We start from the raw sequence: 121063 nt of genomic DNA, 5'->3' as shown, positions 1-121063 counted from the left end.
CGAGATGTTGCCTTATATGAGTTTTACCTTATGCTTTATATAATAATTAACTGCTATCTTTTGCTATGGTGAACACACACACACACACACACACACACTCACATACATGTGGTCACTACAACTAACCAGGGTAGCTGGTTCGGGTAACACTAACTCTACCTATTGGTCGTACCCTAACCATGTACGTTGCTAAACACGATACCCAACACACTTCTGGCAGATAGACTAAGCCTCTGTTGCTCTAGTACAAGCAGCCTACTCATAGCTTAAAGATTTCCACCTTGGGTAGTTAAAACTTGAAAATGGTACTTGATTTCATTGTTGCTAGCCTACTATGCCATCTTGATTAGCATGGCTGAATGAATACCACAAAGAAATTTAGCTTGGTGGGTGCAACCCCTTGCTTATTTAACCTCACTTGGTTTACTTGGGTTAGTATTAACCAGTCTATTGGAACATGGGCCCAGTGGGAGCAGTCCCTTTAAAAAAAAATCTCTAAACCTATAAGTGCTAGGCTCCCCTCTCAGATACGCTCTCCGTTTCTGGTAGTTTACTCTGTCAAGGCTAGTCTCTTCCCTTTCCACTCATAAAGCGACACAATATGATGGGTGGCTTGACACGACTCTCAGCCTTCAACTGCTTGGTATGATTCAAAGTGCATCCTACCCTCTTATGCTAAGCGTCTGCGGCACCTCCATAATTGCGGTGTCTGCGGCCTCTTCCACTATATAAGATGAGGGTGCTTCCCTTCACTTAGACTTGGTCTCCTCTGACACTTTGGAGAAAACCTTGGGATTTCGTCTGCTCACAGGTTACTTATATTTTTTATCTCAGATGCTTCATAAAGATGGTTCCTAGTTGAAATCTTTTAATTAGATAAATAAACGTTCTTCTCTCTGGACTACTGACCTAGGCAGAGTTGGCCTTTTCCTTCCCATTTTACTGGGCTTGACTGAACAAAATGGTTTAGAAAACATTCTTGTTGTACATTGTTGGACTAGGGATGCTACTTGAGGATGATATTTCAGTTTTGGGCTTGAACACGGTACAAGAAACTTCTCGGAAATGCTACTGGGTTTTTTTGACTTGAAAATTAATTGGTTTTATGTAAGGGCTTCTGTCTTGCTCACTTTTCTTTAGATATTACTCCATGGAATCTCTAAAACAGTGGCTTATAATGGAAACATTGGTGCTTTTTACATTAACTTGATACTTATGGTGAGTATGGAAGCATTACTGGTTATGTTGCCAAAAGCTGAGCTTGGAAGGTTGCAGTTGTTTATCTGGTTATAATACATACAGTTTGCAAAAAATCTGGCTGACAAAAATGGATCTAACACTTGATGATACTTCTAAAGATAACTTTGACTATATAAAGGATGATGTGATGTATCTTATGAGGTTTCCATGGCATATTCCTTTGAATCTTTACAAGTTTAATCTCTTCAAATTAACCAAATACTGGTCTTATAAACCTACAACCTACTTACTGGTTACTAGCTGCTTTTTTGGTTTTCTGGCTTAGTCCGTATCTTTCTCTGGTTAGTTCTTACTCTCATGAATTAGCTGTATCTGGGTATGGTTGGAGTTAACTGGATCTGGCTCTGGTTCTGACTAATACATCAATGGCTCTAGCTTATAGTGCTCTGGGCTATTTTTTAGATTTTTTTCCTTGCTGACCTGGCTGGACTTTGTCATACTGACCTTGACATGCAGCTTGCTGCCATTTACTAGGAGTATTTTTTCTGGTTTGACTGTATACATAATCTGGTTTCAAAGAAAATTGGCTTAAAATTCCGATCTAGCCTCGTTACTAATCTGGTGATTACTGAACTGGTCTGGTTTGAGTATAACTGGTTGTAGCTAGATTTTGTACCTTCAGCTTGGTACTTAGTTTGTTGGGATAAATCTGCCCCTTTTTTTCACTACATCTGGTTGTATTTTTCTGGCCAAATATGGCTTAAATCTGGATAATGATACTTCAGGCATGCTCACTAATGCTTGAGTAAAAATCTATCTAAAAACTTTTTGGTGTTATACCTCGTTGTGGCATTGATTAAGGGATGACTTGAAAGCATTTTTTACCATCGAGAATGAGCTCCATTTTTTGTGACTCTGGCTGATACTTCCTGGGCAGATTAATCCAACTACTTTTTTGATACCCAAAAAATCTCTGTATGGTACTTAAATGGGTGTTGATAGGTAAGCAGGCCCATAGCAAAAGTAAATGATTACTCTTTTAACTAAGGCTAGCCTAAACCTGGGTCTTTTTTCATACAATGTTTAAAACTGAAGAATTGCATAGGATGATATGGAGTAGTCGACTTCCTCTCACAGTAAAAGGCTATTTTAAAAGAACTTTTTTAACATATGAAGCAATTCTGGTAGGATTACTATGTATAGGACAGTAGCTAATCCAATAATTTTTAAGTTTGACATGGATAACAACTGATAGGTTCTTTGAAGCCTTCCATACGTAGCCAAGTCTAACATATCTGTTGTCTTGACTATATGGATGCAGGTGAGAATTCTATCTTGGCTTAAAAAGGTTTAGCTTACTGCAGTCCGACTTTGAAAACACTTGATGATTCAATTGGAATAGTTCTGATACCTTTGTACAAATTCATTTGGAATGATACTTCATTCTTATTCTGTTGTAAAGTTATGAGTCAAAGACTGAGTTGTTTATGTACTTATCTTTGCCTAGACATCTTTAGCCAGTCGTCTTTTTGAACATCCTGTTCATTGGTGTGTATTTATTATGATTAAAACTGCTACACACACCACTAAACACCAGGCCCTAACAGGCAATTGGGAGGACTAGGACGCTGGCTTTGGATATTTTGTGTCTTTAGGCTTTGAGTGACCCACTGTCTATAACTCCTGTACTGGTTGGCAGGTGTTAGGTGGTCTCTTCTTGACTTTAGACTGGATTCCTACTCACGACTATTGTAGCCTTTTGGCTCATTCGTTTTTAAGCAGCAGGTTAATCCAATTCTACTCACCCATGCTTAAGTAAATTGATTTTTGATGATTACAGGAACATGCTACCTATTACACATATGATGTCTTTTTGGGATCATGAGGACAAGCATAGTAGATATCGTCTAAAAGACTACTCAATGACAACCATACTTTTTCAAACTTGCTAACAAAGCCTTTAAACTCCTATAGGAGTAATGTTTTTCTTAAGGACGATATCTGATACTGTATTAGTACAAACTTTTCTACCCTCTTCAGGGACACTCAACCTTGGCACTTCTCTGCTAAAGACTTTTTAAACTCATCTTTTTGATGAGGCAGTAGGCCCATGCACAATGGGCCTACTGCCAAAACCCATTTGTGTATGGCACCTGGGATAGCGCGGGTACACACACACACTTACACTTTGTCATATCAACTCAACATCTGACCTTGAGAGCATCTGGGGGGCTCTGATTGTGTCCTTAATCACTATATCTCTTTACAAAATTTGACATCCAACCAGTTGCACTCAAACTTGTTTTGAGATGTTGCCTTATATGGGTTTTACCTTATGCTTTACACAATAATTAACTACTATCTTATGCTATGGTGAACACACACACACACACACACTCACACACGTAGTCACTACAACTAATCAGGGTAGCTAGTTCTGGTAACACTAACTCTACCTATTGGTTTATTACCACAACCATGTATGTTGGTAAACACGATACCCAACATACTTCTGGTAGTTAGACTAAGACTTTGTTGCTCTAGTACAAGCAGCCTACTCATAACTTAAAGATTTCCACCTTGGGTGATTAAAACTCAGAAATGGTACTTGATTTCATTGTTGCTAGCCTACTATGCCATCTTGATTAGCGTGGCTGAATGAATACCACAAAGAAATTTAGCTTGGTGGGTGTAACCCCTTGCGGATTTAACCTCACTTGGTTATTTGGATTAGTATTAACCAATCTATTGGAACATGGGCCCAATAAGAGTAGTCCATTTAAAAAAAAAATCTCTAAACCTATAAGTGCTAGGCTCGCCTCTCATATACGCTCTGCATTACTAGTAGTTTACTCTAAAAAGTCTAGTCTCTTCCCTTTCCACTCATAAAGCGACACAATATGATGGGTGGCTTGACACGACTCTCAACCTTCAACTGCTTGGTATGATTCAAAGTGCATCCTACCGTCCTATGTTAAGCGTCTGCGGCACCTCCATAACTACGGTGTCTACGGCCTCTTCCACTATATAAGGTGAGGGGTGCTTCCCTTCACTTAGACTTGGTCTCCTCTACCACTTTGAAGAAAACCTTGGGATTTTGTCTACTCACAGGTTACTTATATTTTTTTATGTCAGATGCTTTATAAAGATGGTTTCTGGTTGAAATCTTTTGATTAGATAAATAAACGTTCTTCTCTCTAGACTACTGACCTAGGCAGAGTTGGCCTTTTCCTTCCCATTTTACTGGGCTTGACTGAAAAAAATGGTTTAGATAACATTCTTGTTGTACATTGTTGGACTAGGGATGCTACTTGAGGATGATATTTCAGTTTTGGGCTTGAACACGGTACAAGAAACTTCTTGGAAATGCTGCTGGGTTTTTTAACTTGAAAATTAACTAGTTTTATGTGAGGGCTTCTATCCTGCTCACTTTTCTTTAGATATTACTCTATGCAATCTCTAAAATAGTGGCTTATAATGGAAACATTGGTGCTTTTTACATTAACTAGATACTTATGGTGAGTATGGTAGCATTGCTGGATATGTTGCCAAAAGCTGAGTTTGGAAGGTTGCATTTGTTTATCTGGTTATAATACATATCGTTTGCAAAAAATCTGGCTGAGAAAAATGGATCTAATACTTTATGATACTTCTAAAGATAACTTTGACTATATAAAGGATGATGTGATGTATCTCATGAGGTATCCATGGCATATTCCTTTGACACTTTACAGGTTTAATCTCTTTAAATTAACCAAATACTGGTCTTATAAACCTACAGCCTACTTACTACTTACTAGCTAGCTTTTTTGGATTTCTGGCTTAGTCCTGATCTTTCTCTGGTTAGTTCTTACTCTCATGAACTAGCTGTATCTGGGTATGGTTGAAGTTAATTGGATCTGGCTGTGGTTCTGACAGGTACATCATTGGATCTGGCTTATACTGCTCTAGGTTGTTGTTTAGATTTTTTTTCCTTGCTCACCTGGCTGGACTTTGTCATACTGACCTTGACATGCAGAAAATCTAACATGCAGCTTGCTGCCATTTACTAGGAGTATGGTTTGGCTTTTTTTTTGTTTGACCGTTTACATAATTTGGTTTTAAAGAGAATTGGGCTTAAAATTTTGATCTAGCCTCGTTACTAATCTGGTGATTACTGAACTGGTCTGGTTTGGGTATAACTGGTTGTAGCTAGATTTTGTACCTTCAACTTGGTACTTAGTTTGTTGGGATAAATCTGGCCCTTTTTTTCACTACATCTAGTTGTATTTTTCTGGCCAAATATGGCTGAAATCTGGATAATGATACTTCAGGCATGCTCACTAATGCTTGAGTAAACATCTATCTAAAAACTTTTTGGTGTTATACCTCGTTGTGGCATTGATTAAGGGATGACTTGAAAGCATTTTTTACCATCGAGAATGAGCTCCATTTTTTGTGACTCTGGCTGATACTTCTTGGGCAGATTAATCCAACTACTTTTTTGATACCAAAAAAATCTCTGTATGGTACTTAAATGGGTGCTGATAGGTAAGTAGGCCTATTGCAAAAGTGAATGATTACTCATTTAACTAAGGCTGACCTAAACCTGGGTCTTTTTTCATACAATGTTTAAAACTTAAGAATTGCATAGGATGATAATGGGGTAGTTGACTTCCTCTCACAGTAAAAGGTTATTTTTAAAGACTTTTTTAACATATGAAGCAATTCTGGTAGGATTACTTTGTATAGGACAGTAGCTAGTCTAATAATTTTTAAGTTTGACATTAAATAACAACTGATAGGTTCTTTGAAGCCTGCCATACATAGCCAAGTCTAACATATCTATTGTCTTGACTATATGGATGCAGGTGAGAATTCTATCTTGGCTTAAAAAGGTTTAGCTTGTTGCAGTCCGACTTTGAAAACACTTGATGATTCAATTGGGATAGTTCTGATACCTTTGTACAAATTTGTTTGGAATGATACTTCATTCTTATTATGTTGTACAACTATGAATCAAAGACTGAGTTGTTTTTGTACTTATCTTTGCCTAGACATCTTTAGCCAATCGTCTTTTTGAACATCTTGTTCATTGGTGTGTATTTATTATGATTAAAACTGCTACACACACACACACACACACACAGGCAAAAGGACCTGTGGTTTCTTCAAAAGAAGGATTTGAGGCTACTATGATTTCCTCCCAAAAAGATGGAAATTATAGAAAATGTTTTTTCTTTCATTGGTTTTTGCTTTAAAATTGATTACTAGGTTTTGGTTTGAGAGTATAGCTAGTTTATGTTTCTTTATGCATGTTTATGGCCCTAAGCCCTACACAGGTATCTCTCTCGATTTCTTTCTTTAATATTCTCAGATTGAAAAGTGAAAAATGGCATATTTGGGTAATATATGCCTAGATTAAATAATGAGTTTAGTATAATGACTTGAAAATGGTTAAAAAAGAGGTTATTTTTTAGCTCTATGTTTTCTATTTTGAAAAATGCTCAAAAGGTTTTGGAAAATTCCACTTTTAATAATTGTAAAGCTCGTTCTATTATGTAAAATTCACTGAGTAGTGTCGACCCTTGGCTTACAATGGTATAATGGGGATTTTTGGCATGCTGACCTTGCCTAGGTGGTTTCTCTTTATGGAATACTGCTTTAATGAATGCAATATGGAAATGATTTTTTTAGATGACAGTAAATCTAATACTTTTTTGGAAATTGTAACGTGTTTCTAAATCTCATCAAGCTTTGCATAATTTCTAAAAACCCTTGCATTACTATTGTGGTCTTGTTTTTTTGAACCTCTATTTGAAACAGTTACTAGCCTAAGGGGTCCTGTCTCTATCTTCAAATGATAAGAGTAAGTGTGACTTTGATGACCTTTAAGTGGGTTGCAAATTGGTTGGATAGGTTACTACCGTATGTATTCTTTTGTTATTGTAAATGTTGTTGCAAACCCTAAAATAGTCTTAACTTATATGAGTAAATGGGTTGCATAGCTTTTCTTGAACAAAATAAAAGGATATAATTGATTTATGTCCTTTGTTTATTAACGTCCAATATTGGTTATATCACTAGGTTTTAATACTCTTTACATGTTGTTCCTTCTATAGTTTTGAGATGGTTCTTCACTATGAGCCTTTCATCTTTTGGTCCCAACCTTTGGGTTATTTCAAAAATAGATAAATTGCACATGATCCTTGCATATATTGATTAGAAAAAAAGCAATATACCAACTAAGGCGGCTATGAATGCTTGTCTTTGTACGTTATACTTAGTTATCCACTCTTCCTCTTTTTCTTAGCTTACGACAAAATCAATTATTTAATCAATAAAATTTTCCTTAATGGATTCAAAAGACATGATGTGTGTCACACTATCCTTTTTGCTATTAAGCATAACAATTGGCATGGTCCCTGGCTCAATTGTGATGCTCTCATCAACTTGTAGGCCCATACTCAATGGGATTATAGCGAAAACATTGAGTATGGTGCTTAGGTAAGGGTGGGTGTGTGGGTGCTCGCACACACACACATTGTCTTATTACTGGTTGCAAAAAACTTGCTCCCTTTCACAAAATTCTAACCTTAACTAAGCCTTTGAAGGTTTTCTTAGAACATTTTCCCTAACTTTAGACTTGGTTAAGTTCTTTTTGGCTTGGATTAATGCTCCCTCTCGAGTTTGTCTAAGATTTGCATTACATAAGGATTGATGGCATCATTAGGAATTTTTGACAATGGGTTGAGCTGGATGTTACTCTTTTGACTTGTTAGATAAGTTAACATTACCATTAATAAAGGATCTGTGATAAATACCCTCTTGCTCTAGTACTTTTTGAGAAAATATATTGTGTTAAAACCTACCCCTTGCTAGGAATGCTTGCGATTTTGGGAAGTTTCGAGGGTGCTCCTTGAAACTAAAACACTTTATGGTAATTAAACCCTACACCTTGCACACATGGAGTCATTATATTTTCTCTTTGGTTTTAAAGAAAAAACTTTCTACGGGATGCATCCTTGCCTTGGAATGGATGGTGACTAAATAATTTTTTCCCTCATGGGATGAACCTCTTTTGATGGAGGGGCTCTCTCTGGTGTGAGCTTCCCCTACCAATATTTTTCTCCTTATATGGAGTTGCCTCTTGTTGAAGTGGGAACCTAGCCTTGCTATTTTTTGGTGGTTGGGACACTTGAATTGCCTTGGTCGAGAGGAAGCCTTAACTACCTTTTGGCGAACCTCGATGTGCTGCTGTCTTTTTACCCTCTGTGCACCGCAAAGGTCATTTGCTTGGGGTTTCTCTTCTCTCAAACCTCGGCATATAAATGACATTATGGATCCTTTTGGTTTGACGATAGGTTCTCCTCTTCTATCTGTAAGTAATAGCTGTCCTAATGATTATTATTTGCATTATATCTATATGGAATGCATCGCTTCGACCTTAGATGCATTTATCATTGTCTCTCTTGTTCAATACATTGAATTCCACATACTTGGATCCACTTTGGTGGTTTGGAGAGCTGGACTGGTTGTAGTTCCTCCTCCTCAAGGTAATATGCTTTGATATAATGTGGTATTCACTTCGATGATGGCTATTATTGCAATGATTTGCATGCATACTATTGGCTCCTATGTTTTCCTTATGGTCACACATCTACTTGATGGGGAATCGTTGGGCATGCTTAAAATTTGCATAAGAGGTGGAGGTTGTCGTGATTCATTTCCCTTTTTTCTATTTAACGTGAAGATCATTCATCCTCACTTAGCTTTGGTGTTTAAAAAAAAATATTTGCAATCGAAAGAGAGTGTGAGGGATAATGTTTGGTGGTGTTTTCCTACTTGCAAAAGAGAGAGAGACAAATGAAATGAAATGTTATATTAACATCTTCAAAAGGCCAAAATGACCTATGAGACCAAAAAGTTACAAAGAACTAACACTAAAATCATGTCTGAGTATGAAAAATTACAAAGAACTAACACTAACACTAAGAAACCCTAACGAAAAAAAGGAAATGAATCTGAGGCTGACTCGGGATTGAGACAAGAAAAGAGGGGGGGGGGGGGGGGGGGGGGGGGGGGGGTTCAAATGAAATCTCTCATCGGTCGCTATCGAATCTCATCAACCTCCTCCATGGTCAGTACTCTGGTTGGGTGTCTTGCATGTCAAGCTAGGGTGATGTGTATCTTCTACTGTAGCCTTCATTGGTGGTGGGAGACCCCCCGAGGTCGTGGGCGTCTAGATCTGCCTATGTGTCGGTCGAACAATGTACCTCTAGTGTGGGTGGGCTCTAAGATCTACTATGATGACTGCTCCTTCCGCTCTCCCCTGACTCGTGTAAAGAAATATGTGGTTTGTCTCTAAGATTGTCTTTTCCCTGATGTCCTCAACAAGATCTCCCTAAGTCTGTGCATCTCTAGCAGGAACAATCCAAGACATATCTGATCCTTGTATCTCATGACTCTAGAGAAAGGTCCGAAACCTTCTCTGAACAGGCAGTGGAAGCGGTCGCGTATCTCATAATACACTGGGCAATGCCATGTGTAATGCAGCTCTATCTCTTGCTTTGAGTTACATAGGTGACATATCCCTGCACCTGCTGGCACCCCCCAAAAACGGCTAGTTTCGATCTGGAGCTGATGTGAGGATGTGTGTATCTACCAAATAGCGCATTGTATCCTCTGAGATAAGTGCGTATCCATGCATGCAGGCCTAGTCACAAAACCGTCCTCCGTGAGTTGGAGAAGATGCTCTCTGTAGAAGGCCATCTTCGTGCTCAACTCCTATGTCGGTTGTATCAATGTACTCCTGGTATCTAGTTGAATCAGATCCTAATGTACGAGTCTGGTGATCTCTGTCCGTGTGAAAGACAGGGAGGGTGCATCCAGGGAGTATTGAAACGGAGGCAATCTATCCATGTTGAAACCATGTGATCGAAACCATGTTGTCATCTGTCCATACCAACATGTTGTATCGCCTTATAGTGCTAGTTGTCGAGATGACTCCATGGCAAGCCAAGTGTATCTATCCCTCGAGAGATCCCATAAATCGTGTATAAAGGATACTGATCTAGTCAATGCCTCCACCATGGGGGGGGGGGGGGGGGGGGGGGGGGGGGGGGGCAGCTAGCTCAGCTCGGATAAACTCATGCAGCACTAAGTCCTTAGCCCAAATCATCCAAGCGATCATAGAGACTAGAGACCTATCCATACATCTCCATCCATATGTGTTGCGAGATCTCCCATGGTGGTCTACTGAGGGTCACCATACCTGAACTGCATAGAGCATAACTAAAGTCACCAAAGTGTCAAAAAGCCAGAGCTTTCTTCGTGGTTCCTGAAACTAAACCTGCGGACACATTCTCTCCAGTCCTCCCAAGGTTGCATATGTTCTCGTCAGTCTAGTCTCTGATGCTCTCCTCAATGAAAACACCGGTCCGCCGAAGACTACCCCAACATAAGTATATGCATCTGTGTACTCCACAGTCTCCTGGCCATACGTAAATGTGGGTGCTGACCTCATTACCCACTGTGGTGTGGTGTTAAACTTCATAACCTTGGTTTTCCCCAGGTTGACAGATAATCCACTTTCACGAGAAAATGTATGCAAAACATCCAAATGGCGCTGTATCCCCTTTGGAGAGTAAAAAATCAACACAATATCATCAGCATATAATAACCCATGTCCCTGCTAGCTTAGCCCCTCTATCTCCCTGACGCTCTACATAGTCCAAAAACTCGTCCACATACATCCCAAAAAAGAGTCGGAGATAGGGGACATCCGTGCTTTACTCCAATAGTGGAGTGGATCATGTCAGACATTCCCTCAATAGTACGTATCTGCCCCATCACTGTCCTGTATAAAGCTAGAATACCCCATATCAGCTCTGTAGGCACACCCATGTCCTATAGTCTGCGTATAAGTCTGGCTCTTGGCACTGCGTCAAAATCTTTGTGGAAATCCACAAAGCAACAATAGATTCTCTTGCCATGGTGTCTACCCTCCTCAAAGTAGATCCGAGTGTCAAAATCTGGTCAAGAGTGGAGAAGCCTCTCCTGAATCCTGCTTGCCTTGGTGCTTGTATGACCTCTCGCTCTGTCCATCTACTCAGCTCCTGCTCAAGAACGGATGCATACAACCTAGCTATTGTGTGACCAACCATGATGGTGTGATAGTTCCCGGGAATCATGGGATCTCCTTACTTGAAAATAGGCACAATCGTAGACACTCCAAGTCTGAGGAAAGCCTTCAGACACACACACACACACACACACACACAAAGAGAGAGAGAGAGAGAGAGAGAGAGAGAGAGAGAGAGAGAGAGAGAGAGAGAGAGAGAGAGAGAGAGAGAGAGAGAGATGTTACTTTCGTCCTTGGAGTTCAAATATGACCTATGGGACCAAAGCTACATGATGTGTGTGGCTGATGAGTGATTCTCGATGGTCCAAAATTGTGGTGATGAGAGTGACAATGAAGAGCCCACATTGTGGCTAAGAGAGGAAAGTGTGTAGGTCCAAGTCATGGTTGAAATTATGAGGGAAGCAAGTTTAGATGTGACCAAAAGCTACACACTATAGTAGTGTGTGGTACTAAAACAACTCTTCTTTATTGATCCAATGCCCTTTCTCGCATCGAAGGGAGTGGGAGCTAAGCTGAATGATTGGATAGTGCATGTAATTGACAAGGGGATAGGCTCAAGCATGTAAGGGCGAGTACGGATTTCTCTTTTGGCTAAAAACATGGTTTTGCAGTTGGGGGCAATATGGATGGTGTAATATATGAAGCATGACCCACCCCCGGGGGATTCACCATGGAAAACTTATCGCACCACGTAAGTCCAGGGGAGGGGGGTTTGTTTAACAAGTTACATAAGTGTATAAGTTAGGGGTAGGCCCCCAATAATTTATCTCCTAAGATTAAAAATAAGGGAGGGGGTATCGTATTTAGGGGGGCGGGGAGTGAGAAAAGGGCAAAATGAAAGGAAGTTTTTGTGTTTCAAAATCATGGCATCTCAAAAGAGTCTTCCCTCAAACTTGTGAGTCAATAGCTACCAAGATACATGCAAGAACCAACATTTCTTTGTATCAATTGCTTGTTTTGTTATGCTAGCTCATTTGATGAGGGATGAAAGCTATAAAGAGTTTGTATAGATGCAAATTTACACGGAGAACCTAACACAACTTTATAACCATGTTTTTTGAGTAGTTTAGATGGGTCAGAATTGGACAAGTAGCTAGAGTGCAGACTGAACGGGCACATAGTTTGAAAGTCAAACTAAGACACATTGAGGGTATATCTAGTTATCAACAGAAAGGGTTCCTTAGTACATTGCTAGTCACTATGCTACATGCTTTTTGACTAGTTTTACTCAGTTACATCATGTGAGACCTAAATTTTATATGTAAAATAGGGGTATGATAGTTTTTTGCATTGAGTTTTGTATAAGCGTAGAAAGGGGGGTCATATTTCCTAATATGAGTCGTATATAGGGGTTTTATCAAAGTTGTCCGCTCGTAGGTGGCGTTCCATTTTGTATATAGAGTGAAACCCCCGGGGACCCACCGGATTTCTCCTAAGCGTAATACATTGGCATTGTAGAAAGCTTCATTCCCTTGGGGCATCATGTAGCAAGTGTAATGTATCTCATCTTCCAAACCGCTTCTTTATATCTTGCATCCATCTCGTGCTCAAGATCTTGCTTTTATGCATCTTTTGAACTTTTTTGCTTGATTCCCATGAAGTTGTAGGAAATCGATGTGAGGGGTTTTGATGCATCTTTATCGTGTACTCCACAACCCTTTCCATGCCCATAACCTCAAGAGATCCCGAGTCGAGAAGTAGGAGCATATATGGTGTTTGTGTCTTAACTTAGAGAAAGTTTGTAAGAAAATTCTTTTTGGACATTCTTAAACTCTTTCCAAGTAGACTTTGAGATGCGCCCTCCCCACACTTCAACTCCATAAAGAAGGACCGGTGTCACCAATGTGTTGAAAGGTACTTCTTAAAAACGCAACACTTGATGTTTCTCACATTACACATGCTATCAAGTGCATAGTATGCTCTCTTTTTGGCTTCCGAATGACACATAGCACATTCATGCCATTTGTGATTGGCCGGAACCTCAAGGCCAAGGTAATTAAATCTCTCAACAACTTCAAGTGTCTCATTGCTATACACAATGCATGGCTTCTCCTTATGGTTGGTTTTCACAAGCATAACATTTGTTTTGGATTCATTCATGGATTCATTCACAATCAGCCCACTATGCAAGCAAAAGTTCTCAAGGACAACCATAAGCTTTTGTGCATCCTCTAAAGTGTGTGATAGAAGCACTACATCGTCTGCTTACAACAAAAGCATGATTATCGCATTATAAATAGTGACCTTGTCAATGCCTTCTTCTTGCATAGAATCAAGTAACATTTGTTGTAAGTGATCAATGCATAGACCAAAGAGAGTTGGTGACAACATACATCCTTGTTTAACCCTAATAGTGCTTGCCAAAAATTCTGAAGTTCCTCTTCCAATGCACAATTGACAAATCACCTTCTCATAGATTCAAGAAACCTCAAGCATAAACTCTACTTGGCACTTGGAGTTCTTCCATCCTTCTCCACAAATTGTTATGTGGAATTATAGCGTGGATAGTGTGTCGTGCTCTCTAGAGTGGGTGCTCCTCAATGCAATGTGCATGACATCTCACTCAAACAGAATGAAAACATAGGAAACAATAGATAATAGCAAATCAACACAGAGACACGATAGCAGACCAGAATATATGGAATCGACTATCTCAAAGAAACCAGTACAGACTCTGGCGTGGCAGCACACTCAGCTCCAGCCCAGAACTCACGGGTACAATGGGGGTGTCGAGGCTCAGATGTGCAGGGATGGTGCATACGTGCTTTGTTTATAGACTCTCTACTCTAGGCGATGACATTGGACCATATTGATCATTATGACCCAACCGCTACTACTCATATGTACAAACATAAAGAGCCACAATCAGCTCATAAATGTTAGCCATCTAAGTCTATCTCCAAACTGAATGGTGGTGGTGACCTTGCCACGATGTCCACTAGACCACCGTTCGTATCCTTTGCGTCACTGTCCAACCCCGAGAGTCCGTCCAGTGTGAACCAGACCAGACCAACTGTACTAACCGTGTGTCCTGTGAAAGTGACACTGTAGCTTGCTATAGGTTGCCCGCCACAAGATTGCTTAACATCTCGATGAGAGGAATACTTAAAAACTATGAAAGAAAACCACTAGGTACTGCATCTGTACAATGGTGAGCTCCTGATTCTGTCATCCAAGAGATAAAGTTGTGGCCACTGATGCACCCGAAGTATCAGACTCTGGAGGTGGATCCATTAGATCGATGGGAAAACTTTGGACTCTATGAGTGCTCTCCACAATCTGAAACTTAGCGAGCAGCCACCTACTACTCGACGAATGGGAGTACCTGGCCTGAAGTGTACTGAGGCCGCCGACTCGCATACCCATGTCGATGTGCGCATGCGAAGCCGTTACAAGGAACCGTTTGTGAGGATGACATATGTGGTCAGGAGCCAAAGGTGCAAGGCTACTAACATCCTTGAGGGTAGTAGTCAAACTACTGCTGAAATGGAGCACCTCCCCAAAACTGTCGATGACTGTGCTCTCCATATCCCATGGGCATCTGTACTAATCTAGCAGGACAAACCCACCTATATCCCATGGTAGCCTGAGGCTACTGCTAAAACCCCATGCCCCCGCATGTCCCAAAATCCTTGCATTTGAGCTTTGAGGTCATCAATTATCTGGGACTTTACATGCAAAGCCTGAAGTAGGGCAAAAATGGTAGCATCTCTATCAGAAATGGCACTCTCTGCAACTCGCAAGCAGCCTTCCATGGACTGCACCATTGAGGTGACTGCACTTGTGCTCTAAACCTTTTCGCCTTGGTCTGCAATGTTGTAAAGAGGATCTGATGAAATCGACAAGGTATGTTCTTGATTAAACAATAAAGACCATCACATTGTGGGAATGTGGTAGGTACTTCGCATTTCCCCTTTGGTCCTTGAGCATCTCTCACTAAAAAATAATATCTGAATACTGCTAAGAGAGCTTTGTGACGTTCCTTATTCGGATGATCCGGTTCAAACAATGCCTTGCCTGCATGTATGATATCAACTTTGGAGAGCTTTGAATATGACCTAGTACTCGGCTGCAAGGAGGGAAAGTTGGTCATCCCCATTGCATGTCCTAGACACACCGCTGTCAAAGTATGTTCTCTGACTTTGGGAAAAAAAATCAGTATTTCGTAAATCATGCCGACAGGTATGTCATCAGGAAGGACAACTTCAGCTAGCGATGTTACACCCAAGTTGTCCAATTGGTCATGTGAGAGAACATCTATAAGAGATGGCTTGGACTCTTGCATGTGAAAATTGAGGCAAAATTTTGTTTTGTGTTTTGTTTTGTCATGCCTGGCAATTTCATGACTAATGAGGTGACTCATTGCTTTCCTTTTCCCTTTTGGATCCTTCTCTCCTATGCACTTGAGCTACCACTATCTGAGCTTGAGCTAGAATCTGCATCCGATGCCGAGGCCTTGTAACTTTCATCAGATGGAGCATTGGACGTCATATATGTGACCCCATGGATGCTAGGATTTGATTCCGCTTCAATTTCATAATTAGCCTGCCTGTATGGTTGAGGACTTTTCCTCAACAATATTTTTTTGTCTCCTGCCATAGCCACCTCATTCACGACTATCTGTAAACACTGCAGCAGTATTTTTACAAAAACCCCAAAAGCTCATAGCAATGAGCTCACTGCAGACTAGATTTTGTTAGGCCCACAAGAGCATACATAGAAAAAATCCCCAGGATCAAACATACATCAGTACATCACCGTATGCCCCATGCAGCAATCGCAATTCTGCATACCACATAACCTTGATTTCTATGCTACTGAAAGCTGAAAGCTGGTATCTTGAAAATATGAGTGAGAGCAGGTGAATTTCGATGGTGAGTACGAGAGTGTAGTATGGACGGATTGTGTGCAGAGAGGTGCAGAGAGCCGAGTTGATCATGCCAAGCATTGCAAGGAGGGCCGAGGATGTAGATCAATGTGCATGTAGACTCCTTTAAGGTTTGGTCGAGGGGTGATGGTTGGATAGGGCGAGAGGGGAGAGGCAAAGGTGGGTAGGGGCCAGGAGTAGATAGGGGCAAGGGTGAGGGGGAGGGGGGAGGGCTGGGTATAGGGGGCCAAAGGTAGATAGGTTGCCGAGGGGTGGGTAGGGGGACAAGGCGTGTGGACTAGGGACGAGGATTGGTTAGGGGGGGCGAGGGGTGGGTAGGAGGCGAGGGGTGGGTGGAGGGGGCGATCACCTGCTGCAGGTCTATCTCTTTTAAGGGGGAGAGGAGAGAGCGAACCTCGAGAGGCGGAGCTCAGTTGTGAGTTGGATCAAAAGGTAATGATGGAAAGGGTGGCACCTGCTATCTACCTCATGAGGAACCTCAGCCTAGCTAGAAGGAGAAGGAGGAGAAGGACGAAGGGGAAGGGGGCACAGGGGGGATGGCCGCAGAATAAGAGCCAGTAATAGAGTGTAGTGTAGGAGTGTGGCCTACAAGAAGGATGAATCAAAGAAGGGCCAACAAGTCATCTCTCTGAGCTCTCTCCTCTTCTTGAGTAGGCTAGAGGTGTCTATCTCCGTGTGTGAGTGAGGCAGTAGAGACAGAGAGACACAAAGATAGAGATAGATAGAGATACATATAGAGACCCGGAGACAGAAAGAGGAGGATAGAAAACCAATCTATGAGTGAAGTAAAATAATTAAAAAGAACAAGTTGGATCATAGTAGGACTCCAAAAACCAAATTATATCAATGAGATAAGAGCAAAATGGATGCACGCAGTAAAAGTAGGAGAATTTTAGAGATAACACTGATTCCAACTGAGATGAGAACTGACATGAGGAAGACTTGAGAAGAGGGAAAAATGGAAGGCTGGAGAGAGTTGAGGAGGGGACAATCATATGGTTGTTGGTGGGAGGATAGTATCACAAGATTTCTAAAGTGTCAGGGCAAGTGATAGCACTTGATTATGGATCCATTTACTAGCGGCAAGGGAACACCTTCCATAGTGACTAACTAGACAACCCCTTATGGCAAATCTCTTGTACCATGAATGGCCCTTGCCAGGCTGGGACCAGCTTCTTAGCTTTTTTTAGATATTTAGCTTGATAGAGTAGCACCAATGTCCTTTGCGTTATTTTCATCTTTCTGAGATGGCGATCATGCCACGCATTGCAACGAAGTTGCTCAGCTTGCAGAGCATGTGAAGCTAATATCCTACTTTCTTCTAACTTCAAGAGACGAGAGAGGTTTGCGAAAGCAATCCCCACTGTGACACGAATGCTTCCCACTCTTGTTGAACTTGTATGGTGCAAGGGCTTCTAGACCTAAAGCTAGCTGGAATGGGGTGTGGTTAGTGGTTGCTTTGAAGGAGGGGCAATAAGCCCAGACTGTGCCGAGGATAGCTTGAGCCCAAGAAGTTGGATGTAGGTGACAAGCTTTTTTGAGAAGTGCGATTAGCACTTTGTTAGTGCTCTCGGCTTGCCCATTTGCTCTGGGATAGTCAGAGCAAGATTTGCGAGATGAAAAATCTTGTAGTTTGGAAGATCAGGTCATTGACGAAATGACTACCTCGATCACTGGTGATTTCCAGAGGGCACCCAAAATATTTTCATACAAATTTTTTGCGAAAGTGGCTGTTGTACAGCCGATGGTAGCCACTACCTCGGCCCACTTTGTTGCATAATTGTTGCTACCAGGAGATACTTACGATTGCCGGGTTGTGCAGGTGGAGCAATTGGACCAACAAAGTTCAAGCCCCATCCCTCAAAGGGCAACCACGTCTAAAGGGCAACCACTCCATAGATACTTGCAGAGGGCGATTGGATTGCTTGCTAGGCTTGGGTGCACATCGTTGATAGACATCACAAATCTTGACATGAGCAATAGCATCTCTGAATAGATAGGGCCACCATAAGCTTGTCTGTAAGATTTTTTGCATCGTGATGTGATTAGGGTAATGGCCACCTCTAGGACCACTATGTGCATCTTCTAGAATGTGGTCCACTTCATGAGGGGAGATGCACCTGCGCAGCACACCATCTGGCCCAGATTTGTAGAGTTGTTCGCCAATCAAAGAGAAGGGTCTAAACTTTAGTAAGATTTCTTTTTTTCAAGGGAGAAGCATTCTCATGATATAGGCCAATAGAGAGCAGATGTAACACATTTCCATACCATTCCGGAGTCATGTCGACCTTAAAGACATGACTATCCAGAAAGTCATCATCAACCCCAGTATCTGGCTCACCCGCGTGTATGCAAGAGAGGTGGTCCGCCATGACGTGCCGCTTGCCTGGACGAAGAACTACGTCAAGATCAAATTCCTGGAATATCAGTAGCCACCTCCAAACTCTTCCTGCAACTTGGGGTTTATTTAGAAGATAGTGCAGCGCATGATGATACGTGATGATAGTGAAGTGAACCCCTAACAAGTAATGATGAAACTTTTGTAAAGAATACACCATAGCCAAACCTTCCCTTTTCGTGGTGTTGTAGTTGTCCTCAGCCTTTGTGAGCAGGCGACTGGCATAGTGGACTGGGCGATCTAGGTTGAACTCCTTGCTAGGCTGAGTCAAAACCGTGCCGATTGCAAATTGACTAGCATGAATATGGACGTGAAAAGGAGTGGACCAATCAGGAGCAACTAAAATAGGTGCCTCAGTTAGGTGCTTTTTGAGATAGGCAAAAGCTTGGGATTCAATTGTGGACCACTGAAAGGGTACATCAGCACTAGTCAGGTGAGTCAAGGGTCGGGCAACCTCTGCATACATACAAATGAACCTCTGATGATAGCATGTATGGCCTACAAAGATTTAAACACCTTTGGGATTAAGTGGAGGGGGCAATCTTAAAATGTCCACTATTTTCTCAGGGTCAGGTGCTAAACCTTCAGCAGAGACGGCATGACCTAAAAGCGTACCTTGAGTCACCAAAAAGTGGCACTTGTGTGGATTGAGCTTAAGGCGCGCTCTCGACACTTTGAGAAGACTGCAGAGAGTTGAGCCAGGTGCTCCTCCAAGTTTTCCACCGGGGTGGAACATTGGGCGCCAGAGAAGGTTGAAAAATCATCCATGAAGATTCTGAGATTTTCATTGAGTAGGGGACGAAATATGATGTAGACAATACGATTGAATGAAGGAGGAGCGTTTTTCAGCCCAAAGGACATCCTTTTGTAGATAAAAACTCCCCATGGAGTGACAAAAGTTGTCTTTCCTTGGTCGTCAAGATGTATTCCTAACTGATTGTAGCCACTGAACACGTCCATGAAACTGTACAGTACATGCCCAACGACATCTTTGAGGAATCTCTCAGTGAAAGGGGTCAGAAATCCATCCGAGATTGTCACCTTATTCAGAGCCCGGTAGTCGACGCAAACTTGAATTTTGTTGGATTGTTTCTTGGGAGCGATAAACATAGGGGGCAAGCCATTTTGAGTGCTCCACTGGCCCAATAATACCCGCTTCTTGCATTTTTTCTAACTCGACTTTGACTGCTTCTACATAGTTGGGGTTGAGCTTGTAAGCCCATCCTCTGACCAACTTAGCCCCCTCAACCAGAGGGATTGTTTGGACTCCTAATTCTACTGGGATTCCTTCCAAATCGTGGTAAGACCACGCAAACACATCCTTGAAAGAGTGCACAAAAGAGATTACATGGTCGAGTAGCACGGGGTGATCCCATAACCAAGCGGCTAACAGGATCTAAATGTTGTTAGGGGTGCCTAGGTTGACTTCTCTGACGGGGTCAGTCATTGTAGTTGATGAGGATGCATCAGGAAGAGAAGACCTTACTGCCTCTATGAGCTTCCGAACATCATGAGATGGTGTCTGATCAATATTGAAATTGGCATACTCTTCTTGTAACCATCTCGGTGGAAGCTCATCGAAGGGAAGTTCATCTAGTACATAGGATAGCTTGGACTGGGACAGGGTATCAGACACAGGTGAGGCTGAGGGTGTGGCTTGGGTGAACTCTTGTAAAGGAGATTTCTTACTTCTTCTATGGTCTTTGATAGGCTCAAAAAGTTTAAAGGCTTCTACTGAGGGGCCATCTGAGCTATCAACCTCTGGGAGCAATGCAGTCAGTGCACTGGGCCTAGCCACTATAGCAACACTGGAAGATGGTGTATCCTCTGGCAAGGCTTGAACAGAGACAGCATAGCAAGACATAGAGTGGGTAGCCTCCAACCACTCCAACAGGTCTTCTTTTGGTCCATCCTGTGGAGTAGGATGGTTTAGTTAGGGAGTTGACTCCATTGATAGAGAACTACGATTCACCACCGGATCCATTCCCCCTTCAAGGCAAGTAGATTTCATTGGATAGCCCGGTCTACGTATCCACATTGAATCAATTTCCCAATCATGTAATGCCTTCGTGTGTCGGAGCCATGGTCTTCCAATAAGTAATGGAAATCCGCCCTCTATATGAGGGAGGCGAACTACAACAAAATCTAGGTTGAATGTGAAGTCATGTACCTGCAAAGGGACCTTGTCTACTATTCCCACAGGGTAGAGAGTTCTCTGGTTTGCCAAAGTCACTGTAAAGGGAGCGGGTCGGGTAGGCTGGAGACCCAATGCCAACATAGTGAATTCGGGCATCAAGTTGATACACGACCCACCATCCACTATGACACCGGAGAAGTCGTGCCCTATAATAGACGCGGTGAGACGTGGACTCCTGTAATTAGTGAGCGGAGCAGTGGGAAATGAAATCATGTAGGACTCTAAGGGCTACACTGGTAGGTGCCAGCCACTAGACCGTTGCACCAGGATACAAAGATTGAATGACGAAAAGGGTGTCACTTCAAAAATTTGCATCAAGTCGAAGCATGTCGTACAATGACACTTGCTAAAAGGTGTTTTTCAAGATAGTCTCTGCTGTAGGCTTCTCTCTTTTGGTCAGTGCTTGCTGTGGTATCTTGAGCTTCTGCAAGTCCTCTATTGTTTCGATGAAGGCACCATCAATATATGAGAGAAGAGAGGTATGTTGGCTCTTGGCACTACCTGCTGGTCTGTCAGCTACTAGGGGAGGTTGACTCATTTGTGTGACTGGAGATGAAAAAGCTGGACCGTCAGGGAGGTTGAGACCAAGAGTAGCTCTCTTTGCTCGTGTGAGCACACTAGTAGGCTCTTCCACCTGTTTCAACCCATTTTGAGAGGCAACTACACGAGTGGAAGGCGGTGCCTGTGGAGTGGTGCTTACTGTGATTAGGTTGATCTTTGGGAATGTAAACTCTTGCTGGTTCTGGCTTGTGCTCGCAAATGTGGATGCACGTTGTTTTGGGTAGTCCGGTAGTCCTTACTATAGTGATCCTTAGCTTCAGGGTAGTGTCGACAAGGAGGGGACCCTTATGGCAACGGAAATTTGCTCTGATAATGTCCATATTTCCCGCACTTGTAGCACAAAATTGGCCTATTGGAGGGGCGAGGTGGTCTCGACCCTTGTTGCATGGGAACATATGCTTATATGTAGAAGCTTTGAGGAACTGAAGGAGCATTAGCATGATAAAAGCTGGGAGATGCACAGTTGTTATGCATACCTTGCATAGGAGGTGTTGTTAGTAGAGATGGCATAGGGTGAAACCATGTTGGATGCACGTGTCAACCCTTGTTGAAGGTTGGGGGCGAGGCTCTGTTGTAGTTGCCTCATTCCCTTCAGATAATAGCACTCTTTGTCATCATGGCCAGGTTTCTCGCAGAAATGGCACTAAGATTGAAGTGGGTAGTCCTAAGGAGGATGCCTTGGAGAGCGACAAGAGGTACACCGCGCCATGAATGGCTTAGTGTCTTGTTGTGCCTGGAGCTCTTCTAGCTCCCACTTGATTTGTTCTAAACCCTCTTGCTGTGGAGATTTTTATGGTCTAAGAGAGAAGGACCTCTCCTCTTGAAGTGCTCTTTGTAACTTCAGTGCTTCTAACTCCCTGCGTAAAGAAAGCAAGGGGTCAGAGGGATTTTCCGTGGTGCTGAGGCACTCTCCACCTGAAGGGGGTCCTTGAATAGCCTCCTTGCTCCTTCTATCCTGGTAGTGGCTGCTATAAACTCCTCCAGAGATGCTTCAAGTCAAAGACTTTCACATAGTTTCTGCCGAGACGTCTTTGGAAGAGCTTTCTCTACCCACTTCTTGACCATAAATTCCCATGGTGGCCGAGGAAGCTTGGTAACCAGAGACTTGGTTTTAGTCACGAGTTCTGCAAAAGTCTCCTCTAGCTAGAGTACTATTTTGGCCAACTCATCCAAAACCTTTTCCTGGAAGTCACCTGGCCTGAATGCTGCACATAATTGTTGTCTTAAAGTTGGCCAAGTTGGAAAGTGATTCTCTGAAAACTGACTGTACCACTTGTCTGCTAAACCATCCAAGGTTGATGGAAACAACACCAAATAAGCATCTTCTCTATTAAGACCACGACCTCTACAGAGAGATAAAAACCTCATTGCATGGTCGTCTGCATCTTTTGAGGAGAGTCTCTTGAAAGTAGGAACTTGATGTTTAACTTGGCCAAAACACTGGTCAACTCCTCCATGGCCTATTGCTCATGAGCCTGTTGCTCAATAGCTTGCTGTAACAAAATGGGAGAGGGCTTTACTGGGGAAGGTGACCTGGAAGATGTAGAACCGGATGCAGGAATGGATGATGTCGTATGTGGAGGTATAGGTGATGAGGTTGGTGGACTTCTACTAGGTACCAAGGGTTGACGGCTTCTGTGGTAGTACTTCAAAGGACTTAGTAGTGCGCTTTGACGCTCTAATGACCGCCTTGTATGTGTCATGCAGTAACCACAAACCCAACCAAGCTTTGGGCAAGAAGACCTTTAACTGGGCTGAACACCAGTCTAGACTCTACTAGACCAGGGCCAGTGACTAGACCACCTGGTTGGACCAGGGACGAGGAAGGACTAGACCAGGACGAGAGTTGGTTGACCAGGGCGAGAGAGGACCAGACCAGTAGGACCAGAGACTAGGTCAGCTAGACTAAGCTGTCTAGGGTGAAACTGGACCAAACCAACAGGCTGCACTGTGCAAAGCAAAGTAGGCGAGGCTAGGTAAAAACCAGCTAGCTCCTCGATTTGTACATCAACAGAGAGTGAGACTTCAGTTGAGGTCCCATCGGGCGTGCCAAAAATGAGAGCGCCTGTAGCATGGATAGTGTGTCGTACTCTCTACAGTGGGTGCTCCTCAATGCAATGTGTGTGACATCTCACTCAAACAAAATGAAAACACAGGAAACAATAGATGACAACAAATCAACACAGGGACACGATAGCATATGAGAACATATCGACTCGACTATCTCAAAGAAACTAGTACAGACTCTGGCGTGGCAGCACACTTAGCTTTAGCCCAAAACTCACGGGTACAATGGGGGTGTCGAGGCTCAGACGTGCAGGGATGGTGCAGACGTGCTGCGTGTATAGACTCTCTACTCCAGATGACGACGCTGGACCATATATGAAGAAGATGATCTGTATGACCCAACCGTTACTACTCATATGTACAACCATATAGAGCCACCAACGGCTCATAAATGTCAGCCATCTAAGTGTATCTCCAAACTGAGTGGTGGTGGTGACCTCGCCACGATGTCTGCTAGACCACCATCCGTATCCCTACCACATGTCATTGCCCATCCAAGAGAGTCCGTCCAGTGTGAACGAGACCAAAACAACCGTACTAACTATGTGTCCTGTGAAAGTGACACTGTAGCCTGCTACAAGAATCATAGCAAAGGTTTTCTTAAAGTCCACAAAGCAACAATACAATCGCTTGCCTCTCAACCGAATCTCCTGCATGAGAACATGAAGAGTGACAAGATGATCAATGGTTCTATGTCATCGATGAAAACCCACTTGTACTTTTGCACGCTTGTCATTCTCTTCAGCCCAATCACTTAATTTTATCTCCATTATGCACCCAAACAACTTTGCCATAAGAGAGCAAATCATTATAGTCCGATAGTTATTTACACTCTTTACATCCCCTCCTTTATGCAAAGGCTTGACCCAATTGGAACTCCAATCACAAGGCATACCATTTTGAAGTACAAGGTTGAACATATCACACATCCACGCATGTGTAAAATCTCCCATCTATTTAATCATTTCCGGCTTGACACCCTGAAGGTCTCCCGCTTTGAGAGAGGGCATACATGAGAGTGAACCATAAAATGGCATTTTTCCAGCATTTGGTTTCTCATATAGTTGCCTACAATGTTCGTACATATCCATAAGACTCAAAATACCAAAACTCTCAACCTCCTTGCCCCTCAAGTTTCTCCAAAATCTTCCATGTGCAGGTACCCTTTCTTGGACATGAAAAGATTGATGCTTTAGTTCCCATCGTCTTCTCTTCTTTTGAATCAATGGCTTGTAGGTATAAAAATGACTTTGATAGTTGTCTTTGTCCATAGTTGTATCAAGCTTTATCAAGGACTTTTGAGCATCTTGACATTCTTAATCAAACCACATTTGCTTGATCTTTGCTAATAACATGGACATGCTTTAGAGCAAAGCATTCTTTGGCACAAGAACAAATAACTTTTTTGAAAGCTTCCCATTTAGTTTCCAATGGTGTGTCATGTTGAAGCTTTGTCATTCACAACTTTTGCTCGACCATTTCAATATACATTGGTGCCTGTTTGAAATCCATACAAAGTGATAAATTCTCTTCCCTTTTCCTGAGATTATCATGCTTAGTTGCTTCTCTACATGCAAGTTCAATACATAACATTCGATGGTCTGATTTCGAGGTCCATTGGCCAAGAGTAAAACTCTTTATGCAATACATTATGGCTTCGGATGGTAGCATATAGTCAATCACACTATCCCCATTATGTTTTCTACATGTAAATCCATTAGTTCCACTCCACAAAGATGCACCATTGGCAATAACCATACCCATGCTATTGCACATGAGTAAAAGTAACTTTCCATCGTAATCCGGCTCTTTCTCATCCATTGAGGTACAATCATACAAGTGAACTTCCTCCAACTCCCTTGAAATGTATGGCATATCCAATTGTTGAGTATCATGTTGCAATGTTTTTGTGCAAGCATAATATCCCCAAAGACAATAACATCACCTTTGCCTTTGAAATAAGCAATGTCCTCCTCTAAGTCAAAAAATGATTGATCTCTATCCATGCAAGAGTAAAAGGGGGAATCATGATGAGGAATGTATAAGTGGCTACAAAAATGGATGCTCTTTTTGGTGTCATAATTTTCAGCTAGACATAATGTTTGTGCGTGTTATCTTTCACAATTGATACAAAATATTTCAATCCTTTCTTAACCATACATGCTATCCCCCCTTGCCCTCTTCATTGCTTGATATTATTTGACCACATTAATGCATGTACATTGTAATCTTTCAACCCATAATCCTTGGAGTATCATGCTCCCAAGTTTCAACAAGAAGTACAACATCTATGTTGCTTGTTAGTTCATTTATGCCAGCCCCCGCATTTCATGGGTATCCATTGCAATTCCAAAAGCATAATTTCAATTGTAACTCAGTCTCATATGTTGGCATTCCTATTTGCTCGATTGACTTGCCTCCTTCACAATTTCGTCATGAGAGATATCCTTGTTTTTCTTATTTCTCTCTTCATATGCCTTGCGACACATATTTTGTTGCTAAATAGTGTGATCTTAACATACAAAACATTTTGTATCCCCCAAATAGATCCAACTATTGTCAAGGATAATCTTTCATTTGGTCTCATCCCGCATAGTGCATACAATTGGCCGTTCTCTCGAGCAAGTAGCTCCTTGCTTGCCCACTCTATGTGCTCCATAAACCATATTCTTGACATGCCAAAAAGGGTTTTGAAGAAATATTTGATAACAATGGCAAGAGAAGGAGGTGTCTCTAACTTCTCTTTGGGAATTCCACAAATAACAATGTTCTTGGAACGTTGCTCCCGTTCCTTCACCTCCTCTACATCCACATTCTCAACTTTGTTTGAGCCATAGCTTGCATGAGGGAGGAATTAAAAACCACATTGTTACCACATACATTAGCCCAAGACTTGTTTGTGCATACATTTTTCATGTCCCATACATCCCGGCTCATGGTGTCAAATTTCTCCTTTCAATACATAGTCATGCTCTACTTTGCTCGTGTGCTCCTTTAAAGCAATCAAGTCCACAAGAGAGTGTTTATATTCCTTGTCTCCCTCTCCAAGCTGCACCAAACGTGTTGTTGCATCTCAAGTGTCCTCTTAATATTTTCATTATCAACCACAAGAACCCTTAACATGCCATTCTCCATTGCAAGTGCTCGTAAGTTTTCACCTTGTTTGTTTATGGTCTCTTGCAATGATACCAAGTATGCCACGATCATGGTTTTCGATGTTGTTGGTTGAGTGCTTGTGTTTCTATCTCCACACTTTGGAGATTTTGAATCATTTCTACAATGGTTGTGGATCTTGCTAAAGAAGAAGAACCCTTGCGAGTGCTGGAAGACCTTGCATGTAAAATAAGAGATGAGAGTTGACTTCTCCAAACTTGTTCAATTCAGAAATGTTACCGCAAAAAAACCTTCCATAACTCTAATTTTTTTTGCTTTTACGTCAATGCATAGAGGACGTCGGGCTCTTTGATTGAGGCTATAGATCACCCAAATCAGAGTTCAGATGAAGAAGTTATGATTGAAAGAGTGAATTGTTGAGAGAGAGAGAGAGAGAGAGAGAGAGAGAGAGAGAGAGAGAGAGAGAGAGAGAATCAGAGTTCAGATGAAGAAGTTATGATTGAAAGAGTGAATTGTTGCATGAGAGAGAGAGAGAGAGAGAGAGAGAGAGAGAGAGAGAGAGAGAGAATCAGAGTTCAGATGAAGAAGTTATGATTGAAAGAGTGAATTGTTGCACGAGAGAGAGAGAGAGAGAGAGAGAGAGAGAGAGAGAGAGAGAGAGAGAGAGAGAGAGCAGGGGGGACAAAAGGACCGGTGATTCCTTCAAAAGAAGGCTTTGAGGTTATTGTGCTTTCCTCAAACAAAATGGAAATTATATAAGATGCTTTTTCTTTGGAGGTTTTTGCTAAAAAATGGTTCAATAAATTTTTGGTTTGAAAGTTTGATTGGTTGATGTTTCTTTATATGTCTTTTTGTTTTTTAAGCCCTCATATAAATTTCAAAAAGTTTTAAATAAGTATCTTTATGGCCCTAACGCCTCATATAATTTAAATCAAGCTTTATATAGACATCTCTCTCTCTCTCTCTCTCTCTCTCTCTCTCTCTCTCTCTCTCTCACACACACACACACACACACACACACACACACACACACACACACGCACACGCACGCGCGCGTGCACACACACACACACACACACACACACACACACAAAGGTAGTTTAAATTCCACCTTACTTGGCATTAAGATTTCTTGCTCTAGTATTCTTAGGTTGAAAAGTGAAAAATGGTATATCTGGGTAATATGGGCCTATATTAAATACTAAGTTTTCTGTAATGATTGGAAAATGGTTAAAAAAAGAGGCTAGTTTTTGACTCTATGTTTTTTTTTTGAAATGCTCTTAAGGGGTTGGAAAAACTCCACTTCTAATAAATAGAAAGTTGGTTCTATTAGTGTAAAATTCACCTCGCAACGCTGACCCTTGGTTTACAATGGTATAGTGGGGATTCTTAGCATGGTGTCCTTGCCTAGTTGGTTTTGCTTTACAGAATGCTGGCTTGAATGAATACAATTTGTGGATGATTTTTTAGATGACAGTAAATCTAATACTTTTTCAAAAATTATAACTGTTTTTGAATCTCATTAAGCTCTGGATAATGTCTATAACCCTTGCATTACTAGTTTTAGAGGAGCTTATTGGTGCTATACTATTGTGTTCTTGGTTTTTTGAAGCTCAATTCTAAAAGATTACTGACCTAAGGGGTCCTGTCTATCTTCAAATGATGAGTGAACAGACTCTGATGACCTTTAAGTGAGGTTTTGAATTGATCGTGGATAGGTTAGTTCCTTATCTTTCTTTTATTAATGTAACATGTGTAAATGCTTTTGCAAACCCTAAAATAGTCTTAACCTATTTGAGTAAATGGGCTTGCATAGGTTTTCTTAAACAAAACAAAAGATTTATGTCCTTTCTTGATTAACGTCCAGTATTGGCTATAACACTAGGTTCTTTTACTCTTTACTCGTTGTTCCTTCTATATTATCGAGGTGCTTTCTTCAGTTTGAGTCTTTCACTATGTTTTGACACTTTTTGATTCAAGATTCATATTGAAATTTATTTGTACATTCTATATTGTACATAATGACGTACTTTTATGATCTCTGAACAATGTTCGATCTTATAGAGACTTATGAAACTTTTGAAATAAATGAGTTTACTGCTCTATTGTATTGATGCATCTCTAGTTTTAATCATAACTTTGGATCTTTCTAGCAGGATGTGTGTTCATATGGATTGATTACCTAGTAGAATGTTATTTATGATCTTAATTTTTTAATGAAACTTTGGAGAAAAACTATGTTCTTTATGTGTGCTTACTAGACTTATATGGATGAGCATACTTGGATGGTTGTAGTTTAAAAAAAAGCACATGTTGAGCTTTAACTCCTACTTGTCTGTGATTTTGTTGGACGCTAAAAGTTGCTCTTCATGAATGGATCATAAATTATGATAGGGGTTTATTTACGAAACATATTGAATAATCTGGTCTTCTTTTTGCCATAAGACCAAGGGGAAATGAAATAGGATTGGTATATATGGGTGGATGTTGAGCAAGTGATGCTCTATGATGATTAGAAGTTACTAAGAAACCTTTTATGCTTATTATGGTACTACTCTAAGAGTTTGGGGCTGGCTTGGTCGATTGATTCATGATTTTAAAAAAAGAACTACAGATGAAAAATGAAAATGAAACTTTTTGTCTCCTAATAATTTATTGCTGATCATTGAAACTCGCTAAGTTTAGCAGTGAAACAAAGAGTTGGCCTTCTTCAAAAAACATCTAATAAGTTTCCTAAAATGATTATTATGCTTCAAAGGATAGGTAGTTTTTTATTTAAAAAACCCATAGAAAGAAATCAGATATTGACTACAAAAAGCTTTTTGGCACTTCGTGCCATCCCGATCAAAAGCAGTGATGGCCTTTTGATTAAGAAGTAAAATTAATCTCTAAGTATGACATAAATCACAATTGACAGGATCTTTGACACTTGTAATACGTATCCAAAGCTAACAAAATCTTTTTTCTCGTTTATATGGATGCAATTGAGAATTCGTTCTTGCTTAAAGAAGTTTATTACAAATATGGAAGATGGAGACCTATTTCATCCATAAACTCATTTTCTGTCATGATGTATATGACAATTGGAATGTTTCTTCATTCAGACTATATTGTACAAAAATAATTTGAGTGCATTAAAAAAAAAGTGTGCAAATACTTTTCTGTTTTCTAAAGCCAAATATCTTTTGAAATGGTGTTCTTTTGTGTCTCTTTATTCTTTTACACACACACACACACACACACACACACACACACACACACACACACACACACACACACACACACACACACACATACAAGCATGCACATTAAACACCTATGCCTATTCAATGTGTATGAACTTATTGGATTTCATTCGTTAGCTAGATTCGTCCTAGTCCCAACCTTCTCTCCCACGAAATACTCTACCTTTCGGCTTCTGCTTACCATTCAAAAGAGAGAGTGAGGATTCGAACCCTCACACAATCTCACAACGATTAATGGCATGCTGCTCTGGACCATTCAGATAAGTGGCCCATGTTGTTCCCAAGGCGTCCTCAATCGTTTAAAGCATCAACAACCCCTTCCCGGTCCAGTTGCCATCGTGGCCCGCTGTCGCTCCCTCTTCCCTGGAGGACTTCGCCTGCCCGCATTTGTCACTGGTTGTGTGTACCATTTTCCCTTTCGCTTGCTACCAAGAAGGTATCGCATGAGATTCACAAGTTTTTTTGATTTTTCCTCAGCCGGTACCTCCTCCTAGGAAATACAAAAAATTGAATATCCGCCTCTCTCTCTCTCTCTCTCTCTCTCTCTCTCTCTCTCTCATGCTCTAAGGCTTGTTTTAGAAAGCCAAAAATGGGGGGGGAGGGGGGACACCCTCATTTTTTTAGAGGGGATCTACGATTGAAAATCGGCGTCGCTTTTCGGCGAAGATCATAGTCGTTCATCCCGAATGTGAACTTGATGTAAACTAGAAGTAAACTCGTACAAATGTGAACTCGTTGTGAACTTGCATGTAAACTAGATGTAAACTCGATGTAAACTTAGTGTGAACTAAGATCGTGACGGGCAGCTAGGACTATACAATATAATGCTATCATTCTCCATGCCTTTCAAAACGCACGCAATAGTGTAGCGGTAAAACAGTGGTATTGGGAAGGGGAGGTTTCGAGGTCGAATCCCATCACCACACACCCTTCTTTTTTTCTCCATATGAATCGAACGGCCCACAATGAAAAATCATCTGGGACTGTAGATCCCCTCTTAAAAATGAGGGTGTCAAATAGAGACGTGGGGGCGGGGGGGGGGGGGAGAGAGAGAGAGAGAGAGAGAGAGAGAGAGAGAGAGAGAGAGAGAGCGGATAAGGCAGTCCAACATAAGGTTCATAAATTCTGAGCTGAAGAGAGTCACGTGAGTCGAGGATACGTTGACAAGTGGCAACAATATAAACGTTACGGAGATGTGTTACGAGCGAGATGGAAGGAACAATGGCAAGCTTGAAGGGCAGCTTTTCTCTTGTATTTTCTTTTGTGCTGCCTCGCCTCTCCTCCGCTGCAGCAGCGCCTACTAGCCTCAACCAGGTATCTACCTTCATTTCTTTGATTTGTGACAAATATTTTCTTTTTTTCTCCATATGAATCGAACGATCCACAATGAACAATCATCGGGGACCATAGATCCCCTCTTAAAAATGAGGGTATCAAATAGAGACGTGGGGGCGGGCGAGCGGGCGGGAGAGAGAGAGAGAGAGAGAGCGGATAAGGCAGTCCAACATAAGGTTCATAAATTCTGAGCTGAAGAGAGTCACGTGAGTCGAGGATACGCTGACAAGTGGCGACAATATAAACGTTACGGAGATGTGTTACGAGCGAGATGGAAGGAACAATGGCAAGCTTGAAGGGCAGCTTTTCTCCTGCATTTTCTTTTGTGCTGCCTCGCCTCTCCTCCGCTGCAGCAGCGCCTACCAGCCTCAACCAGGTATCTACCTTCATTTCTTTGATTTGTGACAAATATTTATACGTATTTACCGAAGCAAAATGAAGGTAGTTCTGCTTGTCTTTCTGCTGCTTTACAATTTCTTGTGGGCTTTTTTTGGGCATGATTGGCTGCTTTCATGGTCTTCGTGTACACGACCTGAAATGCGCTAGTCTTTGTAAGTACTGTTGCAGTAAGAGTTGTACTAATTGAAATGCGAATTATTTCAATCTTGGCCATTCTGGCGGTCAAGTGAATACAATCGAGAATTTTGGAAGGACTCGATGGAGCCAATCTTAGATTATGTTGAGTTTGCTGCAAGAGGTCATCCACAGATGCACAGGGAGGGATGTGGCATAATCAAAAGAGGGAAGGTGGGGTATTTTCAATGCAAGCATTTGGTTTGAAAAAATTTCACTGCTTGGGTACTTCAACCTTTAAGCACCTAGTGTGGTTTCAAATGATGTGGTTACACTTGGCCCCACTTTGTAGAAACAGGCAGCAAATTTGATGCAAGTTACCTGGAAGTAGTGTTGCCATTGGTGCATCTTTCGAATGGTCTGTTGAATGGAGGGACTAGAAGGTAGATTTTGAAGCATTGAACTGGCAGGTTTTCACATGCTCGTGGGAATATGGTGACATTGCTGTTAATAAAGAATATTAATGGACAACTCAGACTCCAAAAGTCCTCGAGAGATCTTGGCCAACATATGGTCAATCATGATAGTTGTGTAATTAGCAGGGTCGGTGCAGTCCCCTTCCAGAGGTAAAGGCACTGCAATATGCAGACCCTATGCCAAAGCCCTGTTGAAGATATGGGCAATCAAACAGAAATGAAATGCTCTTCTCCCTATGGAAATCAGTATGGTCAGATGCTCTCTCATGCTGTAGTCTCTGCATTTCCCTCCATACCATGCCCTCACACTTAAAGCAATACTGGACTTGAGATGGCACTGTATTACTTGGGAGGAGGATCATTTTGAGGACATGCTGCCCAGCCCACCGTCCACGTCAATCAGAGGTATGTCTTGATCAGCGTGTCTCTCCAGCCTTTCAGCGAGAGTTTTGGTCATGCATTTTGAGCATTAGGATCAGCAGCCAGATATGCTATTTCATGTGGATGCTTGCACTTCAGCATTGCCTGTTGGCACTTGGGTTGACATTACTGGTCATGATTTGCCAGAGATGTGCTTTACAGCAAGAGTGGTTGAGGCACTGACTTCAGGTTTGCCCATATGCTCAGCCAGTGTGGACGGCAGTTTGTTGTTTACTGATTAGAGCGAGAGTTCATGATGGATTTGTGACGTGGGGGGCAGTTGCTTGGCTTTTGCGATTTCCAGGGTCACACACTCTTTTTCAGGGATCTTTGACAGATCCACCCTCATGCTTACATCATTGGGATATAGATCTGGCACTAGCGGATCTAGGTACTGTCTATCAGTCAAACTTCTCTCATAGGGATGCAGTGTTTACTACGATCTGTAGCATCGCTCTATGGATCAAGTCTCATTGTGCTCACATCCTGGACTCAATAGTCTCCCCCAACATCGACCACTTTGACAGCTATCTGGACTGATCTGCTGCATACTCTTTGCAGCAGTGGGATACCTCAGCGGGCTCCTCCAAGGCAGGGGAAGGGCGTAGATACTCTTTTCTCAGGACATGGGCGAGGTCTTTAGTTCTTTTCAGTCTGGACTATGGACACATTACATGGCTACAGTACCTCCCGAGTGGTTCATCTTGCACTCTTCATACATGCTACCCTGATGTACACATAGCACTCATTTTAGCATCCCCAAAAGCCTTTTCGTACATAATATACAGCCACTTTTTCTACCAAAAAAGAAGAGAGAAATGAAATGAAATGTTATATTAAACGTCTTCAAAAGGCTAAATGACCTTTGGGACCAAACCGGTACAATCGTGATGAATCTGAGACAATGTCGGGGTACAAAATAAAATGAACAGAAATAAGATAAAGTCTAAATGGCTACTGTCATGCATCTAAGCAGCTCAGAGCTGCGTAGCACTTTAAAGTGTGTGACGGTGAAACAATGTGAAGTACAATCTCAGTGTATGAGCATCAATGTCCGAGGATGTCCTACCTTGGGCAATGTCCGAGGATGTATCGCATCAATTGCTGTAGAATCTCGTCAATGTCCACCATGGTAAGTACTCTTACTGGGTGTCTCGCATGTCGTGCTAAAGTAATCCGTATCCTTTGTCGTAGTCTCCGTTGATGCTGTGAGGTACCTCTTAGTCGCGGGGATCTAGATTTCCCTAGCTTTGTAGCCCGATCGATCAACATACCTCTGGTGTGGGTGATATTTGGGGCTCTCTTGAGTGGCCTGCCCCTCTGTCTGCCAGTAGGTGGTTAGGGAGAGAGTTGTGCGAAGGTCTTGTGGTTATGCTTCTGATGACATATTTCGAATACACTTTCTCACTTGTGGATCAGACCTTTATGACCTAATGAATGTATACCACGATCATAAAGTATTAGACAAGAAGAATGTAGCCATTGCGCTACTGCTATGATTTTCTTTACCTGAATGAATCGAGCCTATTTGCTTATTCACAATTAACCAAATGCCATTTGTACAAGTCTGCAGAGGTGGGAAAATAAAATTCATTGTAATGTTCCACAGTTACGGGGAATGGCCATTTTTAGGTCTCCGTTCCCCGTTCCCATTCTAGGTTACTGTTCGCAATCTCCGTTCCGTGTTTCAAGCGTGAGTATCCATAATAGGGAATGGCATTTCATGCCAGTTTCAGTTTCACAGTCCCTATTCTGATTTTCTGTTCCTGGTAAATATGTAATGTTCTCTGAAAATGTTCTATCGAGATTGGTAGTGACTGAAGTAGATAATGTTCTCCGAAAATGTTCTGTCGAGATTGGCAGTGATTGAAGTAGGTAATGTACCAGTTCTACACCCACTATTGGTCACTGAGGACGTTAGTGGGAATGTTGTAGTATCTAGTCAATACTATGCATGATGAAGCTCATGGTTATATTATCTTATGGGTGACTACCATGAGTCTTTAGCTGCATTTTTCTTCATGGCTGAATTTGGACTCTTCCTGGATTCATCTAGGTATATCTTTTTCAATGGTTAAACTCATATTTGTGACAAACCATGCACTCTACATGAAAGCATTAACGCCCTGCAGAAGGCTAATAAAAACATGACTTTATAGCATTGAAGTCGCATCTATGTATGGCCTATATACGATGTAGCATGACTCTTTGTAAGTACCTTCATGCGTCATGGACAAGTGGCATGGAGCTTTCCTTGCTGCAATGAATTCTCTTCTTCAAAGAGTAGTAGGCAGAGTGTTTTCCTTTGCTCAAGAAAGTCAAAAGGACATGCAAGTTAAAGTGTAAAGCATGGGAATAGATTCTATGAGCTGTAGTGTTGTTTTGAAAACATATGCATCTTTTTAAGTGAAAGGAATCATCTGGTTTTTCGCTGCTCATACTCCCTTGCTTCCATAGATCAAGTTGTGGGTGCATGCTATCATGCAACAAGAATGTGTGGATGCAATATCGAAGGGGCTTCTTTGAGGTGTTACTTCAGACGGCTGTTGATATACATTTGCAACAAAGTTTTATTTGTGATGAACTAATTCATCATTGAATTAAAAATTTTGATCCTCGCATTGAAGTTTTGATGTGAAAAATCCAAAATCTCTATATTAAATTACTTAACAGTATTCAGTTAGTTTGGTCCATCATCTGACTGCATCTTTGGGTTTATGCATGCGGTGTATGTTTTTTCTTGTTTTTGATATCAAGGGCTCTGGCTTATATGCGTTTGACACCTGCCTAAGTCTCCACCCATTTTGGAAGCATGCTGGCAGCTAACCTTGTCTGTCTTGAAAACCAGGTGATGCATAAAATTGTGTTGGGAAAGGATGTTATGTGTCTCATTAGCACTATGTTTTTCAATGGTTTCCAACTTGATTGAATAACCCTTTACACGCCATTCTTGTTTGTTTTATGGAAGGTGCTTATTGACCTATTTTTCAGGAAGTTCTAATAAAGGGATCAAGGAGAAGCTGCAAAGTATCCACACAGACCGTACACAAGCTCTCAATTTTAGCTACAAGTGACACAAGTACCATTGCAGTAGCACCCATAGATAAGCCTGAGGCTTCTCCTAAAAAGGCGAGTTGAAACCTTCCCTATATAGGATTCTCTTTTTCTGGTCCTGATTTTTAGTGGTTCTTTTGCTGGATGTGTTTTAAACTGCCTGAAAGTGGAGTTTTAGAACCTAGAATTTAGAGAACTCTGATAAAATTGGTTTCAGGAAATACAGATATCTTGCAGTCAAACTTGAGATTGTTAAAATGTTAACACAAGTAGAGCAGAAATGAAGAACAAGAAAGGCAACATGCCCATATTTATAATTGTACAGGCGGGATCACAAACTCCATGTAGTTAGTCACAGACTCTCACAGTAGTAAGTACATAAAGCAGTCATGTAACTTTCCCTTTCGTTTAAGAAAATCTACTTTTTAACAGTTTGGGTTGGACCTTCTCAGAGTCTCGCATTTGTCATCACAAGGTACATGTTTCACAGTCAGAAGTTAGCTATGGCCAGACAGATTGCCTTTCAATATTGTCTAAAACTGGCCTGTTCATCGTTGTTTCTATGGAGGAGCTAGTCACCTATTTGGGTTGATCGTTCTACATCTTAACGCAGTCGGACCTCTTCATGATTCTTTTCTATTTATCATGGAAATAATGTTCGATGAGATGGTATATTCTTGCTTAACCCACATTACTCCAGATTCTCAAGTTATGTGAAGTTGCTATGGGCCTAGTTCCATTATTTGTCTGGTTACTTAGACTGCTGCCATTGACTCACTAGTGATGGCAAGACAGTGGCAAGTTGCTATAAAGTGGCTTTAGTTTGCAGCTTTGTGGGTCTGAAGCCAATGAGATGGCAAGAATCAGAGTCAAATCTGACCTGTTTTTGTCTTCAATAAGCCTTAGGCAACAGGAATTGTTAAGTTCCAAAGCTCAACAAAACAACAGAATTGTCGACAAAAATACCGGAAGCGCAACTATTGTACACTTTCACACGTGTTTCTTTAAATTTAACCCTGACTTGTTGCAAAAAATAAATTCTGGATTCCTTTTCGAATAGAGCTGTTGAAGTCTGATAGAGCTCAAGTCTTGCGCACTCCTTTCGCTTTGATAGGATTTAGCAGTCTTTTTTCTATTGTTTTGTGTGGAAAGAAGTTACTTTGTATATGACCATAGAAACAAATAGATTTTCAGGTGTGGTATGTATGGCAGTCCTGATTCCTAAAATATAAGCATGAAACACATTTAGTGTTTCTGCATATTGCACTGTGCCTGTATCTTCTGGCTTTGTTACATGTTGTTTCACTGTCATGAATCAAACGAAAAAATATAGCCATCACCACATTTTGTACATCGTTTTTTTCCCAGATTTTTTGAAATTGTCAACTCTCTATGTATATCACTATGCCTGCAATCGATTCTGTCAGAATGAACTTAGGTATAAGGCTGAAAACTAGTTTTTTGCATTGGAGCCATCCTTGCAGAACATCGACTATCAAGTTGTGAAGATCACCACCAATACATCTAGTCTTAGAGGCTGTTGCTTTGACAGGCTGAAATTTGAGGTAAGACTGCTTGTCGTGTTACGATTTTCTGTTGTGATCCTTCTTTAATACAGTTTTTGATTCTGAAACAACCTTTTGTTGCGATGCCAGGTTGAGTATGGGCTTAGAAGAGGAACAACAGACAATTCATACATGATAAAGGCTACTGAGACAGCTTTGATAGATGTGCCTGATGAGAACTTTAAGGAGCTGTTTTTGGATGCACTGCAGAATTCCTTAGAGTCTACTGTTTTGAACCATGTAGTGCTTGGACACATCAGCCCCAAAAGACTGAAGTGTCTGATTGGTTTATTGGAACTGCTGGATAGTAAAGGTTTGTCTTTTATTTCTAGCAAACTCATTGTGCCTGCAATTTGTTTTCATAGAAATTATAGTAGCCATCGGCCAAGAAGAGTCTGTTTTGATCATGACATTGGTTCCAGGTTTGCATGTGCAGGTTCATTGCTCTAATCCTGCTGCTCAGCTCTTGTCCACATCTCTACCGGAAAATCTGAAAGAGAAAACATGTAAATTAAGGACTATTCGAAGCGGTGACCACCTCAATCTGGGCGAAGGTAGTTGACATCCACATTTGGGTCACAAACAGTTGGTGTTTCATGTCTTCCTCTTGTCTTCGAAGTTCATTACTTTTTTTTCCCGATTTTTGAAAACTTCTGGTGGGCTGGCTGCTGTAGGTCATAACCTTGAGTTTATTCTGACCCCTACACCAAGATGGCCCGATGGAATGTGCACATATGATCCAGCAACTCAGTTGCTTTTCACTCATAAGCTGTTCAGGTCAAAGATTCAAATATAGCCACTGTCAATCGCACTGTACTGGGTCTTATTCCTACATTTGTTTACTAATGTCTACAATTTCTCTGTTTTCAGTGCCCACGTCTGCAGTAATAATCAGTTTGATTTAGGTGGTTGGGATTCTTATGGTGAAGACTGGCGATACTTTTATGATTGCATGCTATCACCTGTACCTCGTCAGGTGCTTCTACTTTTTGGACAGAAATTGAATTTGAAGCACCGATTTAATCATCACTGTGCTTTAAAGTTCTGCACAACACCAATTGGAGAGGACCAACGGGGGATTTTCTAAATTGCAATGATAATTTTCTTTGAAGTTTTGTATTCTATCATTTGTCATCTCAACAAGTATGGATAGGACAAGCGACAGTAAGGATATAAAAGAGCGATTTCAGCCATTGAGCTCGGGAGAGCTAGACGCCCACGTCTACGAGGGCGACCACGACAGCTTGCAGTGCCATCCTCAACTTGCAGCGCTTTCCCTACCGGTCCTGGTCGTGCCGTCGCTGCCTCTGCATGGATTCGTTTCATGGTCACCTCCTTAGCTTCTCCGCCTCCTTGCCCGACTCTCACATTGCCGCCTACCCTCTTCAACACGGCGTGCGTCGAGATAGCTTTCTCTGCCTGGAGAAGGCTGCCTGCGCGACCTTGCCTCCCACACCAGCTCCCCCTCCTGGTGTGCTGCAGACTTTCCCCTCTTGGTGCTGCAGACTTCATGGCAATTGTTCATGTGTTTTTCCCTATGTTGATCTTGCTGGCTCGTCGGTGCTCTTCATGTTTCGGATTTGGTTTCTGTTTTCTCTTTTGTTGCTTCTTTCTCTTTTTGTTGCCTGTTTTGTTCTCACTTTTCTGTTTTGTGGGTGTGTGTCTGTGTGTCCCTCTGTTGGCTTGCTTCTAGGGGTGTGCGTGGAAGCTTTTGCAGTATTTCTCAGTCACCAATATATGTGTGTGTGCGTGTGTATGACGTGGCTCCAAAATCACCACTCTTCCATCTCGGTAAAAAGCAGTCTTACCTTTTTCCGTTGCCGCTCTAATCTCTGGCATTAACTCCTGCATATGAGCGATCTGTGAGAGGGTAAGATCATCCCCGAGAAAGATGCCCGTTTTCTTAAGAGTTGGTCTCTTCTTCAAAAAGTCCTTCGCTTCCATGGAGGAAAAATGAAGGATGAGTGTCCTTTCTTTCGAGGTTTCTCCCTTGCTCCCATTTTTCTTGTTGCCCACTCTCCAAGCTCTTGAGTGCATCGGCTCATGAACCCCATCAAAGTTATGAGTTCTTTTACCTCTTCGTCCACATTATCTACTTTAAGGCCACAAATTCTCACGTGTAGAGAGCGCACGCGTCTTCTTTGCTCCTCTTCTAGTGTCAGGTTAATTATGGTGGGTGTGGACGTTGTTGTTTCCTTGCTTTTCCCTTTCTTGGCAACCTCGATCCATTTCTCGGCCTCATCTGCCTTCCGTTGAGTCTTTGTAATAACGTCCACCCAAGAGGTCGTCATTTCTTTGTGCTGCTCTTCCCCCTCTTTGATGGCTCGCACTTGTTCTTTGATCGTGTTGAGCTCTTCTATTATTGAAGGTTGCAATTCTCCTTCTTCAAGTGTGTTTCGTGATTGTGCCTTAGCTAGCTCCCTCTTGAGTGATGCAATTTCTTTGTCTTGGGCCGTCACATGGTCTCCTGGTGTAGTTATCTTGCTTTCTTGGGCCAACACGCGATCGTCGAGCATTTTTTTTGTACCCAGTAAGTTGCGGTTGATTTTGTTGATGATTTCGGTCATTTCTTCTTTGCACTTTTGAACTGCATCCTCTAGGGGGTCGGGCTTATCATTCTGTTTCCTCATACTTGGTCGCCGCCAGAAAACGAGAGAAAATTTGCGACTGTGGTAGGAGAGAGGAGAGACCAACCTACACGCACCATATTATGCATACATGTTCTTCCACATTAAGCCTACATGGCATACATTTGCTTTCTGCACTTGCCAATTTTGCAGTTTCCGTGAACTCTGCAGTTTTCGAATTCCCTGTAAAATCCCTATGGGCTGCTGCTGAGGGAGAACTTCGCGTTGTTGCTGAGAGAGAGAGAGGATCCTGCGCGCGTGAGTATACTTCCATTTCCTGCCTCTGTGCATGTCTGCCCTACGGGCCTTGTTCTTTGCAGGTCTGCGCGTTGCTGTGTGGTGTAAGTCTGTGCGCTGCTGTCTCAAGCGCCTTTGTGGGTATGCACGCTGCTGAGCTCCATACACTGCTAAGCTCCACGCGCTGCTGGCTCCATGCTGCTGAGCTCCACGTGCTGCTGCTCTGAGAGAGAGAGAGAGAGAGAGAGAGAGAGAGAGAGAGAGAGAGAGAGAGAGAGAGAGAGAGAGAAAGAAAGAAAGATTTTTAACGTCTATGTCAGGCCGAAATCGGCCTATGAGACAAATCAAATGTACATGGTGTGTATGTCGTCCGTCTATCGGAAAGACAAATGAAACAAAACTGATACAAAACTGAACTGAATGTAGGTAGTGGAGTATTTGAGGAGAGAGAGAGAGAGAGAGAGAGAGAGAGAGAGAGAGAGAGAGAGAGAGAGAGAGAGAGAGATGAAATGAAATGTTATATTAACGTCTTCAAAAGGCCATAATGACCTATGAGACCCGAAAGTTACAAAGTGGTGGATCTGATACAAAGTCAGAGTAACAAAATAACCTAACAACAATACAAAACAAAGATATATACTATGGGGTCCTAAGTTGATCGATGTGAACTAAGCAAAGGACTAAGCAAAAATGGGCGGCTTGTTGGGATAGCTGAATCACAAGAGATCTAGCATCGGTCGTTGGTGAATCTCATCAATTTCCTCCATGGTCGGTAGTCTGACCGGGCGTTGTGCATGCCTGGCCAGCATGCTCCGAATTTTCTGTCGTAGCCTCCGTCGATGCTGTGTAGTTCTTCGCAGTCGCGGGCGCCCGGATTTCCCCAGTTCAATCGCTCGGTCAATCAGTGTGCCTCTGGTGTGAGACGAGGGGGAGCTCTGCTGTGGGAGTGGCTCTTGCGGCTGTCCCGTGTCTGCTCTGAAGAAGTCTGTGATCCGTCGTTGAGACTGGCTAACCTCGCCATTCATCAGGCTATCTCTGTTCTGTGTCTGCGCAGCTCGAGCAAGAACAAAACCCAGACATCTATGATCTTCGTATCCCATGACTCTTGAGAGTGGTCCAAAACCTTCTCTGAACAAGCAATGGAAGCGGCCTCGTATCTCGTAGTAGACGGGGCAGCTACATGTATAGTGTAGCTCTGTCTCAGGTTCCATGTAACACAAGGGGCATGTCCTGTCCTCTGCTGGTACTCTGCTGTATCTCCCAGTCTCAATCCGCAACTGGTGAGAAGATGTGCGTAACTGGCCAATAGCACATCGTATCCCATGAGACAAGTGGGTATCCATGTATCTGGGTCTCGCCACAAAACCATCTTCCGTAAGCTGGAGAAGGTGGTCTTTGTAGAAAGCCATCTTCGTGCCCAATTCCTGTGCTGGTTGTATCCATGTCCTTCTGGTGTCTAGCTGGGTCAGGTCTTGGCGTATGAGCTTGGTGATCTCTCATTGTGTAAGGGTGAGAGATGGTGCATCCAATGAGTAATGGAATGGTGGCAGCCGGTCTATGCTGAACCCATGTGCCTGAAACCATGATGTCATCTCCCCATACCAGCATGTTGTATCTCCTTGTATGGCTAACTGTCGAGAGGATTCAAGTGCTATGCGAGCATATCTGTCTCTAGGAAGTTCCCATGTGCGGTTTATGAAGGAGACTGATTTGGTGAGTGTCTCCACCACAAGTGGGGGGGCCGCTAGCTCTGCTCGGATAATGGCCCGTGGTACTGATGCCTTGGCTCTAATGAGCCGCGAGATCATAGAGACGAGAGGTTTCTCCATGTTCCCCCATCCGTCTGAGCGACCCGTCCTCCCGTGGCGATCCAGTGAAGGTCCCCATATCTCGATTCCATAGAGCAATGCTGAAGCCACCAAGGTGTCAAAGAGCGAGAGCTTCGTTCGGGGCTCCTGAAACTGAACCTGCGAACACATCCTCTCCAATCTACCCAATGCTGCGTGGGCTCTAGTAAGTCTGGTTTCTGCTGCTCTTCTGAGTGAGAATGTAGGTCCGCTAAAAACCACTCCAAGGTAAGTGTAAGCATCTGTGTACTCCACCGTCTCCTGGCCGTATGTGAGTGTAGGTGCTGACCTCCTGATCCACTGTGGGGTGGTATTAAACACCATAACCTTGGTTTTACCCAGGTTGAGAGACAAATCACTTTCGTGGGCAAACGTATGCAGAGCATCCAATTGACGTTGCATTCCCTCTGGGGATTCGGAGATCAACACTATGTCATCAGCATATAACAAAAGTGGAATCCATGTCCCTGCCAACTGAGCACCTTTATCCCCATTGCTGTCAATGTAGTCAGAAATCTCATCCACATACATACCGAAAAAAGTGGGAGAGAGCGGGCAGCCTTGCTTCACCCCAATAGTGGAGTGAACCGGTGTAGAAAGTCCCTCCGGGGTGCGTACATGCCCTACTACTGATCTGTACAATGCCATGATCCCCCAAATGAGTTCTGTGGGTACTCCCATTTCCTGTAGTTTGCGCATCAGTCTAGCTCTGGGTACCGTGTCGAAAGCTTTGCGGAAGTCCATAAAGCTACAATAGATCCGTCTTCCATGAGATCTGCCCTCTTCGATGATGGCCCTGAGTGTTAGGATATGGTCGAGAGTAGAGAAGCCTCTCCTGAATCCTACCTGCCCAGTTGCACGTATTCCTTCCCTCTCTGCCCATCTACTCAGCTGTTGCTCAAGAATGGATGCATACAACCGTGCTAGTGTGTGCCCAATCATAATAGTGCGATAATTTCAGGCTCCATGGGGTCTCTTGATTTGAAGATAGGCTCCAAGTGTCCGGTAGGCCCTCACACATGGCACGGTTAAACATAACTGCTAGAAGCTCTGCTAGTAGGTCTTTGGCATGCATGAAATGCTCAGCTACTAGGCCCTCATGATCATATGCTCTCCCAGTCTTCATCCTATCAATGGCTTTCTTCACCATCTCGGCAGTGAAAAAGGCACATGTATGTGGGCATGGGTCGGGGGGGTTGGGGAAGGGCGGCTGTCCAGGTACTGTGTACAAAGATGATGCGTACTGACCCCAGGTCTCTGTGGAGGAAATGGCAGGGTGGGGGGACTGCTCATGAAAAAGCCCCCCCCCCCCCCCCCCCCCCCCCCAGGTGAGTCTTGACTCAAGAATAGCTGATATAGATCCTGCTCGAGTCTAGCCAAAAAAGCCCTCTTCTTCCGCCGCACAAGGCGTCGGAAGTCCATATGTGACTTTCTGTGAGTGACGCCCCCCAACAGCACTTCCCTCTGAAGTCTGGCTCTAGTCTTGCAGCACTCCTCATCGTACCAGCTGTTCTGAGGCAGGCTCCCTGATCGGCGACTCTGCTCAGGCTGGGTGTGTGGGTATGCTTCAGCTGCTGCCTCATGTAATGTCAGTGTCAGTATAGTAGTTAGCTCCTCCAGAGGTCGCCCCGGGTCCTCAGTGCATAAGCGTCTGTAGATTCCGTCCATGTATACTGAGTCCGTCTCCCTTGTGAATGTGTAGCGAGTAGGGGCTGCTACTCGTGGCCTGTGTGCTGCACTGAAATGGAAGGAGATGGTCATTGACACCAAAGCATGATCCACCGCCACCCTGACCGGTCTGGGCCGAACTGTGAGATCCTCGATACTAGAGATGAGATTCAGTTGTGCCATGACATAGTCCACCGTGCTGGCCCCATGTCTGTGTGGGAAGCATGTAAAACCTCCCGCAGCAGGAAATCTCTGTAGGCCATTCAAGATGGCCAGTCCATGTGCAGTGCCCATGTCTATCAGGTGTTGCCCATACTCAATTATTCCATATCGTGTGTGAGTCTGGAAAGGCCCGTCTCTACCACATCTATCTCTCTCAGCATCTCCTCTGAAGTATCATAAAACACTGCCTGGTGATGGGCAGTCCTAGCATTGAAGTCCCCGAGGATGATAATGTCACCATCCCTAGAGAACTCCCATATGTCATCATCCAAAATAGAGAAAGGGGACTGTCCTTTGGGTGGTGCATAAACTGATGTACTCGGGGGAAAGTAACAAATAGCTAGATAGAGGTATCTGCCTGTCTCTGCTTTCAGTCTCACCCACATGTACCTAGCCTGCTCGTCCCTGCGGGCTATATGTATCAGTGGCTGCAGATCCTCTCTAAATAACACTGCCACTCCTCCCGAGCCCCGCCCTCTGTGCTCTGAGCGTGTCTCCTTTCTGTAGGCTGTCTCCCACCTATATCCACTGATGTGAGGCATGGATTGCCCAGGGGCCTGATGTGTCTCAGAGTAGAAGATGATATCTCTTCCAGTAAAGCTATCCTCAAAAGCACCCACATCAAGACGCATAGATCCATTGCAGTTCCAGGCAGCTACTTTGAGTGTGGTCCCATAAGTCTTGCACCGTCATGTGGAGCGTCGCTCAAGTATTACCACTTTTTCGTCTCGGTAAAAAGCGATCTTGCCTTTCCCCCTTGCCGCTCTAATCTCCGGCATTACTTCCTGCATATGAGCGATCTGCGAGAGGGTGAGATCGTCCCCAAGAAAGATGCCAGTCTCTTTAAGAGTTGGTCTTTTCTTCAAGAATGACTTCTTTGCTTCCATGGAGGGAAAACGGAGGATGAGTGCTCTTTTTTTTGAGGTTTCTCCACTGTCTCCATTTTTATTTATGTTGCCCACTCTCCATGCCCTTGTGTGTGTCGGCTCATGAATCCCCATCAAGGCTGTGAGTTCTTTTACTTCTTCGTCCACATTGCCTTTGTCTTTAAGACCGCAAATTCTCACATGTAAAGCGCGCACCCTTCTCCTCTGCTCCTCCTCTAGTGTCTGGTTTATGATGGTGTTGGGTGTGGACGCGGGCGTTATCTCCTTGTCTTTTCCTTTCTTGGCCACCTTGATCCATTTCTCGGCTTCGTCCGCCTTCTGTTGGGTTTTGGTAAGAACATCCACCCAAGAAGTCGTCATTTCTTTGTGCTGTTCTTCTCCCTCTTTCATTGCCCGTACTTGTTCCTTGATCGTGTTGATTTCTTCAAGTACTGAGGGTTGCAGTTCGCCCTCTTCCAGTGTGTTTCTTGATCGGGTTTCGGCGAGTTCTTTCTTGAGTGACGTGATCTCTTCCTCTTGGGTCGTCACTCGGTCTTCCAGCATGCTTATCTTGTTCTCTTGGATCAGCACACGTCCTTCGAAAATGTTTATTGTGCCCCAGAGATTGCGGTTCATCTTGGTGATGGTCTCCGTCATTTCCTCTTTGCATTTTCGAATGGCATCCTCTAGGGGGTCGGCTTTTTCGTTCGTCTTCCTCATGCTTGATCGTCGTCCACAAGGGGGTTAGATGCGTGTGTGCACCCACCCTAGCAGCGGGCACGGCGCGCGAGGCGGTACGGCCCGAGGGGGAAGCGATAGCTATAGGTTGGGGAGAGAGAGAGAGAGAGAGAGAGAGAGAGAGAGAGAGAGAGAGAGAGAGAGAGAGAGAGAGAGAGAGAGAGAGAGAGAGGGGGGGGTGGGTGGGGAAGGTATGTTAGATAGGGTGGGGGTAAGGGGGGCGGGCGGGGAAAAAAAAAAAAAAAAAAAAAGGGGAAGAGGATGGACGTTCTACGCGTGAAAGAAAAAACGAGGGGGGGGGCGGGGGGACTTATTACGCGTAGGAGAGGTGGAGTCGTCATACTACACGTAGGAGATGCGGGCGGGGGGGGGGGGGGGGGGGGGGGGCTAGGGCAACGACTGCGGGGGGGTGCACAACAGGGTGCCACAGGTGCAGCGAGCAGGGGGGGGGGGGGGGGGGGGCAGGGCGACGTGCGCGTGAGGGCGGGCACGGGCGGGTGCAGCGGGGCAGGGGGGGCAGCGGGGCAGGGGTCCAGGGCGCAAGTCAGGCGGCAGCAGCAGCAGCACAACAGCGCAAGGGGCAGCGCGGGCAGGGCAGCGGCGCGAGCACAACAGCGCGGGTTGGGCACAGCAGCGCGAGAGAGCGAGAGAGAGTCGGACTCTTGAACCAACCAACTACGTAGCAAGGCACATCACAGAGAGAGAGAGAGAGAGAGAGAGAGAGAGAGAGAGAGAGAGAGAGAGAGAGAGAGAGAGAGAGAGAGAGAGAGAGAGAGAGAGAGATGAAATGAAATGAAATGTTATATTAACGTCTTCAAAAGGCCAAAGTGACCTAGAAATGAAATGAAATGTTATATTAACGTCTTCAAAAGGCCAAAATGACCTATGAGACCAAAAAGTTACAATTGGTGAATCTGATACCATGTTTGAGTACGGAAATTACCAAGTTACAAAGTTACCAAGTTACAAAGAACTAACACTAAAACACTAAGGCACTAAGGAGAAAGGGAATAAGGGGGGGGAGGGGGGGTTTGTGGGTTCAGATGAAATCTCTCATCGGTCACTCTCGGATCTCATCGACTTCCTCCATGGTCAAAACTCTGGTTGGGCGTCTTGCATGTCGAGCTAGAGTGATCTGTATCTTCTGTTGAGAGAGAGAGAGAGAGAGAGAGAGAGAGAGAGAGAGAGAGAGAGAGAGAGAGAGAGAGAGAGAGAGAGAGAGAGAGAGAGAGAGAGAGAGAGAGAGAGAGAGAGAGAGAGAGAAATGAAATGAAATGTTATATTAACGTCTTCAAAAGGCCAAAGTGACCTATGAGACCAAAAAGTTACAATGTGGTGGATCTGATACAAAGTCAAAGTAACAAAATGACAAAACAAATATACTATGGAATCCTGGATTGCTAGGTGTGAACGGGGGAGAGTAGCTAGCTGGGGTCGGTAAATCACAAGAGATCCAGCATCGGTCGCTGGCGGATCTCATCAATCTCCTCCATGGTCAGTAGTCTGACCGGGCGTCGTGCATGTCGGGCCAAAGTGATCCGAAGCCTCTGATGCAGCCTTCGTCGATACTGTATAGTCCTCCGCAGTCGTGGGCGTCTGGATCTCCCCGGCTCGGTCGCCCGGTCGATCAGTGTGCCTCTGGTGTGAGGCGACGGGCTCTGCTGTGGTAGTGGCTCCTCCGGGTGTCCAGTGTCTGCTCTAAAGAAGTCTGTGATGTGTCTCTGAGACTGTCTAGCCTCTCCTCTCATCAAGCTCTCTCTGTGTTGGCGCAGCTCGAGTAGAAACAAACCCAAGCATCTCTGATCCTCGTACTGCATGACTCTGGAGAGTGGTCCGAAGCCTTCTCTGAACAAGCAGTGGAAGCGGCCTCGTATCTCGTAGTAGACGGGGCACTGGCATGTGTAGTGCAACTCTGTCTCTGGCTCCATGCCACAAAGGGGGCATGTCCTGGCCTCTGCTGGTACTCCATTGTATCTCCCAGTCTCGATCCGCAGCTGGTGTGAAGATGTGTGTATCTGGCCAATAGCACATCGTGTCCCATGAGACAAGTGAGTGTCCATGTATCTGGGCCTCGCCACAAAACCGTCCTCTGTAAGCTGGAGAAGATGCTCTCTGTGGAAAGCCATCTTCGTGCTCAGCTCCTGCACTGGTTGTATCCATGTCCTCCTGATGTCTAGCTGAGCCAGGTCTTGTCGGATGAGCTTGGTGATCTCGGACTGTGTAAGGGTCAAGGAGGGTGCCTCTAATGAGTACTGGAAGGGGGGCAATCTGTCTATGCTGAACCCATGCGCCTGAAACCATGATGTCATTTCACCATACCAGCATGCTGTATCTCCCTGCATGGCTAACTGTCGAGAGGACTCAAGTGCAAGGCGGGCATATATGTCTCTAGGAAGCTCCCACATGCGGTGTATGAAGGAGACAGATTTGGTAAGCGCCTCGACTACTAGTGGGGGGGCAGCAAGCTCTGCTTGGATAATGGCACGTGGTACTGAAGCCTTGGCTCTAATGAGCCGTGAGATCATAGAGACCAAAGGCTTCTCCATGTCCCCCCACCCATCAGTGCGACTTGTCCTCCCGTGATGATCCAATGAAGGCCCCCATATCTCAGCTCCATAGAGCAATGCATACGCCACTAAAGTGTCAAATAGCCAGAGCTTCGTCCGAGGCTCTTGAAACTGAACCTGTGAACACATCCTCTCCAATCTGCCCAATGCTGCATGGGCTCTGGTCAATCTAGTCTTTGCTGCTCTCCTCAGTGAAAATGCTGGTCCATTGAAAACCACTCCAAGGTAAGTGTAAGCATCTGTGTACTCCACCGTCTCCTGGCCGTAAGTGAATGCGGGCGCTGACCTCCTGATCCACTGTGGGGTGGTATTTTTTTTATTCCGAGAAAAAGATCCTTCTATTAGTTAATGAAAACTGCCCATAGGGCTACATCCACTTCTGCAAGAGAGGGCTACAACAAACATGATGGGGAGACTCTCCCAATGAAAAAACAGCATATATACAATGGGGCTAAATCAAGAGATGGGAGGAGGGAAGAGCCACACAGGTGGACAGTAGTGCCATCTGAGCACCCCCTCGACCATGGTGTAGAAAGGCCTAGGGCGCCAGAGTCGAAGGAAAGCCTCGCGGCGCTCCCGCATGCGGTCGGAGCTGCCCTGTAGTCCCTCAAGCTGTCCTCTGAGAGTATGGATCAGCTCTAGCCAAAAGTCACGAACAGTCTCTGCTGGTGGCACAGGGCGAGCCTCAGAGATGCGGAAACAACGGGCCCGCCAGATGAACCAGAGAGCTAGGCCGCTGATGAGCTCCCAACACTCCTCTCTCTCACTGCACCACTCCTGTGGAGTAAGGTCTGCAGCAGGCTGGAGTGTAGGTCGCCCCCCCTGTATCACTATCATCCTGCTGGTGGAAGATAGCTCAAACTGACGTGCGGAGCCTGTGAGGGTGGACCAAGCCGCTGCTCCCCAAGTGTACTGTCGAGCCGTGGAGAGGGCATGCATCAGCCGAAGAACTCGTAGCCACACCTGCTGGGCCGAGGGGCAGTCCCAAAGACAGTGTCGCTGACTCTCCACCAACTGGTCACAGGCTGTACATGCGGCCGAGAGACCACTATGCACAAGCCAGCTCCCTACTGCTGTGGCTCTGTGTGCAACCAACCACTGGAACAAAGTGACGCGCCTCTGCTGTCTGGCGTCCCATAGCCTCTGCCAAAAAGCTGCCAAGAACTCAACTGTGAGGCCGTCCTCCTGCCAATGACGTGCTGCAGCGGGGCGGGCCTCTCTCTGTGCTGCAAGTATATGACGTCCAAGCCGAACACTGTACTTGAAGAAAGGGACTCCTGGGCGGTCTGTAGAAGAGAAGGGGTCCCTCCAAAGCCACTCACCAGGATCCCACTGTACTCGTGCCAGTGGACAGCACTCCCAAGCCCATAGCCTCCAGTGTCCTGTCTCAAGAGCTGCTGGGTCAGGGTCTATGACGCAAGTCCTCCCACAGATACCCACAACTCCGGTCCTCTGGAAACAGCACTCTGCTACCTGCGGGGCCTCTACTGCAACTCGCTGTAATCGTCCCCCACCATGAAGCTCGAAGAACAGGGCTGGGACAGTCTTTGAGCAAGTCCTGACTGAAATGGAACCTCCAGTCGTGTGAAGGTTCCCATCCACCGGGGTGCTACTGGCTCGAGAGGCGTGAGCCACTCAGTTGGAACTGACTCTGAGATGTCCTGACACATGCTCTGAACCCCTCTCATGCCCTGTAGCTGGACAGCCTGCACCTCCTCTGACAAACCTGTGAACTCTAGCCAGTCACCTAGAGAGCGCGCTGGACTTGCTGCCATGGGACCCCAAGAAACATGAGGCCTACTCCCAACCAAGTGGCCTCTCTGAGTGCTAACCATGGGGTTCCAGACGAGGGGCTGCCGTAGGCGCTCCTCTGTGCACGTCGGTTGTCTCTGCTCTAGGCCACGCCGTAATAGCTCCCAAGAACGCAGCAAACTCACAGCGAATCGGTCCTCCAGTCTCCTGCTCAAACCAACTCGGCGCGACTCTGTAAAGATCCATCTGGTCGAAGGTTGCCAAGGGCCTCCTGACTGAGGCACCCTGGCACGAAGCCTCTGCAGCAAGAACTCCTTCCAGGGCTCCTCGCCTGGAAGAAGTCCTCTGACGACGAACTTCCCAAGAAGGGCTCTGCTCTGCTGTGCTGGATCAATGATCCCAAGCCCTCCCTGCGAACAAGGAAGTGTGATGACCGACCAAGCCACCTTGGCTCGGGCAATCTGAGTGTCGCGACGTGACCAAAGGAAGTTCCTGATTAGCCTATCTACTTGGCTGATGCAAGAACTCGAGAAGATCCAGCAAGAAGTGATGTACCACATAGTCGCCAACAACACCTGGTTGGCAACTACTACTCTACCAGCCAGCGAAAGTCGTGCTGAGCTCCAATGTAACTGCTTTCTCCTGATGGACAGGAGAAGAGGAGCAATCTGCTGCTCGGGGGACAAGTCCAAACCAACCTGACAACCCAAGTACCGAACTGTAGTCCTTGGAGGAATCCACCTGAAACCCTCTCCTGGCATCCAATTTGGCACATGAGCACTACCAACCGAGAAAGCCAATGTCTTTCTCCAGTTGATCAGTGCGCCCAATGCACAGTAGAAGGTCTCCAAAGCCTGCCCACATCTGTGTAAATTGGCCTCCTGGCCCTCTAAGTACAAGGCTGAGTGGTCTGCAAACTCAGCGTCCAGAAGCTCATCTCCCCGTATAGGGAGTGCTAAGCCCCTCAAACCAACCTGCTGTGACACCAAAAATCTGCTCATCGTCTCCGCATAGAACAGAAAGAGAAAGGGGGCAAGAGGACAACCCTGTCTGACCGATCGTGTGAGCATGAAGCGCTCACCTCTACGTCCTGCCAAAAGCACCTGACTGTGAGCCTGTCTGTATAAAGCTGACACCCCTCTGATCCAAGCATCTGAGAAGCCCATCCTGCGAAGCGTGCCCTCTAGAAAGTCCCAGTCAACTCTGTCGTATGCCTTCTCAAAATCGAGAAGAAGAATCACAAGGTCCTCCCCACGGAGACGTGCCAGGGCAGAAGCCTCCCAGAAAGTGAAGATGTTGTCAAGGATACTGCGTTCCTTGACAAAACTTGTCTGAGTCCCATGTATAAGGCTCTCCAAAAGTGGCTGAATCCTCAAACTCAGAGCCTTGGCAAGAATTTTGTAGGCTGAGTTGAGGATGGTGATGGGGCGCCACTGTCGAATCTCATCCAAGGAGCCACCCTCCTTTGGAATGAGGTAAATCAGGCCCTCACTCATGCTATCCGGCATCACTCCTGTGTGCAGAATGTACTGAAAGGCACTACAAAGATCTGGGCCAAGCAGGTCCCAGTACTCCAAGAAGAAGCTGGGAGTCAGCCCATCCTCACCTGGACAGCTACCACGAGGGAGGGCCCTAAGAGCCGTGTGCAGCTCCTCAAGCTGAAGAGGTATCTCTAGCCTCTGGCGCATCTCCTCAGTCACAAGACAAGGCATCTGCGCCCAAACCTGCTGCCTGCATGCATCCTGTCTCTCTGACTGGGGCTCAACCGACAGTAGCTCACGGTAAAAGTCAGTAGCAACTGCACACATATCCTCAGGCTCACAAACAACTGACCCATCGGGTCTCCTCAGCTGATTGACCTTGGCATGCGAGTGCCGAGGTCCCACTGTCTCAAAAAAAGCACCTGTCACTCTATCACCCACCTGAGTCCACTGAGATGCGTGTCGGTGAAAGGCAAACTCATGGCGCCTCTCCTCTGTGCAAGCAAGCTCCTGTCGAGCCTGCTGTAACTGCTCCTCCAACCATGGACTGTCTGGATGCTGCTCCTGCATCCTCTGTAGTGAAGCAATGCCTCATCTGAGACGCTCCTCCTCCTCTCTCGCTGCAGCCCGTCGAGCCAAACACTCCTGGAGAAAAAAGTGGCTAAGCTGAGCTAGGCCTAAGGCCACTCTGTCTGCAGGTAGAGCCTGGCTGTCCATGCCCTCTTTCCAGAGAGCCTCTACCCTCTCTCTGAGTGCCGAGTCCAACAAGACCCACTCTGGGATGCGAAGCATCGTGCTCCCACTCCTCTGCCTGTCTGCCACTGTGAGGATCACTGGTGCATGGTCCGAGAAGGATGTCTCTGCCAGGATGCCTACTGATCCCCCCAAGTCACTGAAGTAGTCACTAGTGTAGAAGCGATCTATCCGCGATAGATTCACTCCTCCCACTCTGCGGTCCGATCTAGAGAAGGCAAGACTCTCTGGAGGCCTCACAAAGCCAGAATGCTGCCATGTATCCGAGACCCTCAAAGTCATACACAACCTCTCCCAAGCTGCTAACTCGACTCCATGTACAGTAGCATGGCTGCCTCCGATCCTGTCAGAGGGGTCCTCCAACATGTTGAAGTCCCCTCCTACACACCAATGGTCAACCTGTGGCAAAGACTCAACAATCTGTGACCAAAACTCTACACGAGCACTCGCCACATTGGGCGCATAGATGTTCAGGAAGCCCACAAGGCCACCCTGAACCTGCAAAGTAATCCACTGAGCCCTGCCTAGCACAATAATCCCTCTGCCCAGAATGGCCTGCTGCAATGAGTCCGCAATAGTCATACATACCCCACCCTGGATGCCTCCAGGTCCAAAAGCAGCTGACCAAAAGGTATCATAACGTCCCCGCAAAATCTGACCACATCGCCGAATGCGGCTCTCAGACAAATGGTGCTCCAGAAGCATAAGGAGATCAATCTCTCCTCCCACAAGGCAACGCTGAAGCTCCTGACGCAATCGGCCCCGCTGTCGTTGAAACTGGGGCCCACCTAATCCCTACACGTTCCACGAGACGATCCTCATGGGGAGCGAGAGAGAACAGATGCTGCCGCAGCAGCAAGACGGGCTATCTTCGAGGCAGGCTTGGATGGGGAGTAATCCGCATCCGAGCGTCCTCTAGATAAGCGAGCCTGTAGTGAGTGCCTGGCCCAAGCCCAAGCAGAGCGAGCCGTGCGCAAAGCAACCTCCTCTGTCTTGGAGTCCTTATGAATGTATACATAGCAAGGCAAACACTGCGTATCAGCAAAAAAGTACACCACAATGTGCCTACATCCTGCTGAGTCTGGGGGTGTCACCGCAAACTTGGCCAGTGGCCACAAAGTTTGCAGCAAATCGGTAACTCCAAGTTCTCCCATGTGGTGAGAGAACTCGAGAACCTGTGTATGCAACCATCCCACCACTGAGTCTAGGGACCACTCTGTCTCGGTCCGACCACAGAGGGGAAAGGAGAAACCAACTGTTGAGTCCAAGGCCTCTGTCCCCCTAGCGGCGAGGAACAGAGCGTGGACCCTGAAGCAGGCTGCCTCGTGGTCTGCTGCGGAATCGCCGAGAAAGCGAGTGAATCCGTAATCGAAGAAATCCCAGCGGCGTCGGAGTTCAATGCTCGTTAGACCACGAGGGATAGCTGCAAGGGAAGATGTCTGAATCTGCAGAGGGGGACCGGAAGAAGGGCTGACCCTCTCTCGCTAGGCGACTCGTGGCAAAGGCACTGCCAAGAGATCTCTTAGCCGCCGGCGAGGGACCAGTCTCCTGAGTCGACTGTGGTACTGAAGCAGGAGGAGGGGGGGAAGGAGCTTGGGGGGGCGGAGCAGAAGAGAAGCGGGGTGGGACGACAAAGACAGGGGGGCGAGGTGGGGAGTGGGCGGGAGCAGAGGGCGGGAGAGGGGATGAGGAGGAAGAGGGGAAATCTGAAGGTGGGGTGGCTGGCGAGGGTGAAGCGGAAGTGGAGGCTTCACCGGCGTAGGGGGCTCCTCCTGCTCAAGAGGACCAAAGCGGTTCCCCGTGGGAACCCACTGCTGCTGAGTAGGCACCTGAGGGCCACTCTGAGTGCCAGGCTGCCGCTGTGGCCCCTGGCGTCGACGGCCACGGGCCTGCCGCCATCCCTTCTCCGCTGGAGCCCCAGGCTCGGAGGGTGGCTCGGAATCTGTGCGCTGTGCCGCTGGCTGTGGCTGCGGCCCAGCCTTGGCAGGCTGGGGCTGAGACTGAGGCTGAGGTGCAGGTCGTGGCCTCCTCCGTGGACAGGCATTCGCTAAATGGCCCATCTGTCTGCAAATGAAGCACTGGTTCGGGAGACCCGAGTACTCCACACTCTAACCAACCCCCACTCAATCGAGGCAGAAGGATGACCTTCGGGAGCGTGTGGGTATCTCTGACCAAAACTCGAACTGAAGGGATGCCAGCCGCCTTGGCAGCTATTGATGCTGCCGTACGAGGTGTCTCTAGGACAGTCCCGATGGCGGAGCCAATCCTGGAGAGAAGTGGAAGGTACTCCCTTCGTGAACCCGGAAAGCAGACTGAGATGGGGATGTCTGCCTCCTCTACTAGCACATCCGAAGTCGGGTCAAAACCATGTCGCCACAGTCGAAAGTGGGCGCGTGATGCTCGGATGGCCAGTGGACTCATAGCTATGACCTTGGAGGCCATCTCGGAAGTCTCGAACTCGATCTGGTAGTACCCCCGTCCGAGGATCTGGACATCCAAAATCTTGCCCACCTCTGCGAGAAGGCGGGCCTGGAGAAGGTCTCGTAGCTCTCCTCTGCTAGGACGGGTGCCGAGAACCTTGCAGATGACAGAAGTCGCCTGCAAGCGCTCTACCTCTGCGGCAAGGCTCGCTTGCTCTATCGGTGAAAGAGCAAGTCGAATGGTGGGCTCAGCGGGGTCGGGCGAGGGGGCTTCAGGCGAGTCCCTCTGTGGCGGAACTGGAGCCTCCATCTGTGTCTACTGCTGAGTCGAAGAAGCGGATGGTGAAGAAGAATTGCAACCGAGTGTGCCGAACACTAGTCCGAAGAAAAAGTGATTCAGAGCCAGGTGCAGAAAACCTTCGGGGGCAATGCGGACAGGGGGGGGGGGGGGGGGGGGATGGAGGGAAGGATACAGTGGCGAGCGAAGGAACAAAGGCTGCGGGGTGCGGGGGGGAGAAAACAGCCAGGGAATGGGGGGGCAGGGGGCGGGTTAAAGGGCAGCTAGGGGCGAGAGCGGCGGGCAGCTGGGGGCAGCGGTGGCGGGCTGGGCTGGGCGAGGGAGACAGTGCGAGGGCGAGAGGGGGGGGCAGGGGAGGCAACGCGAGGGCGAGGGGGGGCAGCGCGGGGGGGGCTGGAGGCAGCGCGAGGGCGAGAGAGAGAGGGGGGGTGAGGGGCAACGATGGCGCAGGGTGGGGGACTGTGCGGTGGTATTAAATACCATGACCTTTGTTTTACCAAGGTTGATAGACAAACCACTTTCGTGGGCAAATCTATGAAGAGCATCCAAGTGACGTTGCATCCCCTCTGGAGAGTCGGAGATCAACACAATATCATCAGCATAGAGCAATAGTGGAATCCATGTCCCTGCCAGCTGTGCACCTCTATCACCATCTCTCTCAATGTAGTCAGCAACCTCATCCACATACATACCAAATAGAGTAGGAGAGAGCGGGCAGCCTTGCTTCACACCAATAGTGGAGTGAACCGGTGCGGACAAGCCCTTTGGGGTGCGTACATGCCCCACTACTGACTTGTACAATGCCATGATCCCCCAAATGAGCTCTGTGCGTATTCCCATTTCGTGTAATCTGCGCATCAATCTAGCTCTATGTACTGTGTCAAATGCTTTGCGGAAGTCCACAAAGCTACAATAGATCCGTCCGCCATGTGATCTGCCCTCCACAAGGATGGCTCTGAGTGTCAAGATATGGTCAAGAGTAGAAAAGCCTCTCCTGAAACCTGCCTGCCAGTCGGAAGTTAGTCTGTGACTGCTGCACTAGACGTCGGAAGTCAGTCTGTGACTGCCTGTGAGTGATGTCTCCCAAAAGCACCTCCCTCTGAAGTCTAGCTCTAGTCTCGCGGCATTTCGCATCATACCAGCTGTTCTGGGGCATGCTCCCAGAACGGCGTCTCTGCTCAGGCTGAGTGTGTGGGTATGCCTCTGCTGCTGCATCATGTAAAGTCTGTGTCAGTATAGTAGTAAGCTCCTCCTGAGGTCGTCGTGGCTCCTCAGTGCACAAGCGTATGTATATCCCATCTATGTATACAGAGTCTGTCTCCCGCGTGAAGGTGTAGCGAGTAGGGGCAGCTGCCCGTGGCCTGTGTGCTACACTGAACTGGAAAGAGATGGTCAACGATACAAGAGCATGATCCACTACCACCCCAACAGGTCTGGGCCCAACAGTGAGATCCTAGATACTAGAGATGAGGCTTGGCTGTGCCATGACATAGTCCACTGTGCTGGCTCCGTGTCTGTGTGGAAAGCATGTGAAACCTCCCGCAGCAGGAAATCTCTGTTGGCCATTCAAGATGGCCAATCCATGTGCAGTCCCCATGTCTATCAAGTGCCGTCCATATTCAGTATATTCCCCATCCTGCGATCGTCTAGATAGGCCTGTCTCCACCACATCCAACTCTCTCAGCATCTCCTCTGAGGTATCATAAAACACTGTTTGATGATGGGCAGTCCTAGCATTGAAGTCCCCTAGAATGATAATGTCACCATCTCTAGAGAACTCCCATATGTCATCATCCAAGATAGAAAAGGGGGATTGTCCTTCAGGTGGTGCATATATTGACGTACTCGGGGGAAAGTAGCAAATAGCAATTTAAAGATATCTGCCTGTCTCTCCTCTCAATCTCACCCACATGTACCTAGCTTGCTCATCCCTGCGAGCTATATGTATCGATGGCTGCAGCTCCTCCCTGAATAACACTGCCACTCCTCCCTAGCCCCGCCCTCTGCGCTCTGATCGTGTCTCCTGTCTACAGGCTGTCTCCCATCTGTATCCACTAATGTGAGGCATAGACTGCCCAAGGGCTTGATGCGTCTCAGAGTAGAAGATGATGTCTCTCCTGGAAAAACTCTCCTCAAAAGCACCTACATCAAGATGCATAGACCCATTACAATTCTAGGTAGCAACTTTGATTGCAGTCCCATAGGCCTCACACCGTCATGTGGAGCGTCGCTCCAATATCACCACTCTTCCATCTCGGTAAAAGGCAATCTTGCCCTTTTCCCTTGCTGCTCTAATCTCTGGCATTACCTCCTGCATATGAGCGATCTGTGAGAGGGTAAGGTCATCCCCGAGAAAGATACCCGTTTTTTTGAGAGTTGGTCTTTTCTTCAGAAAGTCTTTCTTTGTTTCCATGGAGGGAAAATGGAGGATGAGTGCCCTTTCTTTCGAGGTTTCCCCATTGCTCTCATTTTTCTTGTTGCCCACTCTCCAAGCTCTTGAGTGCATCGGTTCATGAACCCCCATCAAAGCCATGAGTTCTTTTACCTCTTCGTCTACATTATCTTTGTCTTTAAGACCGCAAATTCTCACATGTAGAGAGTGCACACGTCGTCTTTGCTTCTCTGCTAGGGTCAAGTTGATAATGGCGGGTGTCGACGTTGTTTCCTTGCTTTTCCCTTTCCTGGCCACCTCAATCCATTTATGGGCTTCATCTGCCTTCTGCTAAGTCTTTGTAATAACGTCCACCCAGGAAGTCGTCATCTCTTTGTGCTGCTCTTCCCCCTCTTTGATGGCTCGCACTTGCTCTTTGATTGAGTTTAGTTCTTCTATTACTGAGGGTTGCAGTTCTCCCTCTTCAAGTGTGTTTCGTGATTGTGCCTCTGCGAGCGCCTTCTTGAGTGATGCAATCTCTTCGTCTTGGGCCGTCACACGATCTCCCATTGCAGTGATCTTGCTTTCTTGGGCAAAAACACGATCTTCGAGCATTTTTATTGTGCCTAGCAGGTTGCGGTTGATCTTGTTAATAGTTTCTGTCATTTCTTCTTTGCATTTTTGAACTTCATCCTCTAAAGGATCCGGTTTATCATTATGCTTTCTCATGCTTGGTCACCGCCAGAAACGAGGTCTGCAGTTTTTGAGTTTCCTGTAAAATTCCGAATATCGCGCTCTCTGTTTGTTTTCAATTTCCTGCCTGGCTCTTCGGAATGCTCGATTAGGTGTGTGCGTAACGGTGTGCGGGTCGACCTCTGAGGCAGCAGCTAAAGGCGGGTGATGCTGCAGTGGAGCAGCAGCAGGAGCAACGCTGTTGGGGGGGGGGGGGGGGGGTGGGGGGGTGGGGGGGACAACGAGAGAGAAAAATGAAATGAGATGAAATGTTATAATAACGTCTTCAAAAGGCCATAGTGACCTATGAGACCGGAAAGTTACAATGCAGTGGATGGGTTAAAAAATAAATAAAAAAATAAAATAAAAATTCTTCCGATGCGTAGAAGAAGGGGAGGGATATCTTACGCGTAGAAGAAGGTGGGGGGGGGGGGGGGGGGACATCCTTTGCGTAGAAAAAAAGGGGGAGACATCCTATGAGTAGAGGAGCATAGGGCAGCGCGTCGGGGGGCGTGGAGGCGAGGGGTACAGGGCAGCGAGCCGGCGCGGGGGCTGTGGGCGAAGCGCGAGTAGGCGTGGGGGTGCAGTGCGCGCGAGCAGGCGCGGGGGCTACAGGTGAGCGAGCCGGCGCGGGGGTTGCGGAGGCAGCGCGAGCAGGCGCGAGGGTGCAGGGCAGCGAGCAGGCGCGGGGGCTGCAGGTGGATAGCGAGCAGGGGCGGGGGTGCAGGGGAGAGAGAGAGAGAGAGAGAGAGAGAGAGAGAGAGAGAGAGAGAGAGAGAGAGAGAGAAATGAAATGTTATATTAACGTCTTCAAAAGCCCATAGTGACCTATGAGACCAGAAAGTTACAAGGTGGTGGATTTGATACAAAGTCAGAGTAACAAAATAACCTAACAATAGTACAAAACAAAGATATATACTATGGGATCCTAGATTGGTCGATGTGAGCTAAGCAAAAAACTAAGCAAAAATGGGCGGCTTGTTGAGATAGTTGAATCACAAAAGATCTAGCATCGGTCATTGGCGAATTTTATCAATTTCCTCCAAGGTTAGTAGTCTGACCGGGCGTCGTGCATGCCTGGCCAGCATGCTCCGAATCTTTTGAGAGAGAGAGAGAGAGAGAGAGAGAGAGAGAGAGAGAGAGAAATGAAATGTTATATTAACGTCTTCAAAAGGCCAAAGTGACCTATGAGACCAGAAAGTTACAATGTGGTGGATCTGATACAAAGTCAGAGTAACAAGATGACAGAATGACAAAATGACAAAATAAAATACTATGGAATCCTAAACTGCTAGGTGTGGACTAAGCAGCTAAACAACTAGCTGGGATGGGTAAATCACAGGAGATCCAACATCGGTCGCTGGCCGATCTCATCAATCTCCTCCATGTCAGTAGTCTGATCGGGCATCGTGCATGTCGAGCCAAAGTGATCCGAATCCTCTGATGCAGCCTCCGTCGATGCTGTGTAGTCCTCCGCAGTCGTGGGCGTCTGGATCTCCCTAGCTCAGTCACTCGGTCGATTAGTATGCCTCTGGTGTAAAGCGACGGGCTCTGCTGTGGTAGTAACTCCTCTGGGTGTCTAGTGGCAGCTCTAAAGAAGTCTGTGATCTGTCTCTGAGACTGGCTAGCCTCTCCTCTCATCAGGCTCTCTCTGTGTCTGCGCAGCTCGAGCAAAAACAAACCCAGGCATCTCTGATCCTCGTACCGCATGACTCTAGCGAAAGGTCCAAAGCCCTCTCTAAACAAGCAATGGAAGCGGCCTCGTATCTCGTAGTAGACGGGGCAGTGGCATGTGTAGTGCAACCCTGTCTCAGGCTCGATGTCACACAGGGGGCATGTCCTGGCCTCTGCTGGTATTCCGTTGTATCTCCCGGTCTCTATCCGCAGCTGGTGTGAAGATGTGCTAATCTGGCCAATAGCACATCGTATTCCATGAGACAAGTGGGTGTCCATGTAGTTGGGCCTCGTCACAAAACCATCCTCCGTAAGCTGGAGGAGATGCTCTCTGTAGAAAGCCATCTTCGTGCCTAGCTCTTGTGCTGGTTGTATCCATGTCCTTTTGGTGTCTAGATGAGTCAAATCTTGGCGAATGAGCCTGGTTACCTCGGACTGTGTAAGAGTCAGAGAGGGCGCATCCAGTGAGTACTCGAAGGGGGGCAATCTGTCTATGCTGAACCCATGCATCTGGAACCATGATGTCATCTCCCCGTACTAGCATGCTGTGTCTCCTTGCATGGCTAACTGTCGAGAGGACTCAAGTGCAAGGCGTGCATATTTGTCTTTGGGAAGTTCCCATATGCGGTGCATGAAGGAGACAAATCTGGTGAGCGCCTCAACCACCAGTGGGGGGGCAGCTAGCTCTGCCTCAGTGGTAGATGAAGACGTGCAATCTTGGAGACACGATCTCCAAGAGATAGCTGCTCCAACAAACATGAACACATAGCCAGATGTGGGTCTTCTACGATCCACGCAACCCGCATAATCCGCATCCGTGTAACCTACAATAGATGCATCACTGTTTCCGAAGCGTAAACACTTGCTAGCTGTACCTTTCAAATATCTGAGGATTTTCTTCACTGCTTCCCAATGCTTCTTGCCAGGGTTTGCCATGTACCTACTAACCACTCCCACTGCATGTGCAATGTCTGGTCTTGTGGCTACCATAGCATACATCAAACTGCCAACTGCTGAAGAATATGGTACTTTCACCATTTCCTCTTTCTCAGCCACTGTCTTGGGAGAGTCTTCCTTGCTAAGTTTGGAGTATGCTTGCATTGGGGTACTCAATGACTTCCCCCCTTGCATACTAAAACGTTGCAAGACTTTGTGAATGTACTTTTCTTGAGATAATTCAAGAATTCCACGTTGCCTGTCTCTCTCGATGTGCATACCAAGAAAGTGATTGGCATCTCCCAAATCCTTCATGGAAAACTGAGTGCTTATCATCTTTTTCAACTGATTGATTTCATCAATTGATTTGCCTGCGATAAACATATCATCTACATACAAGATCAAGATGATTAAAGAACCATCGTTCAACCTTTTTGTGTATAAGCAGTGATCCTCTTGACTTCTAATGTAACCCTGAGACTGCATGAATTTGTCGAATTTTTGATACCATTTCCTTGAATCTTGCTTGAGGCCATATAGCATAGAGTGCCTTTTTCAGTCTACAAACCAATTCTATTCTTGCGGGTTTTTGGGTTTCACATACGAAGCCCTCTGGTTGTTTCATGTAGACATCTTCATCTAGATCCCCGTGAAGAAATGCTGTGTTCACATCCATTTGGACAAGTTCCATGTCTTGGATAGCAACCAAGCCAAGCACGGTGCGAAGTGTAGTCATCTTGACTACTGGAGGGAAAATCTCATCAAAATCCACACCTTTTTGCTGCTTGAAACCCTTGGCAACTAGACGAGCCTTGTATCTAGGCTCGGGATCTTCCGTTGTATACTTCTTTTTGTATACCCACTTGCAAGGTAAAGCATTTTTGCTTTTTGGTAATTCAACCAAATCCCATGTCTCATTAGCCACAATCGAATTGTATTCTGATTGCATAGCCTGCTCCCACTTAACGCTATCCTCCATTTGTATAGCTTCTTTGTAGTAGGTTGGCTCTCCACTGTCAGTGACCAAAATGTGGTGTATACCCGGCTCAAACCGCTCGGGCGCACGTAATACTCTCTTAAAGCGTCTCAGTGCCTGACTATTGGACTTCGCTCTCTCCGGAGCAATAGTAGTATCTTGCACTTGAGGAGTGGGTGCAACACTACTGAACTGAGTTGGTTCGGAGGCTACATCCTCAAAACGAACACGTCTGTACTCAACATCTTTGATGGGCTTCTTGTGCATTTTTGATTCATTGAAAATCACATGTGAGCTACGAATGACTTTGTTTGATTCTGGGTGCCTGAGGCGATATCCCATCTCTCCGTTTGCACCATAGCCAATAAAGATGCATTTGTGTGATCTGGGATCTAACTTCCGACGAAGTTCTTTGGGCACATGTGCATATGCTTTACATCCAAATACACGTAAATGCTCATAGCTTGGCCTTTTGCCAGTCCATAATTCCTCTGGAATTTTGAAATTCAAAGGACAACTAGGTGACCTATTGATGATGTGCACTGCTGTCAGAACAGCTTCCCCCCAAAATTCAGGAGTAAGCTTCGCCATAGACATCATAGAGACAACTCGCTCTTGAATGGTACGATTCATTCTTACAGCTATCCCATTTTGTGCAGGTGTGTATGGAGTAGTAAACTGCCGCCGAATGCCTCTTCTATTGCAAAAATCCTTGAACTCTGTGGAGACGTATTCTCCACCATTGTCCGTGCGAAAAGCTTTGAGCTTTGTTCCTGATTGGTTCTCAACCATGGCGAGGAATTTTTGGAATGTCGAAAAAACTTCTTCTTTACGCTTAAGGAGATACACCCACACCTTTCTGGTAGAATCATCTATGAACGTGAGAAAGTAGTTTGCCCCCCCTAAAGTTTTATGTGGCATTGGACCACACAAATCACTGTGCACCAAGTCTAGAGGTTCGCCTAGTTTCTTATTCAATGGCGAAGATGTCAATCTAGTCTGTTTGTCATACAGACAATGCTCACACAATGGAAAGTCCGTGTAATCTAACATAGGTAAGTAGCCAAAACGCTGAAGTGTTTTCATTCCCTTTTGGCTAATATGCCCTAGCCGGCTATGCCACAACTCAGGAGACGGCAGCTCGGCAACATAGGTAGAGTGTTCGTCGACACTCGAAACAAACAAAGAGTACAGGGATCCGTTTTTATTGCCTTTCATCATGATAAGGTTGTTCTTGTAGATCATCCAAGAACGATTACCAAAAACTGTAGTGTAGCCAATGTCATCCAATTGCCCTATAGAAAGCAAGCTTTTGGTAAGCTTGGGCACATGTCTGACATTCTGTAGCACAAAAGTAGTGCCATTATGCATCTGAAGTTTCACATCACCAATGCCAATAATGTCAAGCTCATAGGAATTACCAAGCTTGACAATTCCATGTATGGATGCATAAGAGGAAAACCACTCTCTATGAGGTGTGACATGAAAACTTGCACCAGAATCAAGGATCCAATTCTGTGCATAACCCTCATCCTATGCAACCAAAGCATCTGGAGTGAGATCTGAAGTGAAAATGAGAACATCTGAGGCATCTGTTGTCACCTCGGCATGAATCTCTGTGGGTATAATGAGCATCACTGGAGGAGGAGCATCCTCTACTGCAGTGGTAGGCATGGGAGACTCAACAATGTTGAGCTCCTCAATTTTTATTGTACTTTTGCCTTTGCCAGAATTATCCTTTTGCATGTTTTTCTGATCTCTAAGGAAACTGCGACAATCCTTTTTGTAATGACCCTTCTTGTGGCAATAGTAACACTCGACATTTTTGGCATTGCGGTCTCTACTATGGTTCCTGTGTCTGCTAGGACTACGAGGATTCCGCTCTCTACTTTTGCTTTTGTATTTGTTCCTGTCACGGCCTCTTGGCTTTGTTGAACTGCCAGCCATATATGCATCTCCATGACTAGCATTATCGAGAGATTTACGACGAATCTCTTCAGTGAGCAACGCATCTGTGACAGCATTGAATTCTAACTTGCCATTCGGAGCTGAATTGCTAATGGATGTGCAAAAGATATCCCATGAACTGGGTAGAGAGCATAATAAGAAGATAGACTTGAGTTCATCGTCAAACTCCTTAAAGCCTTGAGATGTCAGCTGACTGAACAAGGAGTTGAACTCATTTAAATGACTGGAAACTGTGCTACCTTCTTTCATGCTGAGCTTCATAAGCTTTTTCATGAGAAAAACTTTGTTGGATGCACTTTTGCTCTCCCATGCTGAACATAAGCTATCCCAAAGTTCCTTGGTTGTTTTTTTCCCTATGATAGTGAAGAAGACTGATTCGGCTAGATGTAGACGTATTGTAGCCATGGCTTTTGCATCCAAAAGCTCCCATTGAGCTTGTGTATAATCATCATCCTCTGCGCGCTCTTTCAACGGTTCTGAGAGGCCTTTGTTTATCAAAACATCTTTCATGCGCTCTTTCCACATGGTGAAGTTGCTGCCATCGAACTTCCGAATGAAATACTCCTCCTTTTCTGAAGAAGAAGCCATTGCTGATAAGAGGGTTTGAGAGGTGCCAAACTATGGCGAGAAGCTGTAGAAATTTGGACAGAGGAACCTTTGTAGCGGGAGTAAGATCTCAACCGAAATAGACTCAAAAGTGCCAACAATGGAAGTCACGACTCGCGGGAAGTAAATCCGGCAGAGTTTCCTTTGTATGAGGAGTCAAAACTCAACTCAAAATGCATATAAATGTGCCAACTGCACTGACTGGGCATATGCTGCACAAAACAACTACTATGTGAGTGCCAACTCAGTGTCAAAAGCATAAATAACCGTCCAGATACATATCCTATGGCGAGGGTACCGAAAAGGGGAACTCCAGCTACCTGTATCACAGAAAGTGTCTCAACATTCGAGCACACCCCAGCTCAAAGAAAACCTCACGCTATCGACACTCCAAAAGGCTAATGCAGACACAAATGGACTAGCCACAGTCTCAGAAAGGGCTCTTCCGGTCCGAGTCTCAGAAACGGCCGGGAAAAACTGCCAAAATAGCCAAAAATGGCTCCACACGTAGTACAGTGGGCAGTGTCCGCAACTCAACGTACATGAGTAAAATCGCGCTCAAACAGGCGCCAAGAACTGCTGCATGCAGTGAAAGTGATCCCTGCGGGGATATCTACTCTCAAAAGAGCTTAGTAGCACTAGGTGTGCTCACAACAAAATGCATCTATCAATGCATGTGTCCGCAGAGAATCTGCTGTCAAAATGACTGCCAAATCGTCAAAGCGCTGTGTCTGGTAACCTGGAGAATCTGTGACTGAATGGGCTGAAAAACCCCCTGTAGCCTGTAACCTGCGTGCCGGTGTCGCTATGTGCTGATTTCTGCCGCCGGGCACAAATATGCTAGTCGAATAGCCGCCAAAGGTGTCGTATCCGTAAACTGTGTAGTACAGGGCAATCGGTGCGCTCGGTGCCGATGCCGGGTGTCACTTCTCCATAATAGAGGTACCTCACCCGTGCATGTCGCAAGCACGGTCGTCTATCGCGGGAACGCGCTCATGTGGGGAAGCGCCCGGTGTGGGTCGGATGTCGGAAATCCGCCGCAATGAGGAGTGTCGAGCCGGTGCGCATGAGCGGTGTCGATGTCGATGTCGCCTTTCGCCGCCGGGCGGAACTGGCTAGCCGAATAGCTGAAAACGCCAATGCTCGAGCGGTCAATACCGAGTCGGATCGGTATCGATTGCAGATTTTGCTCGATCTACTAAGATTGCCTCAAATTTGTCGGACTCAGTCGCTTGTGCTCGCTCGCAAGCACGGTGTCAAGCTCTCTATCTGTCTCTCTCACTCTCTCTCAAGCTATTGTCTCCAAGGTGGCTGAAAAGAGTGCTTCTTGTCGCTGTCAGCTGTGTTTCAAGCAGGATCAAAGAGTCCGGGCGGGGGGGGGGGCTCGTGGACTTAACTCCGAGGTGATTAGGGGCGGTTGGTTGAGGTCTCGCATGAGAGACAGCCCTTGCACACAAAGAAGTTTTATGGCTTTTTAAAAAAAAATCGATTTCTCAGTAAAATCTGACAAGCTGCAGGGGGTTATGGGTGTGTGTGTGTGTGTGTGTGTGTGTTTGTACCACCACCATCACAAGCTCGCTGCCTTGCGGCACTGTGTGTGTGTGGACGTCTTGCTCGGCCCTGGTCAGCGCTGCCTGAATACACACACATAGGCTCCTCTGCTCACGGCATTGTTGCCCGAATTACTGCATTGCTTGGCCTCGACTGCTTGCACAATGCTGCTGTTCCTGGCTTGTTTGCCCAACTTCACCTACTCATGGCCCGAGATCACTTGCAAGCCTTCTCCTGCTCTGTTTTACCCGGTTGCAGCTCTCTCAAGCCTTGTTTTCTTGAGTCACTGTGTGTGTGTGTGGCTACTGCAATCCAAATCCCCCCAATTGTGCTCGATTGCCCGAGTTTCCTACTTCAATCCCCCCAAGCTCTGTCGACCTACGTGCTCACGGCTCTTATTGCCCAATACAGGCTGCCCAAAATCCCATGCTTGGATTTGCACCAGTCTCCTACACACAATGAGTGTGTGTGTGTGTGTGTGTGTGTTCAACACAACCACACAACCAATTCCCTCCTTTTCTCAGCTGCCTTCAACTTGCTTTTGAATGCCTTCAAAAGATGCTCGTAATGCTAGAGCGTTGCCAAATGTACTTGCTCCTGTTGCTCAAATTCAATCCCTTGCTGGAAAGGAACCCCTGCCTTGGCTGCATACCCCAATGCTGCGACTACAACCGAATCAGGTGTCGCAATCACAACATCACACTCTACTGGAGCCTCCTCTACCAAGATCTTGCCAAAGGTGTGTAAATTGGAAATCTTGAGCTTCACCCCAAAGTCTCTGATCTTCTGAGATGGCTCGATTCTTCAATCCCTTGCAAGCTCCTCTGCTCTCGGCTCTGTCCACTCTTTGGTCTGCTCGCTACTACTGCCTGATTGCAATGCCAATTCCATGGCTGGGGGATTTAATTTTCGTGCAGAGTCTTGCGAAGCTCCCCAAATCCCAATAGGGGTTGCTGCATGCGCGATGAGCCGAGGCTCGGGGTCGGATGCCCTGAGCTCTGATACCAATTGATGAGCGCGTGTAGCGCGTATGGAGTGTGTGCAAGAGAGGGGAAGAAGAGAAATGGGGAAGGGGGAGATGCACAGGCAGCCACTGTGTGGGTTAGTGGAGAAGACAGAGAAGAGTCAACTCTACCTCTTTTTCTCCCTATATTGATTAGGTGAGAATCAAGTGTACAGGAGTGGTTTCCCACGGCCACCTGGCCTACACCCCAACAGATAGGCTCCAAGTATCAGGCAAGCCCTCACACATGGCACGGTTAAACATAACCGCTAGAAGCTCTGCTAGTAAATCTTTGGCATGCGTGAAATGCTCAGCCACTAGGCTATCATGATCATATGCTCTCCCAGTCCTCATCCTGTCAATGGCCTTCCTCACCATCTCAGCGATGAAAAAAGCACATGTGTGTGGGCATGGATCGGGGGGGTCGGGAAGGGGGGGCTGCTCAGGAACTGTGTACAAAGATGATGCATACTCGCCCCACGCCTCTGTAGAAGTGATGGCAGGGGGGGGGGGGGGGAGTGCTCATGAAAGAGCCTCCATGCCTCACGTGAGTCCTGACTCGAGAATAGCTGGTATAGATCCTGCTCTAGGCGAGCCAAAAAAGCCCTCTTCTTCTGCCGCACTAGGCGTCGGAAGTCACTCTGTGACTGCTTGTGAGTGATGTCCCCCAAAAGCACCTCCTTCTGAAGTCTAGCTCTAGTGTCCCGGCATTCCTCATCATACCAACTGTTCTGGGGCATGCTTCCCGAACGGCTTCTCTACTCAGGTTGGGTATGTGGGTATGCCTCTGCTGTTGCATCATGTAGTGTCTGTGTCAGTATAGTAGTAAGCTCCTCCAGAGGTCGCCCTGGATCCTCTGTGCTCAGGCTCTGTAGATCCCATCTATGTATACAGAGTCCGTCTCCCGTGTAAAGGTGTAGCGAGTAGGGGCTGCTGCCCGTCGCTTGTGTGCTACACTAAACTGAAAAGAAATGGTCAACGACACAAGAGCATGATCCACTGCCACACCAACAGGTCTGGGTCCAACCGTAAGGTGCTGGATACTAGAGATGAGGCTCGGCTGTGCCATGACATAATCCACTATGCTGGCTCCAAGTCTCTGTGGAAAGCACGTAAAACCCCCAGCAGCGGGAAATCTCTGTAGGCCATTCAAGATGACCAATCCATGTGCAGTCCCCATGTCTATCAGGTGTCGTCCATACTCAGTGTGTTCTCCATCCTGTGATAGTCTCGATAGGCCCGTCTCTGCAACATCCAACTCTCTCAGTATCTCCTCTGAAGTATCATAAAATAATGTGTGATGATGGGCAATCCTAGCATTGAAATCCCCTAGAATGATGATGTCACCATCTGTAGAGAACTCCCATATGTCATCATCCAGAATAAAGAAGGGGGACTGTCCTCTGGGTGGTGCATACACTGACGTACTTGGGGGAAAGTAGCAAATAGCAATGTAAAGATATCTGCCTGTCTCCGCTCTCAATCTCACCCACATGTACCTAGCTTGCTCATCCTTGCGGGCTATATGTATCAATGGCTGCAACTCCTCCCTGAATAACACTGCCACTCCTCCTGAGCCCCGCCCTCTGTGCTCTGATCGTGTCTCCTGTCTACAGGCTGTCTCCCATCTATATCCACTAATATGAGAGAGAGAGAGAGAGAGAGAGAGAGAGAGAGAGAGAGGGAGAAAGAGATGAAGTGAAATGAAATGTTATATTAACGTCTTCAAAAAGGCCAAAGTGACCTATGAGACCAGAGAGTTACAATGTGGTGGATCTGATACAAATCCGAGTAACAAGATGACAAAATGACAAAATAAAATACTATGGAATCCTAAACTGCTAGGTGTGAAATAAGCAGCTAGCTGGGATAGCTGAATCACAGGAGATCTAGCATCGGTCGTTGGCGGATCTCATCAATCTCCTCCATGGTTAGTAGTTTGACCGGGTGTCGTGCATGCCTGGCCAGAGTGTTCCGAATCTTCTGACGTAGCCTCTGTCGATGCTGTGTAGTCCTCCGCAGTCGTGGGCGCCTGGATTTCCCCAGTTCAGTCGCTCGGTCAATCACTGTGCCTCTCATGTGAGACGAGGGGGAGTTCTGCTGTGGGAGTGGCTCTTGCGGCTGTCCCGTGTCTGTTCTGAAGAAGTCTGTGATCCGTCTTTGAGACTGGCTAGCCTTGCCACTCATCAGGCTGTCTCTGTCTGTGTAGCTCGAGCAAGAACAAACCCAGGCATATTTGATCCTCATATCCCATGACTCTTGTGAGTGGTCCAAAACCCTCTCTGAACAAGCAATGGAAGCGGCCTCGTATCTCGTAGTAGATGGGGCAGCGGCATGTATAATGCAACTCTGTCTGGAGCTCAATGTCACACAAGGGGCATGTCCTGGCCTCTGTTGGTACTCCGCTGTATCTCCCAGTCTCAATCCGCAGCTGGTGAGAAGATGTGCTTAACTGGCCAATAGCACATCGTATCCCATGAGACAAGTGGGTGTCCATGTATCTGGGTCTCGTCACAAAACCATCCTCCGTAAGCTGGAGAAGGTGGTCTCTGTAGAAAGCCATCTTCTTGGCCCAATTCCTGTGCTGGCTGTATCTATGTCCTCCTGGTATCTAGCTAGGTCAGGTCTTGGCGGATGAGCTTGGTGATCTCCGACTGTGTAGGAATGAAAGATGGTGCATCCAATGAGTACTGGAATGGTGGCAGCCTGTCTATGCTGAACCCATGCGCCTGAAACGATGATGTCATCTCCCCATACCAGCATGTTGTATTTCCTTGTATGGCTAACTGTCGAGAGGACTCAAGTGCTATGCGAGCATATCTGTCTCTGGGAAGTTCCCATGTGCGGTTTATGAAGGAGACCGATCTGGTGAGCGCCTCCACCACTAGTGGGGGGGCCGCTAGCTCTACTAGGATAATGGCCCGTGGTAGTGATAATGAGCCGCGAGATCATAGAGACAAGAGGTTTCTCCATGTTCCCCCGTCCGTCTGTGCGACCCGGCCTCCAGTGGTGATCCAATGAAGGTCCTCATATCTCAGCCCCATAGAGCAATGCTGAAGCCACCAAGGTGTCAAAGAGCCAGAGCTATGTCCGGGGCTCCTGAAACTGAACCTGCAAACACATCCTCTCCAATCTACCCAATTCTGCGTGGGCTCTAGTCAGTCTGGTCTCTGCTGCTCTTTTGAGTGAGAATGTAGGTCCGCTAAAAACCACTCCAAGGTAAGTGTAAGCGTTTGTGTACTCCACAGTCTCCTGGCCGTATGTGAATGTAGGTGCTGATCTCCTAATCCACTGTGGGGTGGTATTAAACACCATAACCTTGGTTTTACCAAGGTTGACAGACAAACTACTTTCGTGGGCAAACGTATGCAAAGCATCCAATTGACGTTGCATTCCCTCTGGGGATTCGGAGATCAACACAATATCATCAGCATATAACAAAAGTGGATTCCATGTCCCTGCCAGCTGTGCACATTTATCCCAATCACTGTTAATGTAGTCAGAAACCTCATCCACATACATACCGAAAACAGTAGGAGAGACCGGGCAGCCCTGCTTCACCCCAATAGTGGAGTGAACCGGTGTAGAGAGTCCCTCCGGGGTGCGTACATGCCCTACTACTGATCTGTACAATGCCATGATCCCCCAAATGAGCTCTGTGGGTACTCCCATTTCCTGTAATCTGCGCATCAATCTAGCTCTGGGTACTGTGTCAAAAGCTTTGTGGAAGTCCACAAAGCTACAATAGATCCGTCTCCCATGAGATCTGCCTTCCTCGATGATGGCCCTGAGTGTCAATATATGGTCAAGTGTAGAGAAGCCTCTCCTGACCTCGGCTGCCCAGTTGCACGCATTCCTTCCCTCTCTGCCCATCTACTCAGCTGTTGCTCAAGAATGGATGCATACAACCGTGCCAGTGTGTGCCCAATCATAATAGTGCGATAATTCCCAGGCTCTATGGGGTCTCGTGCCTTGAAGATAGGTACGATCGTAGATAGGCTCCAAGTGTTCGGTAGGCCCTCACACATGGCATGGTTAAACATAACTACTAGAAGCTCTGCTAGTAGGTCTTTGGCATGCATGAAATGCTCAGCGACTAAGCCATCATGATCATATGCTCTCCCAGTCCTCATCCTGTGAATAGCTTTCTTCACCATCTCAGTGGTGAAAAAAGCACATGTGTGTGGGCATGGGTCGGGGGGTTGGGGAGGGGCGGCTGTCCAGGTACTGTGTACAAAGATGATGCGCACTGACCCCAGGTCTCTATGGAGGAAATAGCAGAGGGGGGGGGGGGGGGGGGGGGGGGGGACTGCTCATGAAAGAGCCGCCACGCCTCACGCGAGTCCTGACTCAAGAATAGCTGATATAGATCCTGTTCGAGTCGAGCCAAAAAAGCCCTCTTCTTCCGCCGTACCAGGCGTCGGAAGTCAATCTGTGGCTGTCTGTGAGTGACGTCCCCCAAAAGCACCTCCCTCTGAAGTCTGGCTCTAGTCTGGCGGCACTCCTCATTGTACCAACTGTTCTAAGGCATGCTCCCTGATCGGCGGCTCTGCTAAGGCTGGGTGTGTGGGTATGCTTCTGTTGCTGCCTCATGTAATGTTTGTGTCAGTATAGTAGTTAGCTCCTCCAGAGGTCGCCCCGGGTCCTCAGTGCATAGGCGTCTGTAGATCCTGTCCATGTATACAGAATCCGTCTCCCGTGTTAATGTGTAGCGAGTAGGGGCTGCTACCCGTGGCTTGTGTGCTACACTGAACTGGAAAGAGATGGTCATCGACACCAGAGCATGATCTACTGCAACCCCGACTCATGCTCTACTGCTACCCCGACTGGTCTGGGCCCAACTGTGAGATCCTGGATACTAGAGATGAGATTCGGCTGTGCCATGACATAGTCCACTGTGCTGGCTCCATGCCTGTGTGGGAAGCATGTAAAACCTCCCGCAGCAGGAAATCTCTGAGGCCGTTCAAGATGGCCAATCCATGTGCAGTGCCCATGTCTATCAGGTGTCACCCATACTCAGTATATTCCACATCGTGTGATAGTCTGGACAGGCCCGTCTCCACAACATCTAGCTCTCTTAGCATCTCCTGTGAAGTATCATAAAACACTGCCTGGTGATGAGCAGTCCTAGCATTGAAGTCCCGTAGGATGATAATGTCACCATCCCTAGAGAACTCCCATATGTCATCATTCAGAATAGAGAAGAGGGGGGACTGTCCTCTGGGTGATGCATAAACTGATGTACTCGGGGGAAAGTAGCAAATAGCTAGGTAGAGATATCTGCCTGTCTCTGCTTTCAATCTCACCCACATGTACCTAGCCTCCTCATCCCTGCGGGCTATATGTATCAGTGGCTGCAGATCCTCTCTAAATAACACTGCCACTGCCCCCGAGCCCCGCCCTCTGTGTTCTGAGCGTGTCTCCTGTCTGTAAGCTGTCTCCCACCTGTATCCACTGATGTGACTCTGTCTGGAACTCCATGTCACACAAGGGGCATGTCCTGGCCTCTGTTGGTACTCCGCTGTATCTCCCAGTCTCAATCCGCAGCTGGTGAGAAGATGTGCGTAACTGGCCAATAGCACATGGTATCCCATGAGACAAGTGGGTGTCCATGTATCTGGGTCTCGTCACAAAACCATCCTCCGTAAGCTGGAGAAGGTGGTCTCTGTAGAAAGCCATCTGCTTGCCCAATTCTTGTGTTGGCTGTATCTATGTCCTCCTGGTATCTAGCCGGGTCAGGTCTTGGCGGATGAGCTTGGTGATCTCTGACTGTGTAAGAGTGAGAGATGGTGCATCCAATGAGTATTGGAATGGTGGCAGCCTGTCTATGCTGAACCCATGCGCCTAAAACCATGATGCCATCTCCCCATACCAGCATGTTGTATCTCCTTGCATGGCTAACTGTCGAGAGGACTCAAGTGCAATGCGAGCATATTTGTCTCTAGGAAGTTCCCATGTGCCGTTTATGGAGACTGATCTGGTGAGCGCCTCAACTACTAGTGGGGGGGCCGCTAGCTCTGCTCGGATAATGGCCTGTGGTACTGAAGCCTTGGCTCCAATGAGCCGCGAGATCATAGAGACGAGAGGTTTCTCCATGTTCCCCCATCCATATGTGCGACCCAGTCTCCCGTGGTGATCTAATGAATGTACCCATATCTCAGCTCCATAGAGCAATGCTGAAGCCACCAAAGTGTCAAAGAGCCAGAGCTTCGTCCGGGGTTCCTGAAACTGAACCTACGAACACATCTTGTCAGTCTACCCAATGCTGCGTGGGCTCTAGTCAGTCTGGTCTCTGCTGCTCGGCTAAGTGAGAATGCAGGTCCGCTAAAAACCACTCCAAGGTAAGTGTAAGCATTTGTGTACTCCACAGTCTCCTGGCCGTATGTGAATGTAGGTGCCGACCTCCTGATCCATTGTGGGGTGGTATTAAACACCATAACCTTGGTTTTACCAAGGTTGACAGACAAACCACTTTCATGGGCAAACCTATGCAAAGCATCCAATTGACGTTGCATTCCCTCTGGGGATTCGGAGATCAACACCATATCATCGGCATATAACAAAAGTGGAATCCATGTCCCTGCTAAGTGTGCACCTCTATCACCATCACTCAATGTAGTGAGAAACCTCATCCACATACATACCTAAAAGAGTAGGAGAGAGCGGGCAGCCCTGTTTCACCCCAATAGTGGAGTGAACCGGTGTAGAAAGTTCCTCCGGGGTGCGTACATGCCCTACTACTGATCTGTACAATGCCATGATCCCCCAAATGAGCTCTGTGGGTACTCCTATTTCCTGTAATTTGCGCATCTATCTAGCTCTGGGTACTGTGTCAAAAGCTTTGCGGAAATCCACAATGCTACAATAGATCCGTCTCCCATGAGATCTGCCCTCCTCGATGATGGCCGTGAGTGTCAGGATATGGTCAAGAGTAGAGAAGCCTCTCCTGAACCTTGCCTGCCCAGCTGCACGCATTCCTTCCCTCTCTGTCCATCTACTCAGCTGTTGCTCAAGAATGGATGCATATAACCGTGCCAGTGTGTCTAATCATGATAGTGCGATAATTCCTAGGCTCCATGGGGTCTTCTGACTTGAAGATAGGTACAATTGTAGATAGGCTCCAAGTGTCCGGTAGACCCTGTTAAACATAATTGCTAGAAGCTCTGCTAGCAGGTCTTTGGCATGCATGAAATGATCAGCGCCTAACCTTTAATTATCATATGTTCTTCCAGTCCTCATCTTGTCAATGGCTTTCTTCACCATCTCAGTGGTGAAAAAAGCACATGTGTGTGGGCATGGATAGGGGGGGTTGGGAAGGGGCGATAGTCCAGGTACTGTGTACAAAGGTGATGTGTACTAACCCCATGTCTTTGTGGAGGAAATAGCAGGGGGGGGGGGGGGGATTGCTCATGAAAGAGCCGCAACGCCTCACGCGAGTCCTGACTCAAGAATAGCTGGTATAGATCCTGCTCGAGTCGTGCCAAAAAAGCCCTCTTCTTCCGCCGCACCAAGCGTCGGAAGTCAATCTGTGACATTCTGGGAGTGACATCCCCCAAAAGCACCTCCCTCTGAAGTCTGGTTCTAGTCTGGTGGCACTCCTCATTGTACCAGCTGTTCTGAGGCATGCTCCCTGATCGGCGTCTCTGCTCAGGCTGGGTGTGTGGGTATGCCTCTGCTGCTGCATCGTGTAATGTCTGTGTCAGTATAGTAGTTAGCTCTTCCAGAGGTCGACTCGGGTCCTCAGTGCATAGGCGTCTGTAGATCCCGTTTATGTATACAGAATCCGTCTCCCGTGTGAAGGTGTAGCGAGTAGGGGCTGCTACTCATGCCCTGTGTGCTACACTGAACTGGAAGGAGATGGTCATCGACACCAGAGCATGATCCACTGCCACTCCGACCGGTCTGGGCCCAACTGTGAGATCTTGGATACTAGAGATGAGATTCAGCTGTGCCATGACATAGTCCACTGTGCTGGCTCCATGTCTGTGTGGGAAGCATGTAAAACCTCCCGCAGTAGGAAATCTCTGTAGGCCATTCAAGATGGCCAATCCATGTGCGGTGCTTATGTCTATCAGGTGTCGCCCATACTCAGTATATTCCACATCGTGTGATAGTCTAGACAGGCCCGTCTCTACAACATCTAGCTCCTCAGCATCTCCTCTGAAGTATCATAAAACACTGTCTGGTGATGGCAGTCCTAGCATTGAAGTCCCCTCGAATGATAATGTCACCATCTCTAGAGAACTCCCATATGTCATCATCCAAAATAGAAAAAGGGGACTGTCCTCTGGGTGATGCATAGTCTGATGTACTCGGGGGAAAGTAGCAAATAGCAATGTAAAGATATCTGTCTGTCTCTGCTTTCAGTCTCACCCACATGTACCTAGCCTGCTCATCCCTACGGGCTATATGTATCAATGGCTGCAGATGTTCTCTAAATAACACTGCCACTCCCCCCGAGCCCCGTCCTCTGTGCTCTGAGCGTTTCTCCTGTCTGTAGGCTGTCTCTTACCTGTATCCACTGATGTGAGGCATGGATTGCCCGGAGGCCTGGTGTGTCTCAGAGTAAAAGATGATGTTTCTTCCAGTAAAGCTATCCTCAAAAGCACCCACATCAAGACGCATAGATCCCTTACAGTTCCAGGCAGCCACTTTGAGTGTGGTCCCATAAGTCTCGCACCGTCATGTGGAACGTCGTTCTAGTATTACTACTCTTCCATCTCGGTAAAAGGCAATCTTGCCTTTTCCCTTGCCGCTCTAATCTCCGGCATCACTTCCTGCATATGAGCGATCTGCGAGAGGGTGAGATCATCCCCGAGAAAGATGCCCGTCTCTATAAGAGTTGGTCTTTTCTTCAAGAAGGACTTCTTCGTTTCCATGGAGGTAAAACGGAGGATGAGTGCTCTTTCTTTTGAGGTTTCCCTGGTGCTTCCATTTTTCTTTATGTTGCCCACTCTCCATGCTCGTGTGCGTCGGCTCATGAACCCCCATTAAGGCCATGAGTTCTTTTACCTCTTCGTCCACATTGCTTTTGTCTTTAAGACCGCAAATTCGCACGTGTAATGCCGCACCCGTTTTCTTTGCTCCTCCTCTAGTGTCTGATTAATGATAGTGGGTGTGGATGTGGGCGCTATCTCCTTCCCTTTTCCTTCGAGCATGTTTATTGTGCCCAAGATTGCGGTTCATCTTGGTAATGATCTCAGTCATTTCCTCTTTGCACTTTTGAATGGCATCCTCTAGGGGGTTGGCTCTAACGTTCTGCTTCCTCATGCTTGATCGCCGTCTGACAAAGAGCCACTAAGCTCACGTGGCGTGGTAGCTGGGCGGGTGGGGGAACGCGAAGAGGTATGGCAAGGGCAGGGCAGCGATAGAGTACGGACGAGAGAGAGAGAGAGAGAGAGGGGGGGGGGGGTGGCGTGTGGGTAGGAGAGAGAGAGAGAGAGAGAGAGAGAGAGAGAGATGAAGTGAAATGTTATATTAACGTCTTCAAAAGGCCAAAATGACCTATGAGACCAAAAATTTACAATTGGTGAATCTGATACCATGTGTGAGTACGGAAATTACAAAGTTACAAAGAACGAACAATAAAACACTAAGGAGAAAGGACATAGGGGAGAGTTTTGTGGGTTCTGATGAAATCTCTCATCGGTTGCTGTCGCGGAGAGAGAGAGAGAGAGAGAGAGAGAGAGAGAGAGAGAGAGAGAGAGAGAGATTGTTTGATTAACATCCTGTCGGGGCCAAAGTTGGCCTATAGACATACCAAAAAACATCCTTGGTTACAATCCACTTCGGGTATCATTTAGAGAAAACTGTATGTGAAAAAAGCTAACTTCAAAGTTCTCATGACTCATGAGAGTTACATGTTACAATGGTAGAATCACCATGTGCATAATGTGACAGAGGTGTACAAGCATCAAGTTCATGTCCTTGAGAGGGAAGGTGGACCTTTGAAATCTCTGATAATAGCCTTTCCTCCTCTATAGACCGCCCACTTCCCTTGTTTCCTTGCTTCTCTGACCTTGGACAGTTCCCCGGCTCTATTCTTTAATTGTAGTGGTGTCAGCTCATCAGAGATCCCCACAGATGTACCTTGCAGTGATTTGGTCTGCTTCATTACCTTGATCTCATCATCCATGTCGTAGTAGCTAACTCTGGCCTGTTTTCATTTAATTTGAATGTTAGTTGGCTCGCCAAGGTCTACAAAGGGTACCACTTAGGTGATTCAATCCTTGATAATATCTACATCCAAGATGTATCCTCTAGCTGTTCATCTGAGTTGGTACCTACTAACCGACCTTCTGGCAAACCCCCAATTAGAACATAATTTTCCAGGTTTTTGACCCTTTCATTCTCTTTCAAAACTGATAATGCTTCAGTGACAAAATTCTCAGATTTTACCTGAGGTGTCGTGCTGTCTTGTTGTGTTTCCTATAATTTCTGGGTTGCTTCTTGGGCCGCTTCTTGAATCTTCTGCTTGTTCTTGATGTCTTGTAATTGAGCTTCTAGGCCAGCAATCCTTGTTTCTTGACTGGCATCTTTGTTTCTTTGTATGTTAATTCTGTTTTGAGGGCTGAGACCTCCTATTGCAATTTCTTCGGTTCTCCCATGATGAAGACCTCCCATGGGTTCTGGGGTTTGATGAGGGGTGGGTTTGAGGCCAAAGTGGCTGCAAAAGTCTTTTGTTTTGGGGCCATGTTCCTGAGCAGTGGGGAGTGCTGTATTCAGCCCTAGAGTAAAGCCTCCTCCCCCCCCCCCTGGGGGGGTATTACGAAAAGAGAGTTTCTTGGGTTACTGCAAGGGGATTGCGCAAAGGGCAGAGGCTGGTGACGAGAGAGAGAGAGAGAGAGAGAGAGAGAGAGAGAGAGAGAGAGAGAGAGAGAGAGAGAAATGAAATGAAATGTTATATTAATGTCTTCAGAAGGCCAGAATGACCTATGAGGCCAGAAAGTTACAATGTGGTGGATCTGATACAAAGTCAGAGTAACAAAAATGACAAAATAAAATGACAGAATAAAATGCTATGGAATCCGAAACAGCTAGGTGTGATCTAAGCAGCTAGGTGGGATAGCTAAATCACAGATCAGAAAAGATCCAGCATCGGTCCCTGGCAAGAGAAATGAAATGAAATGTTATATTAACGTCTTCAAAAGGCCAAAGTGACCTATGAGACCAGAAAGTTACAATGTGGTGGATTTGATTCAAAGTCAGAGTAACAAAATAACAACATAACAAAACAAAAAATACTATGGGATCCTAGACTGGTCGATGTGAACTAAGCAAAATGGGCGGCTGGCTGGGATAGCTAAATCATAGGAGATCTAGCATCGGGCGTTGGCGGATCTCATCAATCTCCTCCATGGTCAATAGTTTGATCGGGCGTCGTGCATACCTGGCCAGAGTGCTCCGAATCTTCTGATGAAGCCTCCGTCAATGCTGTGTAGTCCTCCGCAATCGTGGGCGCCTGGAATTCCCCAGCTCAATCGCTCGGTCAATTAGTGTGCCTCTGGTGTGAGACGAAAGTGAGCTCTGCTGTGGGAGTAGCTCCTGCGGCTGTCCAGTGTCTGCTCTAAAGAAACTTGTGATTCGTCTCTAAGACTGGCTAGCCTCTCCACTCATCAGGCTATCTCTGTGTCTGTGCAACTCGAGCAAGAACAAACCCAGGCATCTCTGATCCTCGTATCCCATGACTTTGGAGAGTGGTCCAAAACCCTCTCTGAACAAGCAATGGAAGCGGCCTCGTATCTCGTAGTAGACGGGGCAGCGGCATGTGTAGTGCAACTCCGTCGCAGGCTCCATGTAACACAAGGGGCATGTCCTGGCCTCTGCTGGTACTCCGTTGTATCTCCCAGTCTCAATCCGTAGCTGGTGACAAGATGTGCGTAACTTGCCAATAGCACATCGTATCCCATGAGACAAGTGGGTGTCCATTTTTCTGGGTCTCGTCACAAAACCATCCTCCATAAGCTGGTGTGTAGAAAGCCATCTTCGTGCCCAGCTCATGTGCTGGCTGTATCCATGTCCTCCTGGTGTCTAGCTGGGTCAGGTCTTGGCGGATGAGCCTGGTGATCTCGGACTGTGTAAGAGTGAGAGATGGTGCATCTAGTACAGGAAGGGTGGCAACCTGTATGCTGAACCCATGCGCCTGAAACCATGATGTCATCTCCCCATACCAGCATGCCGTATCCCAGCATGGCTAACTGTTGAGAGGACTCAAGTGCAATGTGAGCATATCTGTCTCTAGGAAGTTCCCACATGCCGTGTATGAAGGAGACTGATCTGGTGCGCGCCTCAACCACTAGTGGGGGAGCCGCTAGCTCTGCTCGGATAATGGCACGTGGTACCGATGCCTCGGCTCTAATAAGGCACGAGATCATAGAGACGAGAGGTTTCTCCATGTTCCCCCATCCATCAGCGCGATCCGACCTCCCGTGATGATCCAATGAAGGTCCCCATATCTCAGCTCCATAGAGCAATGTAGAAGCCACCAAGGTGTCAAAAGAGCCGGAGCTTCGTCCGAGGCTCCTGAAACCGAACCTGCGAACACATCCTCTCCAATCTACCCAATGCTGCATGGGCTCTAGTCAATCTGGTCTCTGCTGCTCTCCTGAGAGAGAGAGAGAGAGAGAGAGAGAGAGAGAGAGAGAGAGAGAGAGAGAAGAGAGAGAGAGAAATGAAATGTTATATTAACGTCTTCAAAAGGCCAAAATGACCTATGAGACCAATCAGTTACAAAATAGTGAAAAGAACTAGAAGTGGAACAAAATACTACTACTACTAGAAGTGGAACAAAATACTACTACTACTACTACAAAAGAACTAGAAGTGGAACAAAATACTACTACTACTACTACAATCTAAAACTACGTGGGTGTAGCAGCTGATACAATAGGTACCCGGTAAACTGGATGTAACAATGTGTGAAACAAAGATGGAAGAAATGGTGAGGATCCATCCTCATCTGCACTCTGGATGTCTAGAGAGTATGGCTCGAATCTTCTGTTGTAGTCTCCGTCGATGCTGTGTAGCTCCTCTCCTCAGTCGCGGTCGTTTGTATCTCTGTAGCTCCAATGCTCGGTCGATGAGAGTGCCAGTAGTGGTCGAATGAGTGTGGGACGAGCTCTGCAGTGGTGGCTGCTCCTCTGGCTGTCCCATATCTAGTGAAAAGAAATCTGTAATGTGTCTCTGGGACTGCCTCTCTCTAGCTCTCCCCAGTAAAGTGTCTCTATACCTGTGTAACTCAAGTAGATATAGTCCAAGACATCTCTGATCCTCATAACTCATGACCCTAGATAGAGGACCAAAACCCTCTCTGAATAAGCAGTGGAAACGCCCCCGTATCTCATAGAACACTGTGCAATGACATATGTAGTGCAACTCTGTCTCTGGCTCTCTCTGGCATAATCGGCATATCCTGCTGTCTGCTGGTATCCGTCTGAATCTACCAGTCTCAATCTCGAGCTGATGTGAGGATGTGCGTATCTGACCAATGGCACAACGCAAACCATGAGACATATGTGTGTCCATGTAGCTGGGTCGAATCACAAACCCATCTCCTGTGAGGTGGAGAAGATGCTCTCTATAGAAAGCCATCTTCGTGCTCAACTCCTGAGGCGGCTCTATCCATGTCCTCCTGGTGTCGAGCTGGATCAGGTCCTGACGAATGAGTCTAGTGATCTCCACCCGTGTAAGAGACAACGAGGGTGCCTGAAGAGAATACTGGAAAGGGGGCAACCTGTCCATGGTGAAGCCATGCGTCTGAAACCATGAAGTCATCTGTGCATACCAGCATGAAGTGTCCCCCTGTAGAGCTAACTGTCTGGAAGACTCAAGGGCCAGTCTAGCATATCTGTCTCTAGTAGTATCCCATAGGCTGTGCACAAAGGACACTGATCTGGCAAGCGCCTCAATCTCCATGGGGGGGGCAGCTAGCTCTGCTCGAATGATCGCGTGAGGTACGGAGGCCTTGGCTTTAATCAATCGGGAGATCATAGATACCAAGGGCCTCTCCATACGTCTCCAACCATCCTGGCCTACAGAAGGTCCCCATACCTGTACCCCATACATCATAGCTGAGGCTACTAAAGTATCAAAGAGCCATAACTTTGTCCGAGGTTCCTGGAACTGAACCTGCGAACACATCCTCTCCAAGCCTCCCAAGGCCACATAAGCTCTGGTCAGTCTAGTCTCTGCTGCTCTCCCCAAAGAAAACCTCGGCCCAGTGAAGACTATCCCAAGGTAAGTGTATGCATCTGTATACTCCACAATCTCTTGACCATACGTGAAGGTCGGTGCCGATCTCCTGATCCACTGCGGTGTGGTGTTAAACACCATGACCTTGGTTTTACCAAGGTTTACAGACAATCCACTATCCTCTGCAAAACTGTGTAATGCATCCAACTGTCGCTGCATACCCTCTGGTGAGTCAGAGATCAAGACAATATCATCAGCATATAACAACAATGGGATCCACGTCCCTGCCAGCTGGGCACCTCTATCACCCTCTCTGTCAATGTAATCAGACACCTCATCAACATACATACCAAATAGAGTAGGAGACAATGGGCAACCCTGTTTCACCCCGATAGTGGAGTGAACTAAGTCAGATATCCCCTCTGGGGTGCGTACATGTCCCATCACTGATCTGTATAAAGCCATAATCCCCCAAATCAACACTGTGGGCACCCCCATCTCCTGCAGTCTGCGCATCAGTCGAGCTCTCGGTACCATGTCAAATGCTTTGCGGAAATCCACAAAGCTACAATAAATCCGTCTCCCATGTGACCTGCCCTCCTCAATGATAGCTCTGAGTGTCAGAATATGGTCAAGAGTGGAGAAACCCCTCCTGAAACCTGCCTGTCCCTTTGCGCGTACACCCTCACCCTCTGCCCAGTTACTCAACTGCTGCTCAATAATGGATGCATACAATCGTGCCAGTGTGTGTCCAACCATAATAGTGCGGTAATTTCCAGGCTCTGTAGGATCACGTGCCTTGAATATAGGCACAATAGTAGACAACCTCCAAGTCTCAGGTAATCCCTCACACATGGCACGATTGAACAACACTGCAAGAACCTCCATCAGCATATCCCTAGCATGTATATAGTGCTCCGCTACTAGACCGTCATGATCGTAAGCCCTCCTGGTCCTCATCCTGTCAATGGCTCTCTTTACCATCTCAGTGGTAAAGAAGGTGCTCGTAGGTGGACATGGCTCTGTAGGATCTGGAAGGGGATCCTGCCCAGGAACCGTATATAACGATGTCGCATACTGGCCCCACACATCAGGAGAAGTAATCACTGGGGGAGGGGAGTGCTCATGGAAGAGTCGCCATGCCTCGCCTGAGTCTCTACTCAAGAACAACTGATACAAGTCTCGCTCCATCTGGGCCAGGTAAGCTCGTTTCTTCTTTTGCACAAGGCGCCGGAAAGCAATCCGCGACTGTCTGTAGGTGATGACTCCTAAATGAAGATCCCTCTGAAGCTGGGCTCTCATCTCTCTGCACTCCTCATCATACCAACTATTCTGGGGCATGCTCCCAGAATGTCGCCTCCGATCCGGTTGAGTGTGTGGGTATGCCTCTGATGCTGCATCATGTAGTGTCTCAGTCAGTAAAGTAGTGCACTCCTCTACTGAGAGGCCTGGAGCAACTGTGCATAGACGATCCCAGATCGCCTCTGTATAAACCGAGTCAGTCTCTGGTGTAAATGTATAACGGGTGTGTGACCTGCCTCTTGATTTCTGGGCTGTACTAAACTGAAAAGATACGGATAGTGTCAAGAGAGCATGATCCACTGCTACGCCCACTGGTCTGGCTCCCACTGTGAAATCCTGAATACAAGGAATAAAGCTCGGCTGTGTCATAACATAGTCCATTGTACTGGCCCCATGTCTGTGTGGAAAGCATGTGAAGCTTGCTGCTCCAGGAAACGGCTGTAAGCCATTAAGTATGGCTAGCCCATGTGTAGTCGTCATCTCCGAGAGAGAGAGAGAGAGAGAGAGAGAGAGAGAGATGAAATGAAAAGAGAAATGAAATGAAATGTTATATTAACGTCTTCAAAAGGCCATAGTGACCTATGAGCCTAGAAAGTTACAAGGTGGTGGATCTGATACAAAGTCAGAGTAACAAAATAACAACAGTACAAAACAAAGATATATACTATGGGATCCTAGATTGGTCGATGTGAACTAAGCAAAAAAGGGGCGGCTTGCTGGGATAGCTGAATCACAGGAGATCTAGCATCGGTCGTTGGCGGATCTCATCAATCTCCTCCATGGTTAGTAGCTTGACCGGGCGTCGTGCATGCCTGGCCAGAGTGCTCCGAATCTTCTGACGTAGCCTTCGTCGATGTTGTGTGGTCCTCTGCAGTCGTGGGAGAGAGAGAGAGAGAGAGAGAGAGAGAGAGAGAGAGAGAGAGAGAGAGAGAGAGAGAGAGGAAAATGAAATGTAATATTAACGTCTTCAAAAGGCTAAAATGACCTATGAGACCAAACGGTTACATGTGCTAAATCTAATACCAGGTTTAGGTACAAAAAGTACAAAGAACTAAAAAAAATAGTGGGTAGGGGTGGGGTGAAAGCTGATACAAGGGGAATACAAAGGGTGAGCTGATACAATGGAGCTCTCTGACAATCGAGACATCATTTACATATACATCAGTATCCAAAAGGCTATATAGATTCAATGTCCTCCAAGATAGGCACTCTGTCAGGACGGCTCCTATGTCGCGCCAGTATGGTATGGATCCTCTGTCTCGCAGTGTGCGTCGATGTCGAGAGGGCTCCCTCATCCGTGGGCGACGGGACCGCCCCAACTCTATCGCCCGATCAAGCAGTATGCCTCTGGTGTTCTTTTGCTGTTGGGGCTGCTCGGACTCCTCTCTCTGTGACCGAAAGAAATCTGTAATCTTCCGCTGTTGCTGGATCTCTCTCATTGTGCACCTCTTCAAGAGGTCCTCTTTGTGTTTGCGAATCTCCAGTAAGTATAATCCGAGGCATCTCTGATCCTGGTATCTCATGACTCTAGAAAGTGGCCCAAAACCCTCTCTAAATAGAAAGTGAAAGCGGCCTCGTATCTCATAGTATACTGTCTAGTGACATATGTAATGTAGCTCTGTCTCTGTCTCTATCTGGCACACCTGACAAATCCTGGACTCAGCGGGTACTCCTCTAAATCTACCTGTCTCGATCTCTAGCTGATGTGAGGATGTGCGTATCTGTCCACTAGCACATCGTATCCCGTGGGATAGATGACTGTCCATGTATCCTGGTCTAATTACAAAACCATCCTCCGTGAGTTGGAGAAGATGCTCTCTATAGAAAGTCATCTTCGTACCTAGCTCATGTGTAGGTTGTATCCATGTCCTCTTCGTATCCAATTGAATCAAGTCGTCTGATGAGCCTGGTAATCTCCACCCTAGTGAGGGAGATGGAGGGTGCATCCAGAGAGTATTGAAATGGGGGTAGCCCATCCATACTAAAGCCATGTAACTGAAACCAAGATGCCATCTGCATACCAACATGATCTATCTCCCTGCAATCCAGCTGTCGTGAAGACTCTAGTGCTGTCGCAAAGTCTCTAGTGCTGTCGCAAAGACTCTAGTGCCGATCGAGCATATTTGTCTGTAGGGAGAGCCCAAGTGCTATGCATAAATGAAATTGATCGAGTGAGTGCCTCCACTACCAATGGAGGAGCAGCGAGCTCCGCCCTAATAATGTCATGTGGTACTGAGGCCTTGGCCCTAATCATCCAAGAAATCATAGACACCAAGGGATTCTCCATACATCTCCATCCATCAGTACTGCCAGCTCTGCTTTGATGAACAACTGAGGGGTCCCATATCTCCACTCCGTACAGCATGGCCGAAGTGACTAAGGTGTCAAAGAGCCAAAACTTTGTCCGAGGTTCCTGGAACTGAACCTGCGAACATATCCTCTCAAGTCTCCCAAATGTTGCATAGGCTCTTTTCAATCGCGTATCTACTGCACGTCTCAGGGAAAATACCTGACCATTGAAAACCGCCCCAAGGTAAGTGTATGTATCTGCATACTCCACCGTCTCTCGACCATATGTAAAAGTGGGGGCGGACCTCCTTACCCACTGCGCCGTGGTGTTAAACACCATTATTTTGGTCTTACCAAGATTCATATACAATCCACTGTCCCGTGCAAATACATGCAATGCATCCAAAGGACGATGCATCCCCTCTAGAGGATCTAAGATCAGCACAATATCATCAACATATAATTGCAACGGAATCCATGTCCCTACAAGCTGAGCACCTCTATCACCCTCTGCCTGTACATAATCTGAAAACTCATCTACATATATCCCAAAGAGAGTCGGAGATAGGGGACAACCCTGCTTCACCCCAATGGTGGAGTGAACCATGTCGGACATGCCCCGAGTAGTGCGTACCTGTCCTACCACTGTCCTGTATAAAGCTAAGATCCCCTCGATCAGCTCTGTGGGCTCCCCCATGTCTTGCAATCTGCATATGAGTTTGGCTCGTGGCACTGTATCAAAGGCTTTGCGGAAATCCACAAAGCTACAATATATCCTCCTGCCATGGTGTCTACCCTCCTCAATAATGGCTCTGGTGTCAAAATCTGGTCAAGAGTGGAGAAACCTCTTGTGAACCCTGCCTGTCCTTCTGCCCGTATGCCCTCTCTCTCTGCCCATCCACTCTACTCATGCTCAAGAATTGATGCATATAGCCTAGCCAGAGTGTGACCAACCATGATTGTTCAACAATTCCCGGAAAGCATATGATCTCCCGACTTGAAGATAGGCACAATAATGGACGTACTCCAAGTCTCAAGGAAACCCTCTTACATGGCTCTATTAAACATCATAGCAGGAGGCTTTGCAAGCATATCTCGGGCATGGATAAAGTGCTTTGCTACCAGACCATCATGATCCTGTGCTCTTCGTGTCTTCATCTTACTAATGGCTTTCCTTACCCTCTCAGAAGTAAAGAAAGTACATGTTTCTGGGCGTTCCTCTGGAGGGTCAGGCAAAGGTGGCTGCCCTGATGCTGTATAGAGAGATGTAGCATATTCCCCCCATGTCTCTGTGGTTGTGATGGCTGGCGGTGGAGAGTGCTCATTGAAAAGTCTCCATGCCTCACTAGAGTCTTGACTCATAAACAACTGATACAGAGCACGCTCTAGTTGAGATAGGTAACCCCTTTTCTTTCATCGCACTAGGCGGCGAAATATAATCCGTGAATGTCTATGTGTAGTAGTACCCATGAGCACCTCTCTCTGTAATCTGATCCTCGTCTCTCTACATTCCTCATCATACCAACTGTTCTGAGGCATGCTCCCAGATCGTCGTTTGCGTGTAGGCTGGTTGTGGGGATATGCCTCTGATGCTGCATCGTGGAGCGTCTCTGTCAGAATATGGGTGAACTCATCTAGTGGTCGTCCTCGCTCCTGAGTGCATAGCTTCCTATATATCTCATCAGTGTACACGGGATCCGTCTCTCTCATGAAGGTATACCGAGTACGTGTGGAGGCCTCTCCCAATGGAGTTGTGTTGAACTGGAACGATACAGTGAAAGACAAGATAGCATGATCGACTGCTACCCCAACTAGCCTAGTTCCCACCATGAAATCCTGAAAGGAAGGATTGAGTCCTGGCGGAGCCATAACATAATCCACTGTACTAGCGCCATGCCGATGTGGAAAGCATGTAAAACCACCAGCTGCAGGGAATCTCTTTGTAGGCCATTGAAAATGGCCAATCGATGTGTAATCCCCATATCGATCAAGTATCTGCCATACTCAGTGTGCTCCTCATCGTGTGATAATCTAGACAGGCCCATTTCTGTAATGTCAAGCTCTCGCATCAACTCCTCTGTGGTATCATAAAATAAGCTGGTGATGGGCAGTCCTAGCATTGAAATCCCCCAAGGCAATAATGTCGCCATCTCTATAAAACTCCCATATATCATCGTCCAAAATAGAGAAGGGGGTCTGTCCTCTAGGTGATGCATATACTAACGTACTAGGAGGGAAGTAGCAAATAGCAATATAGAGATATCTGCCTCTCTCTGCCTTCAGTCTCACCCACATGTACCTGGCATGCTCATCCGTCCAAGCTATGTATCAGAGACTATAGCTCCTCCTTGAATAAGACTGCAACTCCTCCTGAACCTCGTCCTCTGTGCTCTGATCGAGTCTTCTGTCTGCAAGTTGTCTCCCATCTGTATCCGCTCACATGGGGCATGGACTGCCCTGGGGCCTGATGCGTCTCAGAGTAGAAAATGATGTCTCTCTCTGTGAAACTATCCTCAAAGGCCCCTACATCAAGGCACAAAGATCCATTACAATTCCATGTAGCCACTCTGAGTGCGGTCCCACAGGTCTCGCACCGTCATACGGGACGCTTCTCCAAAATAACCACTCGTCCATCCCTGTAGAAGGCCACTTTCCCTTCTCTCGAGCTGTCATTATCTCGGGCATAACTTCTTTCATATGAGCAAGCTATGTGAGTGTGTGGTCATCTCCAAGAAATATGCCCGTTTTCTTTAGTGTATGACGCTTCTTCAAGAAGTCCTTCTTTGCCTCCATGGATGGGAAGAGCATGATTAGAGCTCTTTCCTTTGAAGTCTCCCCATTTCCTCGTGTCTTCTTCCCTACCCTCCATGCCTTTGTATGAGTAGCCTCACTGTCCATCATGCGGAGAAGTTCTTTGACTTCCTCTTCTACATCATCTCGGTCTTTTAGACTGGTTATTCGTATGTGCAGAGCTCTAGTCTTCCTTCGCTGCCTTCTTCTAAAGTCATGTTGATGATTGTAGGAGTGGGGATAGATGTGGTTTCTTTCCCTTTCCCTTTCTTAGCGACTTCTATCCATTTCCCGGCCTCATCCGCCCTCCTCTGTGTCTTCGTGATTACATCCACCCGCGAAGACGTTTTTGCCCCATTCTGTTTCTCTTCCTCTTTGATCATCCGTACCTGTTACTTGATGACCTTGATTTCCTCCATCACGGAGGGCTAGAATTCACCTTCCTCTAGTCCGTTGCTTGCTCTATCAGCAAGCTCTCGCTTGAGGGCTGAGACCTCTTCTTTGAGTGCTTGTGAACCCGCCTTAAGTGCTTGTATCTCTACGTGCAGGTCCTCTTTCTCCTTCTTCCATTGCGTGCCTTCGTTGAGGAACATTTGAAGAAGGTTTGCCTTCTCCTTCCACCATCCTTCTATCTCTGCTTTCCATTCCTTCTCCCTTTCCACTTGTGTTATCCGCTTGTTGGTAAGCATGAAGGTTGCCTTAGTATGGGACTTAGAAACTGGTGAAGCGCTCATGACCTCCATCCTAGTGGCCCTTGTTTTCTATTCCTGCAAGGCCTAAATCTACGCGAGTGTCGCTTTCCTTTGCTTCTATCGTGAGGGCGTGCTACACAGTCGCTGGTTTACTGCTGGTCGACGCACCCTATTTGAAGCGCGCACGAGCAGTAGGGGCTTCAGTGCAGCAACCGTTTACCACCTGCGCGCAGCGCGAGTACAGGGCAGGAGAAGTTCACGCCAGCAGGCTGAGAGAGAGAGAGAGAGAGCGAGGGGTGGGCAGAAAGGCCGAGGGCAGATCTTAGACTCATAACTACCATCACCATCAAGAGCCCTATCTCGCTACGTTGTATAGGAGAGAGCAATGGGCAGCAAACCCTAGCTCTTGTGTGCAACCTGTTTCCGGCGACCTGCTCTGCCCTTGTGCAACCTCGTGAGCTGCACTACTGCTCTACCCTGCGCGAGCTCGCAACCTGCAGCTCTGCCCTCCTACTGACGCGCGTGTTGTTGTAGAGATGCAGCCTTGCATGACCTGCTTTCCCTGCGTTTTACAGCCCTGCACAACCTGCCTGCATGAGCTTCTCCCCTTGTGCGCTCAACAGAGCCCTGCACGACCTTTTCCCCTGCGTGCTCAACAGAGCCCCTGCACGACCTGCGCGCTCAGAAGAGCCCTGCTGGGCCTATTGAGAGAGAGTCCTGCTGGGCCTGCTCACTGCCTGCGCGACCTGTTTGCTGCTTGCTCTCGACCTGCTGAAACCTGCTTGCGTCCTGTTGGGCCTGCGAAACCCTAATCGCGACTTGCTGAACCTGCGTGGCCACCTCAGTGACCTGCGAAACCCTAATCCCGACTTGCTCAACCTGCACGCTCATCCGAGAGAGAGAGAGAGAGAGAGAGAGAGAGAGAGAGAGAGAGAGAGAGAGAGACAACAGTGGCCACCTCAGTGACCTGCGAAACCCTAATCCCGACTTGCTGAAACCTGCTTGCGTCCTGTTGGGCCTGCGAAACCCTAATCGCGACTTGCTGAACCTGCGTGGCCACCTCAGTGACCTGCGAAACCCTAATCCCGACTTGCTCAACCTGCACGCTCATCCGAGAGAGAGAGAGAGAGAGAGAGAGACTAAGCACCCCAGCCGTACAGCAACACAAACGCAGCATGAACCCTAATACCTACTCAATTTTGCAGGCGAACCCTAATAAGCAGTGCAAACCCTAACTCCATGCATCCCTGTGCGCGCTCCATTTCCTGCCCTCAAAACCTGCGCGTTGCTAACTCTCGCAAAAACTCTAATTTGTAGGCGGGCAACTACAACAGATACACCCCCCTATTCAGCCGTGTGTGCACTCCTGTTGCTGAAGCCAGCCCTACACGTTGCTGCTTTGAAGTGTGGCTTGCTCGCTGCTTAGCTGCCTTGCCTTAATTATTTGTTGCGTGTGACTGCTCGTGTTTGGCGCTGCTATTTGCTGGTCTATTATTGTACCTGCCCATGCATTGCCTGCAGACCTCGGTTGTACACGCAGCCTATAGCTTTAGTCCCGTGCAATAACCTTCACAATTGAACAGTTGCCATTTAGTTGGTGGTTTTGCCTAAGAGAACAAGTAAATTGCCGAACAAATCTTATTCAACTGTCCTGTGAAGAGCTGGTCCCAACAACACACCTCACTGTTGTGTCTCACATCAAAGTTGCTTACTTGAGTGATGATTTACTTTGTTTTGGCAGTTTGCTTTAGTTATGACTTCTCTTTCACACTTGAAAAAGAGAGAGAAATGTTATAATAACGTCTTCGAAAGGCCAAGATGACCTATGAGACCAAAAAGTTACAATTCGTGAATCTGATATCATGTCCGCGTACGAAAATTACAAAGAACCAACATTAAAACACTAAGGAAAAAGGAAATAGGAAATGAATCTGAATCTGAAGCTGATTCGTAATTGAGTCGAAATATGGGGGGGGGGGGGGGGGGGGGGGGGGGGGTGGTTTTGGTGGGTTGAAATGAAATCCCTCATTGATCGCTGTCAAATCTCATCAACCTCCTCCATGGTCAATACTCTGCTTGGGCGTCTTGCATGTCGAGCTAGAGTGATCTGTATCTTCTGTTGCAGCCTTCGTCGATGGTGGGAGACCCCCCGAGGTCGTGGGCGTCTGGATCTGCCTAGCTCAGTGGCTCGGTCAAGCAACGTACCTCTAGCATGGGTGGGCCCTGAGATCTGCGATGATGATTGCTCCTTTGGCTCTCCCCTGGCTCGTGTAAAGAAAAGTGTGATTCGTCTCCGACACTATCTTTCCTCTGCTGTCCTCAGCAATCTCTCCCTAAGTCTGCGCAGCTCTAGCAGGAACAATCCGAGACATCTCTGATCCTTGTATCTCATGACTCTAGAAAATGGTCCGAAGCCTTCTCTCAACAGGCAGTGGAAGCGGCCGTGTATCTCATAGTACGCCGGGCAATGACGTGTAGTGCAGCTCTGTCTCTGGCTCTAAGCTACATATGTGATATATCCTGGCCCTGCTAGCACCCCTCGAAATCGGCTAGTCTCGATCTGGAGCTGATGTGAGGATGTGCGTATTTGCCCAGTAGCGGATCGTATCCCATGAGATAAGTGCGTATCCATATATGCAGGCCTAGTCACAAAACCGTCCTCCGTGAGTTGGAGAAGATGCTCTCTGTAGAGGGCCATCTTCGTACCCAACTCCTGTGTCGGTTGTATCCATGTGCTCCCGGTATGTAGCTGAATCAAATCCGAGCGTATGAGTCTGGTGATCTCTGTCCGTGTGAGAGACAGGGAGGGTGCATCCAGGGAGTATTGAAACGGAGGCAATCTATCGATGTTGAAACCATGTGACTGAAACCATGCTGTCATCTATCCATACCAACATGCTGTATCGCCTTGTAGCGCTAGTTGTCGAGATGACTCCAGGGCAAGCCAGGTGTATCTGTCCCTGGAGAGATCCCATAAACCGTGTGTAAAGGATACTGATCTAGTGAATGCCTCCACCACGAGGGTGGGGGGGGGGGGGGGGGGTTGCTAGCTCGGCTCGGATAATCTCATGCGGCAGTGAGGCCTTAGCCCGAATCATCCGAGCGATCATAGAGACGAGAGGCCTCTCCATACATCTTCATCCATCTGTGTTGCCAGATCTCCCATGGTGGTCTATTGAGGGTCCCCATACCTGAACTCCATAGAGCATAGCTGAAGTCACCTGAGTGTCAAAAAGCGAGAGCTTTGTTCGCGGTTCTTGAAACGGAACCTGCGAACACATCCTCTCCAGTCCTCCCAAGGCTACATATGCTCTCGTCAGTCTAGTCTCTGATGCTGTCCTCAGTGAAAACACAGGTCCACCGAAGACTACCCCAAGATAAGTATATGCATCTATGTACTCCAGAGTCTCTTGGCCATACGTAAATGTGGGTGCTAACCTCCTAACGCACTGTGGTGTGGTGTTGAACACCATAACCTTGGTTTTCCCCAGGTTGACAGACAATCCACTGTCATGAGCAAATGTATGCAAAGCATCCAAATGGCTCTGCATCCCCTCTGGAGAGTCAGAAATCAACACAATATCATCAGCATATAGTAACAACGGAATCTATGTCCCTGCTAGTTGAGCCCCTCTGTCTCCTTGACGCTATACATAGTTCGAAAACTCATCCACATACATCCCAAAAAGAGTCGGAGATATGGGGCATCCCTGCTTTACTCCAATAGTGGAGTGGACCATGTCAGACATTCCCTTAGTAGTGCGTACTCCCCCCATTACTGTCCTGTATAAAGCTAGAATACCCCATATCAGCTCTGTAGGCACACCCTTGTGCTGAAGTGTGCGTATAAGTCTGGCTCTCGGCATTGTGTCAAAAGCTTTGCGGAAATTCACAAAGCTACAATAGATTCTCTTGCCATGGATTCTACCCTCCTCAACAATATCTCTCAGAATGTGGTCAAGAGTGGAGAAACCTCTCTTGAATCCTGCTTGCCCTGGTGCTCGTATGCCCTCTCGCTCTGCCCATCTACTCCTTTCCTGCTCAAGAACGGATGCATACAGCTTAGCTAATGTGTGACCAACCATGATGGCGCGATAATTTCTGGGAATCATGGGATCTCCAGACTTGAAAATAGGCACAATCGTAGACATAATTTAAGTCTCAGGGAATCCTCATGGCTCGATCATACATCATAGCAAGGAGCTCTGCAAGTATATCTCTGACATGGATGAAGTGCTCTTCTACCAGACCATCATGATCATGTGCTCTCCTTGTCTTCATCCTGTCAATGGCTTGCCTTACCCTCTTGGCAGTAAAGAAAGAACATGTCTCCGGGCATGTCTCTAGTGGGTCCGACAAAGGTGGTTGCCCTGATGCTGTATAGAGAGATGTGGCATATTCACCCATGTCTGTGTGGAGGGGACCTCTCGGACTTCTACCCCGTGGTCGGTTCTTGCTCCATGGCGGCCACCACACCTACACCAGTTGTCGCAACGATTGCCCACCCACCCTTTACTTTGTCACAAACTGCTTACATGGCATGGTAAACTCCTAATAAAGTTGTCCCAACTTATGGCGAAGTGAGGAGGGGCCCAAGGGACACAAGGAGATAAAAACTTGCGTAGAAGCTTGTTGACGTGGCAGTTGTATGGACCTCGCAGATTGCGCTGATTGTTGACGTGGCAAAGCGTGCGGATTTATGCAGATCGTGCTGACAATGCTGACGTGGTTGTACGGACTTCCGCAGGCTTCGCTGACTGCTTTTACTGGCAGATTTTGGGATTTAGTTGCTTTTGAGTTTTCATGCTTTTGGGGCTCTGCTTTTAGCACCCCTTGTAATATTTATAAGTGATTCAAGGGGCTCACTTCTTAGAGCATCTGGACGTAGGCTTTGAGAGCGAGCACCCACGAGAGTTGTACTTTGCTCAAAGATTAATATAAAAGAAATACCGAAAGGGGCGCCAGGCTTTGGGGCCAATTTATCTTGGCACGGAACTACGCTGGACGGTGTTGACTCTTAAATTGTGAATTGTTTTGAAGTGAATCTCTGTTGTGTTGTCGCGACAAAATCAAGACTGGGGTTGTCCAAGTTTGTTACAGTGGTATCAGAGCACGGCCGATTTCTCCTCTACCGAGAGATCCGATCCTTCTTCTCGCGGCATCTATGGATTCCGAAAAGGATCAATCGACCTCTTCTGCAATCGCGGAGGCGGGAGGAGGCAATATAGAAAATTCAAGCAACTTAGCAGAAGATGAGTACCAGCCGCCTGGGCCCACACAGTATGAACTCTTGGAGATGCAAAGTCGACAACAGGTTGACGAGTGCACAAAGCAGATGCTTCAGTTTGCTAAAGATCCCCAATTCGCAAAATTTCTGACCCAGCATTCGATGGCTGAAGTGCATACTCAGTGGCAGAAGGCCATCGAGCCACCAATTACACTGGCAATCAAGAAACCCCCTACTCCGAGGATATAATGGGTGCCCAATGCAAGAGGGTGATAATACCGTGATATAATGGGGTATGAATCTATCCTCATTTGTACTCTAGATGTCGAGAGAGTATGGCTTGAATCCTCTGCTGCAGTCTCCGTCGATGCTGGGAAGCTCCTCTCCTTAGTCGCGGGCGTCTGGATCTCCTCGCTCCAATGCTCAGTCAATGAGAGTACCGCGGGTATGAGTATGAGTTGAGCTTTGGAGTGGTGGTTGTTCCTCTATCTGATCCGGTGTCTGGTTGGTGTGAAGAAATCAATAATTTGTCTTTGGGATTGTCTCTCTTCAGATCTCCTCAGTAAACTGTCTCTGTGTCTGTGTAACTCAAGTAGATACAACCCGACGTCTCTAGTCCTGATAGCTCATGACTTCGGAAAAGGGTCCAAAGTCTTCTCTGAATAGACAGTGGAAGCGACCCCATATCTCGTAAACGGTAATACACTGTGCGCTGACATATATATTGCATCTTCTCTGGCTTTGTATGGCATAGGCGGCACATCCTTCTGGCTGTTGGTATCCTTCAGAATCTACCACTCTTAATCTCAAGCTGGTTTGAAAATGTCCGTATCTGAGCAATGGCATACCATAACCCATGAGATAGATGTGTATCCATATAGCCGGGTCGAATCAAAAACCCATCCCTTGTGAGTTGGAGAAGATGCTCTTTATACAAACCCATCTTCGTGCCCAACTCTTGTGTTGGCTCTATCCATGTCCTCCTGGTGTCCAACTGGGTCAGATCCTGGCGAACGAGTCTAGTAATCTCCACCCGTGTAAGAGACAGCGATGGTGCATCAAGGGAGTACTGGAAGGGAGGCAAGCTGTCCATGCTGAAGGAACCATGATGACATCTGTGCATACCAGCATGATGTCTCCCCCTGTAAAGCTAATTGTTTGGGGGACGCAAGGTCCAATCTAGCATATTCGTCTTTGGTAATATCCCATAAGCTGTGCATAAAGGAGATTGATTTGGTAAGCACCTTTATCTCCATTGGGAGGACTGTAGAATACGCTCTAATGATCTCCTGTGACATGGAGGCCTTGGCTCTAATCAGCCGAGAGACGAAAGATCATAGATACGAAGGGCCTCTCCTTACCTCTCCACCCATCCTGACCCATCGCGGGTCCCCAAACCTGAAGCCCATAGAGCATAGCTGAAGCTACCGAGGTACCAAAGAGTCAAAGCTTTGTTCGGGGTTCCCGGAACTGAATCTGCGAACACATCCTCTCTTATTCTCCCAAGGATGCATACGCTGTGGTCAGTCTAGTGTCTGCTACTCTCTTCAAAGAAAACCTTGCCCACTGAAGACTACCCCAAGATAAGTGTATGCATCTATGTACTCCACAGTCTCCTGACCATAAGTGAATGTAGGTGCTGATCTGCTAATCCACTGCGGTGAGGTGTTAAACACCATAACCTTGGACAGACAATTCACTATCCTCCGTAAAGCTATGTAATGCATCGAAATGACTTTGCATTCCCTCCTGTGAGTCAGAGATCAACATAATATCATCAGTATATAACAACAATGGAATCCGTGTCCCTTCCAGCTGGGCACCTCCGTCATTCTCTCTTTCAATGTAATCAGAAACCTCATCTATATACATACCAAATAGAGTGGGGGACAATGGACAACCTTGTTCCACTCGAATAGTGGAGTGCACTAAATCAAATATCCCCTTTGGAGTACGTACATGTCCCACCACTGATCTATATAGAGCCATGATCCCCCAAATCAACTCATTGAGCACTCCCATCTCCTATATTTTGTGCATCAATCTGGCTCTGGGCACCATGTCAAATGCTTTGCGGAAATCCACAAAGCTACAATAAATCCTTTTCCCATGTGCCCTACCCTCCTCAATGATGGTTCTGAGTCTCAGAATATGGACAAGAGTGGAGAAGCCTCTCCTGAAACCGGCCTGTCCTGTTGCGCGTAGGCCCTCACTCTCTACCCATCCGCTCAATTGCTGCTCACGGATGGATGCATACAACCGTGCCAACGTGTGTCCAATCATAATAGTACATTAGTTTCTAGGCTCCGTAGGATCACTTGCCTTATAGATAGACACAGTAGTAGACAGTCTCCAAGTCTCAGGTAAACCCTTGCACATGAACAAAACTGCAAGAACCTTTGTTAGCATATCTCTAGCATGTGTAAAATGTTATGCTACTTGACCATCGTGATTATATGCCCTTCTGGTCCTCATCTTATCAATGGACGTCTTCACCTTCTCAATGGTAAAGAAGGTACTCGCAGATGGGCATGGGTCAAGAGGATCTGAAAGGGGCGTCTGTCTAGGGATCGTCTATAAGGATGTTGCGTAATGACCCCACACATCAGGGGAAGTAATCAATGGGGGCGGGGGGAGTGCTCATGAAAGAGATGCCATTCCTCTCCTGAGTCTCTACTTAGGAACAACTAGTATAAGTCTCGCTCCATTTGAGCTAGGAACGCTCGCTTCTTTCGTTGCACAAGGCGCCGGAAGGCTATCCAAGACTATCTGTGATTGTTGACCCCTAGGAGAAGATCCCTCTGAAGTTGTGCTCTCGTCTCTCTACACTCCTATCTCTAGCACATCTCTAGCATATATAAAGTATAAAGTGCACTGCTACTAGACCATCATGATCATATGCCTTTCTGGTCCTCATCCTAGCGATGGCTATCTTTGCCGGCTCAGTCGTAAAGGAGGTACTTGCAGATGGGCATGGCTTAGGAGGATCTCGAAGGGGTGTCTATATAGGGACCGTGTATAAGGATGTTGCATACTCACCCCACACATCAGGGGAAGTAATCACTGGGGGATGGGAGTGCTCATGAAAGAAACACCATGTGTCTCCTGGGTCTCTACTCAATATCCGAGACTATCTATGATTGATGACCTCTAGGAGAAAATCCCTCTGAAGCTGTGCTCTCGTCTCTCTATACTCCTCGTCATACCAACTGTTTTGAGGCATGTTCCTAGAACGACGTTTGTGATCAGGCTGAGTGTGTGGGTATCCTTGTGCTGTTGGATCATGCAATGTCTCAGTCAGTAAAGTGGTGATCTCCTCCACTGAGAGTCCTGGCCTGGCTGGTGTACATAGACGACCATAGATCTCCTCTCTAAAAATAGAGTCGGTCTTTGGTGCAAATGTATAGCGGGTATGTGTTATAGGGGAGGTGGAGCTAAGGAGGGTGATGGCTGCTACAAGCCATGGTTGCTGGAGAGCGTGCAAGTGCAGAAAACGAGGCGAAAGAGAGAGAGAGAAATGAAAATGAAATGAAATGTTATATTAATGTCTTCAAAAGGCCAAAATGACCTATGAGACCAAAAAGTTACAATTGATGAATCTGATGCCATGTCTGAGTACGCAAATTACCAAGTTACAAAGAACTAACACTAAAACACTAAGGCACTAAGGAGAAAGGAAATAAGGGGGGGGGAAGGGGGGTTTGTGGGTTCAGATTAAATCTCTCATCGGTCGCTGTCGGATCTCATCGACTTCCTCCATGGTCAAAACTCTGGTTGGGCGTCTTGCATGTCGAGCTAGAGTGATCTGTATCTTCTGTTGCAACCTTCGTTGGTAGTGGGAGACCCCCCGAGGTCGTGGACGTCTGGATCTGCCAAGTTCAGTGGCTCTGTCAAGCAGTGTCCCTCTAGTATGAGTAGGCTGTAATGACTGCTCCGTTTTCTCTCCTCTGTCTGGTGTATAGAACTCTGTGATTCGTCTCTGAGACCGTCTTTCCCCTGATGTCCTCAACAAGCTCTACCTAAGTCTGCGCAGCTCTAGCAGGGACAATCCGAGACACTTCTAATCCTTGTATCTCATGACTCTAGAAAAAGGTCTGAACCCTTCTCTGAACAAGCAGTGGAAGCGTCTGCGTATCTCATAGAGAGAGAGAGAGAGAGAGAGAGAGAGAGAGAGAGAGAGAGAGAGAGAGAGAGAGAGAGAGAGAGAGAGAGAGAGAGAGAGAAATGAAATGAAATGAAATGTTATATTAACGTCTTCAAAAGGTCAAAGTGACGTATGAGACCAGAAAGTTACAATGCGGTGTATCTGATACAAAGTCAGATTAACAAAATAAATTAAACTAGGATAACAAAATATAAATACTGCGGGATCCTAAACTAAGCAGTACAATGTGAAGACAATATGGGAGGGGAGTAGAGATCCATCTTCATCTGCACTCTGGACGACGAAAGAGTATGGCTTGAATCCTTTGCCATAGCCTCCTTCGAAATTGTGTAGCTCCTCTCCTCCCTCGGGGTCGTCTAGATCTCCCTAGCTCGTAGACCTCTCCACCGTCGTTGGTTGCTCCTCTGTCTGTTCTTCTGGGTGTACAGTATCTAGTGTAAAGAAATCTGTGATTTGTCTCTGGGGATGTCTCTCTTCAACTCTCCTCAGTAAGGTTTCTCTATGCTTGTGTAACTCAAGTAGATAAAGCCCAAGACATCTTTGATCCTCATAACTCATGACCCTAGATAGAGGCCCAAAACCTTCTCTGAATAGACAGTGAAAACGACCTCGTATCTCATAGTACAGTGTGCAATTACATATGTAATGTACTTCTGTCTCTGGCTCTAGATGGCATAAGCAGCATTATGTTATCTGTTGGTGTCCCTCTGAATCTGCCAGTCTCAATCTCGAGCTGATGTGAGGACGTGCATATATGGCCAATGGCACAACGCAAACCATGTGAAAGATGCGTGTCCATATAGCTAGGTCGAATCACAAACCCATCCCCCGTGAGGTGGAGAAGATGCTCTCTATAAAAAGCCATCTTTGTGCCCAACTCTTGTAACGGCTCTATCCATGTCCTCCTCGCGTCCAGCTGTATCAAATCCTGACGGATGAGTGTATTAATCTCTACCCGTGTCAGAGACCTCAAGGGTGCCTGAAGAGAGTATTGAAAAGGAGGCAACCTGTCCATGGTGAAACCATGTGTCTGAAACCATGATGTCATCTGAGCATACCAACATGATGTATCCCCGTTAAGAGCTAATTGTCTGGAGGACTCTAGAGCCACCCTGGCATATCTGTCTCTGGTAGTATCCCACAGACTGTGTACAAAGGAGACTGATCTGGTGAGGGCCTCAATCTCCATAGGGGGGGCAGCTAATTCCGCTCGAATGATATCATGCGGTACAGAAACCTTGGCTCTAATCAATCGAGAGATCATAGATACCAGGGGATTCTCCATACGCCTCCACCCATCATGGCCTATAGAAGGTCCCCAAACCTACACCCCATATAACATAGTAGAGGCAACCAAAGTATCAAAGAGCCATAACTTTGTCCTAGGTTCCTGGAACTGAACCTGTGAACACATCCTCTCCATTCCTCCCAGAGCCGCACCGGCTCTAGTTAGTCTAGTCTCTGCTGCTCTTCTGAAAGAAAATCTCGGCCCAATGAAGACTACCCCCAGGTAAGTGTATGCATCTGTATACTCCACAATCTCCTTACCATATTTGAAAGTAGGTACTGATCTCCTGACCCATTGCGGTGTGGTGTTAAACACCATAACCTTTGTTCTACCTAGGTTCACACCCAGTCCACTATCCTCTGCAAAACTCCGTAGTGCATCCAAATGTCATTGCATACCTTCTGGTGAGTCAGATATCAGTACAATATCATCAGCATAAAGCAACAATGGGATCCCCGTCCTTGCCAGCTGGGCACCAATGTCACCCTTTCTGTCAATGTAATCAGACACCTCATCAACATACATACCAAATAGAGTAGGAGACAATGGGCATCCTTGATTCACTCCAATAGTAGAGTGAACTAAATCAGATACCCCTTTTGGAGTGCGTACATGTCCCACCACCGATCTGTACAAAGCCATTATCCCCCAAATTACCTGTATGGGCACCCCCATCTCTTGCAGTCTGCGCATCAATCGAGCCCTTGGTACCGTGTCAAATGCTTTGCGAAAATCCACAAAGCTACAATAGATCCGTCTCCCATGTGCTGTGCCCTCCTCAATGATGGCCCCGAGTGTCAGAATATGATCAAGAGTGGAGAAACCCCTCCTGAAGCCGGCCTCACCCTTTGCTCGTACACCCTCGCCCTCTGCCCAGCTACTCAAGTGTTGCTCCAGAATAGATGCATACAATCGTGCCAATGTGTGTCCGACCATAAAAGTGCGGTAATTCCCAGGCTCTGTAGGGTCACCAGCCTTGAAGATGGGCACAAAATTAGACAACCTCCAGGTCTCAGGTAATCCCTCACACATGGCACGATTGAACAACACGGCGAGAACCTCGATCAGCATATCCTTGGCATGTATAAAGTGCTCCGCTGCTAGACCGTCATGATCATATGCCTTCCCGGTCCTCATCCTGTCGATGGCCCTTCGTACCATCTCAAGTGTAAAGAAAGTGCTCATAGCTGGGCAAGGCTTGGTAGGGTCAGGAAGGGGTTCCTGTCCCGGAACCGTATATAATGATGTCGCATATGGGCCCCACACATCAGGTGAAGTAATCACTGGGGGAGGAGAGTGCCCATGGAAGAGTCGCCATGCCTCTCCTGAGTCCCTACTCAAGAACATCATATAAGTCTCGCTCCATCTGAGATAGGTAAGCTCGCTTCTTCCGTCGCACAAGGCGTCGGAAAGCAATCCGAGACTGTCTGTAAATGATGACTTCTAACAGAAGATCCCTCTGAAGGTGGGCTCTCATCTCTCTGCATTCCTCATCATACCAACTATTCTGGGGCATGCTCCCAGAATGTCGTCTCTTACCCGGCTGAGTGTGTGGGTATGCCACTAATGCAGCCCCATGTAGTGTCTCAGTCAGTATATTGGTGCACTTCTCCACTGAGAGGCCTGTACCATTTGTGCCAGCTGTACCTTCCAATAGACGGTCCCAGATCTCCTCTGTATAAACGAAATCAGTCTCTGGTGTAAATGTATAGCGGGTGTGTGGCATGCCTCCTGGTGTCTGGGTTGTACTATACTGAAATTTAAGAGACAGTGTCAATAGAGCATGATCTACTGCTATGCCCACTGGCCTGGCTCCCACTGTGAAATCCTGAATGCAGGGGAAAGCTTGGTTGTGTCATAACATAATCCACTGTACTGGCCCCATGTCTGTGTGGAAAGCATGTAAAACCGACTGCTTCGGGAAATCGTTGTAAGCCATTAAGTATGGCTAATCCATGTGTAGTCGTCATTTCCATGAGGTATCTTCCATACTCCGTCTGCTCTCTATCATCTGAGCATTTGTCCAGTCCCAACTCACCCGAGAGAGAGAGAGAGAGAGAGAGAGAGAGAGAGAGAGAGAGATTAACGTCCCGTCGAGGCCAAAACTGACCTATAGGACAGATCAAAAAAACTAACTTCAAAGCTCTCATGACTCATGAGAGTTACATGTTACAATGGTAGAATCACCATGTGCATAAACATGACTAGATGTGCATAAGTATCAAGTTCATGTCTTTGAAAGAGAGGGTGGACCCTTGAAATCTCTAATGATAGCTTTTCCTCCTCTATAGACCGCCCACTTGCCTTGCTTCCTTGCTTCTCTCACCTTTGCCAGTTCCACAGCTCTGTTCTTTAATTGTAGTGGTGTCAACTCATCAGAAATCCATACACATGTGCCTTGTAGTGATTTAGTCTGCTTCATTGCCTTGATCTTATCATCCATGTCATAATATTGAACTCGGGCCTGTTTCCCCTTAATTTGGATGTCAATGGGATCACCAAGACCGATAAAAGGTACCACTTTTTCAAGTCTTTCCTTAACCAACCTTCTGGCAAACCCCCAATTCGAACATAATTTTCCAGGCTTTTGGCCCTTCCATTTTCTTTCAGAACTGATACAAAATTCCCAGATTTTACTAGAGTTTTTGTGCTTTCTTGTTGTGTTTCCTGTAATTTCTGAGGCTTCTTGGGCCACTTCTTGAATCTCCTGCTTGTTCTTGATGTCCTTCAATTGAGCTTCAAGGCCCGCAATCCTTGTTTCTAGACTAGCAATCTTTGTTTCCTTGTGTGTCAATTCCGTCCTAAGGGTTGAGACCTCCTGCTGCAATTTCTTCAATTCTCCCATGATGAAAATCTCCCATGGGTTTTGGGGCTTAATTAGGGGTGGGACAGGGGTTGGGTTCGAGACCATTGCTGCAAATGTTGTTGGTTTTGGGGTCATATTCTTGAGCAAGGGGGGGTTCTGTATCAAACCCTAAAAAGATTAGGGTCCCCCCCTTCCCCCTTGGGGGGTACACTAAAGGTAAATAAAGTCTCCCCAGCTACTAGAAAATTGACGAGCTCGGTTGCTGCCGAAAAGGAGGAGGAAAAAGAGAGAGAAATGAAATGAAATGTGTGAGAGAGAGAGAGAGAGAGCACGACATGCTATTCTGTATATTGTGTATATTTGTAAAAAGGAACCTTACAATATATAAGTCTTTGTTTTTAGCCATGCGAGCCATGCAAAACTTCTAAAAAATAATTGGAGATCATCTACATGCTCCAAAAGGGAGGGTTCCCATGGGTTGACACCAAATTGAATGAGGGCTTGGAAACCCAACAACCCCCCCCCTCATGCCCGAACTACATACATCACTCTCATGATATCTCGAGTTTTTGATGTACTTCACAACAGTGAGTTTAAGGTTCTCTCACAACCAAGGATTTTGGTGTTTCCATAACTTGGTGCTATGGTAATGAACCCCCCTTAAGCATAGATAGGGTGTAGGTTAAAAAGTAGCTACCAATAAATGGAGTTTTTGGTTCACTACCAAACCTTGGGTTTAAGGTGTACCCAATAACCTCACAAGAAGTGCGACAAAAATAGTACTTGAATAAAATTGGTATTTTGGGAGGTCTTACCACTCATGTGTGGCAGTGTCCATAACTCGTACAAATTATTTTGACTAGAAAAACGTAAAAAGAGTTGATCATTAAGAACATCGCTGTCAACAAAAAATATTTGAAGCTTATTTTTACCCTTTTGAAAGCACTTATTTGAAGGACGATTTGTCTTACCATAGTGAACACAAGGATTCTTCTTGAAACAATCCTTTGTCTAGTGATTAGTGCGCCCACAAATGGCACAAGACTTGGTTCCAATGGATAGTCGAGATGAAGCTGAGGTAGAAGCACAATTAGTGACTGCATAGGCACTAGGAGTACCAAAATAACCGATGGGGGATAGTGCATATGCACTAGGAATAATGAGAGAATTGGTACGGGATATCCTTTTTTCTTCTTCCTACAATGAATTGATGATACCATCCAAGGAGGCAACGGATCTTTCTCTTTTAAAACAGTGACAATCTGATGAAATTCATGAGGCAAACTTTTCAACAAAATAGCTATGAGATCTTCCTCTGGCACTGGGGCTTCCATATAAACAAGTTGAGTTTTAATACTTTTCAGTTGGTTAGCTAAAGATGTAATGTTTTCATCAGTACGCATAGCAAGAGAGTACAACTCCATCTTTAGACTCATCGTTGAATACTTAGCTTTAGCACCAAAAACCTTCTCTAGTTGTATCCAGGCTGCACTAGAAGATTGCACGTCATCCAAGTAGTGAATAAAGTCATCTTTGAGAGATGTTAGAATAATACCTAATGCTTGCTCGTCCTTGCGTTGTTGCTTGGCAGATAGTGCTCTCGTAACTGCAGCGGATGTGCCAGCTTCGTTGGTTGATGTCACAAGACGGGCACCACGTGCCAATGGAAAAGAACAGACTTTTAATACTTCAATAACAATTGAACTAAAAGAGAGAGACGACACGCAACACGGAGTGGCGGAATTTCACCCCAGAGAGTATTGGCCCCAAACCTTGGCCTCCTTTCGGTATTTCTTTATATTGTTTAACACAGTACAAGCCGGTACTTGAGACTCTGCACCTTCCCCAGGAAGCATGCCTGAGAATGAGCCCTAACCTCATATTTAAAGGCCCTAGGCCCCAATAGCAATTTTCAGTAAAAAGCCTTCAAACTCAAAAGCATCTGGTCTAAAAGCAATGCTCAAAAGCTGCTAGTGTAAAATCGGGTATTCTGTACAGCTTCCGCGTCATTAGCCAGCACAAAACGCGGAATTCCGTACAGCATGCCATGTCATCAGGCCAGTGCAATTTTAAAAAATGTGCCACGTCATCAGTTTGCGTGTGTGCGGGTCCTGCTTTATTTTAATCCTTTATGTCACTTGGGGCCCCATTGGACGGGGTCCCCATAAGTTGGTAGGACTTCTTCTTTTGTTACTTGTTCTTCTTAGGGTTTAGGCCCCTCGGCCGGCATTTGTAAGTTGGCTCCGTTCTTTAGGCTTTGACAGTCAGCAGTTTGTTATATCTCCCCTTCTTGAAAGAGAGTAATCGTCCGCGATTACAGCATATCTGCAAAACAACTCAAGTTAGCTCAAAAATTTCCGAGGGTCATTCTGAGGGACAGTTTGTTTGCTCTTTTTATTAAGGAGTTAGCTTCTCCCTTCGTCCCGATCGAAACTCTCGATATTCCGGCGTACTAAAATTAGCCATCACACCCAAACCGTACTGATCTTCCACGGGTTTCTTGATACACTAAATTACATACCCACGCAATCTCATCCAATAAGGAATATTCAGTGGTTGGCACATCTCAATGCAACACAAATGCTCACATATGCATGCTACAAGACATAGAAACATAAAGTCACTGATGAACACTCCTCCCGCATAACCTAACAAGGTCCAGGCCGGGAGATATTCAACGAATCCCTCATCACTCCTCCCACATAACCTAAAAAGGTCCGGGCCGGGAGATATAGAGGCCTTTTACAACCAAACGTCCCCTAGACCACAGCCTGCGTCGTTTGGAGGTGCTGAGAGTAACCACTGCTCAGATCTCTTAATACTCCTCCCGCATAACCATCCAAGTCCGGGCCGGGAGTCACAACAACAATTATTTTACAAGCATACAACCAAACGCTCCCTAGGCATTGGCCTGCGTCGTTCGGAGGTTTTCAAACATACAACGAAATGCTCCCCAGGCATCGGCCTGCATCGTTCCGAGGTTCAAACAATACCAAAACAGTATTTCTCACTTCTCCACCCGGGAGTAAAATCACCAATCAATGAAACTAGTATTAAAACCAGAGTCAAACATTTCAATCGGCACCAAAACAGGTTCAAAACAGATACTCTCCATTTCAAACAAATTTCAAACAGGATCACCAAACAAGTTCTTAGACAAAATTCAAACTTAAAAAGCAATCTCGACACCAGTCGAGCTCGAAAAGTCAACTGACTTTCCAACCATAAATCTGCACCAAAAATTTAGGGTTAGGTTCATTCCATAGGGTCGTAGCCGAGCACAGCATGGTCCATCAGCTCTTGGACAAACAGTGTTTCTTTGGCGGCGATGGTAGTGAAGAGACATCTACTGAGAGATGTCCATAAATTTCAAGTTATAATCTGCTAGGGTTTCCAGGGCAAGTTTCAGGATACCCCACTCTGCCAGAAGTTGCACTCCGAAGGAAGATGTCAGAAACCATATAACTTTGGGCAAAATTTTTTCTTGAAAGCTTGCCAAGTCCTTGGAAGTGTGCGGCTTGGTAGCTATAGACATTTGCATGGTACTGTCTGTGAGAAAACCAGCAGCTCTAACAAATCTTGGATCCTTCTCTTGCAAGTGATCTTAATGGCTTTTGCCTTGTAAGACATGAGCGGTGAAGATCGGAGCGTGCCCGATGCGCGATGAATTAAGGACCGGTATGCTTTCAGAAAAGCATAGCGGTGATGCTCTGATACCACTGTCACAAGACGGGCACCACGTGCCAATAGAAAATAACAGACTGAACAAACTTTTAACACTTCAATAACAACTGAACTGAAAGAGAGAGACGACACGTGACACGGAGTGGCGGAATTCCACCCCAGAGAGTATTGGCCCCAAACCTTGGCGCCCCTTTCGATATTTCTTTATACTGCATCAACACAGTACAAGCCGATACTCCACACTCTGCACCTTCTCCAGGAAGCATGCCTGAGAATGAGCCCTAACCTCATATTTAAAGGCCCTCGGCCCCAAAAGCAGTTTTCAGTAAAAAGCCTTTAAACTCAAAAGCATCTGGTCCAAAATCAATGCTCAAAAGCTCCCAGCGTAAAATCGGGTATTCTGTACAGCTTCCACGTCATTAGCCAGCGCAAAACACGGAATTCCGTACAGCATGCCACGTCATCATGCCAGTGCAATTTTCAAAAATCTGCCACGTCATCAGTTTGCGTGTGTGTGCGGGTCCTACTTTATTTTAATTCTTTATATCACTTGGGGCCCCATCGGACGGAGTCCCCATAAGTTGGTAGGACTTCTTCTTCTGTTACTTGTTCTTCTTAGGGTTTAGGCCCCTCGGCCGACATTTGTAAGTTGGCTCCACTCTTTAGGCTTTGACACGTCAGCAGCTTGTTACAGTTGATAAGGGTTTCACGATACTCCACAGGTTCTTTCGCATCAGATAGCGTTTCACTTTGATTTGCCCGGCATGAAAGCCCGTTCCATTGAATTTTCAATTTATCCACCTTTGGAAAGTGAGAAATCAACACAATATCATCAGCATATAGTAACAATGGAATCCATGTCCCTGCTAGCTGAGCCCCTTTGTCTCCCTGATGCTCTACATAGTGTGAAAACTCTGAAAGCTCATCCACATACATCCCAAAGAGACTCGGAGATGGGGGCATCCCTGGTTCACTCCAAAAGCGGAGTAGACCATGTCAGGGATGCCCTCAGTAGTGCGTATCCGCCCCATCACTGTCCTGTATAAAGCCAGAATACCCCATATCAGCTCTGTGGGCACACCTATGTCCTGTAGTCTGCGTATAAGTCTGGCTCTCGGCACTGTGTCAAAAGCTTTGCGGAAATCCATAAAGCTACAATAGATTCTCTTGCCATGGTGTCTACCCTGCTCAACAATAGCTCTGAGTGTCAGAAACTGGTCAAGAGTGGAGAAACCTCTAACACAATATCATCAGCATATAACAACAATGGGATCCACGTCTTTGCCAGTTGAGCACCTCTATCGCTCTCTTTGTCAATGTATTCAGACACCTCATCAACATACATACCAAATAGAGTAGGAGACAATGGGCAACCCTGTTTCACCCCAATAGTGGAGTGAACTAAGTCAGATATCCCCTCCGGGGTGCATACATGTCCCATCACTGATCTGTTTAAAGCCATAATCCCCAAAATCGACACTATGGGCACCCCCATCTCCTGTAGTCTGCGCATCAATCGAGCTCTCGGCACCATGTCAAATGCTTTGCGGAAATCCACAAAGCTACAATAAATCCGCCTCCCATGTGACCTGCCCACCTCAACGATGGATCTGAGTGTAAGAATATGATCAAGAGTGGAGAAACCCCTCCTGAAACCAGCCTGACCCTTTGACCGTACACCCTCACCCTCTGCCTAATTACTCAACTGCTGCATACAACCGTGCCAATGTGTGTCCAACCATAATAGTGCGGTAATTTCCTGGCTCTGTAGGATCACCTGCCTTGAAGATAGGCACAATAGTAGACAACCTCCAAGTCTCAGGTAATCCCTCACACATGACCCGATTGAGCAATACTGCAAGAACCTCAGCCAGCATATCCCTAGCACGTATAAAGTGCTCCGCTACTAGACCATCATGATCATATGCCCTCCCGGTCCTCAACCTGTCAATGGCTCTCTTTACCATTTTAGTGGTAAAGAAGGTGCTCGTAGGTGGACATGGTTCTTTAGGATCTGAAAGGGGATCCTGTCCAGGAACCATATATAACGATGTCGCATACTGGCCCCACACACCAGGAGAAGTAATCACTGGGGGAGGGGAGTGCTCATGAAAGAGTCTCCATGCCTCTCCCGAGTCTCAACTCAAGAACAACTGATACAAGTCTCGCTCCATCTGGGCCAAGTAAGCTCGTTTCTTCCTTCGCACAAGGCAAGAAGATCCCTCTAAAGCTGGGCTCTTATCTCTCTGCACTCCTCATCATACCAACTATTCTGAGGCAGGCTCCTTGAATGTCGCCTTCGATCCGGCTGAGTGTGAGGGTATGCCTCTGATGCTGCACCATGCAGTGTCTCAGTCAGTGAAGTGGTGCACTCCTCCACTGAGAGGCATGGGCCAGCTGTGCATAGACGATCCCAGATATCCACTATATAAACCGAGTCAGTCTCTGGTGTAAATGTATAACGGGTATGTGACTTGCTTCCTGTTGTCTGTGTTGTACTATACTGGAATGAGACTAACAATGTCAGGAGAGCATGATCCACTGCTACGCCCACTAGTCTTGCTCCCACTGTGAAATCCTGAATACAAGGAATAAAGCTCGGCTGTGTCATAACATAGTCTACTGTACTGGCTCCGTGTCTGTGTGGAAAGCATGTGAAACCTGCTGCTCCGAGAAATCGCTGTAAGCCATTAAGTATGGCTAACCCATGTGTAGTCTTCATCTCCGTGAGGTATCTCCCATACTCTGTTTGCTCTCTGTCATGTGAGCATCTGTCAAGCCCAACTCACTCACATCCAACTCTCTAAGCATCTCATCTGAAGTGTCATAGAAGACTGTCTGAGAGTTGCCCATTCGGGCATTGAAGTCTCCTAGAAGGATGATATCACTATCCCTAGAAAACTCCAATATATCATCGTCTAGTATAGAGAAGGGTGACTGCCCTCTGGATGCAGCATATACTGACGTACTCGGGGGGAAGTAACATATGGCAATGTACAGAAATCGACATGTGTCAGCTCTCAACCTCACCCACATGTATCTAGCATGATCATCTTTCCGTACGATATGTAGTAGTGGTTGTAACTCCCCTCTAAATAGCACTGCTACTCCTCTTGAACCTCTACTCCCATGCTCAGATCTCTTGACTGTCCTGTGGGCTGTCTCCCATCTGTACCCCGCCACATGTGGCATGAGCTGTCCAGGGACCTGGTGAGTCTCTGAGAGGAATACAATGTCCCCGTCTCTGAAACTATCTTCAAAGGCACCAACATCCAACCTCATAGACCCATTACAATTCCAAGTAGCCATCTTCAGTGTGGTCCCATAGGTCTCACACCGTCATGTAGAGTGCCGCTCTACAATCACCACCCGACCATCTCTGTAAAAGGCTATCTTCCCCTTGTCTCTTGCCTCCCTAATCTCTGGCATGACTTCCTGCATATGGGCAAGCTGTGAAAGGGTGAGGTCGTTGCCAAGATAGACCCCAGTCTTCTTGAGGGTGGGCCTCTTTTACAAGAACTCCTTCTCCTCAATAGAGGGGAAGCCCAAAATGAGAGCCCTCTCTTTCGATGTATCCCCCATGCCTCCACTTTTCTTGCCAACTCTCCATGCTCTTGCATGTGTCGCTTTATCTATCCCCATTAGTACCATGAGCTCCTTCACTTCTTCGTCGACTTTATCCCTATCTTTAAGGCCGGTGACTCTCACATGTAAAGCCCTTGTACGCCTTCGTTGTTCCTCTTGTAGTGTCATGTTGATGATAGTGGGAGTGGGGGTTGATACGTCTTTTCCTTTGCCCTTCTTGGCGACTGCAATCCACTTCTCCACCTCATCCACTTTCTTTTGGGTTTTGGTGATCACCTCTACCCATGAAGATGTTATAGCTTCTTGCTGTTTCTCCTCTTCCTTGATGGCTTGCATTTGTTCTTTGATTACTTCAAGCTCTTCCATCACTGAGGGTTGGATTTCTCCCTCTTCAAGTCCACCATTGGCTCTTGCTTCGGCTAGTCTTTCTAAAGGGTTGAAATCTGCTTCTTGAGTTCTTCAAGTTCGGTCCGAAGCTCCATTTTCTCGTCAGTTCGAAGCTTGTCCTCGCTGATTTTCCATTGAAGGAAGATCGCCTTCTCTTTCTTCCACTCTTCCATCTCCACCCTGTACTCCTTCATCTCCTTCTCCATGATTGCTAACCGCTTGTTGGTGGCCATAAATGTGGCTTTCTTCCCTGTCGGGGATGCTATGAGAGAGAGAGAGAGAGAGAGAGAGAGAGAGAGAGATGAAATGAAATGATATAGTAACGTTTTCATAATGCCAAAATGACCTATGAGACCAATTCATTACAAACTGATGAATCTGATACCATGTCTGGGTACAGAAAAGAGATGCTATAATGAATCTAGAAATTCTATTAGCTGGAACTGTGCGGGCTATGTGTGATCACTGATACAATGGGTATCCAATACAAGAGGGTGATATAACGGGTCATTTGCTTTCTTTTATGTAGGCTGGAGCTGCACTTGAAAAACTACCAATCGTATCACAATTTGCTAAACCCAGCTATGCAGGGAAGACTGGAATTGACATCATAAAGGTGACGTTTTTGGTAACTTTTGTGTGTACATCAGCCAAATTATTAATAATTATTATTAGATTCATACTGGAAGCTGACTGTGTGATAGTTGCTTTTGTCAGGCAGATGTAAGATTTATATTATCTACAGTTTTTTCTGCCTTAAATCTGCCCATAAACAAGGCTGCTGGTCTTGCAAAAGATCAAAGGTCAGAGGGGCTTTTGGTCACATCTGCGTTGTGTCCCATTCATGGCCCGGTTGTGCGCTCAACTATTACAGAGCTTGTTCGCGAGTATCGCGTGGTAAGGTCCTTGCTACAAGTTAAATGATACATATGTTTGGGTCTTGCAGTACAAGTTTAAGGAAGGAAAATTCTATGAGATATTCCTGCAGTTTGTTGGATATAGATAATAATCGGTCTCTCATTTACCTTGGTTCAATCTTTCTGTAGGGTGACTCAGTGAGAATGTAACTTCAGGTTGTAACACATCAATTGTATTATGTCAAATATGAGGAGCCTACTGCTTTGGTGGTACTGAGTGTAAAACTTAGGTAACCTAGGTTGATAATGTACAGAGGAGTATGAGAATTTTTTAAATGTGACGCTTCATGACCAGGTTCTACAGTTTCTCTGAAATTGTTTTCATGGGAGTGTGAAATTTTCTGATTGGTGCTTGAAACTTTTAATTCCATGGACTTCGTGACTTAATGTAGGAATCACAATTTTATCCCCAAATGTGGGTTTGAAATTTCAAGAGGGGAAGTAGAAGGTCTTATGCTGCTACTGATACTGACGTGCTTCAAAGCTGCTGCCATGGAAGGCATAGTAATATGGGATACCCATTTTTGGTTTCCCTTCCCCACTGTCCTCCTGTTCCCCTCGTCCCTGCTCTGTCCCATTGTGTCGAACGCTCCTTGTAGAACCAAGATTCCTCTCTAAGCCCCGTCCCTCATTCCCTGTCCCAGTTGTATGGGAAGTATCCCATGTTATTATGATGGAAGGGCGGTCTGTTGGTATGGTCCTAAAAGGCAAAGTCGTTAAAAAGGAGGGCCAATGAGGCCCCCATCAAAACTTCTATTTCTGAACCAGTCATATTATAGCAGGCTGCCTTAGGAGAGGAGCTTACATATTTTATACATCATTTTAATGATGAATTATGTGTAGGTTTTACCTTGTTTGGACAACATGGATTAATTCAGCAGATGTTTGCCAGTCTTCAATTGGTTTTATAATTGAGGACGTATCCTTGCTTGAATTTCATCAGATGTGTTGATGATCTCCAAGTATGGGATTATTTTGGCTAGTGCAATACTCAGGGTCTTCACAGACAAAATTGTGGATTGGGCTGCAGTTTATTCTCATTCAACCTCAAAATGGTGTTTCAATTTGTTGCTCCATTGGCTTCATGCTAGAAAACCATATAATATTCAGCATTGGTAGGCCAAGAGCCTTTCTATAGTTCTGTAAATGCAGGTTGAAAATAAAGACCTTAAATTAACACGAGATACAATGGTTTGAGGTAGATGGAATTATAAGGTGCTCATTTTAAGAATACATTAGAAGTGTGTGACCATCCAACTTCCAAGGTTGTAAGAGTTAATCTTGATTTGATGTGCAGTAAATGCCAAACACTCTGCTGGTGGAAAGAGAGAGTTTTTGTTGCTTTGCGTTTACTTCAAGAAAAATAAGGCTCTTTCAAACATCAGAGATTCCAGCAGTCAAAACCTTCACAATGTCCATGATAGCGTTTTCATTTGCAATATTGACTCTTGTCAAATGCTCTGAGAGGAGCTTTTGGTGTGTGAACAGTTGTAAAACCCATCTCAGCACGTACCAAAAGATGATTGCAGAAGTCCATGTTTAGACACATCATATAGAAATATGCAGATATTATGCTGTCATTTTCTACTAGATTGTGCTGGTTAAATTTGGTTGATTAGTCAGTTTATCTTTACATTCTTTCGGGATTCTTTAATAACATTTGGCAGGACACATGGGTTTATGCAACTACTACAGTGGACAGAAGAAAAGCTGAAGCGGGCCAAGGAGGCAACAATTGCAGTTATATATGCTTCGGCATATGGGAATACAGCAGCATTGGCTCAGGCCATCAGGTAAAAGGTTTTAGATAACTACGAAACCTGTATATTGTTGTTTTCTCTCTCTTAAGGTGTTTATTTTTCCCTGGGCTGCAATTAGCCGTGGCATATCCAAGGCAGGTGTTGGTGTTGAAAGTCTGAATGCGGAGCTGAGTTCAAGTGCAGATGTGGCTGATTTGGTAAATCGATGTTGCGGATTTGTGGTAGGAAGCCCAACGCTTGGGGGTCACATGCCCACACCTGTTCAGGTACTAGAAGATTAGTTTGGGCAGACCTGGTCCCCTCCATTCTCAGTTTTGTAGTTTCTTGCTTCATACTTTCTACAAGACTAGTCTCCTGAAGAGCTCCAAAATAATACTGCAGAATGCGTTGGGTGTTATATTGAGGGATACTAATGCAAGAAGCAAACCCTGTGGAGTCTTTGGGTCATTCGGATGGAGTGGAGAGGCAGTAGATGAAATTGAGAAGCGCCTGAAGGATGCTGGATTCTCCTTCGCTTTTCCAACAATTCGATGCAAATTCAAGGTAAATCTTGGTTTATTCTTCTCGTGTAATTATTTGCGAGGTGGTACCTTAGGATCGATTGAATCAAGATAATTCTACCTTCAATAAAAAGTTCGGTTAATTGGTAAATGTGACCCCGTGCGTGAAAGAGCAGCCTACAGAGTCTATGCTACAAGTATGTGAAGAGAGCGGTACAGATCTAGCTCAATTTGTCCAGCGTGCAAAGGTTAAAGAGCGAGGCAAGGCATCTCCCCAATTTTCGACAGCCTCAGATGTTGAGCAGGTAAAATGGCTCATTTTATGTCATTTTCCTGTTTTTTGATTGGCTGTGTGAGCTATCTTGGTGGAAATATGAAAATGATGATTTAGGATGCCTAGCATTTTGTTATTTGCGAGATCAAAAGGAACTACAGGATGCCTGGCATTTTTGGCCCGATTGTGGCTGTACTGAATTTCCTGGTCTAAGATCAATAGGAATTCTTTTTCTTTCACGAGCAAATGCAAGATCCCCCCAAAAGAAAAATTGTTTTTCTGTTTAGTGTGCTAGAGCAGCCTTCTCTTGCTTATCATGGGATTTTGCCTCACCATCCCTCTGGTATCCTCTCTGAGTACCATCTTTACAATGCCTGGGAAAACTACTCCAGTGTGCCTTTTTGGCATGAAACTTGACTGGTGGGATATTAGGGTTGCAGCATGCTTACCAGAGGCAGTCACATGGGAGACCCAGATACTGTGGAGAGAGAGCTGTGCCAAATAGCATGGTCTCATCACTTACATTTTTGTGTGAAGCTGATAGCTCAATTTATAGAAGCTGTGCTGCTGACCTTCGAAAGCTTGAAGCTCACGTGGCAATGCTTGTTAGATGGTTGCACTTGTACTGCATATATGTATTTTTGTACCATACTATAGTGCATGCCATGTTGGAAAGCTTGAAGCTCCAACATGGCAATGTGTGTTACAGGGTTGTACTTGTACTGTGTAAGGCTATTTTTGTACCATACTGTAGTCCATGCCATGTCCGGCGTGCCTGTCAGGCAATATTTGACCACGACATTTTTTTAACAGCTTTTGACCATTTCTTCTCGATGTTCCCTTGGAACTTGGCGTCACTTAAAAGGCTGCCTCCTCTTACATCTCCCGCAAGCCTCTAAAGCCTCAATTGAGCCCTCTCCCTTTGGCACCTTCTAGGCTTCTCAATCAATTTCTCTCTCATGCCTCTTCTTCTCTAGTAGCTTTAAGCTAGCATGAAGTAGCTTCTTCACTTCTCTTTTTGGAATTTGGACATTGTGTGGGCCTAAACCCTTGCAAATGCTTCATTGTTGTTTGTACTCAGCATGCTCCACTTGTTTTTCCTTGTAGGCTGTAGGCCGTGTGATCGGGTCACTCTGCGTGGTTTCCGCAAAGGAAGGGGATGCTGAAAGTGCAATGTTGGCTTCTTGGGTCAGTCAAGCCAGCTTTGTACCACCAGGGCTGACAATAGCAGTAAGTGCGAACACGTTCTGTGCACTGAGTGCGAATATGGTTCTGTGCACTGATGAAGAAGCTCTACACGTACTTCAACAATAAAATTTCTGGTGTAGGTAGCAAAAGACCGGGCTGTGGAGAGCCTGCTTCTACCAGGAGGAAAGTTTGTTTTGAATGTGCTTGGTCAGGGGAAGACTGGTCCAATAATGAAACAGCTTTTGAAGCCGTTTAAGCCCGGAGAAGCTCGCTTTGAGGGCTTAAATGTGAAGGAAGCAAGCAATGGTGGTCAAATTCTCTTGGATGCAGTTAAGATCCTTTCATTGCAAATTTGTTGTTTGTACCATTCTATTAGGGTGTCCAGGGAGTCCACCCCCTAGATGTATAACATACCACGTGCGTTCATCAGCAGTTGTCGTGTATAGGTCTTGTATGTAGTGGACTCCCTGGTGTTTCAAGGAGCTGTTTTAGCAACAAAGCCCTGTTGCCTTCACAGATAGCTTGGTTGGAATGTACTGTAAAGAGCCGAATGGAAACAGGTGATCATTGGGTCTTATATGCTCTTGTGGACAATGGGGAGCTGCAGGTAGGTGCCCAAAGCTGTCAAAATTTTTGTGAATTTTAGTAATTAAGCTCTAGGATGCCTCGGTTGTGAATTTTTACCTGCTAAAATTAGGGTTACTGTTTAGTATTGTTTAAGCCTTATGTTGGGTTGGGCTGATATTGATCTTTTTTATTTCAGGATGAGAAAACATTATCTGCTCTACACTATAGAAAGACGGGTGCACGCTACTGATGAGCAATGGCCAAGTTTTGCAATCTGGCAGAATCACATATTGACAATGTACTAGTAGCAGTGCCAAGTGACAATATGGACAACATCAACCCATTGAGTTGAGAAGCATGAAATGTAAGTTAGCAAGTTGTATAATAAGATATGTAGCTGTATAGTAAGGAATATGTAAGGTAAAACAATGTTAAGGGCGTTCCTTTTGTTACTTGCACAATGCTCTCTGTCTCCCAATGTCATTTTGTCATTTTGTTACTCTGACATTGTATCAGATCCACCACATTGTAACATTCTGGTCTCATAGGTCACTTTGGCCTATTGAAGACGTTAATATAACATTTCATCTCTCTCTCTCTCTCTCTCTCTCTCTCTCTCTCTCTCTCTCTGTCTCTCTCTCTCTCTCTCTGTGTGGTTTGTCTGTCAACCTTGGTAAAACCAAGGTTATGGTGTTGTGGATCATGAGGTCAGCACCTACATTCACATACGGCCAAGAGACTGTGGAGTACACAGATGCTTACACTTACCTTGGAGTGGTTTTTAGCGGACCTGCATTCTCACTCAGAAGAGCAGCAGAGACCAGACTGACTAGAGCCCACGCAGCACTGGGTAGATTAGAGAAGATGTGTTCGTAGGTTCAGTTTCAGGAGCCACGGACAAAGCTCTGGCTCTTTGACACTTTGGTGGCTTCAGCATTGCTCTATGGAGCTGAGATATGGGGACCTTCATTGGATCACCGCGGGAGGCCGGGTCGCACAGATGGATGGGGGAACATGGAGAAACCTCTCGTCTCTATGATCTCGCGGCTCATTAGGGCCAAGGCATCAGTACCACGGGCCATTATCCGAGCAGAGCTAGCAGCCCCCCCACTAGTGGTGGAGACGCTCACCAGATCAGTCTCCTTCATAAACCGCACATGGGAACTTCCTAGAGACAGATATGCTCGCATAGCACTCGAGTCCTCTCAACAGTTAGCCATACAAGGAGATACAACATGCTGGTATGGGAGATGGCATCATGGTTTCAGGCGCATGGGTTCAGCATAGACAGGCTGCCACCATTCCAGTACTCATTGGATGCACCAGCTCTCACTCTTACACAGTCAGAGATCACCAAGCTCATCCGCCAAGACCTGACCCAGCTAGACACTAGGAGGACATGGATACAACCAGCACAGGAATTGGGCACGAAGATGGCTTTCTACAGAGACCACCTTCTCTAGCTTACGGAAGATGGTTTTGTGACGAGACCCAGATACGTGGATACCCACTTGTCTCATGGGATACTATGTGTTATTGGCCAGTTACGCACATCTTCTCACCAGCTGCGGATTGAGACTGGGAGATACAGCGGAGTACCAGCAGAGGCCAGGACATGCCCCTTGTGTGCCATAGAGCCTGAGACCAGAGTTACCCGGAACGCGGAACGGGAATGGCGACTGGCCTCCCTGCGGAACGGGGGAACGGGAATGGGCCCGGAACGGGAACGGCGCGGAACGGCAGGCTAAAAAAACACCCAAATATTATTTTTTTTAGCGTTATGTGTTTGAATACAAGTAGTATTAGAGTCCTTTGACTCTAATACCCACAAAAAACACGATTCGAAGACCATTTAACCTTATTATGACTTGATTGGGATGTGAGGCGCCCAGAGTACATAGCCAGATGAACAACATAGCCAGATGAACAACAATGAGCAAACACAATGCCCATAGTACATACACAATGCTCTCAAATAATTGCAAGAGTAGTAGTCAGAGATAACACTTTGGAATTAATTATGGCTAACATAGTAACAAGCCTCAAGGGCCGCCAGCGGCCAAGGTGCTACAAAAAAACCAAAGGGAGGCAAAGTTCAAACCAGACTTCAGTGACCACAATACCAAAAGACTGAAGGTGACAAATACCATAAAGATGCTAGTAGCTACAAATGGCAAAGAGGGCAAGGCTCAAGCAGCCATACAAAAAGGTGGATAAATGGCAAAGACTCAAGACTCAAGAGCCACTAGCCTGAGAGGCCTCCCAATCCGTAGTAGCTCCGTAGTAGCCGGCTGTAAATCATGCACATCCTCCCATTCCTCATCATCGAGGTCTAGGTCCGGCTCGATCTCAGCCACAGATGAAGTACCTGGTGTTGGTGGATGTGCATCTCCACCTGCCTGAGAAGCCTCTTGCTCCATCTCCCACTGCGTAAAAGGATCTGTCTGTTTGTCTGTAGTCTTGCAAAGCATTTTCAAATTTGCGCTGACGAAGACAAGATCATTAGCCTTCTCCACTCCAAGCCGATTCCTCTTCTTGGAAGCAATGTGGCTAAAGGTACTCCACAATTGCTCCAAGCATGAGGTACTAACTGACTGGCTGAGAATACGGATCGCCAATCTCTGAAGCTCAGGGCCATCATAGCCATAGTCCTCCCACCAAAGCACTGAACCTATTTTCCTGCGATCAATCTGAGCATCTGGACTGCCAAATGACCCTCGCATCTCTCTGTACTGTCTCAGCTGATCTCTGACAATGCGTCGCCCATCTCTGTCTAGAACCATCTTGTTTAAGATCTCTGTAAATTGGTTCATGACTTCCCTATCTGTCTCTTGCCCTGCACCTTGGAACTCTGGATCCACCATGTACGCTGCCCCGTGTAAAGGAGAGGCATATGAATTCCACCTCGAGCTGCAAAGCGCATGGATCTCCTCATATCGCTCTGCGTTCGGCTCAAGCTGTGCAAGCTGCTCAATCATGCGGTCCATTGCCTCATAAATCTTGCCAATGCAAGGATCCATGCCATCCAGAACTCGAAGCAAATGAACCACCGGTTTTACCTGTGCATCTAGACTCTTGAGCTCCTTCCAGAACTCAAGATCCTCTGCCTTATCCTTGCACAAAATCCCTGCAACTGTCTTTGCATAGGGGGAGGTGGTGAACTCATCACTGATGAAGACCTGTCGGACCGCATTTTGACATTCAGACAGCCTGCGTACAAGAAGAAAGTTGAATGCGAAGCGGGTATCTGAATACTTTAGAAGCACTTTGCCGCCCGACCTCTTGAGGTACTCACTCCGAACCAAGTTGTGATTGTTGCTGAAAGTAACCATCTTCACTGCATCAGCAATGACTGGAGCAATCCAGTCTAGCTTGCCGATGTCTTTCACAAGGTTGTTCAAGCAGTGTGCCATGCAAAAGCACACTGTCACATGCGGATAGTGGCCCTCTATGATAGCTGCTGCTGCCCTGTTTGATGCCTCCCCATCTGTGACAAAGGCCACCACGTGTTGCTCACCGATGGTTTCTATGGCCGCTGTCCACTCTGCAGAGAGGACATCGGCGGACTTGCCACTCTCAGTGGCATCATGAGAGTGCACAAAGTACATCTCTCCACTGGAGTATGCGACGAGACCATGGATAGATCTCTTCCTTGTATCGCTCCACCCGTCAGCAATGAGGGAAACGCCATGTTTTGCCCAAAGACGCTGAATGTTGAGGGTTGCTTGCTCCACGATAGCCTTCTCTCGATCGAGCAAGGTGGTTCGGAGAGCCTCTGAAGATGGCGGCACATAGCCGGTGCCATACTCTCCTATCTGTTGCACCATGACTTTCCAATACTCTGACCTATTTCGATCAAACATAGAAGAGGTTAGTATCAAAAAAGTGGAAACGACGATAACGGAAGAAATGAGAGAGAAGATTGATGAATCATAAAACAATGTACATACCTCGCTGCGACAAATGGGATATGGTCGTGATAGAAGAATCGGGCCACGGCCGCATCCACCTCTTCTTTCTTCTTTGGGTCCCAAGAGGTGGTAAGGGTCTTTTGGCGACGAATTGGACCTTTTGAAGATGCACCAACACCTACACCGGGTAGAGAGGAAGAAGGGAAAATGAGGGTCTTTGGATCAATACCTTTGCGTGCCGGCTTGGCTTTATGGTTGAATTGCCGATCCTTTTCCTCGAGCTCCTTCCTCTTCTCGATGGTTACGTTGGCACAAAATTTCACCTCATGTCCCGGCACTCGAAGAAAGTGTGCCCTCACTTTGTCATGCCCCCCTTTCCGCGTGTAAGAGCATAGCTTGCATCCCCATGCACGAGAACCTCCCGCCGCCGACAAGGTGCCCTCCGAGGTCACTTCATCCCACCACGACCATTCCTTCGCCTTTTGAGTGTTGCCCGCATGAACGGAGGGGGTTGAACGAGAAGAAGAGGCCATGGATTATCCGTGAAAGAGAGAGAGCTTGATCTTTGAGGATTTGAGAGAGAGAGATAGCTTGAGAGAGGGCTTGAGAGAGAGAGAGGCTTGATTCCGTTCTTGCTTGAGGCTTGTGCAATGAGAAGTTGAGATAGAGAGCTTGAGACTCGAGAGAGAGGCTTCACGGTTCACCTCTTGGAAGTTGAGACCGAGAGAGAGAGTTTGACCCTTGAGCCTTGAGGGTTAGCCCAAGAGAGAGAGAGGTTATGGCTTGAGAGCTAGAGGCTAGGCCCCTATGGCTTGAGAGTCGAGACTCGAGAGTTGAGAGCAAGGGAGAGATGGCCCCCTTCAAACTTCCTTGATGCTTTGGTGAAGAATGGGGGAAGGGGGGATTTATATAGGGCTGTAAAATTTAAATGGCCGTTGGCTGCCCAAATCTCCCAAACAGCTATATTTTTAAAAGATGAAAAACTGCCCGTTTCTGCCCGTTGCTGCCGTTCCGGCCGTTCCGCCCCATTCCAGCCGGTCCGTTCCGGTGATGGCCTGCCTGTCGGAACGGCAGACCGTTCCGACGCGTTCCCTGAATTTTTGACCGGCCGGAACGCCGTTCCGGCGTTCCAAGGCCCCATATAGGCGTTCCCCGGTAACTATGCCTGAGACAGAGCTGCATTATACATGCCGCTGCTCCGTCTACTACGAGATACGAGGTTGCTTCCATTGCCTGTTCAGAGAGGGTTTTGGACCACTCTCAAGAGTCATGGGATACGAAGATCAGAGATGCCTGGGTTTGTTCTTGCTCGAGCTGCGCAGACACAGAGATAGCTTGATGAATGGCGAGGCTAGCTAGTCTCAAAGATGGATCACAGACTTCTTCAGAGCAGACACGGGACAGCCGCAAGCGCCACTCCCACAGCAGAGCTCCCCCTCGTCTCACACCAGAGGCACACTGATCGACCGAGCGATTGAACTGGGGAAATCTAGGCGCCCACGACTGCGGAGGACTACACAGCATCGACGGAGGCTACATCAAAAGATTCGGAGCACGCTAGCCAGGCATGCACGACGCCTGGTCAGACTACTAACCATGGAGGAGATTGATGAGATCCGTCAACGACCGATGCTAGATCTCTTGTGATTCAGCTATCCCAGCAAGCCGCCCATTTTTGCTTAGTTCACATCGACCAATCTAGGATCCCATAGTATGTATCTTTGTTTTGTACTTTTGTTATTTTGTTACTCTGACTTTGTATCAGATCCACCACCTTGTAACTTTCTGGTCTCATAGGTTACTATGGCCTTTTGAAGACGTTAATATAACATTTCATTTCATTTCTTTCTCTCTCTCTTTTTCTCTCTCTCTGTGGAAATCAGCACCTACTTTCACATATGGTAAGGAGATTGTCGAGTATACAGGTGCGTAAACTTACCTGGGGGCAGTCTTCACTGGGCCAAGATTTTCTTTGAGAAGAGCAGCAGAGACTAGATTGACTAGAGCTTATGCGGCTTTGGGAGGACTAGAGAGGATGTGTTTGCAGGTTCAGTTTCAGGAACCATACCTTGGTTGCATCTACTATGCTATATGGGGTGCAGGTTTGGGGACCTTCTGTAGGCCAGGATGGTTGGAGACGTATGGAGAGGCCCTTGGTATCTATGATCTCTCGGCTGATTAGAGCCAAGGCGTCCATACCACATGATATCATTCGAGTGGAGTTAGCTGCCCCCCCCTATGAAGATTGAGGCGCTTACGAGATGAGTCTCTTTTGTACACAGCCTATGGGATACTACCAGAGACAGATATGCCAGGCTGGCCCTAGAGTCCTCCAGACAGCTAGCTCTACAGGGGGATACATCATGTTGGTATGCATAGATGACATCATGGTTTCAGACACATGGCTTCACCATGGACAGGCTACTTCCTTTCAGTACTACAGGCACCCTTGATGTCTCTGACATCGGTTGAGATTACTAGTCATTCGCCAGGATCTGATCCAGTTGGACACGAGGAGGACATGGATAGAGCCGGTACAAGAGTTGGGCACGAAGATGGCTTTCTATAGAGACCATCTTCTCCACCTCACGGGGGATGGGTTTGTGATTCGACCTAGCACATCTCTCTCATGGCTTGCATTGTGCCATTGGCCAGGTACGCACATCCTCACATCAGCTGGAGATTGAGACCGGTAGATTCAGAAGGATACCAGTATATAGCAGGATATGCCGCTTATGTCATCTAGAGCCAGAGAGAGAGTTACATTACATATGTCATTGCACAGTGTACTATGAGATACGAGGCCGTTTTCATTGTCTATTCAGAGAGGGTTTTGGGCCTCTATCTAGGGTCATGAGCTATGAGGATCAGAGATGTCTTGGACTGTATCTACTTGAGTTACACAGGCAGGCACAGAGACACTTTACTGAGGAGAGCTGGAGAGAGAGGGTCCCAGAGACAGATTACAGATTTCTTTACACTAGATATTTAACCCCTAGAGGAGCAGACACCATTGCAGAGCTCTACCCGCACTCATACTACCGCTACTGGCATTCTCATAGACCGAGCATTGGAGCTAGGGAGGTCTAGAC

The 121063-nt window shown here is 46.4% G+C and overlaps 2 protein-coding genes and 1 long non-coding RNA gene across 5 annotated transcripts; 2 read left to right on the top strand and 1 right to left on the bottom strand.

Annotated features, from left to right (window-relative positions):
* Nucleotides 1-31293: 31293 nt before the first annotated feature.
* Nucleotides 31294-114514, top strand: LOC147421029 (uncharacterized). Of its 3 annotated transcripts, XM_086504805.1 has the most exons (18): nucleotides 31391-31504; nucleotides 35295-35385; nucleotides 35529-35666; nucleotides 37076-37156; nucleotides 37247-37469; nucleotides 37579-37710; nucleotides 37831-37933; nucleotides 38027-38132; nucleotides 109384-109470; nucleotides 109572-109751; nucleotides 111467-111564; nucleotides 111650-111797; nucleotides 111913-112074; nucleotides 112208-112336; nucleotides 113413-113535; nucleotides 113634-113822; nucleotides 114011-114100; nucleotides 114257-114514. In XM_086504805.1, exons 2-18 carry the CDS (start codon nucleotides 35350-35352, stop codon nucleotides 114308-114310), a joined length of 2079 nt encoding a protein of 692 aa, XP_086360931.1. In that variant the 5' UTR covers nucleotides 31391-31504; nucleotides 35295-35349; the 3' UTR covers nucleotides 114311-114514. The 3 variants fall into 3 exon arrangements, with proteins under 3 accessions (XP_086360932.1, XP_086360930.1, XP_086360931.1); XM_086504804.1 differs by lacking the exon at nucleotides 35295-35385 and having other exon boundaries at nucleotides 31296-31504; XM_086504806.1 differs by lacking the exons at nucleotides 35295-35385; nucleotides 114257-114514 and having other exon boundaries at nucleotides 31294-31504; nucleotides 113940-114101.
* Nucleotides 31512-33413, top strand: LOC147421031 (uncharacterized). The gene is made up of 2 exons (XR_015187005.1): nucleotides 31512-31875; nucleotides 32000-33413. It is a non-coding gene; the product is annotated as an uncharacterized LOC147421031 (long non-coding RNA).
* On the bottom strand, nucleotides 108393-108833 carry LOC147421030 (uncharacterized). The gene has a single exon (XM_086504807.1). It carries the CDS (start codon nucleotides 108831-108833, stop codon nucleotides 108393-108395), a length of 441 nt encoding a protein of 146 aa, XP_086360933.1.
* Nucleotides 114515-121063: the final 6549 nt, after the last annotated feature.

This window comes from Adiantum capillus-veneris, chromosome 28 (assembly GCF_014529385.1).
Source record: "Adiantum capillus-veneris isolate H3 chromosome 28, ASM1452938v2, whole genome shotgun sequence".
Taxonomy (NCBI): domain Eukaryota; kingdom Viridiplantae; phylum Streptophyta; class Polypodiopsida; order Polypodiales; family Pteridaceae; genus Adiantum; species Adiantum capillus-veneris.
The sequence above is the reverse complement of the archived record's forward strand: the minus strand, read 5'-3'. Positions and strand labels throughout refer to the sequence as shown.

Bases quoted from the DNA above. Each gene is read 5' to 3' on its own strand.
- LOC147421029 (XM_086504804.1), top strand. From the start codon at position 31,400: ATGGAAGGAACAATGGCAAGCTTGAAGGGCAGCTTTTCTCCTGCATTT. The intron at 37,470-37,578 runs GTTTGTCTTTTA...CATTGGTTCCAG, and splicing joins GGAACTGCTGGATAGTAAAG to GTTTGCATGTGCAGGTTCAT. The intron at 112,337-113,412 runs GTAAAATGGCTC...TTTTCCTTGTAG, and splicing joins CAGCCTCAGATGTTGAGCAG to GCTGTAGGCCGTGTGATCGG.
- LOC147421030 (XM_086504807.1), bottom strand. From the start codon at position 108,833: ATGGAAGAGCTTGAAGTAATCAAAGAACAAATGCAAGCCATCAAGGAA.